Source organism: Bos taurus, chromosome 4, assembly GCF_002263795.3.
Source record: "Bos taurus isolate L1 Dominette 01449 registration number 42190680 breed Hereford chromosome 4, ARS-UCD2.0, whole genome shotgun sequence".
Lineage (NCBI taxonomy): Eukaryota > Metazoa > Chordata > Mammalia > Artiodactyla > Bovidae > Bos > Bos taurus.
Genome location: NC_037331.1, coordinates 34,791,027 through 34,935,205, shown reverse-complemented (window position 1 = coordinate 34,935,205; position 144,179 = coordinate 34,791,027). Strand labels below are relative to the sequence as shown.

At 35.8% G+C, this 144,179-nt stretch overlaps 1 long non-coding RNA gene across 1 annotated transcript; it reads left to right on the top strand.

Moving 5' to 3' along the window:
* The first annotated feature begins 40,854 nt into the window (after positions 1–40,854).
* Positions 40,855–76,627, top strand: LOC104969864 (uncharacterized). The gene is made up of 3 exons (XR_003034320.2): positions 40,855–40,943; positions 58,388–58,557; positions 76,167–76,627. It is a non-coding gene; the product is annotated as an uncharacterized lncRNA (long non-coding RNA).
* The last annotated feature ends 67,552 nt before the right edge of the window (positions 76,628–144,179 follow it).

The following is a 144,179-nucleotide window of genomic DNA, read 5'->3' as shown; positions in this document are numbered from 1 at the left end:
TCATAAATAGTCTCAATAGTATAAAACTTACTAAAGAGAACTCTTGAGGTTCTGACAAGTAATACAAGTTGGTGGAGTCAGTAAATTGCATAAAAGATTAAATGCCAGACAGCTTCCTTAACCAGATTATTATATAGGTCAGTAAGTATAGAACAGATGACCTCTAAATGTCTTTTTTATAAACCAGAATTCTTTTGACCACTCCTGTTGGAATCTATTATTTAGTAAATTTTTAATTGCAGCTCCGTGTGACACTGCATTTTCTCAGGGATCTGGTGGCTTTTGGGAGAAAAGTCATCTGTTTAGTGATGTAGCAGTGGCCTGTTTGAACTTTTCTGTGTCAGAATTCAGTAGTCTTGACAGTTACTATTGTTTTCAATGGCTGAATGTTGCAAAGTTGTGACACCTGCAAATTCCTGAAATATTGAGAACTGAAAAATCTAGACAGGCAAATTGATGTCCATTATAGATAATTATAGACTGAATTCATGGTTACTTTTCCACATTCAGAGAAAGCAGCTGTTGTTGCTCTAAGTCTTGAACTTTTTTCTTGGAGAATAAAGGAATAGTTGTCTATCACAAATAATTCTTGATTTCTGAAATAAATATGATTTTTCACAAATACTCTGACATTGGATAGATATATGAGGTTTTAAGAAGTGACTTATTTACTCCTTCCTTACAGATACTCCCCTGAAAATGTCCTTGTTTTTGTGTCCTGTTCTTATGCATAGACGGATTTAGAGACAAACTGTTTACTTTCTGAAGTACTGTATTTGGCCAAAGAATTCCGTAATGGTCTGAGAGTGTTATGAAAATATGACTATGCATTAAACATGACACATTGTCCACAAAGAAGTAGTAATTGCACTGAATTTTGTTCATTGCACTGATGCTTCATTGGTCTCTAAGTTATTCCAAGGCAGGTGGAATAGCTTCTGCATTGTCTATCAGGCTTTTCATGCTTTCAGTAGACTGTACCTAAGAACACAATTTAGAAGCTTCTAAATCCTTTAATACTTAGCTACTCTCTTATTTAATAAATGTTAATATTTCTAATTGTTTTGACTAATTGGATAAACAATAAAAATATGTCAAAAATGTTTTGATTCAGATCGAATAATCTTTTCTGACAAAAATAGAAGCATTTATCTACTTTGCCAATTTCATTCATTAAATTCTTCAAGGAATTTTTGGTTTCTTTTCATCTACTTACATGAGAACTATATGGTCTCATTTTGTTCTCTTTATTATTTATTAATTATCCTCATAACCTAAGTTACTTTTTAATAAAGCTGCACTTACCTTCTTAAAATAAACTGTGTGCCTTTCCACTCTAATAGTATTCTTGATTTTCTTTTAGAAAAAAGACGAAATTTGTTATATTTCTGTTCTTACCTTCCAATTTTCAAAACCAAAACAAAACAAAAAAACAATAAATCGAGATATTTCAGTCCATTGCTTAAATTCTTCTGAAGATTTCTGGACCATTATGTTGTCATTTGAATAAGTGAAGACTTTAATGAGGTGCCTGTGCCAGGTTGCATTAGATGAGTGATTAAAAGCTCCCACGAGGTCCACAGCTCTTGTATTTCCTTGAATCCAATTTGCCTTCTGACCCAGGAGTTCCACCATGGATTTCCCACTCATGCTTTGTTTTTCCTTTTCAACTCCTAACTCCAAAGTAGTTTATAAATATCTCATTATCAGAGGTCATCTTTCTGGATGTACAAACTTATTTCTCCTGTTCTTAATTTCTCTCTAGAAAAATCAGTGTTGGTAAAAGAGATGAAAATAGTTACAATTCCAAGTTCTTTATTGGTATATTGCGGTTGTTGGCCCACTTGATATTTTGGTGTGGGGTTTCAGAATTGTGGCAAAGACAAAGCTGTTCTGTTGCATAAGACAGACAGAATAATCTGTAAGATCCCCAAAGGAGAGTCAGGCCATGATTTTAAGGTGTCATTGAGAGATCCCCATTTCACCTCACCCAAAGAGCTGGCTTTTCAGAACCTGTTTTATCTGCTTCAGAAAGAGAAAGGGTTGGCTGACAAGACTTAAACTTCTGGCTCCAGGCAGTCTAGGCTCTCATGTGGATTCCTAGATCACTAAGCCAAGCCCTGCCACTCTCAGAAACTTAGTATTTATACATAGATGATGATTATGCCAATCAAGTTGACTTTGATCATGTGAGTCAAGTTGAATCAAAGTCAGTCTGTCATTTTTTCCTTCCAATATCAATTATGAGTAACTTCATTTAACTTACTTTCATGTATTTATAGATTCTTTTTTCTCAAAGAACATCAGAGCTGATGTTGACTAAATATTATAATCTTCTCTTATCTACAAAAATACAGTGAAAAACAAAAAACAGATTCCTCCTAATTGCAAGAAAATCTATGTTGTATGTTGATAATGATGTTTGTAAATCAAGAATTATAAAACTAGAACATGCATGTTGTGTTATTTTCATATTATCTTTGAGGAAAAATCCTTGCAAACCTTCTTTTCAAATCAAATTTTTTTCCTACATTTATTGTTATGCATATTTGGCTTTTTTAAGAGATAGACCATAAATTTCTGGGCATCTGAAGTGAGTAAATAAGGGAATATAATTAATATTTTAAATTACAATTCTCTCAGAGAACGGGCAAAATGTACATGGCTACTTTAATCTCTATATAAAATTATGACAGGAATAATGAGATAAATACTGCTAAATAACAACATAAATTTTCATGCTGATTTCTAGAACAAATGTTCATTAGCATGTATTTTCATTTAAAAAAATGTCACAATTGCTAGTGAAATATAGCAGTTAAATTTTATTTGTATTAAATACAGACAGAAGAAGAATGGCAGATAGTACTGAATATTTATTTCTTGATATTGGCCATAGCATGTACATATGTAATTTAGTAAATGAAGTAAAACAGTGGTAACCATTTGGCACTTCGGGAGATGGCAAATTGACCTTGTCTGTAGGCTCTGCATAACATGAATTTGAAAATTTTTACATTATGATTGAACAGCATTCAGCAGTAAAGTATTTGTTAAAAGAATCCCTTCAACTCTAAGTCATCCAGAAAAGTGAAACACTAGACACACCCCTTGCCCCCAATCCTAGAAAATTAAAAAAAGGTAAAAATTATACTTTGACCTGGCTCTCTTCTTTTTAAAGATTGTATATGCTGTCATTTTGATTCCTTACTCTTTTTCTCAGGTGTTTATACAATTCTCCTGTTTGAGGCCAATCGTGACAACAACTAAGTCATTATTCTTACTTGCACACTTCAAAATGTGGCCCAACTTTATATTTCATTTGGATAAAGATTAAGTCATCAGGGGTAAAGTTGGTTGTAGCTTATACACTCAAGTATAAGCCATCTTCTATACTTCATATTTCTCCCACATTTCTAGGCAAATTGAAGTATACTAGCTAGCAGTTCAAATATGTTTGACTTCCAAGTAACTGGAATAAAAGAAATTCATTTTAAGTGAGTTTGAGATAAGAAAAGCTGAAAAAGTTATTTCTGAATGAACTGTAATGCAAGCTATTAAGTAAAAACTTTCATAGTTCTCTTATGTACAAGATATCTGAATCACAGCAAAGATTATTATATATATATATATCTCAGAGAAGCTCTGAAGGCACAGATTGAATAATACAACTGTATCTGTTAATTCTAGCAATAAGGTAAGAGAGAAGAATTTTACTATGAAAAGAAAAAAGAAAAAAATTTACTATGAAAATATGCCAGATTTGTTCAGTCACTAGGATGTGTCTGACTCTTTGTGACCCCATGGACTGTAGCACACCAGACTTCCCTGTCCATCACTAACTCCTAGAGCTTGCTCAAAATCATGTCCATCAAGTCGGTGATGCCATCTAACCATCTCATCCTCTGTCATCCCCTTCTCCTCCCACCTTCAATCTTTCCCAGCATCAGAGTCTTTTCCAGTGAGTCAGCTTTTCACATCAGGTGATGAAAGTATTCGAGTTTCAGTTTCAGCATCAGTCCTTCCAATGAATATTAAGGACTGATTTCCTTTAGGATTGACTGGTTTGATCTACTTACAGTCCAAGGGACTCTCGACAGTCTTCTTCAGCACCACATTTGAAAGCATTAATTCTTTAGTGCTTAGCCTTGTTTATGGTCCAAATATCACATGCATATATGACTACTGTAAAAACCATAGGTTTGATTATACAGACCTTTGTCAGCAAAGTAATGTCTCTGCTTTTTTAATGCTGTCTAGGTTTGTCAATGGCACCCTACTCCAGTACTCTTGCCTGGAAAATCCCATGGACGGAGGAGCCTGGTAGGCTGCAGTCCACTGGGTCGATAAGAGTTGGACAGGGCTGAGAGACTTCACTTTCACTTTTCACTTTCATTGGAGAAGGAAACGGCAACCCACTCCAGTGTTCTTGCCTGGAGAATCCCAGAGACGGGGTTGCCTGGTGGGCTGCTGTCTATGGGGTCACACAGAGTCGGACACGACTGAAGCGACATGCAGCAGCAGCAGCAGCAGAAGGTTTGTCATCAGAGAAAGCAATGGCAAACCACTCTAGTACTCTTGCCTGGAAAATCCCATGGACGGGAGCCTGGAGGGTGCAGTCCATGGGGTCGCTGAGGGTCGGACACAACTGAGCGACTTCACTTTCACTTTTCACTTTCATGCATTGGAGAAGGAAATGGCAACCCACTCCAGTGTTTTTGCCTGGAGAATCCCAGAGACGGGGGAGCCTGGTGGGCTGCTGTCTCTGGGGTCGCACAGAGTCGGACACGACTGAAGCGACTTAGCAGCAGCAGCAGGTTTGTCATAGTTTTTCTTCCAATGAGCAAGCGTCTCTTAATTTCATGGCTGCAGTCATCATCTGCAGTGATTTTGGCATCTATTTGCCAAGCTCTTCCTTTTGTAAAGTAGACTGAATTACGAAATATATAAATTCTCACCCAGCATTTTGAAGCTCCCTATCAATCAATAGTCCTATCTTGCATTTTATTATGCATTTTTCACATTCATCTTTCTTCATGAATATTTCTACATAACTGAAAAATATCTTATTGCATTTTAGAAAGCTGAATTCACATTCAAATTATGTCTCACTTTACTATTTTAGTGAAATCTCTACATTAAGTTTAAAGCATTCATTTGACTTCATTCTTTTGCCATTTATTCTGTCATGGATCCTCTCACAAATCAGAAAGCAAGTGGTATAGTATCAAAAGTCTTAAATAATATATAGGAAGCATTTAAGCAGAAAACAAGCTTTATACTTTAATCAAGTGGAGAATTACTTTGGCTGTCGCATTACAAGATGCCATTATGTGAATGGCATATATTGGGTTGAGTCGTACACAACCTGTGCAGCCATATACAGGAGAAAAAGTAGTCAAACAAGTCGAAGTTGTAGAGATTCAATATGCATGTCTTACTTTCCAATCTTCCTTAACAGTAGTAAGAAAAACTTTGCTGACTCTTGTCATTTTGGTGTTCCTGTAACCATACTAAAAAATAGTACTGAATAGACACTTACAATGTACTTGGCATTATTATAAGCATCTGCCATTGATTCCCTTAATACTCACAACAGTCCTGTAAAGCAAATTTTATCCTCATTTTACAAAAAAGGAAATTGAGGTACAAGAGGGCCAAGTAGCCAAGGCCAAACATCTGGTGAGCAGTAAATCTCCTGAGCCTCTTTAGATTGCGTTTTACAAATGAAGATCCTAGGATTTATATCCGTCACTTTTCTTTTCTCAGTATTTCTTATTTATCTGGACATTATAAACCAGCCTACCTTTTATTATTACCTATATGTCAGTGGTATATTGAATGAATGAATGAACAAATGAATAATGAATGAATGATGTCTGTGTTGTTAATGATATTTCTCCTATTCTACAGATATATTCAACCACATGCATTCTACTTATGTATCTCACAAATGCTTTACATTGAATTGGTTCAGTTCTGTATTTATTATCTGCCCCATCAGCACTCGCACCTCTAAGCTATTCACTCTGCCTGTGGTCCCTATATAACTGTGCTATGTACCTATTTTTGTCTCAGAAACAATTACTCTTTTTTTAAATTTATTTTTAATTGGAGGATAATTGCTTTACAATATATGTTGGTTTCTGCCATATGTCAACATAAATCTCTCTTTAAAAAAAACAGAATCTGTGAAGAATTTGCAAATTGCATTTCTCCTATACTACTGGACTTCCTTTCAGTACCCATCAGTAGCAATGCAGAGAAATTGGCCAGGAGGAAGAAGGGAGAATATAATTTCTTTCATGTGTTTGCTGTTCCTCTCAGCATCATCTTCGCAGCAACTGGTTCCAGCATCCAGCTCCTTCTTGGATACACAGAACAAGCTTTATTGTTTCCCTGCAGTAGCCAGCCGCACTGGCTTTCAGGGGTCTGACCTCTAAATCCATAGAAACTTCCCTCTGAGCTTCTAGGTTCTCATGACTGCAACTTTTTCCCTTTGTTCCCTCAGTTCTAGGTAGTAGCTGCTTCCTGCAATTATGTATTTAGTCATAGCTTTAATTCTCCTTGCCTCTAACACCAGTGTAACCAATCACCTATGTTGAATTCCATCTGTTAAAAAATCTAATAGGCTTTCTATTTTCTGTCTGGTATACTCATGTGAACTTCCTTTGATGACTTTAATTTCTTTCCCTGACTGTTTCAGGCATTTTCTTTACCTACTCCAATTCATTTCTTTTCCACGTTCAGCTGATTTCTGAAAAATGTTAATTATAAACTACAGTATGTACAAAATCTATCTTGTCTACTTTATGTCAATCAAAATCCAGTGATTAAGATCAAGCAGTTTTATCCAGAAGGCCTGGATTCAAATACTAGACCTGTTTGTTAGCTTTAGAGACCTGGGTGAGCTGGTTTATCACCAGCCGTCCTGAAAGAGCTAATTTAGGGAAGAATATTGATGACTATAACCTGACAGAAACTGCTATTGAGAGAATTATAATCTTTGCACTTCATGGTTTCAGAATTATACTTTTGTCCTCTTCTATTTTGCAGAGTCAAAGAGAAGAAAAGAGTGCAAGAAAATGAGGGATAAAAAGTGTAGAATGTGGGACTTGGGGTGAACAAAGAATCCAGTTAGAGACAAAAAAAAATGATAATTGTTTCAAATGAAAAGGCAGAAACACATAAACACACGCACGTATATATGAAGCTGTATATATACAGTAATATATATGTGTACATATGCAAAAATATATATATTTTTGTATATATTAATATATAAGTAAACATATTTGGTATATGTTACATTTTATGTATCAATTTTATGTTAATTCATAATTTTAACATAATTACATATATAATCATTTCATTAGTACTTGCAGTCTAATACCATCTTTGCCCAAATGATTATTTTGGCCATTATTCCTTAAAAATTATGAAGAACTTAGTTTGTTAGGGATATAACAAATGCTAGATTTACTGAAAATAACCTGCTATTTAAAACATGTTTTATTCTGTCTTCTTTCAAACAGTTCTCTCTAATAAAATCAATTAAAACTATATTCAGTTAAATATTTTAGCCTTGTTTTTGATATATGACACTTTTATCAAAACTCCAAATATGGTTGGTGTACGTTTGGGTGAAAAGATACCAAAATACAAATATAAATATTGACTTAAGCTATGATATACTTACATTGCAAGATTATGGTATGTTTATCTGGCTAAATGTAGCCTTGTGATTAATAAAATTATTGTTGTCTTGTGCTTAGGTAACAACAAAAGAAATTCACTTATCACATCTAGTTTTTTAGAGCATTCTTAATATGTATCTGTATAATTCAGTTTGGTAGTTATCATTATGAATTGTAAAGAGCTATGGATGAGTCAATGGGTAGAAATTCTGGTGGGTAGAATGCCATTTTTGCTGCTTTCAACATTTGTTGAGCCCTGACCTGTCTTGCCTAGGCAATATTAAATTATTAAAAGGCTATATTAAAAGTTCTATAAGGAAAATCTTGATCTTCTCTATGTTCTTTAACTGTCTACTTCATTGTGTTTGGCATGATTCCCAGCTATATCCTTATTCATATAATAATTGTGTTGAGTTCTTAAAAAATTCATGTGAAAGAGGGCACTTCCCAAGTTAAAAAGAATAAAATCAGTTTTCTATTTAATTGTGCTGATACACTTTCCACATCTTAATTATTTTAAATAAAGGTGTTATATTTTTTGTTTTTGCACCACAAATGTTTCTTAAAATGGTTGACATATGTGGTTCATGGAATCAGATCAAGTGGCAAATTTTCTGAATGTTCAGTAAAGTTAGACACAGGTGTTTCAATAATTTCCTGGAGATATAAGCTACATTAAAATTGTTTTACATAATAAATACTTCCGGTGAAACAAATGCCAAGGTGATTTAAAAATAGCTGTAGGTATTAAAAAATAATACTTAAAACAGTCTTATTGCTAAAAAAGACTAAATAAAGGGCTTATGGCTCAGCTCATGAAAAGCAAGGGATTTGTGTCTATGAAAATGCCTCCAGGGTAGGGAGTCATACCTTGTATATCTCTTTTATTTTTCTGAAGCATCTGGTTTGGGAATACATATATAAAAATGCTTTTACTTAATGACTACTTAAGCTAATAATTGTTAATTTTTACTTATGGGTCTCTGCAGATGGTAGGAATAACTCATTCCATTCAATCAACACATACCTAATTGACTGCTTCTAGAACTCTGACATGAACTAAGGATACTATGTTGAAAAATCCAAGTGTTGTCTTAGATTCCATGAATTTAGAGTCTAATTGGGGAAATGAATAAAAATAAATAAATAATTGTAAATAATCCAAAAAATCTAAAAAATTAGCATATTTACTAATATAGCTAACCATAATTTTGTATCTTATATAGGCAACCAATAGCTAAAAAATACAAGTGAAAAGGCAATCTAGAAACTGTTTATAACGCGTGTTATGTCAAATAATCAGTATCTATAGTATATGAAATATTCTTTGGAATCAATTTTTTTTTTAAAGACAAACAGCATAAACTAAATAACAGAAGAAATATGAATGGGTATTTCTTAACAGGGGTATTAAATTTGGTTAGTTGAACTGTTCATGCACATTAGTAATTAGGAAAATAAAAATGAAGACTTCAATGAGATGTATTCTTGTGCAACTTACTTTGGCAAAAATAGGTATTTATACCAAGTGTTTGAAAGCATATCAAACAACCAGAAACTTACATAAATTGTTGATTGGACTGCAAATTAGAATAAGCTATTTCAACAATAATTTAGTATTATATATGAAGATTTATATTCCCTACAACATCTGTCTACTTTTAGCGATATGGTCTATAAAAACTCTTGCATAAGACTAGCTTCTGGAAAGGAGCTTGGCAAATTCTCAGGTGGTTTATCAAACCACCAAGCATGAAATGGGCCAAATATGAGCCTGGAACATCTTACAGAATGCTTTCATTAGCAAAAATGCTGGAAATAACCCAACATCCATTGGCAAGAGAATCCACAAATAAATAGTGGTATATTCACACAGAGTAATATTATGCAAAGTGAGAAAAATGACTTCTTATTATACTAACAACATAAATCTTATAAATAAAATTTTAAGTGAAAAAGTTAACCTATACACATACAGAAATTACATTAGTTTTATAAATTCCTCAAACAAAACATATATTGTTTATATATACATGTATATTTGTATGCCTAAATCTATAGAAAAACAAGAGAATGACTAATTTTAAAAGTTCAAGATAGCCATTGGGGAAGTAAGAATAGGGAGAAGCATACAAGTAGAGATTCAATGTTATTGGTAATGTTTAGTGATTTTATTGGAAGAAGGCAATGGCAACCCACTCCAGTGTTCTTGCCTGGAGAATCCCGGGGACGGGGGAGCCTGGTGGGCTGCCGTCTATGGGGTCGCACAGAGTCGGACACGACTGAAGTGACTTAGCAGTAGCAGCAGTGATTTTATTAAGTAGTAGATTGTTAGGCTTGTTTTATTAGCATATTTCAAAAGCTATATATACAATAGTGCATGTATAAGATTTGCATAATAAACATTTGTTTGAGTAGAGAAAATCAATTTGGGGGGAATCTCTCAATTTGGGAAGGACATATTAAGTCTTGGACTTCCCTGGTGATCTAGTGGTTAAGACTCTGTGCTTCCACTGCAGGGGATGTAGGTTTTATCCCTGGTTGAGGAACTAAGTTCACACATGCCACATGGTATGTAGCACATTATGGGCTTCTCTGGTGGCTCAGACAATAAAGAATCTGCCTGCAATGCAGGAGACCTGAGTTCAGTCCTTGGGTTGGGAAGATCCCCTGGAGAAGGGAATGGCTACCCACTCCAGTATTCTTGCCTAGAGAATTCCATGAACAGAGGAGCCTGATATGCTATAATTCATGGGGTCACCAAGAGTTGGACACACCTGAGTGACTAACATATTCACTTTCCATTAAATTTAAGTAGTCATAAAAATATTCAATAATTGCCCCACATAGACAGTTGGATATATGAATTGGAGCAAAGAAAGGAGACCTGGCAAGTAGGGAAAAATCTAGAATATAAGATCTTGGAATGCCATATAAACATACATATGTGTGTGCTCAATTGCGTCCCATTCTTTGCCACCCCCTGGACTACAGCCTGTCAGGCTCCTCTATCCATGGAATTTTCCAGGCAAGAATACTAGACTGGGTTGCCATTTCCTATTCTCCAGGGGATCTTCTAGACCCAGGGATCAAACCCACGTCTCTTGCATCTCCTGCATTGGCAGGCAGATTCTTTACCACTGTGCCTCCATGTATACATATATGAAAAAATAAAGTCCTAATGAAGTCATGCTTCACATAGTTAGGCAGAGGAAGACTGCTAATCAAGGAATCTGATAAGAACTGACATTTCTGATGGAAAGTAAACAAGCAATCAAAAAGCTAGAGCTGGTTTAAGGAGGGCACAATAACTGTATAGATTCTAGTCAAGAAGCAGAATAAATGGCTGAGTAATACTCCATTGTGTATATGTACCACAGCTTTCTTATCCATTCATCTGCTGATGGACATCTAGGTTGCTTCCATGTCCTGGCTATTATAAACAGTGTTGTGATGAACATTGGGGTACACGTGTCTCTTTCCCTTCTGGTTTCCTCAGTGTGTATGCCTAGCAGTGGGGTTGTTGGATCATAAGGCAGTTCTATTTCCAGTTTTTTAAGGAATCTCCACACTGTTCTCCATAGTGGCTGTACTAGTTTGCATTCCCACCAACAGTGTAAGAGGGTTCCCTTTTCTCCACACCCTCTCCAGCATTTATTACTTGTAGACTTTTGGATCACAGCCATTCTGACTGGTGTGAAATGGTACCTCATACACAATGGAGTATTACTCAGCCATTAAAAAGAATACATTTGAATCAGTCCTAATGAGGTGGATGAAACTGGAGCCTATTATACAGAGTGAAGTAAGCCAGAAGGAAAAACACCAATACAGTATACTAACGCATATATATGGAATTTAGAAAGATGGTAACAATAACCCTGTGTACGAGACAGCAAAAGAGACACTGATGTATAGAACAGTCTTATGGACTCTGTGGGAGAGGGAGAGGGTGGGAAGGTTTGGGAGAATGGCATTGAAACATGTAAAATATCATGTATGAAACGAGATGCCAGTCCAGGTTCGATGCATGATACTGGATGCTTGGGGCTAATGCACTGGGACGACCCAGAGGGATGGTATGGGGAGGGAGGAGGGAGGAGGGTTCAGGATGGGGAACACATGTATACCTGTGGTGGATTCATTTTGATATTTGGCAAAACTAATACAATTATGTAAAGTTTAAAAATAAAATAAAATTAAAAAACAAAAACAAAAAAAAGTAATTCAAAACAAACAAACAAAAAAAAGAAGTAGAATAAAATGGAGTCATAAAAAAGAATATATAATTGCATAATGACAAAAGCAGTGGATTCCTAGACGTAGAGTCCAAAACAGAGTGAATTGAAGAGTGGATGGAGAATATGCTGGAATATCCTGAATAAATTTCCATTATAAACACCCAAAAAGTTTAGATAAAAATAGGAAAATTTACTTCATGTGCTTTGTTGAACTGGAAAGAAAGTCAGGAAACATTAAGACTAGAGCAGAGCATGGATTCAGTGAGATGAGCTAACCCCTAAGGGAGAGTGACTCAGAGCCTCTAAGACCTGAGTGTTAGCTTAAGATCTGTTTAAGAGATAGGAATGAAAATCCACAATGCCAAAAAATTTTTCATAATGATAGTAGAAAATTACTAGTTTTCTACTATATTATATACAAAAGCAAAAATGGGGTGAAACTGCTGACATCTTTGAATGATCTAGGCAGTGATAACAAACCAAACTGATAATTGCATCTCTTTTAATCACTATGCATTTGTAAAAAAAAGTTAATAAATAAATTAAAAGGCCAGTTTATACTTCAAAGTGTCCTGAAAGAAGCAATTAAAATTATTAATTACAGTCATCCATCAGTATCTGTGAGGGACTGATTTCAGGATCCTCTACAGATGCCAAAATCTATAAATATTCAGGTCCCTTATACAAAATGATGTAGTATTTGCATGTAAGATATGCACATCCTTCTGTATACTTTAAATCATTTCTAGATTACTTGTAATACATTGTTGTTTAGTCGCTAAATTGTGTCCAACTCTTCTGCAATCTCATGGATTGTAGCCCTCCAGGCTCCTCTGTTCCTAATACAATATAAATGCTATATAAATAGTTGCAAACACAATGCAAATTGCTAGGAAAATAGTTGCTGGTGTGCTGCATATTCAAGTTTTGCTTTTTGGAATTTTCTGGAAAAATGTTTTTCTAATATTTTCAATCCCTGATTGGTTGACTCCATGGGTGTGGAACTATGGATATAGAGGGATGGATTGTATTTATAATCTCTACCCTTGGGTACACATTTTAAAATTATTTTCTGTAATCATGTGGGAAGCATGTATAAAGATTCGTGCTGTATATGCCACTGTGATAGCTGTTTCAAGGAAAATACCTATATGATGTTTTGAGTTGTTAGTTTAATCAGCCACTTATTCATGGAGCCGCTTTTGGAGGGTGGGGGGCAAGAATACTGGAGTGGGTTGCCATTCCCTTCTCCAGGAGATCTTCCTGACCCAGGGATTGAACCCGGGTCTCCTGCCTTGTAGGCAGCTGCTTTACGCTGTGAGCCACCAGGGAACATAATGTTTTTACTTGAAATAAATAACTGACAGATAAACCATGGTTATTCCTATTTTGGTACTTGGCAGAGATCTTTTTGAAAATAAACAAAGTTAGCCTGTCATATCAAGGAAAGCAGTTAACAGTATTTGTTGCCAATAATAAAATTGGAGTCTTGGAACAAAACTTACAATTTGGGTACATTGTCTCCACCACCATAAACTTGACAGCTTCCCAGTTCTAAATGTCTTGTCTGAGGAGATAATAACAAAAGTTCCTCTTTTATTTGTATCAGGAAATATGCTAACATTTGAAGATCTGTGTAACTCAATGAACCAGTATCTTCCAAACGATCAACTCATCATGTTATATAGTCATGCTTAGGTAAAGTATATATCTCAAGTGCAAAGATAAACTGATGAATTTTTTATATGTATATAATTTATTTATTTACTTTTGGCTGTGCTGAATCTTTCTGCATGGGCTTTTCTGTAGTTGAGAAGAGTAGGGGCTGCTCCCTAGCTACAGTGCTTAGGCTTCTCATGGCGGTGGCTTCTCTTGTTGTCATGGGCTCTAGGCCCACGGGCTTCAGTATTGCAGCATGTGGCCTCAGTTGTTGTGGCTCCCGGGCTCAAGAACACAGGCTCAGTAGTTGTGAAACACAGGCTCAGTATTTGTGAAACACAGGCTTCGTTGCTCTGTGTCATGTGGCATCTTCCCAGATCAGGGAGCAAACCTGTGTCTCCTGCATTGACAGACCAATTCTTTACCACTGAGCCACCAGAGAAGCCCAAACTGATGGAGTTTAATGTGAAAGAGTATGAAAAATGTACTGACATGATTTCATATTTTACATTGTCGCTATCTTTTAAGCTACTATCTACCACTTGTCAAATTTTAGTGCAATAGCAAAACAAAAATTCCTAGTTATCTAAAAAGATTATTCAAATCATCCATCCTTTTTCAGTTACATATTTTTGTGAGCTTTAGTTTTCTTCATACACTTCAACTAAAGCAACATATTGCAAATATTCAGCATTGTGCTACCAATTCTGGTCTATGGAATAAAATAAGAAAAATACATAAATTTATGCTAAATTTAAAGCAAAAATCAAACTGACCTTTTTTATTTTTACTGTTATGATTATCTAAAAAGAAAATAAATTGAAGAATAAGAACAGTATTAGTATTAATAAGAGAATCTGGTGAGTTTGATGAAAGAAATAAAATATTTTTGCTGTACATATAGGTTGTGAATATCCCCTGGAGGAGGGCATGGCAATCCACTCCAGGTTTCTTGCCTGGAGTATCCCATTTACAGAGGAGCCTGGCGGGCTACAGTCCATAGAATCTCAGAGTCAGACACAACTGAGCATGTGTGCTTGCATGCTTCTATACATACGTACATATTTATCCTTGCTGGCTCCCTGTCTATCTTGCTACCAAAACATTGTGATCCGTTAGACATTTTCACAGATCCCTGAGGGTCAGATCACTAGCTGCTATTCTGACCTAAATGCTCATTCAGCAAATATGCTCACTTGCTTCTTCTTTAAAAAAAAATATTATTAGAATGTAGTTGCTTTACAATGTGGTGTTAGTTTCTGCTGTACAGCAAAGTGAATCAGCTATATGTATATGTACATGCCCTCTTTTTGGATTTCCTTCTCATTTAGGTTACTACAGATGATTGTGTAGAGTTCCCCACACTGTAGAGTAGGTTTGGATCGATTATCTATTTTATTCATAGTATCAATAGTATATATATATATATATACACACACTATATATGACACACATATATATGTCAATCACAATTTCCCAATTCATCCCACCATCCCTTCCCCGCTTGTTGTCCACATACTATTCTCTACATCCGTGTCTCTATTTCTGCTTTGCAAATAAGTTCATTTCTGCCATTTTTCTAGATTCCATATATATATGTGTGTGTGTGTTAATATACGATATTTGTTTCTCTCTTGGATTTATTTTCCTTCCTATGACAGTTTCTAGGTCCATCCATGTCTCTGCGAGTGGCACAATTTCATTCCTTTTTATGAAAGGAATACATATGTACCTGAATACATATGAACCACATCTTCTTTATTCATCCCTCTGTTGCTAGACTTTTAGTTTGCTTCCATGTACTTGTTGTTGCTGTTCAGCTGCTAAGTCGTGTCCGACTTTCTGACCCCACGAACTGCAGCACGCCAGGCTACCCTGTCCTTCACTGTCTCCCTGAGTTTGCTCAAACTCATGTCCATTAAGTCAGTGATGCCATCCAACCATCTCATCCTCTGTCGCCCTCTTCTCTTGCCCTCAATCTTTCTCAGCATCAAGGTCTTTTCCAGTGTTTTGGCTCTTTGCATCAGGTGGCCAAAGTATTGGATTTTCAGCTTCAACATCAGTCCTTCCAATGAATACTCAGGGTTGATTTCCTTTAGGATTGAATGATTGGATCTCCTTGCTGTCCAAGGAACTCTCAAGCCTTCTCTAGCAACACAGTTGATTGGTAGTGTTGTTGAACTCTTCCATATCAGGAATCAGCAAATTTATTCTTAAAGGACAAGATAGTATATATCTCAATCTTGGGGGTCATATTGTCTCTCTGGCAACTGTTCAACTCTGAAATGTGTATGAAAGCAACCACAGTGATATATAAGTAAATAAATGTGACTGTGACTCAATGAAACCTTGTTTACAAAATCAAGTAGTTGGCCCATGGATCATAATTTCCTAAGTCCTGTTCTATATCCTTTTGGCATTTGGTCTACTTGGTGTATCAATTACTGTATGGAGCTTTAACATATCTATCTCTAATTATGAATCTGTTCATTTCTTATTTCATTTCCATTGGTGTTTATCTATTTTATGATTTGTAAAGCTCTGTTGTTAGCAGCACATACATTTTAAAGTTGTTATGTCTTCTCTATGAATTGACTCTATTATGTAATTTTTTTTTTATTTGTAAAAGTTTTTTTTTTTTTTTTTAAGTTTACTTTGTCCCTAGTAATATAACTAGCTCATCTTTCTTTTGGTCAATGTCCACATACCTTTCCATTCTTTTACTTTATATATATATGTCTCTATATTTTTTCTTTAACAAATTATTTTAAAGTCTTTACTGAGTTTGTCACAAACTGTTTCTGTTTTATGTTTTCGTTTCTTGGCTGAGAATCATATGGGATCTTAGCTCCCGAACCAGGACTGAACCCATACCCCCTACTTTGAAAGGTGAAGTCTTAACCACTAGAATGCCAGGGAAGTCCCTGTCTCTATATTGTAAATGAATTCCTTGTAGACATGATAGTTTTTGCTTTTTAAAACCTCTATTCTGAAAATCTAACACTTGATTGAGATATTTAGACAACTCAATGTATTTATTGGTACTGAGTGATTAAATCTATAATCTTGAAAGTTTTTTTTCTATTTGTTTTAGCTTTTTACTTCCACTGAAAGTTCATGGAGATGACCTTATGAGTGTGGAGTTTGGCAGTTTTCCAAGAAATCTATGTATGATTTTTCAGGTCCAACCATAGGCATATATAAAGTCAAGAGTTATGAATTTAAAAAATGCCCTCCCCACAGAGAAATTTGTTGCATACCAAAAGGAATTACAGTAAAGGACTCAGAAACCCCTAGCTGACCAAGCTCATGCATAGCTTCATTCCTGGCCCAAGTGCCTTCATTTGGAGGTTTCTTTATTAGGAAACTATGAAGACACTTTTCTCCACTCTGACTCAGAACTGAGTGCTTTTCCACTTTTCCCAGTTCTCCTCCCTCTTCCCACTGACCCCACCCACCAATAAAACTACAGGAGCCTTTTAGCTTTTGTTCAGAGCTCCTTGAAAAGTGAGAGGATTCCCAGATCTGTGTCTATCTGTCTGTACCTCTACAGGGTGGGGGAGGCATTAGTAGGGGGTCGTCTGTACTTTTTATGGTTTTATACTCCTGCTTGTACCATCAGAGTAAGTGGCTAAAGTAAATATTACTTTCATTTTGTTTTGTGACTTTAGTTGACTGCTCCAACATCTGACAGCTCAGCTCCCTCTACAACTGAGCTGAGCTCTGGACATTGAGTGAATTAAAGCTATCCATGTATCTGGGGCTCCTTGGTATTATGCATGGCCTTGCTAAATCACATTTCACCTTTAGTAATTAAGTGAAATTTTAGCTATTTCTCCCTACCTAGGTTTCCTGGGATGTGGGTAGTAAGGGAATCTGTGATTTCTAGACCATTTCATTATCCTGTGACTACAGCTAACTGATTGCTTCAAGAAAATATCTTATTACAGTGGAAGTGATGTTCTTTCCAAGCTTCTAAATTTTAAGTGGAAGCAGAAATATCTGGCCACCACTTTTTCCCAGCTTCTAAGGGCTAACCCATCAGACTATTAAAATATTGTCCAAGAGACCTTGCCAGGTTGTTAAATCCAATGTTATGACAGAATGCTCCATATTAGTAACACTGCTTATCAATTTCCATATTCCACTCCCCTCTATCTGGCATATGCATTATCCTCTCTGCTTTATTCTCTCTAGATTCCCACCTATAGAGATCCCATAGTTCTCTTAGCATAAAATTCCACTCAGTCCTTAGCAGCCACAGCTCTTTGTCAATTGGAGATACTGATGTTTGGGACTGTTAATATACATGCGTGCTAAGTCACTTCAGTTGTGTTCAACTCTCGGAGGCGCTAGGGACTGTAGCCCTCCAGACTCCTCTGTCCATTGGATTCTCCAGGCAAGATTCCTAGAGTGAGTTGTCATGCCCTCCTCCAGGGGATCTTCCTGACCCAGGACCAGGAATTGAACCTGTGTCTCTTAGGTCTCCTGCAATGGCAGGCAGATTCTTTGCCACTCATGCCACCTGGGAAGCTGGTTTGGGTTTACATATGGGCCTAAGGTTCAGGAATGCCATGAGAACAGATCCAGGAGAAAAAAACAACAACATTGTTTTATAAAGCTCTTGCCATGTGGAGGTGTTTGAACAGTCTTAAAATGAAGAGAAGCTTGTAGCTTCAAACAATGGGAAGTAGACTCCTTTGGTTGCTTTAGATGACTCAGGAAAACCTGGGCATTCAAGGTCCTCAGATAACCCCCATTCAGTGTCTCAGGGTCCTCTCTCTGTTAGTTCCAGGCCCAGATGTTTCCCTCTGTCTGCCCTTAGAATGCTGAAGTTAAAAATCTCTCAATGGTTCCAAGGAAGCCATCTCATTTTCACAGTTCATATTAGATTAGTGATAAGTAGATCCATGCCCATTGTGTTCTCTCTTCAATGCATCGACAGCCCATAGAAATAACCTCTTAAGTCCACAGTCCCTTTTGGTTAACGATTTCTTCCATACTTCTCAAACACCTAAGATTTTGCATATGTTAACACGGCTTTCCTCCTGCATCTTATCTGAGGTTACCATGTATGAAAACCCTAGCTATTGCTATGCTAGTGCACACCAAGAACTATCAATTTCCTGGCATCCATGAGGAGAACTTCAAGTTCAATCAGTAATTGGCTGCCCGTACAGTATAACTTCCAGAGCAAGGGCAAATAGTGGCACATGGATTACAGGTCAATGTAATTCTTGTTAAGTCAAGGGGAATTTTCCAGAAAAGGGAGGAGTTGTGAGTTTTAAGCAGTACATGTCTATGGCAGCCATAGGAAGAATGCACTGGCTAACACAAGGAAATCTGAGGACGATTCCATCAGCGCTTTGCATAGGACAGCTTAGTCTCTCTCCAAAGATTTGTTGGCTTGTTCCACTTTTCTGTATCTTTTTATTCACTTCTTGTTCACTGTCGTGTCCTTTTGTGTATGAAACAAAATTCCCTTATTTGGTAACAGCTGCATTTCACATTGAATATTCAAAAAATAAAATTGACTTTGCCTAACATATTTGTCTAACATATTTGCCTAAACATATTTGTACAAAAACGATCTTCACAACCCAGGTAATCACGATGGTGTGATCACTGACCTAGAGCCAGACATCCTGGAATGTGAAGTCAAGTGGGCTTTAGAAAGCATCACTACGAACAAAGCTAGTGGAGATGATGGAATTCCAGTTGAGCTATTTCAAATCCTGAAAGATAATGCTGTGAAAGTGCTGTACTCAATATGCCAGCAAATTTGGAAAACTCAGCAGTGGCCACAGGACTGGAAAAGGTCAGTTTTCATTCCAACCCCAAAGAAAGGCAATGCCAAGAATGCTCAAACTACTGCACAATTGCACTCATCTCACACGCTAGTAAAGTAATGCTCAAAATTCTCCAAGCCAGGCTTCAGCAATATGTGAACTGTGAACTTGCAGTTGTTCAAGCTGGTTTTATAAAAGGCAGAGGAACCAGAGACCAAATTGCCAACATCCTCTGGATCATGGAAAAAGCAAGAGAGTTCCAGAAAAGCATCTATTTCTGCTTTATTGACTATGCCAAAGCCTTTGACTGTGTGGATCACAATAAACTGTGGAAAATTCTGAAAGAGATGGGAATACCAGACCACCTGACCTGCCTCCTGAGGAATCTGTATGCAGGTCAAGAAGCAACAGTTAGAACTGGACGTGGAACTACAGACTGGTTCCAAATCGGGAAAGGAGTACATCAAGGCTATATATTGTCACCCTGGTTATTTAACTTATATGCAGAGTACATCATGAGAAACGCTGGACTGGAAGAAGCACAAGCTGGAATCAAGATTGCCTGGAGAAATATCAATCACCTCAGATATGCAGATGAGACCACCCTTATGGCAGAAAGTGAAGAGGAACTCAAAAGCCTCTTGATGAAGGTGAAAGAGGAGAGTGAAAAAGTTGGCTTAAAACTCAACATTCAGAAAACAAAAATCATGGCATCTGGTCCCATCACTTCATGGGAAATAGATGGGGAAAAGTGGAAACAGTGTCAGACTTTATTTTTCTGGGCTCCAAAATCACTGCAGATGGTGACTGCAGCCATGAAATTAAAAGAAGCTTACTCCTTGGAAGGAAAGTTATGACCAACCTAGATAGCATATTCAAAAGCAGAGACATTACTTTGCCAACAAAGGTCCGTCTAGTCAAGACTATGGTTTTTCCTGTGGTCATGTATGGATGTGAGAGTTGGACTATAAAGAAGGCTGAGCACCGAAGAATTGATGCTTTTGAACTGTGGTGTTGGAGAAGACTCTTGAGAGTCCCTTGGACTGCAAGGAGATCCAACCAGTCCATTCTAAAAGAGATTAGCCCTGGGATTTCTTTGGAAAGAATGATGCTAAAGCTGAAACTCCAGTGCTTTGGCCACCTCATGCAAAGAGTTGACTCATTGGAAAAGACTCTGATGCTGGGAGGGATTGGGGGCAGGAGGAGAAGGGGACAACAGAGGATGAGATGGCTGGATGGCATCACCGACTCGATGGACATGAGTCTGAGTAAACTCCGGGAGTTGGCGATGGACAGGGAGGCCTGGCGTGCTGCGATTGATGGGGTCGCAAAGAGTCGGACACGACAGAGCGACTGAACTGAACTGAACATATTTGTCTACCGCAGTACCTTGAATACCGTTCTCCTGAAACGAGTTTTGACCTATGATTGATATCCTCCCTTGCAACTAGAATCCTCTTTTTAAGTCCTCTTCCCCCCACCGCCCAAGCCCCTTTTTACAGTTTGAGCTCCATCAAGTTTTGATAGGAAAGAATTCTTACAAAAGACTTGTTTTTAAACACAAATCTTAGAAACAAATTTCTCTTTTCATATGTTTGAGAGTAATTCTGCCAGTAATACTCATTTAGGTCTTTTTGCAAGGAACCACATGTTATTGTTATCCATTTTTGCATATACTTTATCTATACAACTAAACTTAAGTTTGCTGAAATAAGAGGAACATACTTTATGACTCTGTTCTTATTAGAATTCAGTTGTGTTCTATTTTATGAGTGAACTATGTAAAGATTTCAAAGTGAAGGATCAAGTCTATTTAATGTGTGTCTTAGGATATAATAGGGTTTCCCCGGTGGCTTAGTAGTAAAGAATCTGCCTGCAATGCAGGACACCCAGGTTGGATCCCTAGGTAGAGAAGATCCCCTGGAGGAGGGCACGGTAACCCACTCCAGTTTTCTTGCCTGGAGAATTCCATGGACAGAGGAGCCTGGAGGGCTACATATAGTCCAGGGGGTTGCAAAGAGCCTCATACAACTGAAGCAACTTAGCATGCACGCACAGCATATAATAGTCTCTGGCACAGAGATGTACTCAGCAAGTATTTACTGACTGAATAAATTAATTAAGATTAAATCAGTTTATGATAAGTATATATTCCAGTATATCTGCCTATGTGTGTATTTACGGGTTACATTTGATAACTTGATTTTTGAAATTTGGAAATGTTTTCTGAAATGGCAAGTTTTGTGTCTTTTTTTTTCCTCTGAATTTACTTAGTCTGCTTTAAATTACTATGAGGAAATTAGTTCTTTTATTCCACGTATAAGCCACATAGTGATGAGCATTCTTGAATTTATTTCTTTATTTCTTAAAACCACAGACCTACAGATGAGTTTGAATCTGATCCAAAATCTAGTGGTACTCGAAAGCACATGGTGGCAGGCTGCAGTCTGTGGGGAATGCTATAACCACAGGCACATGACAGCTCGGAATTAATAAAACAATTTGGCTGAAAGGAATTGAACCACATCTTTGTTTGAGCTGAGTTTACTGACTCTTGTTTATGAAATGTCCCTTGAGGTGAAATTCTTAAGAAAATACTGGTAAATGTCAACGAGCTTCATTTAGTTTTTGTGTGTATATCTGTACAAGCCCTTATGTATGTTATAGTCAGAAAAATAAGTGGGTTCTTTAAGGCTGTTCAAGAGGAGAGGAGACTCAGCTAGTGCTGCCAACATAGTTGAAAGAGGAAGTACCTCAAGTCTAATGAGAACATTCTTCCCATTCTAAGAAGCTTTACAGAGTAGTTCCGCAAGCCCAGGAGATTTGTACACCATAAAGAACAAACATTTGAGTACTTGTTCAGATTGGACCCTGAATATACAAGTGTTTACAGATTTTATTTATTGAAAGATAATGAGGCAAATATTATCTGGTGGGCTAGACTGTTTCTCTTTTTGACAAATAAAATACCACAGGGGGAACCTGTCAACTTTATCATGTGACTCTTTCCCACTTTTATTTGACTTTTAGTTCTTGCAAGGCCAATTTTATTTCCTTTCCAGTACTATGACATTGTATTTCTTCTCATCATTTTCCTCATTTAGCTAATTTCTGATCACCTGCTTAGAAACCTTTTAAATCACCCTTTCATTTTTATCCTCTTCTTTCTCATGTGCCTCATCCATATAGAAAGATATGCCATTGCAGTGAAATTATACTAACATTGCTCAGTTTGAATATGCTTTCATATTTTGTACATGCTGCTGTGTTTGAATAAAATGTGTTTATTATGGGATGAGCTGCCTTGGATTATATATATATCTATCACTGATCCTATCAACAGTGACATAAAGCATGACCAGCCACTCTGCAGGGGCGGTTTTCAGTCAGTACCCCTGGTTTGAGAGTGTGGGCATGAGTGGATAAGCACTGACTCATATCTCCATTACTTTCTATTTCTTGAAGCAATTCACACATGACATCATTCCTACACCTTTCCAAAAGTGGTCATCCACCTCAACTTGTCCAAATAGAACATTTATTCATTTAGAATTTATTAAGTACCAAATATATGTTAGGTTAATTTTATGTTTATTCATATAAGGATAAATTAGGGATATAAACTTATTTTTTATAAGACTAAAAAATTTTTTTCCTTGCTTTCAAGCTGGTTACAAGAGGTAGGAAAACTGTCAATTACCTATTGATAAATTAACAACTTCATAATTAGGGAGAATTGAGAAAAAGGGGAGAGATGAGGGAAGAGAGGTAAACGGATGAAAGATCGTATACATCTTGAGAATGTGGAGAATGCCTTTGTAAAAACAAGACTAGAACACAGTGGAGAGAACCAAACTGAAGTTAAAGATTTGAGAGTCATACATTCTTGGTGGATTTTAAAGCCACAGAGGACCTTTACATAGAGAAAGCTGTTATTTTGTTATTTTTTAAGCATGAGGTGGAGGAAAACTCAGATCAACCTTGTTTTGCTAGAGCTTATGCGGGTGTGCTAAGTCGCTTCAGTCGTGTCTGACTCTTTGTGACCTGTGGACTGTGACTCGCCAGGCTCCTCTGTCCATGGGATTCTCCAGGCAAGAATACTGGAGTAGGTTGCCATTTCCTCCTCCAGGGGATCTTCCTGACCTAGGGATTGAACCCAGGTCTCTTGCATCTCCTGCATTGCAGGCAGATTCTTTACACTGAGCCACCGGGAAAAGGATGGTTATATTTGAGAGTGCATCAAAATAGCCTGGAAAGCTTGTGAAGACATAAAATTGCTGGCCCATCATCTTCGTTTCTGAATCAGAAACTATGATAATTTGCTTATTTTGTAAGCCCACAGTTATAATAAAGAGTCTGAGTGTATTTTTATATGTTTCACTGCGGACATAAGTTTTTCAGCCTTACTCCTTTCTCTTCCTCTTCTGGCCACTTCTAGATACACCAATTAAACAGCCCAGCCTTCTTCTCCTTTGGTCCTCATGCTGCTGCTACTGCTGCTGCTGCTAAGTCGCTTCAGTTGTGTCTGACTCTGTGCGACCCCATAGACGGCAGCCCACTAGGCTCCCCCGTCCCTGGGATTCTCCAGGCAAGAACACTGGAGTGGGTTGCCATTTCCTTCTCCAATGCATGAAAGTGAAAAGTGAAAGTGAATTCACTCAGTCATGTCCGACTCTTAGCGGCCCCATGGGCTGCAGCCTACCAGGCTCCTCCGTCCCTGGGACTTTCCAGGCAAGAGTACTGGAGTGGGATGCCATTGCCTTCTCCTTGGTCCTCATAACAAGCTCAAATCCTTAAACATTTCTGCCCGTGGCACCTCCCCCTAACCACAGTAAAAATCCTAGGCCAGTCTCCTTTGCCTGCTCTCATGAGACATTTTTGGACCTGCTTAAGAACCATTTTGATGTCTCTACAAAGTGTGCTTATATGAGTAATAAGTCTTTTCATGCCTTAGTGTGTGTGTGGCATCAGTATCATGATTGTCTTGACCCATGAACCAGAGTTTGGTCAGTGTCCATCATGCTGCTTCAGTGTGGCTGTGGAGATACAATACTCATGCTGCTTATCTGGGGAACACTGAGAAACACTTACTTAAGAAATAGCATGTTTTAATAAAGACAGAAAGATTATTCAATTTTAAATGCTGATGAGAAATCAAGTAAGTTGAAAACAAAAGTTGGCCATTGATCTTAGGATAATTTGTGATCTTAATAAGAGCTACTTTTGTGAAGTAGGTTGAAGATATGACAAATGTATCAGAGTGGACAGAAAGTCTAAAGAATTTCTTTAACAAATAGTTGGGGTTTTTTTTAACGTTAAGACATTCTGATAAAATAATTTACTATAAAAGGAGAAAACTGATCATGTGATAGGGAAAGAGGATATTTATTAAAGTACTTGAAAAGTGAGAGATGTACTCCATAGCACAACTGGCTTACCCTTAGATCAGAAAAAGGCAGAATTGTTATATCATATTAGGAGTTTTTAATGTACATGGAAGAGAAGAACAGTGTTGGTCTCATCTGATTGCATCTGTTTTCCTTATTAAACTAAGATTAACAACTCAGAAGAGAGGAACTAGTAACAGATAAATAGTTATTGGAAGAGTGGTAAACTTATTTTCAAGAAATCTAATGGGATTTTTTGTTTATTTATTTTGAGAGTGATGAATACTTACCTGAGATGCCTGTTCATAAATATAAAAGAAGGCCAGGTAGTATTGAGCATTCTGAGTAATAATTGCAGCTCTTAAGTCAGACATTCTGGACTCAAATCCTGATTCAACCACTTATTAGTTGTGTGAAATTAAGCAAAATAATTAACCACTGTTCTTAAAATATTAGTTTAGCATGGAACATGTCAGCATTCAAAGGTCTGAATACTACTGTGTGAAACAACTTCTTGCTCTACTGAGAGTAGATAATTTACTCTTTTATCTTTCTTTAATTCCAGGGCCATGGCAGAATAACCTAATTCTGTTACACGAGTGGGTGGCCCAGTGACTAATTATGAAATGAGCATTGGATTTGTTCCTGGAAAATTAGGGTTCAATCCAGGAAGAACACAGTAAGAAGAAGGTCATGTTCTTGATTTTGTCAAACATTCTCATCCCTGTTCCCTTGATTGCTTTGGTTTTGTTCCATCGGAAAGAACAAGATTGGATAATGAAAACAAAAAATAGTTGGCCATCTTTGATAGTTTAATCAGTTCTTTGTTAGAAAGTCTTTTCTCTAGTGAGAGCTCTCTAGTGAGCACTAAATCTGATAAAGTCTTTCCCCAAACTTCAGTATTATCTGATCTTTCGATTTTGCTGCTTTCAAATCAATGAGCCATCCAGTCATCTGTTCCTTCTTACTTCAGAGGCAGGTGATCCATCCACTTGCACAGACCTCATCTAAGAAAGCCCCATGCTTTGTTTAATGCTTTGCTTTTACTGTCTTGAAATTCTTTGGCCTTGGGTTAAGTGAAGGCTGATGGAACAGGAGAGCTTGCACATGAGCAGAGGAGACATACTGAGGGGCAACACCCTCACATGGTCGTGGTCTAGCAGTAGTCAGCACCTGCTGGTTCAAGCATGCTGGAAAATAAGAATGTGGAGTACTTGGCAGGGCCTGTAAGCACATGCTTTGGGGCATTTTAGGGCACCACGGGGACTGCCAAGCCAGGGTCTGAGACCAGACTGGAGCAGCATTGGCTATAGCAGCAGAAAATGTGCCAGCAGCAATGACGATGGGAGAGGAAATGTTCTGCCTGGGTTTTTGGACCTGATTTGTGAGGCTGGCTTGCCCTTCTGTCTCCAGGGCCTGTCTTGAGACATCTGTAGAAATATTAAGTCTCCAGGCTGAGTGCTGGGGCAGAAACTGCTGCTGTCAAGCTGCAAACTATTTCAGTAAATTATTGCAAAATATAAGTTTACACATGGATATTGCAGTAAAGAATACTGGGAGTAATTAGAACACTTCAAAGAGTTTAGAATCTCCTTTTTGATAACTGACACAATACTGCAAAGCAACTTTTTGCAGGCTTGGAAATAGAAATAAAAGTTAAATATCATTGCATTATTAGAAAAGAACATTATTCTCATATAAAGTTTTGGATGACTATTTCTAACAAGGAAGACAATTTTAAATTAAATTATTTTCTTGAAATTGAAGATAAAGCAATAGAATGCTTAGACAGACATTTTGAATTATGTAAAAATTCTGAATTTGCTTTGTTTTTTATACAACCTCCACAAGTTACAGGAAATGTCAGAATAAACATTAAAATGCTATTTTGTAAATTTACATTTAAATTAAATTCAGACTTCCAGGAAACTAATTTGTATGAAGAGTTAAATCTTTTATAAAAAAAAATTTTCTTGAGAATCATCAGATCCAGATGTACTAAATTTCATATTTGAAATAATTTATTAGAAATCTATTCCAATAGTATCACAGCCTATAAAACATTCTTACCAGATCCAGAAATGGTTACATCAGCAGAAAGATCCTTCTCAAAATTAAAAATTATCAAAATTACTTGTGACCTTGCATTTACAGAGAGTGACAGAAGCTTTCAGTTATATTAATTATAAAAAATGTTGCTATAAATATAAATTTTGATGATCTAGTAAATGAATTTGCAGACTAGTGAGAACCAAAATTCTATAATCAATCATGATACTACATTTAAAAGTATTGTCTGTGTTATTATATAAAATTATAATACAAATTTTTGTAATTTGAAAATTAATATTTTTATGTAACACTTGTGTCCACATTATATAGTTATGCTTAGTGATAAAAATCTTTTAAAGAAAGGTATTTTATATTTTTGTACCTTTAATAACAAAGTATTAAGCAAAGGGCCCCACATTTTCATTTTGCACTGCTGCTGCTACTGCTAAGTCACTTTAGTCGTGTCCAACTCTGTGCAACCTCATAGACGGCAGCCCACCAGGCTCCCCCGTCCCTGGGATTCTCCAGGCAAGAACACTGGAGTGGGTTGCCATTTCCTTCTCCAAACCATGAAAGTGAAAAGTGAAAGTGAAGCCGCTCAGTCGTATCCGACTCTTAGCGACCCCATGGACTGCAGCCTACCAGGCTCCTCCATCCATGGGATTTTCCAGGCAAGAGTACTGGAGTGGGGTGCCATTACACTAGGTAATACAAATTATATGGCTGGCCTTATATACTACTCAGACATTATTTTAAATCCTACCTTTGGTGATTCTCTCCCTCAAGCAAAGTAAACTTAGATGTTTTAATTTTGAAAAAAATATTTATTTTAAGACTACCCCTGATAATGGAGGTAGGTGATCAAACATATGTATGAAATGTTTGCTGTCCATCAGTTCCATAAGCAAACCCTTCTAGGTAGATTTAGATACCATATAGTATACCATTGGTATCATATCCTGCCATAAGTAGTTTATGCCATATGTTTATAAACTATCGAGTTAGCCAGTCCACTAGATAGCTGGTGAGCTATGCTGTAGCACGTAAACAGAACCTGATCTATTCAGATTTGACTCTGTTTTGTTGACATTACTTGCAAGTTGTGTGATCTCAATGTTTCATCTCAAAGTCTATCCGTAAGATAATGAAGTTCTCTTGATGTCTTTTGAGTTCCTTTCCAACTCTAAGATTTTATATAATGAAAATGATTGAAAATATTTCATCACAATGAAATATGAAAATATGATGACTATTTACCCAAACATAAATGTCATAACCCAAACATTTGAGAATTATAATTTTAAATAAAATTAATAATTATGGAATTAAAAAAGGGTGTCATGATTTATATGTTCCAGGTCTGCCCCATGGAATCGTTACAGATCAGCTTCCTGTAATTAAGTAGTCTAGCTTACAGAGAGCATATTGTGGCTGAAGAAAAGCAGTAGCAAAGACCTGGATATATCACTGACAAACTTGGTTACAGTATTCTGCAGTTTGGACTTGTTGGATAGCCCATAATCCCATTTCCCTTCCCACATCTTCAATTCTCCCACTTCTGGATGTTTAACATAAAATGTCTCAGAGATTATACTACCAAACGTCATACATTTTTTTCACTTCAAGTTTACAAAACCATTCTACTACAATAAGAGAGTCATGCATTGAAAACATTCTTCATTTATCTTCATAATTTTGTAGAAAATGCATTTGTTGCATTAAAGATGGGCCAATCAATAATAACAAAGAAGTAAATTTCTTCCTGTTTGCAAGGTGTCTGAAGTTGTTTATTGAGGGAGTGATTGACAAATGTGGTATAGTGTTATCTTAAGCAAACGAGCTCACAGTGCTGTGGTGAAGACTACCAAACACTGCATTGCGTTTGCTGAAGGAGTGTGGTAGAAATCAACAGCACTCAATCATTGAGTGCAGTGACCACAATGCCTGTTTCTACTATTCTTTGCAAGTTCTGTTTATTCTGGGCATACTCTTTCTTTGTTTCCAGACTCTCTGCTGATTTCAGAACTAAGGTCAAGCTGTTCTTTCTAACCCACCCTTATAAACAAGTGATGAGGAGATATCCAATACCCCAGCATAGACCTGAAACGTCCAAAGTTCTGTGTGGAATGCCTGGCACACTGCACAGCACGGCCCTTAGCAAATAGATGGATTTCAGATCAGTCTTTTACTTTTTAATTTAACTTTATATAATGGAGGAAACCATGTGGATAAAATTAGGAAATTTAGAATATTAGAACAAGACACTATTCTGAAATGGAAAGCATGCCTGTGCTGTAGAGTTTTCTTTTGGATATGATGTTGGCCAGAAACCTTATTGAAATTCAAGGGGAAAGTCTGAGCTGTAGTCATTTGCTGCCCTTCCCTTTTTATTTTTATTTTTAAATCATACTGTATTAAAACAAGAGAGGAAAAAAAAAAAAACTTTCCAAATTCTCTCCAAAAAACTCTCCAAAATATCCAAGGGATAAATTACTAAATTGGCTAATAGAAATTATGCTTCATAAATAAATGTGACATCATTAAAAATGAATCATCAAAATAGCATTTTTTTGTCCTGAAATAAAAAGTCTTTAGTTCAGAAATATATTATTCAAAATTTTTACACTTACTCAATTTAAAAATTGAAAAATATCATTAACAATTTATCACTGAAGCTATCTTTTCTAAATATAATTCAATTTAGCTATTATTGATAAAAACATAAAGTATGTTTACTTATCTTCCAATATAGTCATGAGGAACAACTACTGACGTTTCAAATGTTTTAGGAGAATTCTCATGTGAATAAAATATAGGTGGCTCAGTGGTAAAGAATCTGCCTGTGGATGTGGTAGGAGCCATGGGTTCAAACCCTGGGTCAGAAAGATCCCCTGGAGGAGGAAATGGCAACTCCATTTTCTTGTCTTCTTGCTTGGGAAATCCCATGGACAAACGAGCCTGGCAGGCTATAATCCATAGAATTGCAGAGTCCAACATGACTGAGCAACTGAACACACATCAGTATTGCTGCTTAGCTTATCAATTACAAACAACTCATAAAAATTAACAAAGCAGAATTATCTTCAACATCCACTTGCCCTAGTTTGAATGTGAGTCATTAAAACATGTTAATTTTGCACATTCAGTTGATATCTATACTTAACCAGTTTCTTAGATCTAAGAATATTATATATAAAAAATTCAAATGTTTTCACAGCTCCTACTGATTGAATTGTGTCCCCAAATCCATATGTTGAAGTCCTGACTCGCAGTACCTCAAAATATCATCTTATTTGGAAATAGGGTGTCTTAGGCAACTTGGGCTGCTATAAAAAAACACCATAGACTGGGTAGCTTAAATAAGGAATATTTATTTCCCATAGTTCTGGAGGCAAAAGAGTCTCAAGATGGTAGCAGATCCAGAGTCTAGTAATTTCTTGGCTTGTAGATAGCCACCTTCCCTCTGTATCCCCACATGGCAGAGAGAGAAGATGCAAGCTCTCTCATGTTTCCTCTTATAAGCCCATACATCTCATCAGGAGGGCTGTATCTTCATGATTTAATTACCTGTCAAAGACTCAATCTTAATAAAACATCGCATTGGGAATTAGAGTTTCCCAATATGAATTTTGGATGAACACAGACATGCAGCTGAGAGTTTAGGGTCTTTATAGAGGTTTTCAAGTTAAAATAAGGTCATTTGGATAGGCCCTAATACAGTATGACTATTGTACTTATAAATAAGGGAAATTTGAAGACAAACGTGTATGAGGAGAAAGTCAAATTAAGACAAAGGCACACATTAGGGTGATGCTACTATAGGCCAAGGAATGCCAAAGATGTCTAGCAAAACACCAAAGGCTAGGTGAGAGGCAAAGAACATACTCTTCCTCACAGCTTTCATAGGGAGCCAACCTTGAACACACCTTCATTTAGGATTTTAACTTCCAGAACTGTGAGACAACACATTTCTGTTATTAAACTGTTCAGTTGGTACTAAAGGTAGCCTTAGAAAATTAATGTAATAGTACCATGTAATGTATATAAACCTATATATTCAAGTTGGTAATTTCTTATGTATTTCTGTCTTACATGTACTACATATGTGCGTATGAATGTATGTAAAAGCAAAGGCTTGGAGACATACAAAGAAACTTCATATCAGTGGTAATGAGGGCATTAGAGAGGGATTTTTAAAGGATTGGTTTTATCTTCAACATTTTAATTTATTAAAGGGAAACAAATTAATAGCCCCCTATGTGACTAAAAGTTAATTATAGAGAAAAAAAATAAGTTATAACTTCAAGCTTCTGTCGAAATTGTCATTGTATCTCATCTGGACAACTGCAATAGATTCTTACTATAATATGTTTCCTTTGTTTAAAATTTCTATATTTATCATTTATCTACTTATAGAAATCCTACTAACTCTCCAAAAACCAGTCTTTTTTTTTTTTTCTAATTTTATTTTATTTTTAAACTTTACATAATTGTATTAGTTTTGCCAAATATCAAAATGAATCCACCACAGGTATACATGTGTTCCCCATCCCGAACCCTCCTCCCTCCTCCCTCCCCATGCCATCCCTCTGGGCCAGTCTTTTACCAGAAATTTCCAGGTTAAATTAGTTCTTTCCTCCTGTGTCAACATATAACACCATGCTTAGATTTCCATTATAGCTCCTTAAGAATTTGATCTTTTACAGAGAAAGTTTGATATATTTTAGTTAGTAGAGTGCCAGCTTCCTGATATGAGACTTTACTGCATATACAACATTTATCATTCTGTTTTGTATAGAGTGGGAACATATTTGAGGAATTGTTCCATATACCGGCTAAATGGGCATAATCACATTCAAGAGCATAAATTTTGAAGTCAAACATATATTTTTTTAAATTTCAGCTCTGATACTTATTTTTTACATTACCTTGAAGCAAATAACCTAACACCTACCATTTAATTAATAACACTTATACCAAAGTGATATTGTGTATACTTAAGGAGCACATGTGAAGGTTTTTAATACCCTAGCGGGAATTTAGTAGTCAATAATTGGTTTACTGTTTTATTATATTGTTTTTGCTTTTATATAAACATATTTGGGCTCCTCATTGCATTTTTTAAATCTATCAATTTTGACTGGTTATTACAAACAAAAACTCCATAGCAAGATGTTAAGATCCATGATAAAACTATCAGTCTGGACATGTTAGAAGTAGTTTATAATGCAAGGGGTAGCAGTTACCTGGGATTCCAGATGCTCCTGTTTCACAGTGGTTACCCATATAATCATAACCTGTGTGTTTCTCAGTCTCTCAGTTTACTGCACTGATACTGAGCTCAATCTACTTCCAGTGTGCTTGACATTTCTATTTTCCACTACTTTATACCAGATCCTGATTCTGCTTTCCTGATCTCCACAGGTAATTTGAATTTTCCTCCTTCACTTTTTATTGAAGATTTGGCTGTGTACTTGTCCCTGGAAGATCTTTTATTTTATAAAACCCAGCCAGAGAAAGATCTGCGGAAAGAGATCTGAGAAAGATGACAAGGATGGTAAGTTGCCTGGAAGCACTTTTAAATGAAAAACAGTTGTTAAAGAAGCTAGAGAAGAAATAAAATACTAAGAGGTGATGATAATGGTTTTCAAATATTTGAAGAATTGGCATATAGAAGTCAGAGTAAATTTTTTTCTATCTTCTAAGAGATCAAGACTAAAAAGCAACAATTGCAAAATGAACAATTAGAATTCAATATAAGATTCTTTACACATCTTTAAATACCTTTCTTTACATTTTCAAGATTGTATTTTATTAAATGCCTATGATTCCCTTATCCCATAAAAGAGGTTAAAACTCTGTGGACTAAGATGCCAGAAGCAGTTGGAATATGTCATCTCTATAGACTCTTCTACAGATGCCACCTCTTGTTCCATGGGCTTTCCTGATGGCTCAGTGGTAAAGCATCTGTCTGCCAATGCAGGAGACACAGGAGACATGGGTTTGATCCCTGGGTTTGGAAAATCCCCTTGAGGAGGAAATGGCAACTCACTCCAGTATTCTTGCCTGGAAAATCCCTTGGACAGAGGAGCCTGGCAGGCTCTAGTCCATGGGGTTGCAAAGAACTGGACACGACTGAGCAACTGAGCACACACACACTCCCCTTGTTCCAGGCATGATGTATTTGGGCTCAAAAAGCAAAACAGTGTCAGCAATTATGATGTGGAAACACAAAGCACTATTTGGGTCATTTTTCAACAAGGGGAGCCATGTATGCTTCTCTGAGTCCTTCCTTCCTCACTCTTTGCAGGATCTTACCTCCATCCTCAGGCATTCCCTTTCGTGTATCTCTTCTGCTGTCATATCCTCAACTAACAGAGCATTTGGTTTTAAAACACTGTTTCTATTCAAAAGACTCTGCAAATTCCTGAATTTTTAATGATATTCTTTGTTTAATCTCAGTGGCTCACTGAATGATCCATCCTCTAAGCATCTTCTGTAAATCCTCATGTGGGTATAGCATCTGAATTCCTGGTCTTCATGAGAATGCCCCATAGGTTAGCCAATGGATGGTATGATTTTTAGAATCTCAAGAAATTAATCACCCTAATTAAGACACTTTAGCAGAAGGTGGTTGCTCAGCTATTAGTTCAGTTCAGTTCAGTCTCTCAGTCATGTCTGACTCTTTGCAACCCCATGGACTGCATGGACTAGGAATATTGCAATTCCTACATTAGCAGGATGTGGAAATATGTTACTTATAGTTCTATAGAATGTCTCTTGTGTCCACTTAAAATTCTCTTTGCCTCAACTTTTACTAAAGACATTGCTCTATTGACAATCCAATAGGATTTATCCAGCTTCATGTAGGTATACATGGAAGTGCCTCACCTTGAAAATCTTGCCCATAGCCTTCTCTGATATTGCTACATGGGATAGCCAGAACTTCACCTGTCATTTCTGCCAGAATGTATTACTGAGTGTGGCCATTATCATTTTTTTGGAAACTCCTGATGCTTAGTCTTCAATATGTTATAGTTTGCCCACCCCCACAAAACAATTCAAGTTGATGACCTCTTAGGCTTTCTATCCTGGAGAAACAATAGGTCATTCTTACCAGAACTGACACCAATGCTGCATATGGGTTTCTTTTCCTATGTTCAGTATATCTACAAGCATCACCATCTACATGCTTGTTTTATCAGAATAGTATATTGCACAATATTGTTTCTTGTCAAGTGACCTATTTTGTCAACAGAGGTACAATAATTTGCATGTAACTATTGCATCTGCTGGTCTAAGGTATAGACCCTGTCACCCAGGAGCAACGGATCTAATGAAAGGATGAAACAGCCTGCTGGAGTGTGTTTCTTTTTGTCCTCTGAGATATGGAATATATCTCTATAATGGAAGCATGTAATAGCAGCTCCTACCCTGTACATTTCTGCCCAGGGCTTTTCTGTTTTCATGTCTCTTTCCTATGAAGATGTATCTCTTGGAACGGTCTTTGAACATGGGGGTAGGAACTGATAAATTGAATACTTTTCTGCCTAGTAAGTGTTCATGAAGTGTCTCATATGGCCCCAAGACATCAAGCACCTTGTTTCCATAGTAATGGCCTGTTTGATAGCATAATGGCTCTATTTTCATTCCTGGTTCTCTTGCCCCACAACTCATTTCTGGTTCCTGGGTTCATAGTCTCAAATGAACTATTCATGTGTCATCCTCTGTCTCAGGCACTATTTCAGAGAAACACAGGATAAGACAATATCTAATGTCCCTACAAACTCTGGCAATGTATCAATTTTCCTAAAGGTAATTGCAGTGTAAATCTGACTTACTTTTCCATAATAGCAGAAAAATCTTAGATTCCTGTTTCTGAAATGAGCTGTCACTATCTGCCTTTGTTTGAAAAGCTGGGAGCAAACATTAAGTAACTGTTTCTTAGTTTATGACTTAATGGGTACAGTTTTATGATCTCAATCATTTGTAAGGCAAAATAGAGCTGAATCAAAATGGCACAATTAACAGAGGCCAGTTTAGACATTAGCATTTGGCAGTAAGGATATGCAATCAAAGTACTTGGCAAAGGCTATTTCTGTTGATTCATATAGATAAAAACAAACAAGTTTTTCTTTGTGGTCATGAAAACCACAATTTTATTATTATAACATAAATAACTCTAGGCAGAGGGTCTTGGCAGTTATAACTGACTTACTATTGAGAATCTATCGATGTTTTTAATCCTTATTTATTTTTTCTTTGTTTCATTTAGATATAAATGCATGAGAAATTCTACTACTTAATCCCTTGATGTGATTAGGCTTTGTCTGTTTTGTGAGTGCTACCATTATCAAGGTGGACTGGTATACCTAATTGATTTGTAATCAACATAAATTCATCATGGAGTATCCCCTGTGTTCACTCACAATGAATAGCTCATAATGGTATTTGAAATTATGAATGATGCAACAAATTTGTCTCAGTCTTTTGTACTCCAGCCATTCCTACTCTATTTCTTTATAGGACTATATTATATATACTTTTTCATCATCTGTGCTCTTTTATATATGAATTTGTATAGTACAGAAATCTATAAATTTTAATAAATTGAATGGCATAGATGTGTTATAGAGAAGTGATTTTTTAAATGAAATCAAATTATTTTCAGACTTCAAGAAAGAATAGTTATAAAATAGTGAAAATGAAATCATTCGTTGTAGAGAATATAGTAAATTAAACATGTAAAATAGTAAAATAAACATGTAAAACATGTTTTTCAGTTTTTATATAAGAAAGGCACTTTAATAAATAATCAAAAATAGAAATGTGGTGGTGGTTCCAGCTTAGATGCTAAGAAGTGTTTCTGCTGCTCAGTGATTCAATCAATATGAAGACTTCTATGAATGTTTGCAAAAATGTGTTTAGCTTGCTACTTTTTTTAATAGCACAGCACTTATCTTAGTGCCGTATTGCCACTGGTGACATTTTTGCACTGAAGTTATTGAGAAGAAATCTTCCATTGGACTGAAAAACTTCTTTGGGATGGAGTTGAAAGTTTTAGTGGTTGCTGTTGGATCACAGAGGTGATCTATAGTACAGTGATTTGAATGACTAATGCATTAATGTCTGGAAGACAGACAGTGGGGATTTTAGCAGAACTAGCTTCCAGGTGATGATGGGCTCCTCTTATCTCCCCCATGAATGCCACCGCACAATTTTTATGAAAGCATTTATACCTATTATTAGAAGTTCATGTGGTAATTATTTGCCAGGAAATTCCTTCACTTAATGGGACAGAAGACAACAAAGAAAAAATAGATGGCAAGAAAGTGCAAATGCCACGTATTCTTTTATCTCTTGTGCTTTGGGGACATTCACAGAATAATGCAAGCAAACACAAGCTTTCACTTGTGTGCCAAAATTTCTCCGAGAGAATATTTCATTCAACACATGGCTTTGGCATTGCCTGTCAACTAGCTTTCTTACCCCACCATCTTTCTTCCTTTAAAAAAAAAAAAACTAATTATTACATAATTCATAAGGGAATCAAGTCAGGTTTTTAGAGTTAATTCTTTATGCTACTAATCTATTCACAATATTAATTGCTACTTGCTGATTTTTTCCCTCCTTTCTACTTAAGCCTTTGAAAACTGCTTCTACTCCTGCCCTAACTTCATCAGTATTCCTTTCTTCAAGTCCGTCATCAGTGTGTTTCTAGGGACCAATCACTGTCCATTCCAAAGTGCTATCTTTTTCTTCAACTTTTGTCTCAAATTTTAGTTTATGCAGCATTATTCATTTAGGGTCTTTTTCTGCTTTTCTGTCTCTGTTTTTCTCCTCTCCTTTTTTTCTCTCTTTTCCACAAAAGCGTGTCTGTTTTCCACAATCCCTCAACAATAGTGTTTCCAAAAAGCACGCATTCTACTTTGTCGCTGTTGTCTTCATTATATGCTTCCATGATTTCTTCCATTGTAGTTTTGAAATTACTCTAAAATTAGATAGTTATTGTTAATCTCCTTTTCTAGGCCAAATATGCATTTTAAAATATAATTACACATAATGAACCATAAGCATCTCAAGTTCAGCATGTCCTAAACCAATCTTAACGTTCTCACTTTTTGTGGTAAGCATATTTCTAAGATAGGACTAACATCCCCACTTGCCTGGTCTACATACTCTTCATATTCTCTGAGGCTGGGTATATTATGGATTTTACTCATATGATCAAGTTATATTTTATGGCATACTTGGTTTTAAGAAAAGGCAGTTATTCATATGGGCCTAACCTAATAACATGAAACTTGTAAATCTGGGTCGAGATATCTAGAGACAGAGAATGTCTCTAGACGCATGAGAGGAATTAGAAACAAGGGAGGTTCTTTGTAGCTGGGTGGGAGGGGCCACTTGACTGGGAATGGAGGCCACCCTTAGGAGCTGAGATTGACCCCTACTGACAGCCAGCAAAGTAATGGGAACAGCCTTGCAACCACAAGAAACTGATTTCTCCCAACCATCTGAATGAGCTTGAAAGTAGAATTTCCCCTAAATCCTCCAGGTGAGAATTCATCCTAGTGGGCACCTTAATTTTAGCTCAGTTATACCATGAGGATAAAAAGCAGCCATGTCTAAACTTTGGACCCTTATAACAAACAAGGAGGAGGTGAGGAAAAGGGAGTAAGAGATTTGTGAGCAAATATCAAGTCCTTCAGCAGAATGTTTTCAAGTAAAACTTTGAGTTAGCATGGTGAAGTGATGTATTTTAAGCAGTGAAGTAAAGAGATTAAGATTCTGTATTCAGCCTTGAGTTGAATCCCACACATTCATCTCATCGCTTTATTTGGAGGCAAGTTACTTTTCTCTCTGGGAACAGCCCTTTACTTAAAATGAAGATGTTAATACTACCAAGCTCATACAATTATTTGAAAATCAAATGAACTAATAAATTAAGTACTTAGAAAGGTGTCTGATTCATACAAAGCATTAAAAAATGTGTTAGCTGTATTTTCTCAGTTTTTAAATTTACTGTAGCAAGTGTATCTATGCATGCCAAAAATCACTTAGCCTAGCATCTTGCTTAGAGTATATACTCAATTCCTGATGTTGAATAAATGATGGTATAGACACTTCTCCCACCAGACATAGCCACTCATCTATAATCATCCTGTAGTTTTAAATTCTGCTGCTGCTGCTGCTAAGTCACTTCAGTCGTGTCTGACTCTGTGCGACCCCATAGACAGCAGCCCACCAGGCTCCCCCGTCCCTGGGATTCTCCAGGCAAGAACACTGGAGTAGGTTGCCATTTCCTTCTCCAATGCAAGAAAGTAAAATGTGAAACTGAAGTCACTCAGTCATGTCCAACTCTTAGCGACCCCATGAACTGCATCCTACCAGGCTCTTCCATCCATGGGATTTTCCAGGCAAGATTACTGGAGTGGGGTGCCATTGCCTTCTCCATGTAAGCTCTGGGAGATGCTTTAATATTTGACATTATTTAAAGCATGGCAAATATGTAAACACATGGTTTCATAGTCTCAATAAAGCAATGAATTTTCTCAAATTGCATCAGGTCATACTCACACACAACCCTGATACTGCTCTGATTCTAAGCCCCTCCTCTCACATCCCTCCCCCACCATAAATGGCTCTTACTGGTTAATTCAATTCGGACTCATAACAGGCCAGCATAACTCTTCCTCTAAATGTGCAAACAGACACTAACACATTTGGAATATGACTTCTGCTATAGAGATTTGCTTATCTTTCTACCAACCCATATTTTAGCACATTGAGTTTAACCTTATAATACCTTTAACTTAGCAGAAGAAAAATAGCATCCTCAAATGTCACAGCATAATAAGGATTTCAAAGTAGAAACAGAATATGTCTCCCATACATGATTCAGCTTGCTAATCACCTCTCAGAGCTTAAAAATCATATGGAAAGTAAGATAATTATACTATGCTACACATCTTGAAATAACTTTTATCTTCTTTAGTGACAGATTTTCACTTTCCATTAAATTTTGGATGCTATTCAATGTGGATGATTATCTGAATTTTTCCTGTGCCATTAATCGAGGTTTCTACTTTTAGACACCTACTTGAAATGTAATAAATGTAAATACCTTGGAATTCTAACAGCACTAAAATTTTATGCAAAGGTAAATTGTAGATTGAGTATACCTTTTATTGCCAACAACATATTTATGGGTGATGTTTTCAATATTTGAAATTATGAAGCCTAAGTCATATGATTTCATACGTAAAAAAGAAAGATATTTTAAAAAGAAAACAGAAGACCACTGAAGCCATGTTTTGTAATCAGTAGTCTTTTTTTTATTATTATTATTTTACATTGAGAAGCCTGGTCTAATCCCATATTACCTGCATTCATTATATTTTAAAATAAAATTTCAGCTAAAATAAGCATAATAATTTACTTCCCTTTCATTCTAAAAATCTGTTTCATGTTACCATATTTACATAAATAACACAGCCAGAGAATTATGTGTGTCAAATGGACACTCATTCATGTAATGTATATCTGACACACTTTGCTCACCAACTTGCTAACTGCTGTTGGAGTTCAATTCCAGGTCAAAAAATGAATTATCTGGATTTTTTCTGAATTACATGGAAGGAGTTATTTGTCATCTAGGTTTTACTTCTTGGATAAAAAGGTACTATATTTTAAATATCAAGAAAAGAGAAAGAGAATAAGAAATTACAAGGAAAAGTAGTTTTGTGATTTTAAGTTAAAAGTTGTAAGGAAAATAAGGCAAATGTGAATGACAACTCATAAAAAAAACCCAAACTGTTCATTTAGTCTTTTTAAGTATCTCAAGTGATATTTTAGCTTATATCACAGTTGATCAGATCATCTGGACTGTTTGTGTCAAATAATAAGTAATATATTACATTTCATGTTCATTTTTTACTGTACATAACCCACTTTATTATCATTCTGGAAATATATTCACAGTGATAAAAATCAGTTAATTAGAGCCAAACTAATTGGTACACTTTACAAGTACAAATTCTAGTATTTTATTTTCTAGATAATGAAGGCCAAAATAACTAAGAATATGTTTAAGTAGAAGATACTGGGGAAAAAAAAGAAAAAGAAGGTGAACCCCCAGAAACTAATATCTGACATTAGTGTGAAAATATCCTTGTCTTTCTCTAAACAAGTTCAGTTGTTCTTTCTTGTGTGCATCTATGGTACAATTTAATAGATTAAAATAATTTAGAATTATTAGAGTGCTAACTTTTTATGAAAAGACAAATTGTAACTTGGACACATCTCTCATTACTAACAACATATTAATGGGTCATGTTTTCAGTGTTTTAAGTTACAAAACCTAAGTCATACGATTTTACACATAAAAAAGGAAGATAGGACAGATTGCTTTTATTTGCTTACATTACTTTTTCTCTCAATAACCTAAGCTCGTTGAAAGGGCTCATATTTAAATCTTCATTTATCACTGAAATATTAATCCAGGTTCTAAATTACTGTTTCTTTTCAGTAACTGTTACATTAATGACTTAAACTATGAGGAATAGTTTTATTATATAGTAATTACAGTAACATACTTAATGATACCTGTATCACATAAAACAACACAATATTTGCAAAATTATAAAAATAAAAATACGAAGAAACAAGATGAATTGGAGCCATAGTATTGAATAATACAAATTAATAAATCTAGAATATTGATATAATAAATAACAAAACACTAAAAATCAAGAATAAAATGTTAGTAGAGGCTATACTGAGAAGAATGAGAAGAAAATCTCATTCTCTAATTTTAAATATAACTGAAGATAGAAGTCTTTCATATATGATCATTCTTTTTCCAAAAAAAAAAAAGTACGAACAGGAGAGATTGTGTCACATAAACAATGATATACTGATGAGCTTTTCTCCTAAGCTGACAACACATGAGAATTATTAACCCATTTTTCTTATTATTATATGCCTCTGCCAAGATAATCTGCATGCAGAAACCTGATGATTTTAAGGGAGTTTCCCACTTGATCAGTGTTGTAGTGAATGAGATGCATGATAAATATGCTTCCAGAACAAGGGAAGAAGTATGATTTCAGAAATGTGAGTAGCTTGGGAATTTTGATGTTTATTGATAAAAGGTCTAGTTTGGTTATTGACTCCTTTCTGAGTGTGGTTCTTCCAATAAACTTCAGTTTATCCATTTGTGTGTAAAAAGTAGTCAAATATGTCTGCCTCATCCTAGTTAATATTGGCATTTTTCCATGGATATTCTCAATGTTAATAATATTATTATTTATATGATTAAGTATATTGTAACAGTCACATCAGGGTGAAGCCAAAGGAGCTAGTCTACATCCACTCTCTGGAATTTTCTGTTCATGTTAAATTTAGCTGTATTTTGAAAGAGAAATAAAATGTATTAACCGATTTTAAAGACCACTGTTTCATTTTTAAATGGAGTTAGATGCTATTGTGATGAAATAAAGGAAAAAATTTATGAGAGTGACAAACACAGTGGCAGCACATACAATTTTCCCGTAATTGGTTTTTAATATTGACTTAAGATCACTTGTTAGTAAAGTAGAAATGTTTAAGTAAACAATTGTGACATTTACTCACTAATTACATATAAATACAAATGAAATAAATGTTTTTAACAGTTTATTAAAACTGGCTTTTTGGCTTCATATAAACAAAAACTAATAAAACAGTCTGTGTCATTTTTGTCGTTTGACCACAGATTTCATTGTCTGTATGAAATCGCAACTTGATTCTAATAAAACAAACTGGAAGTCCCTATTATCTGAGAAAACCTAAGTACTTTTTGTTAAAATAGTAAGACTTATACCAAATTGAATTGTTATAATGTACTTAGATATTAACTTAGGAATCATCTTTTGTTTGATGACAAAACAAAGCTAAGTTTAAAGACTTATTATAGTTTGGACTATGATTTTTGGTAGAATGACCACCTGTGGTATATACATGGAAAGTGACACAAGGTTTTACATGGCTGAAGCCTGTCATAGAACTAAACTTACATTTTTATTTCTTATACTTTACATCTTTTCCCCTAATTGTGTTGGAAACCTCTATAGCAAATCAATGCAAATCATTCAATTGCTTGTTATATGTTGATGTTAAAATACTTAAATCATGAAAGACATCGGTTCTGCTAATGTTAGTGTCCAAATTAATTAATATTAGTTAAATTATTACTGCCATGATGATGCTATCATTTCAGTTAATCTATTCCGCAGCAGCATGAGTTATTTCTTCTCAGTCAATACATTAATTCTTTTTACCAGTGTCACAATGCTGAACCTCAAGAACTGACAATCACTAAATTAACTTTTGGTTGAATATATTGAAATAATGTTCAAAATAACTACCTTAAATGTTTAAAATGTCATTTATTGAATATGTTAGGTACCAAAATTAAAATGTACAAAATGATGTATTATCAAAATTAAGTAGTTCTTCCATCTCTGGTCACTGATACACAGTTTTTCTCCTCAGAGGCAATTATTATTCCCAGATTATTGTGTTGATTCCAAAAATGTTCATTTGATTTCTCTCTGTAGTGTGTGTGTATGTATATGTTTTATTTATTATGGATATTATTTCTTACTTTGCAAATTAAAAAACTACTTTCCATTATTTTCCATTGACCTAGCTGTCTATATGTTCACCTATACCATGCTGTTTAGTTATCATAGTTTAATGTTTTAATATTGGGCTTCCCTGCTGACCTGATATGTGGTTAGAATAGTCTGATGAGAATAATGGCTACACTCAACTTTTAAAACTTTTTACAGTTTCTCTTGACTTTTTGGTTATTTATTTATTTATTTTCTACAAAGTGTGTCTAGTACTTTACTTGTTTTGGGCCACATCATGTGGCATTCAGGACCTTAGTTCCAGAAATCAAACCCTAGTCCCTTGTAGTTGAAACGGGGAGTCCTAACCACTGGATCACCATGGAATTCTGTCTAGTACTTAAAAAAAAAAAAAAAAAGGTACTTTTATAGAAACAATTTTAAATTGATAAATTCAGTGAGAATCACTACTTTCATATTGTGGAAAATGTTGAAAGTGTTAGTTCCTCAGTCGTGTCCAACTGTTTGCAACCCTATATACTGTATAGCCTGCTAGGCTCCTCCGTCCATGGAATTCTCCAGGCAAGAATACTGGAGTGGTTGCAATTCTCTTCTCCAGGGGATCCTCCAGACCCAGGGATGGAACCTGGGTCTCCTGCATTGCAAGCTGATTCTTCACCATTTGTGCCACCAGGGAAACCCTTCTAAACATTGTGGAGTCTTTGTAAATAAGCACGTGCATCCAATGTTTCTTCATCTTCCAAAATGTTCTTTTGTATATCTTTCTAAATTTTTTTATATAGAACTTGACCACTTATTGGGCTTCCCTGAGGGCTCAGACGGGTAAAGAATCTGCCTGAAATGCAGGAGACCAAAGTTCAATCCCTGGGTAGGGAAGATCTGCTGGAGAATGGAATGTCTCTCTACTCCAGTGTTCTTGCCTGGAAAATTCTGTGGATAGAGGAGCCTGGGAGCTACAGTCAAGGGGCTGCAAAGATTCAGACACAACTGAGCAACTAACACTTTCACTTTCACTTTCTTGACCACTTATTAAACATATTACCAAGCATATTTAAGTCATTCTTGTTCTTATCATGTAACAGCTTTCCTTCCATTTTCTATGCTGACTGATCCTTGCTTCAATTCTATGAACTTATAATCTTGAAATTTTTCAGGTCAAGAATTGTCAGCTTCATATAACAATATTTCCCATTTCTCCATCAAATTCTACAGCTTTATTTTTTGTTCTGGTTTTGTTCGTATTGCCTAGTGCTGTTAAATATTATTGACTTTCTTTCATTATTTCAGTAGCAAATTTTCCACATTGTTGTCTTTTGGGATAAAATACATGTATTTTATCATGTGAAAGAACTATCCATTCATTCCTACTTCTTGAGAGTTTTAACCAAAACTTTTTCTTAAATGTTATTTTATGTTATTAAATATCTTTTCAGATTTGTTTAGATATTTTCATTTTTGATCTATAAATGTGGTATATTATATAATTGATTTCCTGATAATCAAGGATCTTTGTATTTTTAGAGTAAACATGATATCTCATGGAATTTTGTTATCCTTTTAATCAGTTGATGAATTATGCTTGTTAAAGATATATTTTTAATTTCTTCATTGATATTTATCAGTGTGATTGATCTGGAGATTGCATTTTTTAATTTATAATTTACATTCTTTGTTAGATTTTGATATGCAACTTTCTTCATCAAAATACCTAAATGATTTGCTTGTTCTCCTAAGAAAGGATAGTGCTAAATGGTATATGACGAATTTGTTTCTTATAGTTTCTTTGTGGTGCATCTGTGGAAAAATGCAGGCCCAGTTCTTTTTCAAGGAGAAAATCTCTGGGGATTTTATTTATTTTGTCATTTTTTTATTCAGTTTAGCTTTGTATATCTTCTGGGACAGTTATGATAGTATGTATGTCCATGAAAATTATCTTTTCCCTAGGATCACAAATTTATGTCATAAAGTTCCCAAGGAACTCTCTTAAATTTTTTTTTTTTAATTTCTTATACAACTATGGCAACTTTTTTCTTACTTAACATAACTATATATTTTCTTCCTTTCTATCTTGATGTATATAGTTAATATTTATATATTTTACTGTTTTATCCCTTTAAAAAGTTCTTTACAAAGACGTTAGTTTATTGACAAGTAGATAAATTATTCATACATCTGTTATTGTTAGCTTCAAATAATTTTTTACATGTGCAAAAATGGAGACATGACATTATCTACAAATTTCTTTTCTCCTTTCCCTGACATCACTTTTTATTCATGAATTTTCCAAGTTTTAAGGTTTATCATGTGTATATCGTATATTGTGAACTTAAGCTCCATATTCAACTTAGACATAGTCACACATTCCTTTTGCCAGAGTTTCATCATCATCTCAAGGTTGCCTGAAGTTCATTCTCAAGTACTGAAAAAAAAGCTTATGAGCAATATATGAGCAGTATATCCCTTGAGTTATTGCAAATTTAAAATGTCTGCCTAAATATAATTGAGTTGCATGTTATGTCCTTGGTCACATTTGGGGAACACACTGTTCTGTCATTCACTGTTGAAGGGCTCAAGGTCATTTCCAACGTAATGAGAATTATCTTTATGACACGGTTTGTGAGTAAAAGAGTTATTTTACTGTTCTCTCAGGCAAATGAATATGTTGCTTCTACTTCAGTCACTGTCCTCCACCCTGCCTCACTGGCAAAATGTTTTATGAAAATATTGCTCATATGTAGAATTAGAAATCAAACCAAATCCAAAAAAGCTCCCACTGCCCTTCCAAGGACCTCCTGCCCGCTTTTGTAAGCACAGATGTGTTGGTCTGCACCTTTGCTTTTGCCTCTTATTTTAAATAAGTGTTAGTTGCTGTTCAGTGTACCCTGAAGTGAGTATCCTGTGTCTTTCTAAATCCCTGTTTGACCATCACTGCATTTGAGATCTTTTCCTATTCAGTTGAGACACAGGTTTGAAGTTTCTGTAAGGTTTATCAAAGATGAAATTTACATTTTTATTCCTCATTCCCTTCAGAATTATTGAGTAAATCCCAAGTAGAGAGAATAAAAATATAGACTTAACTGCATCATGTAAATATAAAAAAATGTAAAATATATTTTTATTATTCCAAAAGTCATGACACATGTGATGATAATAAGTTTTATTATTTTAGAGTCCGACCTAGCAGAATACTTTATTATTTAAGAGACAAATATTCCATTCTGTTTGACCTTAAAAGAAAGAATGAGTAGAAGCCAGAGAACAAGGGGAAAAATTATTTCAAACATGTTTGTTATGTTTATATATGTCCCTTTATCAAATTTTAAAACAAAAGTAATTTTAAAAGTTTGTGCATTGATTAATTTGTAAAGAATTAATTGCAGTAGATAGACTGCTCTCTTTTTTAAAAAAGTAGTGGTAAAATTATAGGATGTGGTGCTCTATTGTATACATCTAATCCTGTAAAGAATTCAAATATAAAAGCAACATTCTTCCTTTATCCTTTTCATATTCTTCCAATAACTGAATATTTATTAGTTTTATGAATATGAAAATTTATATTCCAAATAAAATGTCAGTTCATCAGTGCCCAATATCTCCAATTGTTATGATAGTCCAGCAAATTTCTTTTCCAAAATATGTTAACTATTTTGAAATAATGTATTTCAGGATCTATGGGTATAATTTTTTAAAATGCAAACTATTGGATGTATGCAGCTAATGGAAGACTTACATTTTATCTCTATGAGATCTTGTCATAAAGCAGGTGTTTGACAATAATGTTTTCTGGCTGCTTGAAGCAATCACATATGTATTTCATGTATGTGACCACATCACTTATCCACTACTTTGAAGCACAGTAAATCTTGCAGGAAATGCTGGAGGGCTGTACATTTATGGAACACATTGAAAGAAGTCACAAGATTTTTGCATGTAGCAACTTGTTTATTGAACAACATTAACCTACCACAAAACTTTAATACTGTGAGAAGGACCACATAAAAGTTGCAACCACATTTTCAAGTTATTTATGCTCTACAACCATAGCACAGCAGATATCACATGAGAAGATAAAAGGTAAGAACATTTTAAAAGATTTTAAACCATCTTTTTCTATTAATCCTAGTGATGAATTGTCATAGAATATTTTTAAGCATCCTACCTCTGGGGCTATTTCATCAGTCAATAACAACATCTTACACTAAAATATGAGTTGAAATATGAGATTATAGTATTTTTATTAGAGCTTTACTATTATCTTGGACATGTGCTAATGCAGAAAAGAGAAGAAAATCATGGCCTATGAAATTCAGTTTGCAAATGTAGTTTAATGGATTTTTGTACTAAATAATAAAGAGTTGTAACATGTAAAATTAAAATCCATTATTTAGTAAAATATTTAGCCATCACTTACTTCATTCTTTGTTTACATTCAAAAATATTTATTGAGCATCTACAGTATATGAGGCACCATGCTCCCTGTGAGATTTAAAAGGCAAAAGCATGATATCTGATATTTTTAAAAGTTAAAAAGGAAAATATTTTGTTTATAATTCCTATTTAAAAATTATTCAGATATAATATACATGAAGTAGAGTGTATTAATCTTATATGTTCATCTTAATTCGCCTTTACTTCTGCTTACCTAAGGGTAACCATTCTTCACATCAGGATGTAGACTATTTTTACCATCACAGGAATCTATCTCTTAAACTGTCAATGCTATTGACATTCAATTATGATTCTGTTCTCTGTCACCAAAGAATAATTTTCCCTTTTGAAAACTTGCTTCCACTCTTGACAACACACTTAATGAACATAATGAAGAAGGTATAGGAAGGTTATTTGATTGCCATTGTTACACGAGTCCCCTGTTGCTAAACCCTTGCCTTACCCCACTCAGTAATTCAAGCCTGTTGCTGTTGCTGCTGCTGTTAAGTCGCTTCAGTCACGTCCAACTCTGTGCAAGCCTGTGCCCAACCACTAATGCTGAAGAAGCTGAAGTTGAATGGTTCTATCAAGACCTTCTAGAACTAACACCAGAAAAAAGATGTCCTTTTCATCATAGGGGACTAGAATACAAAAGTAGGAAGTCAAGAGATACTTGGAGTAACAGTCAAGTTTGGCCTTGGAGTACAAACTGAAACAGGGCAAAGGTTAATGGTGTTTTACCAAGAAAACACACTAGTCATAGCAAACACCCTCTTCCAAAAGCACAAGAGACAACTTTATATATGGACATCACTAGATGGCCAATACCAAAATCAGACTGATTATATTTTTTGCACTGAAGATGGAGGAGTTCTATACAGTCAGTAAAAAAAAAAAAAAAAAAAAAGACCAGGAGCTGACCGTGGCTCATATCATAAACTCCTTATTGCAAAATTCAGACTTAAACAAAATAAAGTACGGAAAACCACTAGACCTATGACCTAAATCAAATTCTTTATGATTATACAATGGAAGTGACAAAGAGATTCAAGGGATTAGATCAATAGCTACCTATTCATAGTGCCTGAAGAACTGTGAAGGAGGTTTGACATTGTATAGGAGGCCATGATCAAAACCATCCCCAAGATAAAGAAAACAAAAAGGCAAATGGTTGTCTGAGGAGCCCTTACATATACCAGAAAAAGAGAACTGAAAGGCAAAGGAGAAAAGGAAAGATATACCCAGAGATGTAAGGAGAGTTCTAGAGAATAGTAAAGAGATATAAGAAAGCCTTCTTAAGTGAGCAATGCAAAGAAATAGAGGAAAACAATATAATGGGAACTACTAGAGATCTCTTCAAGAAAATTATTAAAACCAAGGGAACATTTCATGCAAAGATGGGTACAATAAAGGACAGAAATGGTATAGACCTAACAGAAGCAGAAGAGATCCAGAAGAGGTAACAAGAATACACAGAAGAACCATACAAAAAAATATTTTCATGACCCAGACAACCATGATGGTGTGATCATTCACTTAGAGCTAGACATCTTGGAATGTGAAGTCAAGCGGGTCTTAGGAAACATTACTATGAAAAAAGCTAGTGGAGGTGATGGAATACCAGTTGAGCTATTTCAAATCTTAAAAGATGATGCTGTTAAAGTGCTGCACTCAATATGCCAGCAAATTTGGAAAACTCAGCAGTGGCCAAGGACTGGAAAAGGTCAGTTTTCATTCCAATCTCAAAGAAAGGAAATGCCAAAGAATGTTCAAACTACCACACAATTGCGCTCATCTCACATTCTAGCAGTGTAATGCTCAAAATTATCCAAGCTAGGCTTCAGCAGTACATGAACCTAAGAACTTCCAGATGTTCAACCTGGATTTAGAAAAGGCAGAGGAACCAGAGATCAAATTGCCAACATCCACTGAATCATAGAAAAAGCAAGAGAATTCCAGAAAAACATCTACTTCTGCTTCATTGACGATGTTAAAACCTTTGACTGAGTGAATCACAATAAATTGTGGAAAGTTCTTCAAGAGATTGAAATACCAGACCACCAGACCTGCCTCCTGAGAAATCTGTGTGCAGGTCAAAGAGCAACAGTTAGAACCGGACATGGAACAATGAAGTGGTTCCAAATTGGGAAAGGAGTACATCAAGGCTGTATATTGTCACCCTGCTTAAATAACTTACATGCAGAGTACATCATGTGAAATGCCAGAGTGGATTAAGCACAAGCTGGAATCAAGATTGCAGGAAGAAATATAAATAACCACAGATATACAGATGACAGGAGAAGGCAATGGCACCCCACTCCAGTACTCTTGCCTGGAAAATCCCATGGACGGAGGAGCCTGGTAGGCTGCAGTCCATGGGATCGCGAGGAATCGGACACGACTGAGCGACTTCACTTTTACTTTTCACTTTCATGCATTGGAGGAGGAAGTGGCAACCCACTCCAGTGTTCTTGCCTGGAGAATCCCAGGAGCGGCGGGGCCTGGTGGGCTGCCGTCTATGGGGTCGCACAGAGTTGGACATGACTGAAGCGACTTAGCAGCAGCAGCACCATACAGATGACACCACCCTTGTGGCAGAAAGCAAAGAGGAACTAAAGAGCCTCTTGATGAAAGTGAAAGAGGAGAGTTAGAAAGCTGGCTTAAAATTCACATTCAAAATATGAAGATCACTGCATCCAGTCCCATCACTTCATGGCAAATAGATGGGGAAACAATGGAAACCATGAAAGATTTTATTTTTGTGGGCTTCAAAATCACTGCAGATGGTGATTGTGGTCATGAAATTAAAAGACGCTTGCTTCTTGGAAGAAAAGCTATGACCAACCTAGACAGCATAATAAAAAGCAGAGACATTATTTGCCAACAAAAGTCTGTATATTCCAAGCAATGATTTCTCCAGTAATCATGCATGGATGTGGGAAATGGATCATAAAGAAGGCTGAGCACCAAAGAATTGATGCTTTTTAACTGTGGTGCTTGAGAAGACTCTTGAGAGTCCCTTGGACAGCAAGGAGATCAAACCACCCTATCCTAAGGGAAATTGGTCCTGAATGCGAAGAACTGACTTATTGGAAAAGACCCTGATGCTGGGAAAGATTGAAGGCAGATAGAGAAGGCAACGACAATGGATGAGATGGTTGGATGGCATCACCGACTGGATGGACATAAATTTGCACAGGCCCCGGGAGTTGGTGATAGACAGGGAAGCCTGGCATGCTACAGTGCATGGTGTCTCAGAGTTGGACACCGCTGAGCGCCTGAACTGAACTGATCGTTACCTTATCTCCTAAGGCTGTGCTGAACTCTGGGGGAACTTTCACATCTTCTCCTCACCTGGTCTCTGACTAATCCTTCAGCTACAGAAATTTGTTCTTCTATCATACCCTCTCCTGTTTCTCTTCCATTTCTCTCATTCACATATTAAGTTTATATACCAGTTTAGAATATTTGTTTACTGTCATCACATTCATGTCCTGGGAGGAAGTTTTAGCAAATATCTAAGATGTCTGCAATGTTTATTGGAAAATTTACACTATGTTTTAATCAAGATTATTGAGATATAATTTACATACAGTGAAATTCAACCTTTTTAGGACAAAATTCTATATGTTTTGACATACATGTATAGCTGTGTAACTTCTACCACGATCAAGATATAGAAAATTTCCACAAAGAAAAAATCATCTCTGTACCACTTTATATTTAAACACACCCTAATCCTCTAATCTTGGCAAGCACTCAGCAATTCCCTTTTATGATCATTTCACTTTTTCCAGAATGTCATACAAATAAATGTACATGATAATCTGGTTTGCATAGTCCTTGGTGGCAAGTTTTCACTAATCCTTTTCTCTGTTCCTCTGTGTATCTTTTGTTCTCTGACTTCATGATTTTCTCTTTATCTTTGACTTTTCATAAATTAGAGTATAAAGCACTTAGATTTTATTTTGTATTATTATTTGTCCTACTTGGATATTTTGCTTGGATATTATTTGTTCTGCTCTTCATATCTTGGATATATAGTTGATATTGACATCTTTTATTATTTCTGAAAAATTCTTGGATATTTGTTCTTCAAATATTTCTTCTTCTTTACTGCTCTCTTTCTTCTCTCTGGAATTGTAACTGAATATTCTTTTTTCAGGGTCATCCCAGTTGTACATACAAGACGATTTCTTAGTTTCTTTTCCTATAGAAGCAAATCCTAATGATGAGTAACCCCAAATTCGTAGTGAAAGCTTTCTTCTTCACATATCACATTACAGAGGATGGAAAGCCAAATACTTTTCCAACCTTACATCACAACTAGTGGTGACTACAAAGCTTTATTTCAGTCTGTGACTTTAAGTGGAAATCTGATACAAAAGCTTCTAGAAATTTTTTTTAATATATTTAGATGAAGTAGAAAAATGTAACTAGAGATACTTTCCTATTTTATGCCTTGAAGACATAATTTATGTCACTACAACAACCATCATGGATTCAAAGACCCATAAACCAATATGCTAAGGACTGTAGAGCTGAAATGCAGATGAAACCTGAATCACTGATATTTTTGAAACACTGATCCAACCCTGAAATTTCTATATATAGTTAATTTTTTTCTTCATAGCGCTGAAAAAAAATAGTCAAATCTAAATTGTAAATTCAGTAAAAATGTGCTTCTAAAAAGAGTATGAAAAAAGACATTTTGAGACAAGTGAAAGCTCAGAGACCATCTCACTGGCAGAGCAAACTACAAGGAAACCTTTAGGATGTTCTTCAGAATGAAGGGATGTAATACTGAATAGATTAAAGACTGAAAGAAAGAATGGAGAGCACTATAAATGGCAAATAATTCCATACATATAAAAACTATGTTTAATTCTTAGCAAATTTCTTTCAAAGAGAAATTATATTTTAAGCAAAACATAAGAATGCAAATTTTACATCCAAAATACATATATTTATGTACACTGGAAATGAATAATTGGAAAATAGTAAAAATAAAAAAGATTATAATGGCAGTAAGGTAAGACTGAAGAATGATTTTTTAAAGTGGATTATAAAACCTGTACTTTGAAAACAATAAAATCTAAGAGGAATTTAGAAACCCTAAGTAAATTGTAGGATATACTGGTTCATAAACTGGAAAAATTAATATTGTTATGGTATCAAATTTTCCCAAATTAGATCTGTAAATTCATTATACTCCCATTAAAAACCCAAGCAAGACTGTTTTGCTCTTTATGTGAAAGAGCAAAGAATACAGAAGGGCAAAACAGTATTGAGAAAGAAAAAGAAACTGTATGATTTACACCACTTTGATCACTGAGACCTACTATAGGGCTACAGTGACATTAAGAGTATAGTAGTTCATAAGGACAGACATACAGGTAAATGAAATAGAATAGAGGCTATAAATAGATTCATAAAGGTATGGCCAACTCATTTCCAATAAATATGTCAAGATTATTCATTTGAGAAAGGATAGCATTCTTTTCAATGAATGCTTCTGGAACAATCGGATATCTGTGGGTGCAATGTGAACTTTGATGCCTATATATTATTCTTACTAAAAATGCAAAGTAAATATTACCCATAGACTTAAGAACTACAAATATAAATCTTCCAGAAGAGAATATAGAGAAAAATTTGACATATTTGGGGTAGGAAAAGGCTTCTTGGAGAGGACAGAAAAAATATTAATCACACATGAATTAATTGTTAAGTTCGATTTCATAACGAATTTGTGTTTGCTTTTGAAAAACTCATATTGGAGGAAAAGTGTGTTTAAAAATATATGGCAAGGGGCTTATATCTAGAACACAAATAGACCTATTACAAATTAATACTAAAAGATTAAGCAAAAGTTTTTTTAAATTAATATAATTTTAAAAGATTACTTTCCATGCAATTATTACAAAATATTGGCTATATGCCCCATGTTTTACAATACATCCTTGAGCCTGTGTTACACCCAATAGTTTGTACCTCTTCCTCCTCCACCCTTATAATGCCCTTCCCCTGCTCCTCACTGGTAGCCACGAGTTGTTCTCTGTATCTGTGAGTCTGTTTCTTTTTTTTAAAATTAACTAGCATGCTGTATTTTTCAGATTCCACATATAAGTGATATTATACAGTGTTTGTCTTTCTCTGTCTTGCTTATTTCCCTTAGCATAACGCCCTCCCATGTAGCTGCAAATGGGCAACATTCATTATTTTCATGGCTGAGTAGTATTCCATTTATATAACTTCTTTATCCATTTATCTATCTTCTTTATCCATTTATCTATTAATGGACTCTTAGGTTGCTTCCATATATTGGCAATTGTAAATTGGCAGAAGTCTCAAATATATACCACACAAAATAAAATATACAGATGACCAATAAGATCATTAAAGATGTTCTATGTAAGTCAAGAGCTTAAAAGCACAGTGAGATTCCATTTCACACTCACTAGAATGATAAAAACCTAAAGTTATTGCAATACTAAGTATTCATTGAGATATGAGCTATTTGAACTCTCATAAATGATGAGGGTATGACTTTGAAAAATATTTTGATGTTTCCTGTAATGTTTAACCTCTTTTGATATTTTCCATGGAGAAATGAAAACCTATGTCCATCAATTATGTAAACAAGTGTTCATTGCTGATTTATGTATTTTACTCACTGAATGAAACAACCCAAATATACAAAAACATGTGCTTGGGAAACAAACTGATAAATGTTTATGCTAGAATATTGTGCTGTGCTCATTCACTTCAGTTATGTCTGATTCTTTGCAACCACATCAATAGCCCACTAGACTCTTTTGTCCATGGAATTCTCCAGGTAAGAAGACTAGAGTGGGTTGCCAGGCCTCCTCCAGGAGATCTTCCTTACCCAGGGATCAAACATACGTTTCTCGAGTGTCCTACATTGCAGATGGATTCTTTACCACTGAGCCACCAGCCAATGTATGGGCTTCCCACAAGCCCAAACTCACACATTAACAAGAACAACTTCCAATACAGCCACAACACACATAACTCTCAAAACACTAGTCTTAGTAATGGAAGCCAGATGTATAATAATCCTTTTTATATGAGATCCTAGGAGAGGTTAAAAATCAAGTTATTTTGATAGAAATCAGCTTAATTGTTGCCCTGGGTCAGGTTTTGAGAGAGAATTGGATGAATAGGGACCTGAATATATGTTCTTGAGTGACAGAACTTTTTGATGTCTTAATTGTGTTGATAATTTAAAGGTACATACAGTTGTCACAGCAGCATATTGCACATGTGAAATGCGGTCATTATTATAATATGTAAATGATAATTCACTAAAGTTGACTCCAAATGTTACAATCAGAGCTATGCTTCAGAAAGATAATTTGCTATGATATGCATATGGAATGAGAAGTAGGAGGGTTAGAAGATTGAAGGTAGTTAGACCAGATGGCTTAGTAGGTGAGGAATCTGGCTGCAATGAAGGAGACACAGAGGATGCGAGTTGGACCTCTCGGCTGGGAAGATCCCTTGGATCCCCTGGAGTAGGAAATGACAACCCACTCCTGTATTTTTACCTGGGAAATTTCATGGACAGAAGAGCTTGGCAGGCTATAATCCATGGGGTGTCAAAGAGTCAGACACAACTGAGCATGTGGCACAAAGACAGATCAGATAAGACAGTGTTGTCATATCTTAGCTAAGAGGTAAGGCAGACCTGTGATGGAAAAGATAAATGAAATTTAAGAAAAGAAATACAAAAAGATAATTCAAGACTTTAGTTTTCTGCTTTGCTAAAGTTCTGATGTTGCAAAGCCAAATTCTTGAAAAACATAGCCACTATATTTTTTGTTTGAAGCTATTCTAATAATGGTATACTTCACAAAAGAGTGACTGACAAAGGTACATTAGAAATAACTTCAACTTCAAATTGCACACATAATATACTATAGTGAATTTCTTATTTTAAATGGGTAGGAATATGCTAAAAAACAATGAAAACAATATTTGTGAAGTATTCACTCAATATATCCAGGTACTTTATCAAAAACTATCACACTTTGGTTGAACGTGCTGTGGATCTTTGGCTCAATTACTTTTACAAGTTTTGGGATGCAAATTTGAAAACTATAGGAAATGTGGGGAAAATGTATATAACTTATTTGTTAAAGTTTTCATCTGTCATCTTTGTAGCAGTAATGAAATAGCAAGTTCCTGGCCTACTGAAGGCATTTAAATATGTTAAATAATGCATTGTAATTACGCTAAGAAAAACTGGTCTAGTTAACTTTTACACATAGAATTCAAAGAGTATTTTTTCACAATACAAAATTTTTATAAGGAAAAATCCCTCTTACTTTGTCTAAGTTGTGTGGTCTTTCAGTAAAAACAAAACTCTAACAAAAAAGAAGCAGCTGGAATTTCTCTAAAAGGTGAAATAGAAGTATTTTGACAAGATTGCAATGGATTAAGGTTAAGTATGCAGGGAAGGCCAGAAGTAGCTAACACAAAGAGATTAATATTTTGATAAAAAGAGAAAATGTCTTAAAGAAAGGAAAGGTTAAAGGTTAAATGGCCTAGTATTTGACTGTTGGCCAAACAATACTCTGTGGTTTACATCTTGGTTCAAGATTTGAGAGGTAAACCTTTGCTTTTGTACAAAAACATAGTAACAAATAGGTTGTGCTAATATATATTTAAAGTGAGGAATCTGGAGGGGGATAGATTTGAATTTTTCAAAGGCAGAGAAACACTGGGACTTGGAATAGCTTTGGCTCTGATTTTAGCAAAGGTGACATCTTTAGGGAAATGTATATGAAAGTGTCTCTCTCAGAAAGCATTACTTTCTGAGTTTAATACTTGCCAAGCCATTAACATTTGAATTATTAGTCAGTATATCTTAAGAGATCATATTTATAAAATAAAATTATGGTAAGAATAAGAAGTTTGTAAGCAGTTTTTAAATTTTAGGAGAATAAATGTCTTATCAAAAACTTGAGTATAGTCCTAATTTAATTTGATCTTTCTTACATCTGATGTGAAAATGCACATTTGCAAAGCTGTGCCATTCAAATAATTTGATTGGAATATATCTGTAGGTATACTTTTTGTGATTTTTTTTTCCCCAGAAAGCTGCGTGAGTTACATACAATTTTTGTATTTGCATTATGCCAAGTCAGAGGACCATCTCAGTATCCCTAGATTAGTTTTGATGCCCTACAAACAGTGCTTCCTTAGTGACAGTATTTTAAACATCTTAATACCTTTGAATAAACTCAGCAATAATTAAGTAATAAAATGATAGTTTTTAATATGAAATTATGAATTAAATTGTGTTTGAATGTGTAGTGGTTCCTTTATTCCCATTTTTTTGAGGGGGTATGGTATCTGGTCTGACATCAGTAGTTCTCTGTAAGTCTTTCAAGGAAAGAGAACACTGTTGTTATACTAGCCACATCATTGAGGCTTATGGGCTTTCAATCAAACCCAGAAAATTGTTTTATGTAAAAGAAAGGATAGAATGAGATGTTTTTCCTGATAATGTTCTGGGCATAGGCATCATATCATGACCAAATAAGAAGGCAGAAAAAAGAGCCATGGTGAATTTTATATTTTCTCTCACTTCCATTGCTTTAAAAACATTCATGGACTTCAATTAAGCTTCAAAAGAGACATTTGCTGTTCACTGTTTAGTTGCTAAGTCATGACCTACTACTCTTTGCGACCTCATAGTCTGTAACACGCCAGTCTCCTGTGTCCATGGGATCTCCCTGGCAAGAATACTGAAGTGGGTTCCATTTCCTTCTCCAGAAAGAGACATTGCAGATATAAAATAATACTCTAGTATTGGACTACTTTTCCCTCAATTTATGCAAAGTAATTGAGAATCTTGAAATTTCCTCCTGTTTTTAAGAGAAATTTAATCTTTGACTAACTTGGGAATGCATTTTGTAAATGTGTTTTATCTTCTGATGACATGAAAAGTCTTTTTCCTGAAACAGATCTTCAGTGTTAACCTGCCCATAGTTTCACATCTGAAGAGACTCAGACATAGGAATGCTAAGGCTACCTGACCTGGAGCAGTGGTTACAAACCTGGCTGTGGAACCAGACTGCTGGCTTGGCATTCTGATCTGCACCAAGGAACCATGTGGCACAAAGCCACACAGTGGAACTCCAGTTCTTGTTTTCCTTTTTTATAAAATGAGGTTATTAGGGAAGCCTAATCACAGCAGCTTTATATTAAATAAGTGAATGTGGGTCACTTAGAGCAATGCCTGACACAAAGTGAGCACTCATTAAGAACAAAATATCTATTCTGGAAATTCCGAGTCCCACTGAAGACAGTGTTCACATCCATTTTCTTAATTCACTGTGGCATACACTTTGTTTCAATGTTTAATGAAAACAGTGATGATATTTTCAAAATAGTCACTTTGTGAGGAACCGAATTATCTTTTATTACATGTTGCAGTAAACATTATATGGTGAAATGTATTTGAGAAAAGTGGGGCAGACAATATGACGAAAATACATAGATTAAAATTAATTTATATGATTGATCTAAATTATAAATTGTAAATAATACATTTTTAGTATCTTTGGTTTTTCATATTTAACTAGCTTTTATTAGTCATTAGTATAAGAAAGAGTATTGAATCAAATACTGGTTTCCTTAGGGTAACAATTCTGATGAAAATAAAATGCTTAATTAGTTAATGAGATTAGGAAATAGTTGTTATTTCTTTCGAACTAATTTTTTTTCCAGTAATGCATAACTCAAATTAGGCACCCCTTTTTACTTATTATTAATGACATTTTGGAAGGTTTTGTCACAACCTGTTTAATATTTAAGAAATACTGTGCTTCTCTCATTATCTAAGAATGAGAAGAAAAGTGGACTTGCATATGATTAGATCCAGTGCTCTTGTTATCTGGCTAAAAGTCCTCTCATTACCTCAGATTACATTAATCTGTTTTATCTTGGGGAGGAGGTTAATGATATTTTAATAAGTAACTAGGATGAATTCAATTTTGTTAATCCATAAATCTATCATATATAAAAGGTGAAGTATGTGGTCAAAAATAACATAAATTGGAGTTATATCAGACCAAGGCACAATCATTTTTTAACCTAAAACCATGGCTATATAGGATTTTGATAAATAATGGGGCTTAGAGTTCATGTAATTTAATTATTTTGATAAATAATATTGAAGCTTAATATAATGTGATTGGTTCAGGAGCATGCAGTCAGTTAATAGACAAATGGTCTAGAAATAAGAATCTTGGCACCCAATCTAAGCACCTTTGCTCAATAGAACGCTCAAGTCAAGCATTTCAGCTTAACTCATACAACCAAATAACCAGATAAACACAGACAAAACTAAACAAAATAAGCAGGATAAATGTCAATATGTAATTGAGGATTACATATAAACCTAATTTCTAACTGGCAAGAATTTATGTGTCCACTTCTATTGCTTCCTTTTTTCTATGACAGGTCTCTGAATACTTTGGAAGAGCAGAGTTACATTAAAAGTCCCTCCAGATTGTGTTACCTTCACCAATATTCTGGAATACTGTGGGGCACTAGAAAACCTTGGAGCAAAGCAGAAAATAAAATCCTGTTTGGGACCTCAAAGATGGCAGATAAAGACATAAATTGAAAAGGTAAGCTTTGTAATATATTTGTTAACCTTGAACACTAATGTATTTGAGGTAAGGCTTAAGAACAAATTATTAAGGAGAAATTTATCAAAAATATAAAAAATTAAGGTATTGAGAAGAAATTAAAAAAAAATAAAGTATGAAGAAGAAAATATTAAGAAGAAATGTGATGTAAGTCTTAAAAAGAAAGCCGAAGGAGAGGAATGCTGAAAGGATGAGAACCTGCCCAGGGAGGGTAAACAGCACATTGCTTACTTGCAACGGTGAAGTCACTGAAATAGACCTGGCCTGAGTAGCACTCTCCATTCACAAGCCTAGACACCAGTGCACTCATCTGACTTTCATGTGCTGCCTGGTATGGCTAATCCAAAGTAAAATGCCCCACAAAGTGTTCACTAAAGTGGCTTATGATGTTTGTTAGTCTTATCTTTACCCTGTGTCCTATGCTCCACCCATCCTTCCCTGCTTGCACCCAGGGACATCACACACCCCGCCCCCCCGCCACACACACACACACACACACACACACACACACACACAGAGGCTCCAGGCCATGCGACAGGCCATACTTGGGGTGGCCATGTGTATCTCCCCCAAGGGCTTTTGAGATTGTCATTCTGCAAGATCAGTAAGTCTTTCTGATTGACACACTCCTCAGTGTGTAGAAGGTGAGAGTGCAGACATCATTGAAACAGATCACTTTCTAGGGATCCAGTGATTATTGCCTAGTGATTACAGGAAAAGACATGGATGGAAGATGTGATGTTTGACATGTCAATAATTTTTAAAGATAAATTTAACCAGAAAATGAGTTATTTTTAGATGCTTATTTTTATTATAGCTCTCACATTTACTATCATTGTTAACAAAATACAGTGATATTAACAACCGTTCAAAGAGTCCTTGGACACGAACATTCATGGGGAACACTACAGAAAATGCAGGACCATGAGTGGTGATACAATCGATGTGAAATAAATGATATTCAGAAACTATAGAGGCAAGACTTCCTATATCGTTTCATGAGTAATAATAGCGTTGCTACTGTATTTTAGACTTTTAAAAATTAATAAATATTTTAAATGAGGTATAATTGACATTCAATCTTATGTTAGTCTTAAATGACAACATAATGACTTGATATTTGTATATATTGCAAAATAATCACTGCAGTAAGTCTAGTTAACATCTTCCACCATACATAGTTATAGAATATTTTTCTTGCATTGAGAACTTTTAAGATCTACTCTCCTAGCAACCTTCAAATACATGATACAGCATTATTACATCCCTACACAAGCTGGAATCAAGATTGCCGGGAGAAATATCAATAACCTCAGATATGCAGATGACACCACCCTTATGGCAGAAAGTAAAGAGGAACTCAAAAGCCTCTTGATGAAAGTGAAAGTGGAGAGTGAAAAAGTTGGCTTAAAGCTCAACGTTCAGAAAATGAAGATCATGGCATCCGGTCCCACCACTTCATGGGAAATAGATGGGGAAAAGTGGAAACAGTGTCAGACTTTATTTTTCTGGGCTCCAAAATCACTATAGATGGTGACTGCAGCCATGAAATTAAAAGACACTTACTCCTTGGAAGGAAAGTTATGACCAACCTAGATAGCATATTCAAAAGCAGAGACATTACTTTGCCAACAAAGGTCTGTCTAGTCAAGGCTATGGTTTTTCCTGTGGTCATGTATGGATGTGAGAGTTGGACTGTGAAGAAGGCTGAGTGCCGAAGAATTGATGCTTTTGAACTGTGGTGTTGGGGAAGACTCTTGAGAGTCCCTTGGACTGCAAGGAGATCCAACCAGTCCATTCTGAAGGAGATCAGCCCTGGGATTTCTTTGGAAGGAATGATGCTAAAGCTGAAACTCCAGTACTTTGGCCACCTTATGCGAAGAGTTGACTCATTGGAAAAGACTCTGATTCTGGGAGGGGTTGGGGGCAGGAGGTGAAGGGGACGACAGAGGATGAGATGGCTGGATGGCATCACCGACTCGATGGACGTGAGTCTGAGTGAACTCTGGGAGTTGGTGATGGACAGGGAGGCCTGGCGTGCTGTGATTCATGGGGTCGCAAAGAGTTGGACACGACTGAGCAACTGATCTGATCTGACCTGATGGCTTATTAGTTTTAAAACTAGACATTTTGTACCTTTTGCCCACCTTTACCCATTTTGCCCACTTTCTACCCTCTATCCTTAGTCTTGGCGACCATCAATCTGCTCTCTATATCTATGACATTGGCTTGTTTGTTTTTTAGGTTCCACATATAAGTGAGGTCGTATTATATCCTCTTCTCTTGCTGGAAGATGTGTAATTAGCCAGGGTGGTGCTTTTAACAATAACCATAAAGAGATAGTTCTAGAACATTAACAGGAAGAAATAAAACCTGGATACTGAAAAAAGTGTGAAAGTGAAAGTCACTCAGTCATGTCCGACTCTTTGCTACCCCACGGACTATACAGTCCATGGAATTCTCAGGCCAGAATACAGGAGTGGGTAGCCTTTCCCTTCTCCAGGGGATCTTCCCAACCCAGGGATTGAACCCAGGTCTCCCGCAGTGAAGGCAAATTCTTTACCAGCTAAGCCACCAGGAAAGCCCAAAGAAACCAACAAAAAAAACCTCATTGCACACTGATTGGACAATAAACTGAAATACAGAAAGTTCCCATATAGAAATATCTCTCCACCCATTATCCTGAATGTTCATTGGTACTTCTCTGTACTCAACATGGATTGTTTATTTTGTAACAAACTGTTCCTATAGACAAGTGTTGTGTCACTTACTCATATCTGACTCTTTGTGACCCCATGGACTATAGCCTACCAGACTCCTTGGTCCATGGGATTCTCCAGGCAAGAATACTGGAGTGGGTTGCCATTTCCTTCTCCAGGTGATCTTCCCAACCCAGGGGTTGAACCCAGGTCTCCCACATGGAAGGCAGATTCTTTATCTTCTGAGCCACCAGGGAAGCCCATATGCACATATTTTGTCCTATAGACAAAAGCCCTATCAAATATATTTCCCTGGAATCCAGCACAAACAGTAATATTAAGTTAAAGAGTACAATCCCAGAATGAGTTCTCAGAAAGACAAGCTTCATCACTCCAGTGCCTTGATACCATTGCCACATCTCACATCTCAGTGCAATAAAGGCTGATTGGACTCAGCTGCTGGCTATTCCCAATCACCTCTCTTACCCAGGGTTCTGTGCATAGGGCAGGAGGCCGGAAGGTTAAGATGCTGAAACGATTTGGCAGTGAAACAAAAGCTTTAAAACAGTTTGGTAGTGGAATAACAGATTTCAAAACCTAATTCTACTTGAGACATAGCTATATGACAATGAGATCAACAGACTACAATCATACCACTCAAACTATGCACCAGTGTATTCTCTCAGGAGCTACAGCAAACACAGAGAGGAGCTGCATAACTTAAATCTTCAAGAAAAACATGGCAATACTCAGCAGCCTCAGACATAAAGTGAAAAATATTAACAATGTCAACATTGCATAGGGCTACATTCCTTTTGATGACATCATGACTTGCTGAATGGTGTTTCCTGCAGTTGCATGATAAAAAAGTAAGTACCATATGAAAATCACTGTGAAACAGGAAATGAGTGTGTGAGTGTTTGATTTGATTTAAAAAGCTTACACAGCTAAACAGGTGCACACACCCAATTTGTAAGTAATTGTGGTTATTTAAGAATGAACTAAATTTTATTTTGTTCTCTTGATTTATGTGTATTTTTTCTAAAAGCCTACTAAGTTGTTAGAACATAAATACTTGTTAGGCTGTTTGGAATTAGCTACTAAGTAATGGGAACTGTTAGGTATTTCTTTTGTCCTAGGATATGCAAAGAAAAAAATTACTAAGATACTGAGAGTATTATGAATTCAAATGTTTGTGAACCTCCCAAGCTTTGGTGGAATAGGAACTGTTTTGGATAATATTTTAATGTAATGACATATTTTCTTGAGCCATTACTTCCTGGAAGATCTGAATGTACAAGTGAAAATTTTAAGGTTAGTCTGTCCCATCTAAATCATATTGACATTTAAAATTTTAAATGTGTACTTAGACATCTATATAGTGATTACCATATGGCTAAGCTTTTATTACTTTAACCAAAATAGTAATTTGAGCAATCTGAAATAAATTTATATATAAATTTGGTTCATTTTACATTGATATGTGTCCTAGATTTGAAATTGATATTATGAAATTTGTATCTTGGTAGTCCCTAAGAACTAAATGTCAATATGAAAAAAAAAAAAAGAAAGAAATGTGATGCAATTAAACTGCCTTTCTTAAGAAGGATAGTTTTAACCAAGTATGTGACAACCCTTAAAATATTACAACCTGTTTCTGCCAAATTCCCCATTCCCAAGTGGATCATCTGACTTTGACAAACCTGACTGGTAGTTTTCGTTTTGGCAACTTGCGGGTTTTGTTTTCATGTACTATATGTCACTCTGCTTATTAACTGGGGTGAATAAATCATTCTTTCAAAGAGGCATATGAACAGTACAACCAAAATGAACTATCAATGGATAAAAATAGGGAAGAAGCCCAGGAGGAAAGTTTCTCTCTTGGCTGTATTTGTCCCCTCAAGGATTGTGAGATAATTAAACTGGCCACTCATATTTCTGAATATGCTGAAGAACAATTTGGTTAATTAAACCATATTTCCTTGACTCTGATTACAAAATAACGTTTCACATATTGGTAACTAAACTTCACTTCTTTATTCTTTAAAGTTTTTGGTAACTATCCGTAAAAGTGACATAAAAAGAATATAAAACCAATCTGCATTTCTTTTAAAATTGTTTTATTTTCCATTGGAGCATAGTTGATTTACAATGTGTTGGTTACAGGTATACTGGAAAAATGATTTATTTACACACACACACACACACACACATATATATAGTTTTATATATATGTTACAATATATATAATATATACATACTATATATATATATATTACATATATATTATTTTTCAGACTCTTTTCCTTTATATAGGTTATTACAGAGTACTGAGAAGAATTCTCTGTGCCATACAGTAGATCTATTTTTTTATATAGTAATGTATATATGTTAATCCCAGCTTACTTGCTGTACCAATTTACATTTCTACCAATAGTGTAGGAGGGTTCTCTTTTCTCCACACCCTCTCTAGCATTTATTGTTTATAGACATTTTAATAACAGCCATTGTAGCTGGTATGAACTTATACATCATTGCTTTCATTTGTATTTCTCTAAAAATTAGTGATGTTGAACATCTTCTAGTGCTTTTTGGACATCTGTATGTCTTCTGTGGAGAAATGTCTGTTTAGATCTTCTGTCCATTTTTCAGTTGAGTTGCTTTTTGTGTATTGAGGTTCATGAGCTGTTTGTATATTTTGGAGATTAACCCCTTGTCCATCCCATTGTTTGCAAATGCTTTCTCATTCTGTGGGTCGTCTTTCCTTTTAATTGATGGTTTCCTTTGCTATGCAAAATCTTTTACATTTAATTTGGTCTCATTTGTTTAGTTTTGTTTTTATTCTTATTACTCTAGATGGTGAATGCAAAAGAAACATATTGTTGCAATTTATGTCAAAGTATGTTCTGCCTGTGTCTTCCTATAAAAGTTTTATAGTATCTGGTCTTATATTTAGGTCTTTAATCTATTGTCTGATTCGCAATGGAAGGTTCTATCATTACTGTAACATATTGATGAAAGACTAGAGAGAAGGATTAGATAGAAACATGACAAATAGTCACAAAGTTTCAATGAGGTCATGACTACAGTGTTGTTAACATTGTTAATATACATGATGCTTGGTGTAAAGTACATCTAAAAATATTTTAATCCTTCCTGACAGTGCAGTGGACCCTCTATGGTTTGAAAACTCTGATCAAAAATATTTGAAAAAAAGAAAAACTCCAGAAATTTTCCAAAAGGCAAAATTTGAATCTGCCAGTTCCACCAACTATTTACATGTACAGAGTATTAATATTTACATTGATTAGGTATTTTAAGTAACATAAAGATGATTTCAAGTACATTGAGAGATGAATGTTACATACAAATACTATGCCATCTTATCTATGGGATTTGACCATACACAGATTTTCATATCTTTGGAGGTCCTGGTACTAATCTTCTGTGGATACTGAGAGATGATTGTAGCTTTTTCTTCTTCTCCTCCTAACCCTCTTACTCCTTCTTCTGATAAATATACCTAATGAAAGAGATGGTGGTCTTTGGAGTCAGACCTGAGTGTAAATCAGAATCCCATGGTATGTGGTCTTGGGGAAGATATTTAACCTGATGATGATTTAAACATAACAATATGTGTATAAAATCATTCTCTGAGGATTTGCATGTAGATTAATTCAGTTACTATATGTAGATTTCTAGTATGATGAGTCTCTTTTACCTCCCATGCATTTATTTCCTAGCTCTATAATTCTGCCCAAGGTCTTGGTATTCTAATTTTGTCCAAGCCTCAGTGTCTTCAACTATTATACTGAGGCTAAAAACAATGCCTACTTATAAGGTTGTTTTAACAGTTAAATATAGCCCAGCTAAAATGCAAAGTGCAGTGCCTCTTCAGGGAAAGTAATATGTATTGATTACTGTTATTATTATACTACTTGCTATTTTTAGTAGTAGTGGAACTCCACTTCTTCTACGTGACTCATACTCAGTGTAGAGTATACATGATCCTTCTTTTTGTGCTTGGCAAAATTAATTCATTATAAAATCAATTGCTTAGTGAATAGAAGAAAGGATCACCCATGGGACCATTAACATGTCTAAAAATTGCAAAAGAATGTTCATGAGATAAATTTCATTTTACTGCAAAGCCTGTGGTTGGAGTGTGTTTTCTCCAATGAATTGAATGTGTCACTGCAGCTGGTCTCCTACGTGAAAGTGGACGATCCCAGTGAGAACAAAGTAAGGGCAGGGCACTCTGTATGTCTACAAAGGCGGCCAGAGTAATTTAGGAATGGTTCTCTACCCACTGGGAGATTTCATACACTCATCACTTTCTTTTAGTCTGATATACAGGCAGTTCCTTCTACTACTCTTATTCTTGGCTCCTTTGAATGATTGCTTTGCCAGAAATAAGGCCATGACTCAGGCTTGCCAGATGGGCCATGCTTTGCAGGCACTCAGAAGAGGCCTGAAGCGTGTTTATGATACACGTCATGTCTGAGGTGAGTTAGAGATTTCCCTGGAATTTCACAGAAGAAACAAAGTCCTTAGTGGTATTTTGCAGTAGTTTGAAGTGAAAAATAAAGCTATGGCTTGCTTTTCATAATGTCAGAGATAGGACACAGTGCAATGCATGAAAATGTAGGACATTGAATGAAAGAATAAAAATGAATAATTTACTATGAAAACCATTATCTAATTCAAGAAAGCATATATTCAAAACTCTGAAGTTTAGCATTTAGAAAGGAGTTAGCTCTAAACTTTCGACCCTTCTGCTTTATTTATTTTATAATTAAAAACTTAATAACACAGTGAATCTTACAGTGATCAATGAATAATAGCTGATGCTTTGTCTGGGTTTTGTCTAGGCTTCTCTGGAACAGTAAGAATTAGAAAATGCAGTATAAAACTTCTGATGGTATTTTGACAGTTCTGTGTCAGACACATCATTGGTATAGCTTTCTGCATTTCAAAATCAATTCATTCAACAGAAGTTATGAGGTTTCCTATTAACATTTTCCCTGAAATTTTAAGACTGAAGAATACTTCCATAACCTACTTCTCTAAACCAGAATTTGAAATAAAGCAATTGTGATGCCTCTGGGCACTGGGAAAGTATTCCTGAGCTCAGCCTCTCAAACTTAATCAGTTGAAGCGATAAGATGAAGAGTTAGAAGGTAAATACATAAAACAGAATTTTTATATCTGAAATCTAAAAAAGAATTTCAAAATACATTGTTGACACACTTGCTTCAGAAATATAGAAATGTAGCTGAGATCATGAAAGGTTTGTTTTGAAATTACTTCTCAGTGATGTATTTCATATGAGGATGGAAATTATTGCAGTTGTTTTGTTTGCGGGGTCTAGAGATTTCAACTTGATAATATGTGATAGTAAACTAGTATATTAAATGTGAGTTCCTTGAAGATAGAAACCATCTATTCCTCATATATGTACACATAGCACATAGCAAAATTGATAACAGACTCAAGATAAGTTTATTGAATTTGAGTCACACCACTTCAACACAAAGTAAAAAGAATAGTAGGTTAGAAATCTAGGGCAATGACTCTTAAACTAGTGTCTGCTATGATTGTTAAACTAGTGTCTAAGAGAATCTTAAGAACTTGTCAAAATATAGTTCCCTCTCTCAATCTCTTTCTCTCCAAACTAAACACATATATACAGTTCTCATTAGAACCACAATAATAATGCAAAAGCAAAATTCAGAGAATTTTTCAGCAATAAAGATAAAAGAAGGGGGGAAAAAGTAATGGTAAATAAAACTGTAGGCACTGAGAAGAAAGTAGGTCATGTATTAAGGACAATAAAGTATTTTCATATCCAATTTATTTAGACTTGAATATAAGAAGTTGCTACTTTTTGTGCTGGATGTTTCACCCTCATTCAAAATATTGTTATAAAATAATTCCATTTTTCTGTTGCTGGAGAAATCAGTTCACATTTCAATTCCTTCTTAGAAGTCTTCTTTCTCAGTCATCAGATAGAGACAACCTTAGTGAATATTTTGAGCATGCAAAAGGTGAGGAGTTAACAGTGAAAGCTAGAGAGGCTCACAATACAACACCTACCTTCCTGGTACCTTCCAGGACCCACACATGGCACATGCATTTTTAAAATAAATTTCTATTCTGTATAGTTGATTTACAATGTGTTTTGTTAGTTTCAGGTGTTCAGCAAAGTGAATCAGTTATTCACGTACATATATCCACTGCTTTTTAGATTCTTTCCCCATATAGTTCATATAGAATATTGAGTAGAGTTCCTTGTGCTATACAGTAGGTCCTTATTAGTTACTATATATTTTATATAGAGTAGTATGTATAGGTCAATTCCAGTCTCTTAATATATCCCTCCTCCCTATCCCCTTTGGTAACCATAAATTTGTTTTCTATATCTGTGACTCTATTTCTACTTTATAAATAAGTTTACTTTTATCATTTTTTTAGATTCCATATATGTTATATCATATGATATTTATTTTTCTCATATGCATTTTTACACCTAAGAATATGACTTGGTCATGAGCTAATATTATTTTGCAGAAACTAAACTTTCCATGCTTTGTTTGGTTTGCCATTTATGTGATTGGCTACTTAGAACACATAATGTTTATTTTCCAGATTTTGTAACACTGTGTACCCTGTAGGGATTTGCACTTCATTCTGATGACTGTGTGTTTTTAGAAATCCTTGTAAATCCTGTGCTTACCAAATAAAACATCCCAGACCAGTCTGCTGTCGGCTGCTCCAAACTAGTCCTGAGGTGTAGTTACTGTTTAAAGAAACTCCTAATAGAACGTGAGTAAAAGTTGACTTTTGGTTATATGTTTCCTGTGAATTAACTATTAGTTCCAAACTCATCAAGTTAATAACTCATCTATATGCATGCATATATTTATAATTGGCTGCATGATGGCACCCCACTCCAATACTCTTGCTTGGAAAATCCCATGGATAAAGGAGCCTGGTAGGCTGCAGTCCATGGGGTCGCTGAGAGTCAGACACGACTGAGCAACTTCACTTTCACTTTTCACTTTCATGCATTGAAGGAAATGGCAACCCACTCCACTGTTCTTGCCCGGAGAATCCCAGGGATGGGGGAGCCTGGTGGGCTTCCGTCTATGGGGTCGCACAGAGTTGGACATGACTGAAGCGACTTAGCAGTAGCAACAGCAGCGTTTAATTAGCTACAATGTTTAATGGCACATTTCATTATCAAGAAATTCATTTTTTATTAAAAATTCTGTTAAACAAACAGGCATTCTCTACATCAGTATATACCAGTTATCTGTACCATAGTAGTTCATTTCAGCTGCTGTCCCTTCTTTCATAGCTGATGCTACTTCAGTATCAACCTCACCTGATAAAACCAATATGATTACACAGAGGATAGATATTAGACTAACAGGGAAGTGAAGTTAATGGAAAAAAATGCCATTGCAAAGAGAGGCATTTTGGGATGAACTTCTTCCTCAGTTAAGTTCAGTTCAGTCACTCAGTTGAGTTTGACTGTGACCCCATGGATGGTAGCGCGCCAGGCATCCCTGTCCATCATGAACTCCCAGAGCTTGCTCAAACTCATGTCCATCGAGTCGGTGATGCCTTCCAACCATCTCATCCTCTGTCATCCCCTTCTCTTCCTGCCTTCAATCTTTGCCAGCATCAGGGTCTTTTCCAATGAGTCAGTTATTCACATCAGGTGAGCAAAGTATTGGAGTTTCAGTTCTTCCAATGAACATTCAGGACTGATTTGTTTAGGATTGAATGGTTTCATCTCCCTGCGGTCCAAGGGACTCTCAAGAGTCTTCTCCAACACCACAGTTCAGAAGCATCAATTCTTCATTGCTCAGCTTTCTTTATAATCCAACTCTCATATCCATACATGACTACTGGAAAAAACATAGCTTTGATTAGATGGACCTTTGTCAGTGAATAATGTCTCTGCTTTTTACTATGCTGTCTAGGTTGGTCATAGCTTTTCTTCCAAGGAGTAAGCGTCTTTTAATTTCATGGCTGCAGTCACTGTCTGCAGTGATTTTGAGCCCAGAAATATAAACTCTCACTGTTTTCATTGTTTCCCTATCTCTTTGCCATGGAGTGATGGGACCGGATGCCATGATCTATCTTAGTTTTTTGAATGTTGAGTTTTAAGCCAGCTTTCTCACTCTCCTCTTTCACTTTCAAAAAGAGGCTTAGTTCTTCTTTGCTTTCTGCGATAAGGGTGGTGTCATCTGCATATCTGAGGTTATTGATATTTCTCCCAGCAGTCTTGATTCCAGCCGTGCTTCATCCAGCCTGGCCCGTCATATGATGTACTCTGCGTATAAGTTAAATAAGCAGGGTGACAATATACAGCCTTGAGTAGTCCTTTCCCAGTTTGGAACCACTTCATTGTTCCATGTCTAACTGTTACTTCCTGACCTGCATACAGATTTCTCAGGAGGCTGGTAAGGTGGTCTAGTATTCCCATCTCTTGAATAATTTTCCACAGTTTATTGTGATCCACACAGTCAAAAGCTTTGGTGTAGTCAATAAAGCAGAAGTAGATGTTTTTCTGGAACTCTTTTGACTTTTTGATGATCAAACAGATATTGGCCATTTGATCCTCTGCCTTTTCTAAATCCAACTTGAACATCTGGAAGTTTACAGTTCAAATACTGTTGATACCTAGCTTGGAGAATTTTGAACATTACTTTGCCAGCATGTGAGATAAGTGCAGTTGTGTGGTAGTTTGAGCATTCTTTGGCATTGTCTTTCTTTGGGATTGGAATGAAAACTGACCTTTTCCAGGCCTGTGGCCACTGCTGAGTTTCTAATTTTGCTGTCATATTGAGTGTAGCACTTTAATAGCATCATCTTTTAGGATCTGAAATAGCTGAACTGGAATTCTATTACCTTCACTAGCTTTGTTTGTAGTGATGCTTCCTAAGGTCCATTTGACTTTGCATTTCAGAATGTCTGGCTCTAAGGTGAGTGATCACACCATCGTGGTTATCTGGGTCATGAAGGTCTTTTTTTGTATAGTTTTCTGTGTATTCTTACAACCTCTTCTTAATATCTTCTGCTTCTGTTGCTGCTGCTGCTACTAAGTCGCTTCAATCATGTCCGACTCTGTGCGACCCCATAGACGGCAGCCCGCCAGGCTCAGCCGTCCCTGGAATTCTCCAGGCAAGAACACTGGAGTGGATTGCCATTTCCTTCTCCAATGCATGAAAGTGAAAAGTGAAAGTGAAGTCGCTCAGTCGTGTCCGACTCTTAGCGACCCCATGGACTACAGCCCACCAGGCTCCTCCGTCCATGGGATTTTCCAGGCAAGAGTACTGGAGTGGGTTGCCATTGCCTTCTCCGTATTAGGTCCATACAATTTCTGTCCTTCATTGTGCCCATCTTTGCATGAAATATTCCCTTGATATCTCTGATTTTCTTGAAGATATCTCTAGTTTTTCCCATTCTATTGTTTCCATTCAATTCTCTTCCTCAGTAGAGAAAAAATAATGACTTTAAATTAATTTGATATTTAACTAATCTCTGAGTGGAAGTTGTATTTAAAATCTAAACATAAACCATTAAAAATTTGAGCATCTATTTATATTCAATTTTAATAAAAGAAGTAGTATGTGGAAAGGATCATTCCAAAGTAGTTCAGAAATGCTGTGAGCTATTTGAGACGTGAGAGAAGAGGAGTCAGAGAGGATAAGGCAGATTATAGCTGCTTACTGCTGTGTAAAGAGTTCCCTAGTTCTGGATGAGGAAAAGATGAGTGAAATTTAACCACATAAACATAGCATATAGTATTTATTATGGTATACACCATTACTTTAATAACTTTAACTGTATAATATCCTACATAATTTTCTTGGTTTTTAATTTTATTTTTTATACCAAATTCTGGTAACTATGTACAGCAATTCAGATATTTTTGTAGCTTGATGTCTGGACCAATTGGACCACAACTCAATGTGGAAATTCAAGATTTTACTGTGGAAATTAGGAAGATGAGACAAGCAGCATCCTTCGCGGTGGGTTTGGCTCAGCTGATGTGTGCTCTGTGTTGAATAAGCGTTGAGAAAGTACTAGTCTGGGAGTCAGGCCGTCTGTCTTCACTTCTTAGTGCTGCTTGCAAGCATATCTGGATGATGTACACTGGGGTACAGAGACTAGGTGGATACATTTTCTTCTATTATTAAAGTCACTGACATTTTCCTCTGCTTTAACAGGTGGATTTAGGCAAATTATATACTTCAGGTTACCAGTTTCCTCGTTTATAAAGTAAGTATAATAGTGGTACCTAATAGTGAGGAAAGATTAATTGAATTAGTACATGTAAAGAGTTGTGAATGGTTCTTGGCACATAATATGCACATAAGAACCAGAGTAGGACAGAAAAACAGGGTCAGCAAGAGTATAAGTCTACTGGAATTTAACTGTGTGGGTTCAAATTCAGGATCTCCCACCTGCTAGTGGTGTGACCTGGCTTCTCAGAGCTTCAGTTTTATTACTTGAAAAAGGAGACAGAAATAATATTCTCTTCAAGACATTTTGGGAGATTTATTGAGAATGTATACATAAAACAGTAGGACAGTTTTCAAAAATGTAGCTATTTTGTTTAATTATCATGAAATAATTATATTTCATGTTAACTAAGGAGGAAAATCATTAAAAAGGAGAATTGGGGTTCTTTACTTATTCAGAAGAGGGAAACTAAAGTCTTCAGAAAGTTTAAAGTATAAACAAAAGCAACTGCATAGCGTATTATTATGACTATGTCATGGTATTATGATGTTACACATTGTCTAAGAGTAAAACCTCCTTTAGGCTTCCCTGGTGGTTCAGATGGCAAAGCATCTGCCTGCAATGCAGGAGACCTGGGTTGGATCCCTGAGTTGGGAAGATCCCCTGGAGAAGGGAATGAATGGCAACCCACTCCAGTATTCTTGCCTGGAGAATTCCATGGAAAGAGGAGCCTGGTGGGCTACAGTGCATGGGGTCGCAAAGAGTTGGACACAATTGAGCGACTAACACACAAAACCTCCTTCTAGAAACAACATACAATGATATGCTTTAGGAAACATATCCTGATTTATGAAGGAAAGAGAATTCTGCTTTCCATGTAAGCATACAAAATATGTAAAAATTAAGGTGATTGCTCATTCTGAGAAATTTTCTTTCATATTGTTTACAACTCTGACATTACATATATTGTGAAATTGAAATACATAACTTCTCTAAAGGAAGGTGGTTACAAGCATGATTTCTGTGCTTCTAGACACTGAACAAAAACTGACTAACCATTTGTTACTCATTATCCAGAGTGAAACATGAGGCTTCCAGGTGATGCTAATGGAAAGAACCACCTGCCAATTCAGGAGACAAGAGATGTGGGTTTGATCCCTGAGCTGGGAGGATCCCCTGGAGAAGGGCATGGCAACCCACTCCAGCATTCTTGCTGGAGAATCCCATGGACAGAGGAGCCTAACAAGCTACAGTCCATAGGGTTGCACAGAGTGGTACACAACTGAAGGGATTTAGCATGCATACATTGAGTGAAATATATTTTAAGAGTGTCCACATGATACAAAGTTGTAGAAAGAATCATGTAAATTCTGTCATGTTTCCCCACTTTTTCAACCTCCTTCTATGATCTTAAGCCTGTGAATTAATTTTGGGCTTCTGGGCATTCTCCCCTAACTTCTCAGTATATTTTCCTCTTTCCCGTTCCTGCTGTCCCCAGTCCATTCTCAGCAACAGCCACTTACCATAAGAGTCCTTAATCCCATTTAGTTCCTAATGGCTATTTGGTAGCTTTATGCATATTTTATATATTTAGTTGGGCCTTTCCAGTGCACTTTATATCTTAAAGAGGAAATATGTTCCATTGCTAAACTATAATAATGGTGTCAAATAACATTTTCCAATGGAGGAAGGGTGTATTCATGGAAACTTTTTTTGAAGGTTTTTATTTTCTGAAATTTGAAAATGTAAATCTCCTAACAATATATGCATGATAAATATCTAGCATGACTGTAAATAATAACAAATAATACTGTGTCCTATTCCCTGTAGTTTTCCTCACAATGCCCTATGTCTCTTGCCCATCTGTTCTCCATTTTATGACGCTGATCCAGATGGTTCTCAAATACATGGGAGTGCAGAAATTTATAGATGGAGGAGAGTGTAAGGTAGCCCTGTTACATTAATCAGATTTTATGTTGGTTTCAAAATGAGAAGAGTATTTTGAAAAGCCAAGAAGAATCTCTCCCTATAAAAAGACCAAATGGCTATTGAAAACCTCTTAACCAGCTTTAAGCCCATTTTTCTGTGAGTGATTTCAGTTTGGGGAAAGTTTTTCCTAATGCAGTGTGTCTGTGATAAAGCAGTGGGCTTATGACAGAAGAAAATTGGGATGCAGGGTCTTGACAACTGATCCTCACTATGATATATAGTATTCAGCCTATAGTTAATTGAACATTTGAAATTAATGATAGCACACAAAAGTATATTCATTTGGCCCTATGTTTTGGCTTGTAGTTTTAAACACACATGACTGACTCGATGGACATGAATTTGAGCAAGCTCTAGGAGTTGGTGATGGACAGGGAGGCCTGACATGCTGCGGTTCATGGGGTCGCAAAGAGTCTGACACAACTGAGCGACTAAATTGAACTGAACTGAATATGTTAATGATGATGCCTTGTTGCAAATTACATACTAATGTCTTATTAGGAAATGCATGTAGAGTACATCATTTAACAAATGCACTCACTTTGCTTTGGGAGAAGATATTTTTGCATGAGAAAGTTGCCCCAACACCTGAATTTTAATCCTATTTGCAAAATTATATTACTTTGTGCAAACCATAAATTTTTATTGAGCCACTATTTTCTTCTGTGGTCAATACTCTGAATTTAATATATTTAAAATACCAGACCACCTGATCTGCCTCTTGAGAAATTTGTATGCAGGTCAGGAAGCAACAGTTAGAACTGGACATGGAACAACAGACTGGTTCCAAATAGGAAAAGGAGTACGTCAAGGCTGTATATTGTCACCCTGCTTATTTAACTTATATGCAGAGTACATCATGAAAAACGCTGGACTGGAAGAAACACAAGCTGGAATCAAGATTGCCGGGAGAAATATCAACAACCTCAGATATGCAGATGACACCACCCTTATGGCAGAAAGTGAAGAGGAAGTAAACAACCTCTTGATGAAAGTGAAAGTGGAGAGTGAAAAAGTTGGCTTAAAGCTCAACATTCAGAAAATGAAGATCATGGCATCCGGTCCCATCACTTCATGGGAAATAGATGAGGAAACAGTGGAAACAGTGTCAGACTTCATTTTTGGGGGGCTCCAAAATCACTGCAGATGATGACTGCAGCCATGAAATTAAAAGACACTTACTCCTTGGAAGGAAAGTTATGACCAACCTAGATAGCATATTCAAAAGCAGAGACATTACTTTGCCAACAAAGGTCTGTCTAGTCAAGGCTATGGTTTTTCCTGTGGTCATGTATGGATGTGAGAGTTGGACTGTGAAGAAGGCTGAGTGCTGAAGAATTGATGCTTTTGAAGTGTGGTGTTGGAGAAGACTCTTGAGAGTCCCTTGGACTGCAAGGAGATCCAACCAGTCCATTCTGAAGGAGATCAGCCCTGGGATTTCTTTGGAAGGAATGATGCTAAAGCTGAAACTCCAGTACTTTGGCCACCTCATGCGAAGAGTTGACTCATTTTAAAAGACTCTGATGCTGGGAGGGATTGGGGGCAGGAGGAGGAGGGGACGACAGACGATGAGATGGCTGGATGGAATCACTGACTCGATGGACGTGAGTCTGGGTGAACTCCGGGAGTTGGTGATGGACAGGGAGGCCTGGTGTGCTGTGATTCATGGGGTCGCAAAGAGTTAGACACAACTGTGTGACTGAACTGAACTGAATATTAAATTATGTATCTTGAATGATTTATACCTAATCAAAATGATCTCAGGAACTATTGTTTGATAATAAATTTTAATAATTTATTTCCCCTATTTAGTAACACTTGGATATCACTGAAGTCATTTCTATTTTATATGTAGGAAAAAGTAACCCTAGCATGGAAAATTCTTTAATCATTCTTAAAGAGTCATAAATATTTTGTACATATAACCCAATGTGATTTTTTTTTAATAAAAAATTCATGGCCCTAAATTTTGGAGACCGAAGCACCTATTATAAGCATGAGACTTGTGTAAAAGTTATTAACATGTACATCCCTAAAAGAATGTCATTCAACCTCAGAATATATCTATGTTTTTCCATACAAAAAAATAAATAGCATTTAGATTTCTTGTCAATTATCTGATATATTTGTCCCCAAAACTTCAAGTGAAATTGAAAGAAATGTGTACTTTAGTTATTTTATAAGAAAACATGTACTTTTTCTCGTGTTTATAATCAGTACTATCTTTTGCAGCAGTTAGTGCTGAATTAGTGCAGAGTTTCAAAATATATTTACTTCTTACTTGCAAAATTTAGCCAGCATAAGATCAGAGTTTAAACTCTTCATCTCTTAACTTTCATGAGCTCCTTTCAGAACCCTGGCAGAAACCATAGCAATGTATTCTGTTGGCCTTACATTTTAACTGAAATTTACCAGAATAAGTAATTTCAATTAAAGTCACTTGATATTATCATCTCTGCACTCGAACTTCTGTGTCACGTGTCTTCGAAGTATCCCTGGGCATTTTTATGGAGTCTGTCTAAGGGGAAGCTTGGGACATATTTTGTCTGGATTTTAGTAGGTTATCTGGTTGGCAATCACTTTGTGATTTGGCAATGACTTCTGTGCATAGTTAATATATTGCTCACTATCCCCTTGTAGGAGAGATTTCCAGAAGTTCTCTGCCAATTTGTAACATTGTAACATAAAGGTATGAAGACAAAGGCTGTGTTGCAGTATGAACATTCTGTCCCATGGCACCCTGATCTTGACGGATATGGGAAATGAGGTATGATGTGACAAATATATCAAGCCAGTTAATGATTTCTATAATTTTTTTTTTTATTTGACTGACACTCAGCTTAAAACAATGTCCTTTCCTTTGGGCATATATTTAACTGTGCCTTCAAATCTTAGAGCTAAATAAAAATAACCAATGTTTTTCTATCAGCCATGCTAAAAGACAATTTCAACTCTTTCTCTACAGAAAACGATTACAAAAACATTATTATATCAAAAGTTAGAATTTTAAGCCAAAACTATCTGGCAAAACATATCATAAAGCCGTGTCAATTAAGATAGCTAAGTTAAAAAGAAATTTACACTATTTTTCTGGATTTTCTGATGTGAGTGGTATAAGCTAGCCTTTGATAATTTAATTGTTGTTAACAATTAAATTATCAAAGGCTGGCATATATATATATATATATATTTTTTTTAATCCTCTAAGTTGTATAAGCCACAGATCTCGTAAGGCTATAAACTTAGTAATTAATTGATATCTCTCTTGGTTACTTTATGATTGAAAACATATATCAATATACATATTTTGTATATAAAAAGTAAAAGTTATATCTGTGATGTCACTAATAATTTATACCTGAAGAAAGTGTAGTTAATGAAACCTCACAACAATCACACAAGACAAAATCTAATTCTAGTAACAAGGACTATTTATCAGGTTCTTTTTCACAAGATTCTATAATGATATCATTTCTATTAAATTAATTAGAAAACTGACAACACAGAAAGGATCCCCATTCTTCACCATTGTACATACTACCTCTCACAGTACCTTCTTTCATCAAGTAGCAGATCCTCAGATTTTAGACATACTGAGAAGTATTTAACTGGCTTAGTATGTATTTTTTTGTTTTTCTCCAAGGTTTAATAAGGGGATCACATAAAGTAATTCATAAACATCTAAGGGGCTTGGGCTGAGGTCTCCTTGCCATATGGGACTGGATGCAGGATTTTTACCCATATTTATATTTTGAAAATTTGCCCAAATGCTCCTGCTAGACCTTTAAGTGACAGTGGCTCAGACAGTAATGGATCCACCTGCAATGCAGGAAACACAGATTTGTTCCCTAGGTGAGGAAGATCCCCTGGAGAAGGAAATGGCAACACACTCCAGTACTCTTGCCTGGAGAATCCCATGGACAGAAGAGCCTGGCCGACTACAGTCCATGAAGCCACAAAGAGTCAGACGCAACTGAGTGACTAAGCACACGCACACACAGAGTAATAATATGATCACAAGAATTGACTATGAAAATGGAAAAGAATTAAAGATTCTTCTTACACTGAATCGGCCTTTTCTTTTCTGCCAATCCCTCACTTTGGTGCCCTACAAACTGACCTGTTCATAATAATTAGAAAGAGATGAACTTATACCTATCATTCTAGAGAAGATATTAACACCACTTTAAACATTCTTGATTAGATAGCAAGTACATAATTCAAATAGTACCTGCTCAGCCTTTGAAACATAGATCAGGTTTTAAGATTTATAACTTTAAAACAAGCAACACCATGGTGCATAGTACTTAGGTATATGTGTTTATTTTGAAAGAATTAAGAACTTGGAAGTAATCATGGAGTCCAGAGTGATAGTTATTTCTGTGACGGCTAGTGGGGAAGGATAGAAGAAAGAAAGAGAGAGAAGTAGGGAGATATGAACCACCAATAACACATATGCCAGTTTGCTTTAGTTTTAGGTTAAATGATATGTTCCTGATTGTTCATTATTTCAGTACAAGCAAGTGAAATTGAAAGTTAAAGCAAAACCAAAGACAATCTTTTCTTTCTTTTTTTATTGAGATATAGTTGATTCACAGTGTTGAGCTAGTTTCAGGTATATAGCATTGAAGACGATATTAGATAGGCATATACATATGTGATATAAAGTTATTCTAAAGAGAACTATGCATAGATCCATGATGACAGTGACTTATGGACCTTGGGCTATTTTGGATACTTGATACACCTCTGATTTAGGCCAATCTGTGCCCCAGTATCTCGGAGAAGGCAATGGCACCCCACTCCATTACTCTTGCCTGGAAAATCCCATGAATGGAGGAGCCTGGCAGGCTGCAGTCCATGGGGTCGCTAAGAGTCGGACATGACTGAGCGACTTCACTTTCACTTTTCACTTTCATGCATTGGAGAAGGAAATGGCAACCCACTCCAGTGTTCTTGCCTGGAGAATCCCAGGGACAGGGGAGCCTGGTGGGCTGCCGTTATGGGGTCACACAGAGTCGGACACGACTGAAGCGACTTAGCAGCAGCAGCAGCTGCCCCAGTATGGGTGAATATTCTCACTTAGTATTTATATCTATGGCTTCCCTGGTAGCTCAGAAGGTAAAGAATCTGCCTGCAATGCAGGAGACTAGGGTCTGATTCCTGAGTTGGGGGATTTATTTCCATGTTGTTTTTAATAGCCTTATTGAGATATCATTGACATATATAAACTGTACATATTTAAGTTATATAACTTGATGCTACTTTTAAATTGAAGCATAGTTGATTTACAATGTTGTGCCAGTTCCAGATGTACAGTATAGAGATTCAGTTATATAAATAGATGTAAATATGTATTTATGTACTCACTTTCAAATTCTTTTCCCTTATAAGTTATTATAACATATTGAGTATAGTTCTCTGGGCTACATGGTAGGTCCTTGTTGGTTATCTATTTTATATATAGTAGTGTGTATATGTTAATCCCAAACTTAATTTATCCCCCACCCCATGCCTTTCCCTTTTGGTAACTATATTTTCTCTGTCTGTGGTTTTATTTCTGTTTTATAAATAAGTTCATTTGTATCTCTTTTTTTTTAAGATTCTACATATAAGCAATATAATATGATCCCCCTATGTTCTTAGTGCTAATCCAGCCCTTAGATTCTTTACTTGATTAACCCGCAGTTTAGGAGAGCTCCTTGAAAGAAAACATTTGTTTCTGTCTGCATCATTATGCCTCAGACAGTACATGGAAGAAAATAAGCAGGCAGTCCCTGTTTAATCAATGAGTGAATGCTGGCTATTGTGTTTGTTAGTAATATCATTTATTATTTAGTAACTCAAGTCTCTCTCAGGGTATATAATCACTGTAACGTATTTACCATGGAGTAACATGTAGAGCTAGTAATAAATGTGGTCTGCTCTTTCAGTCTAAATTTTTTTTTTTTAATTTCCACTGTGCTATTAAAATTATGTAGAACTTAATAAACTCTTTAGTTATTTTTAGATCAAAGAGACAAAGTTTAGTACAGAAATGACTACTGCAGAAATTAATAGCCACATGGTTAGGTAGGCCAATATGAAGAAAATCAGTTCATTGAATTTCCAAATCCTATTACTCTTCTCTCTTTTCCATTTTCCAGTTCTTTTGCTTTGAATAATACCTTTCTATTGTTAGTACATTTTGGTAATACAATCCTGGGTCTGTGTCAAAAACTTTGTGAGGACAGGGTAAAATTCTGTAACCCCATGAAAACAGTGTTTAGACTATTGGTTTTGGATACTCTCATAAAATTCTATTTTAGGGTTATCAGATGAATGAGTATGTTGATATTAAGAATTTATGATTATAAGGTTTTCTTTGTACTGAAAGTTTTTGACTTCTGATCAACTTGGATATGCTTCAGTAATTTTCTCTTGTATGATTTAGTATCAACTTTCTCTTGCACATTTAATTAAAACTTTGGCATTCTTCTTTAACATTCAACTTCCCTTCTGTAATCAGAAAAATGGTAATTATTGGAAAGTCTATCAAGGCTACCCTTAGGCACATATGGAGGCCACAATTTTCTTTAATCATCATTTATTAATACCCTGAATCTAAATATTATCAAGTAAGCATATGTGTGCATATAAATCAACATCTCAGTCAAAACCTTTGAAATTTTGCAAGACTCCATATTACATAGAGGGTATGCCATAGGCAAAATGTGTTTTCCATTTCTTCCCAATCCTTGACTTTCTTCTGCATATTCAGAGTCTTTCAGAACTCTTTCCACTTGTTCCTTGATCCAGTGCCTCAGGGGCCCACTGTTGTTGGCTAATCATACTTTTCCTTTTGTGTTAATATTTTATAGGTGGTTAACTCTCAAAATTTTGCACCCTTCCAGCTAACGAATTTCAAAAGTTATTTTTTTTCTCCTGTAAGTCAAAGAAAAAATTAATGTACTTTCAAGCATTCTTAGAAAATAATTCTCTGGTCAAAAGTTCCTTGGCATTTAAGAAAATTAATTCTGTATGGTTATATGATGAGGAAGGAGAAAGAGGATAATGGGGCTATTCTGAGAGTGAATTTCTCTTCGTCAAAATATATGTTTCAGTGTGATGTATGAAAGGTTATGGTAATAGATCCTAGCTCTCATTGTCCTTAACTCAGGTCTGTATGGTAGGCAAAGTACAGGAAGTGCTAAAATACAGACCAGTCTATATTCCCCACTGAATTAAGCTGGTTTTAGAGATACAGAAACAAAAAAGGAAAAGTCAGAGGTTAAATATACAAATGCTGAGACTTTCAGACTGTAAAAGTGAAAGCAATTGTGGCAAGACCACCATTTGAATCATTTAACAGAAGGAAGCATTTGGCAGTATTCTTAAGGGAGTTATACTTCATGTGCAGAAGCACTGGGGGGAGGAGGGGAATGGGCCAGTGGGCACTTTGCAGTTTTAGGTTCTGTAATACCACGGTTCATTTCTAGCTTTTTTTAGAAATAAAAATGGTTTATTTCAGGGCCCACAGAGCTTTATCCTAGAGTTGAGTTTCGTGCTTCTCAATGTTTTCAGACAGTGACTGTCTGGTACATAATACTCTTAAGTGAAATAACAGAATGACTATAGTTTTGTGACCTCATTAAGTCAGGAGGTCAATCAAAAATTCTTTTCCCTTAGGTTATTTGATACCTGTATAACCAAGCTCGCCATTGTCTATTATTTGAATTTCTAGATCTGCTTTTATGGATTAATTCCTTAAATGTATTTTAAAAAGATGTTATCATTAGAGATGTACTGGAATGGGGTAGAAACAAAGTAGTATTATTCTTTCTCATCACATCATATGTCAGAAGACAGTTTAACAAAATAATACTCTTTAAAGAAGGTCTACCATCCACTCAGCTCATATATAGACTTTATTTATTATTTAAAACCTCACATTTAGCACTTTGCAGTACAATTCACTCATATTTCATGAAGCCTTGACATGAGGGTCCTAATTTACTAGATGAGATCTTTGTATCACATGTAAAGCCTGCACATCTGATAAAGAGACGCTTTAGGCATTTGAAGTTAAAGTATTAATAGAAAGGCAGAAAAAGAATATAAGTAAAAGATGGGGTTGCGATATGTATATACACAGAAAGGACACAGAACTATTTCTGTCCACCAGAGAATTGGAAACATGGTATAATCATGGTGTGAATATAAATCTGAGAATAGGAATATATTACACAGTATTATGTGTAATGTCCATACCTGGAAATCTGTTTCTTTCTTTAGTTTCAGTAATATTTTAGTCTCATAATTTCATCAAATATACTTTTGAACACTTTTGTCTTTCTTCTCCCTCTGGGATCCATATCATATAAATATTAATATGCCTTATATTGTCTCATTAAACTATCCTCATTAAAAAAATATATATTTCTTTTTGCTGTTCAATTGGGTGATTTCCATTACTCTGTCTTCCAGATCACGTATGTGTTTTGTATTATTTAGTCTGCTGTTAAGCCCTTCTCAGAGAAGGTGATGGCACCCACTCCAGTGTTCTTGCCTGGAGAATCCCAGGGATGGGGGCGCCTGGTGGGCTGCCATCTATGGGGTCACACAGAGTCGGACATGACTGAAGTGACTTAGCAGCAGCAGCAGCAGTAAGCCCTTCTAGTTTGTTTTTCATTTCAGTTATTGCATTCTGCTCTGAATGGTTCTTTTTTTTTTTAATATTTTCTGATCCTTTGTTGGGTTTCCCAGGTGGCTCAGTGGTGAAGAATCCGCCTGCAAGGCAGTAGACACAGGTTCAACCCTTGGGTCAAGAAGATGCCTTGGAGTAGGAAATGGCACCCCACTCCAGTATTCTTGTCGGGAAATTCCATGGGCAGAGGAGCCTGGCGGGCTATAGTCCATAGGGCTGCAAAGAGTCAGACATGACTCACTGAACACAATTCCTTGTTAAAATTCAGTTTATCTAAGTTTTCTCCAGTTCTATTAGCATTCTTATTCTTAAAGAGTTCAATCTTTTAACTGGTAAACTATTTATCTCTGTTTCATTAGGGATTTTTCATGGTGTTTCTCCTCTTTGATTTGAAACACATTCCTCTGTCTTCTCATTCTGTTTATCTTCCTCTGTCTGTCTGACAGTAGGTGAAAAGTTCTGTGTCCCAGTCTTGAAGGGGTGTCTTGTGCAGGAGTGTCTCTATGCATTCTGCATGTGTCCAGTGGGTTCGGTGGGAGAGTTGTATCTGCTGAGAGCATGGGTCTTCCTGGAGGTGTCCCTTAGGTCCTGGCAAATGGTTCAGAGCCCAAGGCTGTTTTCAGTCTGCCACCTCTGCAGAACGCTAATAATAGTCTTCACCCTGGTCAGAGGCAGAGTCAGGTCTGAGCTGTTCTCTCTGTGTCTGCACTCTCCTTGGCAAAGCTCCTCCCCCTAGTGGAGAGATGCATCAGAACAAGAATGGCTGGAGCAGAGGACGATGCAGTCTGGGGTGGTGGTGGAAAATGGCCAGAGCCCCAGGCAGGCTCAATCTGCTGCCTTCACCATGTTCCCAGTTATTAGCAAGTGCGCTGTTCATGAGTGGAGCTTAAATTTCTTACAGCCCACCTTTAGTCCCGCTGGTTTTCAAACCTGCACAGGGGACTCATCTCATGTCAAACTTGCGAGCTGGGGTGCCCATTGTATGACTCAGACTCCTCATTCCACAAGGAGGATCCCTGAGCTCATGATAACACCTTCCTATGTCCCTTGCTAGGGACCTGAGTCCTGACCGAATTGCTCCTCCTCCCTTTCTACCAAACTCAACATCGATCTTTCTTTATAGCCTTGTCTGTAAAGGACCTTCTTGCAAATCTCCAGTCTATTTTCAGCAAGAGTTGCTCAACATGTAGAATTAGTTTTCATGTGTTCCTGCAGGAAGGTAAGCTCAGCATCCTTCTATTTAACCATCTTGATTTCCAGTTTACATTAATTTTTCCATTTGTTTATTATTATAAATAAAATATTATATTTATTTATTCTATTCTCAATTTTTCTTGAGCTATAGTTGACATGTAAATATATTAGTTTCAATTGTGAAACGTAATGGTTTGATGATGTACATATTGGGAAATGATCAGCACGCTATCTGGTTAACATGCATTGATATACATAGAGCTATTTTTTTTTCTTGTGATGAGAACTTTTAAGATCTACTCTCTTAGCGACTTTTGAATATACGATACAGTATAATGAACTATAGTTACTCTGATGTACATGATATCCATAGGACCTATTCATCTTATAACTGGAGGTTATCACCTTTTGACTACCATCTGTTTCACCCATCCTACCCTGAAATCCCTACCTTGGTCTCTGCTAATCTGTTCTCTCTGAGATCAATTTTTTTTTTTTTTTTTAGATTTTAAATGTAAGTAAGATTGTATGGTATATGTTTTGTCTGACTTGTATCACCTATCATCATGCCTTGTAGATCAATCTGTGTTGTCACAAATAGCAGAATTTTATTTTTTTCATGGCTGAATAATATGGAATATGATTTTTAATAAATATTGTATTACTATTATTATAAATATTGGACTATATCATATCTAATATATAATATTACATGTAATATAATATAGCATATATTAATTTGTTCATGTTGTTCAGTCGCTAAGTCGTGTTGGACTATTTGTGACCCAGTGAACAGAAGCATGCCAGGCTTCCATGTCCTTCACCATCTCCAAGAGCTTGTTCAAACACAAGAAATTCAGTCATTGATGCCATCCAACCATCTCATCCTCTGTCGTCTCCTTCTCTTCCTGCCTACAGTCTTTCCCAGCATCAGGGTCTTTTCCAATAAGTCAGCTCGTCACATCAGGTAGTTAAGTTGGAGCTTCAGCTCAGTCCTTCCAATGAATGTTTGGGACTGATTTCCTTTAGGATTGACTGGTTTGATCTCCTTACAGTTCAAGGAACTCTCAAGAGTCTTCTCCAGAACTGCAGATCAAAAGCATCATTCTTTGGCACTCAGCCCTCCTTATGGTCCAACTCTCACATCTACACATGACTACTGGAAAAACCATAGCTTTGACCATACAGACCTTTGTCAGCAGAGTGATATCTCTGCTTTTTAATATGCTATCTAGGTTGGTCATAGCTTTTCTTCTAAGGAGCAAGTGTCTTAATTTCATGGTTGCATTTGCAGTCTGTAGTGATTTTGGAGCCAAACGAAATGAAGTCTGTCACTGTTTCCATTTTTTCCTCATCTATTTCTCATAAAGTGATGGGACTGGAGGCCATGATCTTCATTTTTTGAATGTTGAGTTTTAAGCCAGCTTTTTCACTCTCCTCTTTCACACTCATCAAGAAGTTCTTTAGTTCATTTTCACTTTCTGCCATTAGGGAAGTATCATCTAAGGTTGTTGATATTTCTACTGGCAATCTTGATTCTACCTTGTGATTCATCCAGCCCATTATGTGTCATAATGTACTCTGGATATAAGCTAAGTAAGCAGGGTGATAGTATATTGCCTTGATGTACTCCTTTCCCAATTAGGAGCCAGTCTATTGTTCCATGTCTGGTTCTAACTGTTGCTTCTCGACTTTCACACAGGTTTCCCAGGATGCAGGTAAGGGGGTCAGGTATCCCCATCTCTTTAAGAATTTTCCAGTTTGTTGTGATCCACCTAGTCAAAGGCTCTAGCATAGTCAATGAAGCAGAAGTAGATGTTTTTCTGGAATTCTCTTGCTTTTTCTGTGATCCAATGGATGTTGGCAATTTGATCTCTGGTTCCTCTGCCCTTTCTAAATCCAGGTTGAACACCTGCAAGTTTTTGGTTCACATACTGTTGAAGCATAGCTTGAAGGATTTTGAGCATTACCTTGCTAGAATGTGAAATGAGTGCAATTGAACGGTATTTTAAACATTGTTTGGCATTGCCCTTCTTTGGGGATGGAAATGAAAACTGACCTTTTCTAGTCCTGTGGCCACTGCTGAGGGTTCTAAAGTTACTGGCATATTGTGTGTAGCACTTTAACAGCATCATCTTTTAGGATCTGAAATAGATCAGCTGGAATTGTATCACCTCCACTAACTTTGTTCATAATGATGCTTCCCAAGACCCACTTGACTTCACACTCCAGGATGCCTGGCTCTAGGTGAGTGATCACAGCACTGTGGTTATCTGGGTCATCAAGAACTTTTTTTGTACTATTCTTCTGGGTATTCTTGCCACATCTTCTTAATCTCTTCACTTCTGTTAGGTCCTTACTGTTCCTATCCTTTATTGTGCCCATCTTTGCATGAGACATTCCTTTGATCTTGACGAGATCTCTCATCTTTCCCATTCTATTGTTTTCCTCTATTTCTTTGCATTGTTCATGTAAGAAGTTTTTCTTATCTCCACCTGCTGTTCTTTGGAAATATGCATTCAGTTAAATATATGTTTCCCTTTCTCTTCTCTTCTTTTTCAGCTACTTGTAAGTCCTCCTCAGACAACTGTTTTGTGTTCTTGCATTTCTGTTTCTTGGGGATGATACTGGTTACAGTGTTAGCAACCTCCATCCATTGTTCTTGAGTCACTTTGTCTATGAGATCTAATCTCTTGAATCTATTTGTCACTTCCACTATACAATCATAAGGGATTTAGGTCATACCTGAATGGCCTAGTGGTTTTCCCTACTTTCTTCTATTTAAGCCAGTTTAACAACATAATATAAGCAATATACTAAGCACACACATAATATAATTATATATAAAATAATAGCAGAATTGGTAGCCATTCCCTTCTTCAGGGGATCTTCTTGACCCAGTGCTTGAACCAAGGTTTCCTGCATGGCAGGCAATTCTTTACCATCTGAGCCACCTGGGAAGTACCAATATTATTAGTATAATATAATTATATGTAATATATAATTATATAATACTTATTATAATATATAATAGTGTATATATGAAATGTTATATATATTACATGTATTAATGGGCTTTTCTTGTGGCTCAGATGGTAAAGAATCTGCCTGTAATGTGGGAGACCTGGGTTTGATTACTGGATTTGGAAGATCCCCTGGGGAAGCAAATGGCTATCCACTCCAGTATTCTGGCCTGGAGAATTCCATTGTCAGAGGAACCTGGCAGGCTATAGATGGCATCACAAAGAGTTAGATACAACTGAATGACTAACAATTTCACTTTTTCATACTAATAATATTATATTATTATATTAAATATAATTATATTAAAACATATTATTAATAATATTATACTGTTTATATTATATTATTAATATGACTTAAATTGAAGAAAGTTGGGAAAACCACTAGACCATTCAAGTATGACCTAAATCAAATCCGTTATGATTATACAGTGGAAGTGACAAATAGATTGAAGGGTTCTTGAATAACAATGGATGGAGGTTGCTAATACTGTGAGCAATACCATCCCCAAGAGAAAGAAATGCAAAGACGCAAATGGTTGTCTATATTATATACTTTGTTGTCTATAATATATATACATATATATGTTACATTTTCATTATCCATTCATTTGATGATAGACAATTAGGCTGTTTCCATGTCTTGTCCATTTTAAACAATGCAGCAGCAAACATGAAAATGAAGATATATTTTTAAATTACTAGTGTCCTTTTTCATTTTGTTTGTTTTTGGATGACTACTAGAAGTGGAACTGCTGGATCAGATTTTAGTTCTATTTTTAAAATTTTTGATGTAACTCATACTGTTTCCCGTAGTAACTGTCCCAATTTGCTTTCTACCAGCAGTGCACAAAGGTTCCGTTTTGTCCACTTCCTCACAAGCATTTGCCATATCTTATCTTTTTGATGATAGCCATTCTAGCAGGTGTGAAGTTTATATCACTATGATTTTGATTTCCATTTTCCTGATAATTCCTGGAGCAGGAAATGGCAACATACACCAGTATGTTTTGATGGAGAATACCATGGACAGAGGAGCTTGGAGGGCTACAGTCCTTAGGGTCACAAAGAGTCAGACACGAGTGAAGCTACTTAGTACACACACATACTACGATTAGTGATACTGAACACATTTTTATGTCCCTGTTAATCATTTGTATGTTTCCTTTGGAAAACTGTCTATCCATATCCTCTGCACATCTTAAAATCAGACTATTTGACTTTTGCTATTGAGTTGTTTAAATTCTTTTGAATATATTTTGCAGATTAATGCCTTAATAGATATATGATTTTGCAAGTATTTTCTCCCATTTGATAGGTGACATTTTTATTTTGTTGATGGTTTCTTTTGCTGTTCAGCAGTTTTAGTTTGATTTACTCCCACTTGGTTTTTTATTTTGTTGCCTTTGCTTTTGCTCTTAAATCTAAAAAATAATTTGCCAATACTGATGTCAAGGAAATTACTGCCTATTTTCTTCTAGGAAATTTATGGTTTCAGGTCTTTATGTTCAAGTCTTCAATTTATTTTGACTTATTTTTTTGTGCATGTTGTAAGATAGTACTCCAGGTTTATTCTTTTACCTGTGGCTATCCTGTTTTCTGAGCTCCATTTATTGTCCTTTCCCCTCTGTATATTCTTGGCTCTTTTGTCATAATATGTTATTTATTTTGTATTTATTTTTGTGTTTTTGTTCATTTGTCCTCATTTATATCTTATATCATTTATTTTCTAGTCTTTTATCTTAAAACATTTAAAAATGTTTAATTTTGAGGTCCCCAAAGTGGAGAGATAGCATAGTAAAAACAAAAAAAGTAAAAATGAGAGCAGATACTTTAAAAATGCCTACTACTTATTATAACCTATTTTAAGCATAGTTAACAGAGAGTTAATGTGCAATCAGTCGTTGAAGTAGGTATTATTATTTTCTTTCATATGAAAACATTGTTATTGAGAGGTTCAATAACTTGTGCAAGTCACATAGGTTTTCTGTGGCTGAAGCTTAATGCAAGCCCAGAATCCTTCTACACCTACTCTTTTGGTATTTTCTAATAATATATTCTGTGGTTCTCTGCTGCTGCTGCTGCTGCTGCTAAGTCGCTTCAGTCGTGTCCAACTCTGTGCGACCCCACAGACGGCAGCCCACCAGGCTCCCCCGTCCCTGGGATTCTCCAGGCAAGAACACTGGAGTGGGTTGCCATTTCCTTCTCCAATAGACAGTTCTAAAAAACTACCATAAGAATTTCTGGAGACCCACATGTTGATTCTTATCAGAATAATAAATACTCACTGTACATTTATTGTGCTTGAGTTATTGGACTAGAACTAAATCTTTGGATCTCATATCATCTTGCCCTTATAGGAGGGAACTTATGTCTTAAGTTTCTGGCATATATAGTTTGTAAGGTTTTGGGTAAAAAACAAAAACAGAAATAAATAGGAGATACTAGACAGGAGACCAGTTTAAGGGAAGGTCTTCTAGGCAATGCCATTTCCCTAACTTTGGTTAGAAATGAGGAATTGTGAACATTTTAAGAATCAAGCAAAGAATTCAGTAGAAAGATTATGGTCCCTGCCTCTGACATCACAAATATGCAAGCCTACTATTAAAAGAATTAATTATCATTTCTCTCCTCTACTAAAATTCTTATCAGTCTTATATGAATATTCTGATCTTTATGTGAAATCCCTCAACATTTTCCTCTTTGTGTGTAATCAGAAGCTATTCTGAGACGTTATCCCTAAAAGGCTGCTTGTTCATCTTTTTTTTTCTTTAAATGAGAAATCAGCAGTGAACTTTATTTATGTTGCAACCCATTTTAGTTCAATCTGGGGCTCTATTAAATGTGAGTCCACAGAATTTGATAGGCACAACTATTCATTGTTAATACTTGTGATTCTCCTCTGAAAACATGGTGATTGAACTTTTTTAATATGCCAGATGTTTGCAAGTGAATTTCTTTAGGCATAAAATATAAGTGACTTTTAGATGTATTATATTATGTAATACAATATTCCTAAGATTCAGATAATACTATTATCCTCATTGAGAGATTTAAAAACAATCCTGAAGTTTAAAAAAAAAAAAAAAAAACTGCCCTAAAATCATAGAGCCAGGAACATTTCATGTAAAGATGGGAAAAATAAAGGACAGAAATGGTATGGACCTAACAGAAGCAGATGTTAAGAGGGGGCAAGAATACACAGAAGTATACAAAAAAGATCTTAATGATCCAGATAACCACAATGGTGTGATCAATCACTTAGAGCCACACATCCTGGAGTGCGAAGTGAAGTGCAAAGTCAAGTCAAGTGGGCCTTAGGCGGCATCACTAAGAACAAAGATAGTGGAGGTGATGGAATTCCAGCTGAGCTATTTCAGATCCTAAAAGATGATGCTGTTAAAGTGCTGCACTCAATATGCCAGCAAATTTGGAAAACTCAACAGTGGCCATAGGACTGGAAAAGGTCAGTTTTCATTCCAATCCCAAAGAAAGGCAATGCCAATAAATGTTCAAACTACTACACAATTGCTCTCATCTCATACACTAGCAAAGTAATGCTCAAAATTCTCCAAGCGAGGCTTCAACAGTATGTGAACCAAGAACATTCAGATATTCAAGCTGGATTTAGAAAAGGCAGAGGAACCAGAGATCAAATTGCCAACAAACACTGGATCATAGGAAAAGCAAGAGAATTCCAGAAAAACATCTGCTTCATTGACTATGCTAAAGCCTTTACCTGTGCAAATCATAACAAACTGTGGAAAATTTTTCAAGAGATGGGAACACTAGGCCACTTTACCTGCCTCCTGAGAAATCTGTATGCAGGTCAAGAAGAAAAAGTTAGAACCGGACATGGAACAAATGTGTGGTTCCAAATTGGGAAAGGAGTACGTCAAGGCTGTATATTGTCACCCTGCTTATTTAACTTATATGCAGAGTACATCATGAGAAACGCTGGGCTGGAAGAAGCACAAGCTGGAATCAAAAATTCTGGGGTAAATATCAATAACCTCAGATATGCAGATGACACAACCTTATAGCAGGAAGCAAAGAGGCATTAAAGATACTCTTGATGAGAATGGAAGAGTAGAATGAAAAATCTGGCTTAAAATTCAACACTCAAAAAAAGAAGATCATGGCATCTGGTCCCATAACTTGATGGCAAATAGATGGGGAAACAATGGAAACAGTGATGAACTTTTCGTGGGCTCAAAAATCACTGCAGATGGTGACTGCAGCCAGGAAATTAAAAGATGCTTGCTCCTTGGAAAAAAGCTATGACCAACCTAGAGAGCATATTAAAAAGCACAGACATTACTTTGCCAACAAAGGTAGGTATAGTCAAAGCTATGGTTTTTCCAGTAGTCATGTATGGATGTGAGAGTTGGACTACAAAGAAAGTTGAGTGCTAAAGAATTGATGCTTTTGAACTGTGGTGTTGGAGAAGACTCTTGAGAGTCCCTTGGACTATAAGGAGATCAAACGAATCAATCCTAAAGAAAAATCAGTCCTGAATAATCATTGGAAGGACTGATGCTGTGCTGAAGTCCAATACTTTGGCCACTTGATGAGAAAAACTGATTCATTGGAAAAGACCCTGAGGCTGAGAAAGATTGAAGGCAGGAGGAGAAGGGGATGACAGAGGATGAGATGGTTTGTTGGCATCACTGACTTGATGGACATGAGTTTGAGCAGCTCTGAGAGGAGTTGGTGATGGACACGGAAGCCTGGCATGCTGCAGTCCATGGGGTTGCAGTCAGTCAGTCATGACTGAGCAACTGAACTGAAAGAAGTAAAAGCCCATTCAAATCTGTATCTGTTTGAATTTGGACATCAAGATGTTAAGCATACTTACACATGTGATTAATTTACTATCTCCAGATACATATTTGAGTCAGTTGTGGAACCTAAATAAAGAATTCTCTATGACAAGAACTGCTTTCTTACTTTTGAGTCATAGAGATGATAATCTGCCTTAGTTGGTTTTGCTTGATTTTTGAATCCAGATTATGTCTCAGTATACTTTATCCAATTTGGATAACCTCAACCCAAAGACTAGCTGTAATTTATATTAAGCTATTAGAGAGAAAATGAATACCTATGCCAGAGGAGTTTGTTTTATGTAAAAGAAGTTATGACGTGAATTGAGGCCAATTTTTACTTTTTAAAAAGTAACTCAATTAATTTTTTATTCTTAGTTTCAACATTTTTTTTAATAATTTCCTTATTGACTTAATGAATCATGTCCATCATAGTGAATAAACACAAATACTTTTTTGAGCATGGTGTAGTAAAAGTATATGTATAGTTACTTGTTATTTCAGTGCTTGTATCAGGTCCATTATTAAATAGACATTAAATACATATGTGAGTCTGTATTTTACTCTTTTAAATAAAGTAGAATTCAAATGTATTACTTTCTATCTATAAATGATTATAAATGTGATGCTCTTGAAAGTTAAATTTTAAATAGCAATCAACTTTTTAATGTACTTATTTAAATAATTTTAAAAAGAACGTATAAAATAACTCATGTTTAAAATGACTTTTTAAATAATTCCCTTTGAAGTACAAGGAACCAAGGATATAAAGAACTCATTAATGTTTCCCAAAATGTAGAATTCAAAAACACACAACTATAAAAGTTAAAATAGAATATGATAGGCAAGGGAAAAAATTAGCTGAAATCCAATCCAAGAATTATTGTCATTGTAGAGTAGGGAACAAGAAATGGGAGCTGGAACAATAGTCAATGCAGTATTTATAGAAACTTTTCTGAGTTGAAATGCATGTTAGTATACCGTATGGAGCATTCATTTAATTTGATTCAAAGAAAAAATTGCACCTGTGAGCATCTTGGGAAATGATTTAATTACAAATTTTTAAATAAAAATGTTCAAATATACATGAAACTTGCAAGAATAGTAAAATGAAACCTGTAGACATATTATCTAGATTCCAGAATTATAATTAATTTACCATAATTGGTTTTTATATGTATGAGAGTGTTTGTGTGTTAATGTGTGTGTGTGTGTGTGCACTTATCTGCACAAGAATTCAGCTGGAAAATATTTTATTATAAAGGAACAAAACACTAGTTGACTTTGGAATTTTCCTTTGTAAATCAAATTGCCATAAGAAAAAAGAACAGTCTACAGTGTTTAAGAGCAAAAGGACATGATGCAATTATTTTATGCCCAACTGAGTTCTTTTTAAAGTGAAAAGTGAAAAAGAGAAAGACATTTTTATGTATATCAGAAAATATAGCATTTGTGTGCCTATTAAAAAAGCAATGTTTCTTCAAAAATATGTTAACATACATTTTAAGAGTTCAATAGTATTAAAAATCTAAAAGTAAAACTTAAAAGAAAAAATGGACTGAGATAAGCATGGGAATCACACATATGTAAAGTTAATGCTCATGTAAATCTGTCAAAACTATTCTTTAAAGAGAATGTAGGTTCCAAAAATATTGTATTTTGGAGGTAAGGATTTATAATATATGAAAACTTATTAGCAAAGAGATTAAATAAAAAGTATGAGAGAGGTCAAGCAGGCTACAGTATTGTATTAAAAAGAATAACAAGCTACAACTTAATTTTCATATAATTAAAAATAGAAGTTGATGAATTCATAGAGAGTAACTAAAAACATAAACAACAAAGACCATTCAAAAGTAACAGAAAACACAAAATAGTCAAATGTGAATCTCTAGAATATTGAGTCAGCATTAAGAAGAAAAGATAGAAGTGCCTGAATGGGAGGAGCTACGGAGAAAGACTGGCTAAAGAGGCCTTCTGATCGCCAGCCACAAGAGGCTTGAAAAAAGACTGATAGGCCCATAACTCCTATGGCAGAGGCAGTCTGTGTCCCTGCACATTTGGTGCCCCTTGGGTCCCTGCAACCCAAGCAGCTGTGCCACCTTCACGCTCAACTCACTGGGGCAGAGCTGCCACAGGCCCAAAAAGTCCTGTGTCTATGTGTGTAGGGATGCTTCAGTCGTATCTGACTCTTTACAACCCTGTAGACTGTGGTCTGCCAGGCTTCTTTGTCAGGGAAGGGGTTCTACAGGCAAGAATACTGGAGCATATTGGCCAATAGTGGTTGCCATAGTCTTCTAGAGCACAGTAATTCCTTCTGCCCTAGCCGCCAGCTCCCCTGAGTACCTGGTTCTGCCAGAAGCCCTGTGACTCAAGCAGCTGCACCACTTCCACAGCTGGCCCTCACAGGGGCAAACCCAAGCCCTCCAGGCCAGCCTACCAGTTTGTTCCACTGGGAACAAACCCCAGTGGACGATCCACAAATAGAGGTAGAAATAAAACACAATTGAAACCCATGGGCAGTGTGGCTAAGCAAGAAAACCCAGAACCTTCCCACCAGCTCTACAAGCTGCAGATTAAATCCACATGATCAACTAGGCAGACTCGGTCTATGGAATATATAAAAGGTCACTGAGAACTGCCACAAAAGAAAGCACACTAGTTCTGATAGCTGTGGACATTGGAGGCAAGAACACACAGGAGAAGGACCAGATTTAGAATCTGAGCTGCCCCCACAGCAGGTCCAGAGATCAGCACAGTGTTGGAGGGCATCCTAGGGAGGTAAGGTGGACTGTGACTCCCAGTGAGGGACCCTGACACAGTGACTCAAGAAAAACGTTTATTGTTCTTATTTTTTAATTTGTTCTGTAGATTCTTTTGGATTTTTTTTTCTTTTTCCTTCCCCCCACCCCTCTGTTGCAGTTGTTGATTTTATTGGCACTACGAAATCCAATTAAGTTTTTGAGCTTTTTTTTTCTCTCAGTCATATTTTTTATTGTTGTTATAAACCTCTGCCTCTACATTGGGCTTTTGCAGTTCTGTGGAGTTTTCCTTTTTTTCCTCTCTCTCTCTTTTTTTTTTTTTAATTTGAATTTTTAATTTTTAAAACCTATTATTATTTTTTCTTAATTTATTCCTTTCCTTGCTTTTCCTACTGTTCTTTCCCCTTGCAGTTAGTCTTTAATATATATAAATCTTCTTTATCTACCTCTATTTAACTTTGCATATCTATTCTTTCTTTCTTTTTTTTTAAATTTTATTTTATTTTTAAACTTTACAATATTGTATTAGTTTTGCCAAACATCAAAATGAATCTGCCACAGGTATACCCGTGCTCCCCATCCTGAACCCTCCTCCCTCCTCCCTCCCCATACCATCCCTCTGGGTCGTCCCAGTGCACCAGCCCCAAGCACCCAGTATCATGCATCGAACCTGGACTGATGGCTCATTTCATACATGATATTATACATGTTTCAATGCCATTCTCCCAAATCTCCCCACCCTCTCCCTCTCCCACAGAGTCCATAAGACTGATCTATACATCAGTGTCTCTTTTGCTGTCTCGTACACAGGGTTATTGTTACCATCTTTCTAAATTCCATATATATGTGTTAGTATACTGTATTGGTGTTTTTCTTTCTGGCTTACTTCACTCTGTATAATAGGTTCCAGTTTCATCCACCTCATTAGAACTGATTCAAATGTATTCTTTTTAATGGCTGAGTAATACTCCATTGTGTATATGTACCACAGCTTTCTTATCCATTCATCTGCTGATGGACATCTAGGTTGCTTCCATGTCCTGGCTATTATAAACAGTGCTGCGATGAACATTGGGGTACACGTGTCTCTTTCCCTTCTGGTTTCCTCAGTGTGTATGCCCAGCAGTGGGATTGCTGGATCATAAGGCAGTTCTATTTCCAGTTTTTTAAGGAATCTCCACACTGTTCTCCATAGTGGCTGTACTAGTTTGCATTCCCACCAACAGTGTAAGAGAGTTCCCTTTTCTCCACACCCTCTCCAGCATTTATTGCTTGTAGACTTTTGGATCGCAGCCATTCTGACTGGCGTGAAATGGCACCTCATAGTGGTTTTGATTTGCATTTCTCTGAGAATGAGTGATGTTGAGCATCTTTTCATGTGTTTGTTAGCCATCTGTATGTCTTCTTTGGAGAAATGTCTATTTAGTTCTTTGGCCCATTTTATGATTGGGTCATTTATTTTTCTGGAGTTGAGCTGTAGGAGTTGCTTGTATATTTTTGAGATTAGTTGTTTGTCAGTTGCTTCATTTCTATTATTTTCTCCCCTTCTGAAGGCTGCCTTTTCACCTTGCTAATAGTTTCCTTTGTTGTGCAGAAGCTTTTAAGTTTAATTAGGTCCCATTTGTTTATTTTTGCTTTTATTTCCAGTATTCTGGGAGGTGGGTCATAGAGGATCCTGCTGTGATGTATGTCGGAGAGTGTTTTGCCTATGTTCTCCTCTAGGAGTAAATAGAAGAAATATTCTTTCTTTCTTTCTTTCCTTTCTCTCCTTTCCTCTCAAGACATTCATTAGTTTTATTTTCATTGCTTTATTCCCGAGTTGGCACCTTGCTTTACTTTTGTGTTCCAGTTTGTGCTTTAGTTAGTATTGTTCTGGTAGATATAATTTTTTGTTTCTTTTGTTTACCGGGTCAACCTATTGGACTTTATTTTTGTTGGACTGTTTTGATTTTGCTTATGGGTGTATATGTGTATGTGTATATTCTGTCATACTTTTTATTGTTATAAAACTCTGCTTCTACATGGGCTTTTGCAGTTCTTTAGAGTTTTCCTTTTTTATTTTCCTTTTTTTGTTTTCTTCCTTTTTTTCTCTTTTTATAATTTTAATTTTTAAAACTTGTTATAGTTTTTCTACATTTATTCCTTTGTTTGCTTTTCCTACTGTTCTTTTCCCCTTGTAGTTAATCTTTAATATATATAACTCCTCATCTGCCTCTATTTAACTTTGCATATCTATTCTTTCTTTCTTTCTTTCCTTTCCTCTCAAAATATTTGTTAATTTTGTTTTCATTGCTTCATTCCCCACTTGGCACCTTGCTTTAGTTTTGTTTTCTAGTTTGTGCTTTAATTAGTTTTGTTCTTAACTGATAAATATAATTGTTGATTTCCTTTGTTCACAGGGTTAATCTACTGTACTTTATTTTGTTGGACTGTTTTGACTTTGTTCATGGGTGTATATGCATATGTGTCTATTCCATTATTTAATCATTATTTGCCTGATTTTGTGGTTACCCCATTTGTCTGGGGTTCATGATTGGTTTCTCATTTTTGGATATTTGTTTTAATCTTACTTAATGCCATAACAAACCACTTGTGAAATCTTCATTCCTGACCAGAGATCAAACCCTGAGCCTTTGGAGTGTGAGAACTGACTCCAAAACCCTAGACTACCAGAGAACTAACCCAAGAGAGTATCAGATAGTGAGAACTCACACAAAGGAAATCACTTGAATACAAGACCTGGCATCACTCAACCACCACAGCACCATGTGAAGGACACCTCATCTAACCAACAAACAAAACAAAAATACAAACCCAGTCATCAGCAGACAGGATTACCACCTCACTCAGGCTTTCCATCAGAGGGAAAACAAACAAACACTCAACACAAATCTCACCCTATATGCAGCTTACACAAACCACTGGACCAACCTTGGGGGGGGCAGAAACCAAAAGGAAGAAAGAATTCAACCTTCTTCAAGGAAAGAATTCAACTTCCCTTGAAGCCTGGGAAAAGGAGACCTCAAACACAATAAGTTTAAAAAAAAAAAAAAAAAAGAAACAGCCGAGAAATACTGCACAATGAAGGAACAAATGAGAAACACAGAAGTCCAAATAAATGAAGAGGAAATGGGCAAACTACCTGAATGAGTATTCAGAATAATGATAGTAAAGATGGCAAAAGGCTTGAAAACAAAATGGAGAAAATGCAAGAATCAATTAACAAAGACCTAGAAGAATTAAAGAATAAACACAGAGAGACAAACAACACAATTATTGAAATTAAAATACCCTAGAAAGAATCAATAGCAGAATATCTGAAGCAGAAGAACGAATAAGGGAGCCGGAAGATAAAATGGTGGAAACAACTTCTGAAAAGCAGAATAAAGTAAAAAAGAATGAAAAGAACTGAAGATAGTCTCAGAGACCTCTGGAATAATAGCAAACCCACCAACATTCAAATTATAGGGGTCCCAGAAGAAGGAGAAAAAAAGAAAGGGTATGAGAAAAATTTTGAAGAGATTATAGTTAAAAATTTCCACAACATGGAAAAGGAAGTAGTCAATCAAGTGCAAGAGGCACAAAGAATCCCATACAGAATAAACCCAAGGAGAAACATGTCAAGACATATACTAATCAAAATAAAAAAGACTAAACACAAAGAATATTAAAAGCAGCAAGGGAGAAGCAACAAGTAACATACAAGGGAAACCCCATATGTTTAACAGCTGATCTTTCAGCATAAACTCTGCAGGCCAGAAAGAAATGGCAGGATATATTTAAAGTACTGAAAGGGAAAAATCTACAACCAAGATTACTGTACCTGGTAAGGATCTCACTCAAAATTGATGGAGAAATCAAAAGCTTTTCAGACAAGAAAAAGTTCAGAGAATTTAGTACTACCAAGCCAGCTTTACAATGTTACAGCTTTAAAAATGTTAAAGGGACTTATATAGTTAAGAAATACAAGAGAAGAAAAAAGATCTACAAAATCAACCCCAAACAATTAAGAAAATGGCAATAGGAACATATATATCAATAATAACTTTAATGTAAATGGATTAAATGCTCCAATTCAAAGACACAGATTGGCTGAAAGGACACAAAACAAGACCCATAAATATGCTGTCTACAGGAAACTCACTTCAGACCTAAAGACACATATAGATGAAAGGAGACGATGGAAAAATATATTCTAGGCAAATGGAAAGCAAAAGAAAGCTGAAGTAGCAATCTTTATATCAGACAAAATAGACCTTAAAATAAAGAAGATTATAAGAGATAAGGAAGGACACTACCTGATGATCAAGGGATCAATCCAAGAGGAAGACATAACAATTATAAATAACTATGTACCCAACATAGGAGCACCTCAATATATAAGACAAACACTAATAGACATACAAAGAGAAATTGACAGTAACACAATAATAGGAGGAGACTTTATCACCCCACTCACACCAATGGGCACCATCATCAACTCAGAAAATTAATAAGGAAACATAAGTCTTAAATGGTGCATTAGATGTGATGGATTTATTGATACCTTTAGGACATTCCAGGCTTCCCTGGTGGCTCAGAGGGTAAAGTGTCTGCCTGCAATGTGGGAGACCCAAGTTTGATCCTTGGGTTGGGAAGATCTCTTGGAGAAGGAAATGGCAACCCACTCTGGTATTCTTGCCTGCAAAGTCCCATGGATGGAGCAGCCTGGTAAGCTACAGTCCATGGGGTTACAAAGAGTCAGACACGACTGAGCAACTTCACTCACTTTCAGGACATTCCATACAAATGCAGAAGGATATACCTTCTTCTTAATTGCATAAGTAATATTCTTCAGGATAGAACACATCTTGGGTCACAAATGAAACCTCAGTAAATTTAAGAAAATTGAAATCATATCAAGCATCTTGTCTAACCACAACACTATGAGATTAAATATCACATACAAGAAAAAAACTGTAAGAAACACAAACACATGGAGATTAAACAACACACTTCTAAATAACCAACAGGTTACTGAAGAAATCAAAAGGGAAATAAAAAAAATTCTAGAAACAAACTACAATGACAACTCAAAACCTATGGGATGCAGCAAAAGCAGTTCTATGAGGGAAATTGATAGCAATACAATCCTCAAGAAACAATAAAAACATCAAATAGATAATCTAACTTTATACCTAAAACAACTGGAGAAAGAAGAACAAAAAAATTCTAAAATTAGTAAAAGGAAAAAAAAAAAAATCATAGAGATCCGAGCAGAAATAAAATGAAAAAGAAATGAAAGAAACAACAGTAAAGATTAATAAAACTAAAAGCTGGTTCTTTGAAAAGATAAATAAAATTGACAAATCTTTAGCCAGATTTATAAAGAACAAAAGAGAGAAGAATCAAATCAACAAAATTAGAAATGAAAAAGGAGAGGTTACAACAGACAATGCAGAAATAAAAGGATTATAGGAAACTATTATGAACAATGATATGGCAATAAAATAGATAACCTCGAAGAAATGGACAGATTCTTAGAAAAGTTCAATCTTCCAAAACTGAACCAGGAACAAATAGAAATTATGAACAACCCAATTACAAGCACTGAAATTGACGCTGTGATCAAATATCTCAGAGAAAAAAAAGCCTAGGACCAGATGTCTTCACAGGAGAATTCTATCAAACATTTAGAGAAGAGCTAATGCCCATCCTTCAAAAACTCTTTAAATAAATCGCAGAAGAAGGAACACTTCCGAACTCATTCTATGAGGTCACCATCACCTTGATACCAAAACCAGACACAGACAACACCAAAAAAGGAAACAACAGGACAATATCACTGATGAACATAGATGCAAAAATCCTCAACAAAATATTAGCAAACAGAATTTGGCAACAGATTAAAAAGCTCATACACTATGATCAAGTTGGGTTTATTCCAAGATGCAAGGATTCTTCAATATATGCAAATCAATTTATGTGTTGTACCATATTAACAAATGGAAAGATAAAACCCACATGATAATCTCAATAGATGCAGAAAAAGCCTTTGACAAAATTCAGCACCCAATTATGATTAAAACTCTTCAAAAAATGGGCATAAAAGGAACCTACCTCAACATAGTAAAGGCCATATATGATAAACCTACAACAGAGATTATTCTTAATGGCAAAAAACTGATAGCATTCTCCCTAATGTCAGGAACAAGACAAGGATGCCCACTTTTGCTACTATTATTCAACATAGTTCTGGAAGTTCTACCTACAGCAATCAGTGAAGAAAAAGAAATAAAAGGAATCCAGATCAGAAAAGAGAAATTGTCTCACTGTCTGCAGATGACATGATACTGTACATAACCCTAAAGATAGTAGCAGAAAATTACTAGAGCTAATCAGTGAATTTAGCAAAGTTGCAGGATACAGAATCAATACACAGAAATCACTTGCATTTCTACATACTAACAATGAAGATTCAGAAAGAGAAATTAAGGAATCAATCCCATTCACAATTGCAACAAAAAGATTAAATATCTAGGAATAAACTTACCTGAGACAAAAGAACTATACACAGAAAATTATAGACACTAATGAAAGAAATCAAAGATGGCATGAACATGGAGAGATATTCCATGACCCTGTGTAGGAAGAATCAATATTGTGAAAATTATTATACTACCAAATGCAATCTACAGATTCAATGCAATCCCTATCAAATTACGAATGCATTTTTCACAAAACTAGAAAAAAAATTCACAATTCATATGGAAACACAAAAGATTTGAATAGCTAAAACACTCTTGAGAAAGAAGAATGGAGCTGGAGGAATCAACCTTCCTGACTTCAGATTATTCTACAAAGCTCTAGTCATCAAGACAGTATGACTGGCACAAAAACAGAAATATAGACCAATGTATTCAGTACTCTTGCCTGGAGAATCCTATGGGTGGAGGAGCCTGGAAGGCTGCAGTCCATGGGGTCGCGAAGAGTCGGACACGACTGAAGCGACTTCACTTTCACTTTTCACTTTCATGCATTGGAGAAGGAAATGGCAACCCACTCCAGTGTTCTTGCCTGGAGAATCCCGGGGACAGGGGAGCCTGATTGGCTGCCGTCTATGGGGGTCGCAAAGAGTCGGACACAACTGAAGCGACTTATAATAATAATAGGAATTAATAATAATAATATAGGAAGCCCAGAAATAAACCCATGTATCTACCTTATTTTTGACAAAGGAGGCAAGAATATACAATGGGACAAAGACAGCCTCTTCAATAAATGGTGCTGGGAAAACTAGACAGCTACATGTAAAAGAATGAAATTAAAACCCCTCCTAACACCATACACAAAGATAAACTCAAAATGGATTAAAGACCTAAATGTAATACCAGAAACTATAAAACTTAGAGGAAAACATAGGCAGAACACTCGATGACATATATCAAAGCAAGATCCTCTATGACCCACCTCCTAGAGTAACAGAAATAAAAATAAAACTGAACAAGTGGGACCTGATTAAACTTAAAAGCTTTTGAACAGCAAAGGAAACTATAAAAAAGGTGAAAAGACAGCCTCAGAATGGAAGAAAATAATAGCAAATGAAACAACTGACAAAGGATTAATTTCAAAAATATACAAGCAGCTCATATAACTCAATACCAGAAAAACAAACAACTCAATCAAAAAGTGGGAAAAAGACCTAAACAGACATTTCTCCAAAGACATACAGATGGCTAACAAACACATGAAGAGATGCTCAACATCGCTCATTATTAGAGAAATGTGTATCAAAACTACAATGAGATATTACCTCACACCACTCAGAATGGCCCTCATCAAGAAATCTATAAACAATTAGTGCTGGAAATGATGTGGAGGAAAGGGAACACTCTTGCACTGCTGGTGGGATTGTAAATTTATACAGCCACTGTGGAAGATAGTGTGGAGATTCCTTAAAAAACTAGGAATAAAACCACCATATGATCCAGCAATCCCACTCCTAGGCATATACCCCGAGGAAACCAAAATTGAAAGAGATACATGTATCCCATTGTTCATTGCAACACTATTTACAATAGCTAGAACATGGAAGCAATCTAGATGTCCATCGACAGATGAATGGATAAAGAAATTGTGGTACATATACACAATGAAATATTCATTTCAGTTCAGTTCAGTTGCTCAGTCGTGTCCAACTCTTTGTGACCCCATGAATCACAGCATACCAGGCCTCCCTGCTCATCACCATCTCCTGGAGTTCACTCAAACTCATGTCCATCGAGTCGGTGATGCCATCCAGTCATCTCATCCTCTGTCATCCCCTTTTCCTCCTGCCCCCCAATCCCTCCCAGCATCAGAGTCTTTTCTAATGAGTCAACTCTTCTCATGAGGTGGCCAAAGTATTGGAGTTTCAGCTTTAGCATCATTCCTTCCAAAGAACACCCAGGGCTGATCTCCTTCAGAATGGACTGGTTGGATCTCCTTGCAGTCCAAGGGACTCCCAAGAGTCTTTTTCAGCACCACAGTTCAAAAACATCAATTCTTCGGCACTCAGCTTTCTTCACAGTCCAACTCTCACATCCATACATGACCACAGGAAAAACCATAGCCTTGGTTAAACAGACCTTTGTTGGCAAAGTAATGTCTCTGCTTTTGAATATGCTATCTAGGTTGGTCATAACTTTCCTTCCAAGGAGTAAGTGTCTTTTAATTTCATGGCTGCAATCACCACCTGCAGTGATTTTGGAGCCCAAAAAGATAAAGTCTGACACTGTTTCCACTGTTTCCCCATTTATTTCCCATGAAGTGATGGGACCAGATGCCATGATCTTCATTTTCTGAATGTTGAGCTTTAAGCCAACTTTTTCACTCTCCACTTTCACTTTCATCAAGAGGCTTTTTAGTTCCTCTTCACTTTCTGCCATGAAATATTACCCAGCCATAAAAAGGAATGCATTTGAGTCAGTTCTAATGAGGTGGATGACCCTAGAACCTATTATACAGAATGAAGTAAGTCAGAAAGAGAACAATAAATATCTTATTCTAACACATATATACATAATCTAGAAAAATGGTACTGAAGAATTTATTTACAGGGCAACAGTGGAGAAACAGACATAGAGAATAGGCTTATGGACATGAGGAGAGGGGAGGAGAGGGTGAGATATATGGAAAGAGTAACGTGGAAAGTTACATTACCATATATAAAATAGATAGCCAACAGGAATTTGCTGTATGGCTCAGGAAACGCAAACAGGTGCTCTGTATCAACCTAGAGGGGTGGGATGGGGAGGGAGATGAGAGGGAGGTTCAAGGGGAGGGGATATATGTATACCTATGGCTGATTCATGTTGAGGTTTGACAGAAAACAGCAAAATTCTGTAAAGCAATTATCTTTCAGTGAAAAATAAATACATTAAAAAAAGAAGAAAAGTTTGTGAAATAATTATATCAAAATTGATAACTGCTATCTTATATGCTCATAATTGTTAAAAAATATGATTAAAAAATAAGTTCTACTCATAGTAGACATTAACACAGAGAATTATTAAGGAAAGACTCCAGGATATAATACAAAGGTCTAACAAGAGCATAAATCTTCTAGAAATGTAATTAGTTATAGGAAGAAGTAGACTTGTGAAAGAGTTTATAATTAGATAAAAAAAAGAGATTGAAGTCATACTCTATAGTGCGATGAATCATATAAAAGGGAAAGCACAGGGCACTAAATGAGCATATATCCTTGCACAATGAGAAGGAGACAATTGATAGTTGGTGAAAGTTAACTAAGTAGAGACGATCTAACAGTTAAAAGCACAGAGGCAAGACAAGGGAAAGCAATTTGACATACTGACAAACTACAATGTGGCTGGCCATTGTCCTCATACTTTGTCATCAGGAATTAATTTATGAAATGTGGCGTATGGCCCGCCACCCTTAAGTAAATATTTTCCACTGTCAAAAACTAAATACTAAAAGTATTTTAATATAATTTTCTTGTTTTGTACTCTATGAGTAATGCTTATTAAAAATACTATCTTTTATCTATTGAATATTCTTCTTCCTTTGTCGAAGATTAATTGACCATGGATGTGTGGGGTTTTTTTGTTTTGTTTTTTTCTGGGCTCTCTATCTTTTCCATTGATCAACATGTCTTTTTCTATGCCAGTACCACCCTGTATTGATTACTGTAGTTTTATAAAATTGTCTGAAGTCTGGGCAGGTTATGCCTCCTGCTTTGTTCTTTTTACTTGGGATTGCTTTGGAAATTCTGGGTCTTTTTTGGTTCCACATAAATTTAAATATTATTTGTTCTAGTTCTGTGAAAATGTCATGGGTGACTTCATAGGGATCACATCAAATCTGTAGATTGCTTTGGGTAGTTCAGTTCAGTTCAGTTCAGTGGCTCAGTCGTGTCCAACTCTTTGCAACTCCATGAATTGCAGCACATCAGGCCTCCTTGTCCATCACCAACTACCGGAGTTCACTCAAACTCACATCTATCAAGTCCATGATACCATCCAGATATCTCATCCTCTGTCGTCCCCTTCTCTTCCTGCCCCTAATCCCTCCCAGCATCAAAATCTTTTCCAATGAGTCAACTCTTCACATCAGTGGCCAAAGTATTGGAGTTTCAGCTTTAGCATCATTCCTTCCAAAGAACACCCAGGGTTGATCTCCTTTAGAATGGACTGGTTGGATCTCCTTGCAGTCCAAGGGACTCTCAAGAGTCTGCTCCAACACTGCAGTTCAAAAGCATCAATTCTTCGACTCTCAGCTTTCTTCACAGTCCAACTCTCACATCCCTACATGACAACTGGAAAAACCATAGCCTTGACTAGATAGACCTTTGTTGGCAAAGTAATGTCTCTGCTTTTGAATATGCTATCTAGGTTGGTCATAACCTTCCTTCCAAAGAGTAAGTGTCTTTTAATTTCATGGCTGCAATCACCATCTGCAGTGATTTTGGAGCCCCCCAAATTAAAGTCTGACACTGTTTCCACTGTTTCCCCATCTATTTCCCATGAAGTGATGGGACCAGATGCCTGAATATTCCCTGGAAGGACTGATGCTGAAGCTGAAACTCCAATACTTTGGCCACCTGATGTGAAGAAATGACTTATTTGAAAAGACCCTGATGCTAGGAAAGATTGAAGGCAGGAGAAGAAGGGGACAACAGAGAATGAGATGGTTGGATGGGGTCACTGACTCAATGGACACGAGTTTGAGGAAACTCCGGGAGTTGGTAATGGATAGGGAGGCCTGGCATGCTGCAGTCAGTGGGGTTGCAAAGAGTTGGACATGACTGAGTGAACTAAAAGAATTACTATTGAATGTTCATATCAGCTTTGCCCCTGATAACCAAAACCTAAAAGCAATGCAAATGTCCCTCAATTAGGGAGAGGATAAAAAAATTGTTATATATCCCCTACAATGGAATAGTACTCAGGAATTGAAAGAATAAATTGGTATTAGCATAAATAAATTTCAATATAATTGCATTAAAGTGAAAAAAGCCAGACAAAAATGGCTATATTCTATATTCCATTTGTAAGAAATTCTACAAAAGGCAAAACTATAGTGTTATTTTAAGAAGCAGATGGATATTTGCCTGAGAATAGGAAAACGGTGGTGACTGAAAAGAGCCATGAGGAGACTTTGTTGGGATGAAAGAAATTTCCATGTCATGATCGTGTTTAGTATTTTTTTTAATACCTTTTTCAAAATTCATAGATTCATCACTTAAAATGGTGATTTAAAAAAACCATTTTATTGAACCAAAGTTGATTTGCAATATTGTGTTAATTAATGCTGTATAGCAAAGTAATTTAGTTATGCATATATATTCATCCTTTTTTTGTTTTATTTTACTTATGGTTATCACAGGATATTAAATATAGCACCCTGTACTCCACAGTAGAACCTTGTTTATCCATCATATGTATAATGGTTTGCATCTGCTAATCCCAACCTCCTCACCATCCACTCCCATCTCACTCCCTTAGGCAACCAGTCTGTTCTCTATATTCTGTGAGACTGTATCTGTTTTGTAGATAAGTGAATTGGAATTGTATTTTAGATTTCACATATAAGTGATATCATATGGTATTAGCCTTTCTTTTTCTGACTTCATTTAGTATGATCCATCTGTGTTGCTGCACATGGTATTATCTCATTGTTTTTGATGTCTGAGTAATATTCCATTGTGTATGTGTATCACATCTTTATCCATTCGTCTGTCGATGGACATTTAGATTGTTTCCATGTCTTGGCTATTGTGATAGTGCTGCTATGAACATAAGGGTGCATATCTTTTTGAATTATAGTTTTGTCTGCATTTGTGTAAAATGATTATTTTTATATGTGAATTATACCTTAATGAAGCTGATAAATATAAACAAAATTCATATTAAATGTTTAATATTCAATGGCAAACATCTAACTGCTTTCTCCCATGGCTTTTCATTTGATTCCTTTAATAACATGTTTATATCTCACTTTCATCTTATTAAACTTTAGGGCATCTACAATTTTATTTATCATTTTTCTAATAAGGAAAAGAAGTTATCTAAATACATAGCCTTATAACTTGGTTACTGCCACCAGATTGATACCCATTTTAATAAGTATTTCAAGTAACAAGTCAGTTCAATTTCACTATTTATTTCAATTATATTACCCTATTATTCAAGAAAAACGGCCTGTATAATATATATAAACCACAATTTAAAAATATTTTATTTGAAATATAATTTCATTTTATTGATCACCTCATCATAATATTGGCTAATTCATTTACAAATTATGAAAGCATGTTCAAAAGATATGCTCTTTAAACCAGAATTTAGAGACACAATGAATCTTTGAATCTGTTCCTTCTTTTCAGCTGTTTTCTATTGCTCTTTTACTCAATGTACTTTTTGCCTTAGTCAATAGAGCTACCTTAAAAAATTAATGGACTTTTCCAAAAAGCCATCTTGAAACCATAAGAAACCATGTTCTTTGGATCAGTTTTTATTATTTCACATTTTATACATATATTTTCAAAACCACAGATTATAGGCATATTTCCCTTTCTGAAACATAACAGTTTGTGCAAATCCAGTGTTACTGGTAGGTAGCACCACTAGTAGATGAGTCGTTAGAATATGAGCATAGCTCAAGTTTGCTTTAGAAACCACTGATCTGGCTTGGATTGGAAATAACAGAATCAGCCTGCTGTGTTCTGTTAAGCTGGTCCAATTTCTTCATTTTCTGCAGAATTCAGAATTCCATAGTGTTATTCATCATGATCTAGAATTATCTGTAAACTTTAGTCAATTTATTGGACATATTTTCACAGGATAACTACTTCACATGTTAATATTCATTTTATTTGTCAGGAAATTATAACTGAGAGAGGCTGAATGGTTTGCCAGAGGTCATTAGGAGAGAGAGAGAGAGAAAGAAAAGAGATATTAAAATCATGTATTTTAGAATCAGTGAAAGTGACCTTTATTATTACCATTATAAATAAATATTTCTCAATACGAATAGGGATTCCCAGGTGGCTCAGCGGTAAAGAATCCACCCACAATGCAGGAGATAAGAGTTTGATCCCTGGGTTGGGAAGATCCCCTGGAGAAGGAAATGGCAACCCACTCCAGTATTCTTGCCTGGGAAATCCCATGGACAGAGGAGCCTGGTGGACTATAGTTCTTGGGGTTGCAAGAGTCAGAGACAACTTAGCAACAAAACCACCATCACAATATGGATAATCATGTAGCATTTCCTTCATTTCCTATAGCTACTTTTGTGATGAATATCCTTTTTTGTCTTGAGTGATATACATTAATAAAAATTCACTCCTTAGTTCCAAGTGTTTACTTATACATCTGGTTGCACATAAGAAGAACAATTTAATTATACATGTGTTTAGTTGATAAATCCTGTCCGACTCTTTGTGATACCATGGACTGCAGTCTGCCAGTCTCCTCTGAGAATAGGATTTCCCAGGCAAAAATTCTGAAGTGGGTTGCCATTTCCTTCTCCAGGGGGGACCTTCCCAATCCAAGTATTGAACTCATGTCTTCTGCATTGGGATGCAGATTCTTTACCACTGAGCTGCCTGGGAAGCCCATGTTATATCTAGTTTAGTGCAAATGCCCTTGAGAAAGAAAAAATAAAGCTCTGGAAGTATAACTGACAATTTTATGAAGTACTTTTATAATTTTCAGATTTGTTAACTGACTTCCACCAGAGTTTTAGGGGTAAATGGGTGTTTTTGTCATCTTTTGGTAGATGAGGAAATTGCAAGCAACTTCTTAAGGTCACACAGAAAAACAACCCATGCCAGGTATATGCAGTCCAAGATTTTGACCATTTGAGAAGGCTGCTTTATATTAGCTTTGCAAAAACTTATTTTTGAAAGGTAATTAGTTACAGAAAACTAGGTGGAGACAACTTCAAGAATCTTACCGGTAACATGGACATTTTTATTCTTTTTGCTTTTAAGGCCTTCAGGAAATTAAGAATGTTAGTTCTGGATAAGTTTTCCGGACTTTGAGTTTCTTGGCTTTTACTCATTTGTAAAATGTCATACTGATTATTTAAACTCAGTGGGTATATTTTTGACAGCTGTGCTATGTCAACCCTCTTGGGAAAAATCTTTAGTAATATTAACAAGTTCTGGACAACCAGGATGACGTTATTGCTACTGCTGCTAAGTCGCTTCAGTCGTGTCCAACTCTGTGCGACCCCATAGACAGCAGCCCACCAGGCTCCCTCGTCCCTGGGATTCTCCAGGCAAGAACACTGGAGTAGCTTGTCATTTCCTTCTCCAATGCATGAAAGGGAAAAATGAAAGTGAAGTCACTTAGTCATGTCCAACTCTTCATGACCCCATGGACTGCAGCCTACCAGGCTTCTCCGCCCATGGGATTTTCCAGGCAAGAGTACTGGAGTGGGTTGCCATTGCCTTCTCCAGGATGACGTTAAAACCTTGTAATTAGTGAAATTACCACCAGAAGGCATCTATTCAACTGGCATATAGCTTAATAAAGTACGTTGTATGTGTGGACTTGGGAAATGTTAGGTTTGGTAGAAGCTAATTCACCTTTTTATTAACAAGGTTTTATTTTCTCTCATTTGTTTTTCCTTTCTGTCAATCATCTCAAATATTGCAATGGAGAATCTTTCATAAGACTTTATAGAAAATCTTGTGTTGTTTTTTTTTTAATTCCTCTCTATGCTCTGATTAATCCTCTTCCCTCTCTTTATAAATTTTCAGGAAATAAAGATATTTTCTTTTCTAGCTCATTTTCAGATATATGTGGAAACAGTTCTGCAGCAAAAGGATTCTATTGCTGAGATTGGACAATAGTCAAACAGGACATGGTTATCATTCTTTCAGAGTTTCTTTGGAAATATCAAATCTTCTTAAAGCATTTGTGTGCTTCCTCTTGGTGCAATACTATTGAAAACTCTGCTATTTAGGTTTAAGAACAAATAATACTTTCTAATCGTTTGTCTAGTTCCTCAATTTCCAACCCTTGATATAGCTATCATTCAATTAAAGAAACAAAGAAAAACATGCATATTGAGAACTTACTATGTTCACAATGTCATGAGAAGTCTTTTTTTCTAGGCTTTGGGTAGCCTCTGAGTTTTGACCTCTTTGCTAAAAATTGAAAACTCAATATGTCATACTTTTATTTTGCTTCCAAATCTTTTCTATGTAACTTCTCAGTTAATGGTGTGTTTATCTGTACAGATGCTAGAAATTAGGAGCTAAACCCTAACCCTCCCTTCACTAATCCTCCTATTTATAATCAATTACCTAACCCCTTCAAATTGCCTTGTTAATCATCATTAGATTAAAACTTTTTTACTTCTGTGTCTCTGCTTTTGTTCAGTGTCTTATTTTTTCCCCAGACTAATGTAAAAGATTTTTTAACTTATCTGTCAAACTACTTTTATAATATTCTCCATTCTGCCACCGGATTAACCTTTTTAAGAAACACAAACCAGGCCATGGTTTTGATTCCCTTTAAAAATCAGTGCCTAATTTTTGACCATAAGATTTTTAAATTTCTTTTTAATGATGTAGAGAATCTTGCTTATGTCTCCTATCCTATCAATTTATGACTATCTCATTTTAGAGTATTATAGAATGTTTCAGAACTGCATGTCTTCATATACGTATATACTCTCTTCTATGACTATGCTACTTGATGCTACAGTCTATGACTCACCTGTCAAAAATCTTAGACAATTTTTTATTCTCAGTTCCAAGCTGTAATATTTCACTAAGTTGACCTAATTATTTTTCTCTGATATAGCCAAGATAGGAAATGTTAGCTGCCACAGCAGACACATGAAAGCCTCAGTGGCTCGACAAGACAGAGTTTATTTCTCAATCCTGCCAAGACCTCTTCTTCAAGTAGACTCAGAGTTCCAGGCTGCCTATGTCCTGTGGCTTTGCAGTCTCCACAAGGCCTTCCTGGCCATTACCAGTGAGAAAGAGAGAGGGAAGGAGAAACTGTCTTTTAAGTAGCATACAGTCTTAAGCAGGCATGGTCTGTTTGAAGGCACATGGACTGTTTTCTGCTGTCCCTGCTGACTTGCCTCAATAAGACTTACAACCCTGTGTTTCTTCACCTTGCCTGTGCTTGTAGAGTTGTGTGTGTTGTTGTATTGTAGCAGTGTCCTTACATTTCTCTCTCTCCCTTCCACTTGAATATGAGCTTCCTAACAGCAGAGGGAGTTCCTATGTACTGTTGTCTCTACAGAATAACTTAATGGTGATAACAGGTGATTATGTTTTCAGAATGAACTAATACGTGCTGATTTGATGTTTGGGTATAAACAAGACCAAATGCACTGATGTATTGAATGTGTGGGAAACAATTTATCGAATATAAGGATAATGACTTGGATGCAAGTATTACAGAGGCTTTTTATTTCTCATATATGAAATATAACTTGAAATTTTTGGTCTATTCCAGTGGGAAAATCCCATGGACAGAGGAGTCTGGTGGGCTGCAGTTCATGGGGTCGCTAAGAGTCAGACATGACTGAGCCACTTCACTTTCACTTTTCACTTTCATGCATTGGAGAAGGAAATAGCAACCCACTCCAGTGTTCTTGCCTGGAGAATCCCAGGGACAGGGGAGCTGAATGGGCTGCTGTCTATGGGTTTACACAGAGTTGGACGTGACGGAAGTGACTTAGCAGCAACAGCAGCAGCAATGTGCCTTACTGCAAGCTTACCGGTGAAAATATAGTCAACGTATGAATGCAACAGTAACAGATGTAGTAAGTCTGTATCCAAGGGAGAATAATATCTCTTCTTCATTGTATTTTTTGCATTCATGCTGTTTGTGTGCATCTCTACTATGGTATTAAGCTTAGTCATTTGCCATGTGTGATACTATCTTACATGTCAAGAGAGGCCTCCTTTTTTTTTAATAAAAGCACAGATCATCAAATAATCCCTACTAGAGCTACTGACCTTTCTCAGGGCATGTGGAACTAGTGAATGGTTGGCTTCATGACCTTCTCTTTAGGAGGCTATGGGGCAGTAGCTCTATATCTCCAGACTGTACCACATATGGAACTTCCCAGGCGGCACTAGTGGTAAAGAACCTGCCTGCCAATGCAGGAAATATAAGAGATGTGAATTTGATTCCTGGGATGGGAAGATCCCCTGGAAAAGGGCATGGCAATCCACTCAAGTATTCTTGCCTGGAGAATGCCACGGAGAGAGGAGCTGGTGGGCTACAGTCTATAGGGTCTCAAAGAGTCAGACACGACTGAAGAGCCAGCACAGCCCATGCAACGTGTGACAGTAGGTTTTTCTCTTTGAGGGATGAAGGACTTCATGCTTCTGGTTCTCCTAATGTCATCATAGAGACAAAGCAGTGATCACTGCTGCCAGTATACTGGAAGTGAAATGGACTCTGTATCATTAAACCTTTAGGGTAAATTGCTGTTGACCTATATATTATTAAGTTGCAAGTACTTCTTCATAAACACTTTAATCCTGCATTCTAGAATGCTATTGTTCATATACCAGGATGACAGAAACCACTGAAATCTTTTAACCAGGGCATGACGAATCTGTTAGAATTATTCAATGCTGAGAAGACACTGTAGGTAGGAGACCAATATAAGACCTCAGCTGTGGTTTGAAAGAAGTCACATGGACTATAATTAGGCTGTCAGCAATATAAGCATTTCACTGAAGCATTTGATTCCTTCATAGACAAGAATTCTAAGGAGAGAATTTGGGAGAAAATAATTTTCCTGATTCTCCAAATAAAGAAACCAATCATGAAACCAATAGGAAGTAATCCACAACTTAGGGTCTAAATACTGTCATGAGAAACCTGGCTCCAGTAACAACTAGCTAGGTTAATAGAAAGCTAATCTCTCTATTAAACACACATACATAATTTCTCTATCTTCACCAAAAAGCCCAATATATGGGAGCCCTTGTACATCAACACCTTAGTGGTAGAAATGGATCTCATATCGTTCAATTGACCTTAGCCATTGTACTTGGAGCATATGTGCCACGTTAGAGTGTCTGTTGGACTCGAGGTACAGGCAGTTAGTCTCGACATCATTGCTTAATAATGGCCCTTCTCATTCTGAATTCTATATCTAGAATTTTTATCCCATCACAGTGAGTTCCATTTGTTTAGGAGTATGCTTCTTGATATTCTTTCCTTTTCCTACCAATAGATACTGGTTGGGGATATATAAATCCATGAAGTAGGTTAGCCATCGATCCTCTTCTTAGAATGCTTTTGACCTTTCAGCTCATTTACCTCCAACTTAAAAGTACTTGTATGTCCCTAATGATGGATTTGGGAGCTGGGTTGGCCATCTAAAATGTTCTGTTACTTTTTTTCATAGGACAAGGAGTATAGTTTAATTTACAGGTGTATAACTAAGAGTGATAATTCTAATGATTTTTCCTTAATGAATGTCTGCTAAAAGTAGCTTGCTTTTTCAGTATAGAAGAGAGATCTCTAAAAGGTGCAGTGTCAGGACAGAAAATAGATATCTTTCTATTTATTTCAAACAACAACAAAATGATTGTAGAGAATTAAACCTTCCCTTACCACATCATGGAATGACTGGAGGGCTAGAGTCAGGAGACTGCCATCACAATAGTCAGTTCATAATCCCCATCCAGGGTTTATCAAGCTCCTGGTGCTAACATGTAGGCAACGACAGCAATCCCTGACCTGGAAAGCTGGGTCAAGCCATGTAACCACTACTAAGCACTTACATCCCCAAGGACACGACTAGAAACAGAAATACCTCACCTCTTCCTTCCAAAACGAATCTGAGTTTATTAGATACATCCAGAATTTTGATGCTAAAGATCTATGAGAAAGTTGATTTGAGCTTCCCAGCTTCCTTACTTGTAAGAAAGTATAGGAAGGTAAATTTAAAAAATTTTTCAACTGATAAAGTTAAAAAAAAAGAGAGAAGAAAAGCACCATGCCGAGTTCTGAGTACAGAAATGAAAAGAATCAAGTACAAGAATGGTGAGAAATGTATTAAAGTATATTGTACCTAAAGAAGGATTGATTTTAAAAAAATATGTAAAAGCACCCATTTTAAAGTATATATTAAATATTTAAAAAATAAATAACTAGATCTGGCTCAGGGGTTTTTGTTTCTTTGCCTACAACTTAGGTGTATTTATAATGGATAAACAGAGAAATACTTATTACTGACAATCATTTTCATGATTGAGATGTTTATTGCCGATGTGGATCTAAATGGAAATATATACCTTTTCCCTCATTTTGCTTTATTTAACAGTGTATATTATTTTCTATAAAATTATTGTGATGCTTTCAGGATTTGCCTTGTCATGAAATTTAAACAAACATTAATTAAACCTTTCCTCTACCTGATTTTTTCTCAATTACAAATGTATATCACATTACATAATTAGTTTTATTCATGTAAAAAGTAATATCTGAAAATTGAGGACACATAAAATGGCAGCACAAGTTCAACAAGTTTTAATATAGACTAGTGTGAGATGTTGGACCTAACAAGTGTGTGACAAGATGATCTTTCTACTTCCCTGGTGTTGTTTGAATAGGCTTTGGAGATTGTCAGGTTCTGGCATGGTGGCTGTGTCATGGAGTTTCAGCAAAAACGTGACTCGTATCATGAATGTAATTAGAACCAGTAACCAAACAGCACACGCTTTGAAAGGATATTCCATTGCAGAATTTCTGAACCATTTCAGTCCTCCACGGATTTTATTAATGGGATTTATTTGTTTCTGACTGTACTTTTTTAATAATAACAAATGTAATATCAATCAATTTCTTTCAAACAGATAAAGTCCTTCAGGCTTGTTGAAACACCTGAAATTTTTAGTTTTGTACTGGATCTTGGATCTTGAGCCAAACACAGACTTTTTGGCGGTCATCTCTGTACTCATCTCACCTACAAAGATTTGAAACAGGTATTAGATATCGGATTTTTTATCAGGAAATGTATGCTGACTTTGCCTTTTCAGATGTATGACATTGAATCTACCCTTCCTTTCGCTTAGTGCAATAAAAGATTAGGAAAGACTTAAGCAAAGAAATGTAATGTAACTTAAGATCCATGATTGTAGGATCATTAAATATTTGAAAAGAACTCAAAAAATATGCATGTCAATTAATCTGTCCATTCATGTATATATTCTTCATTATATCCTATTGGGGGCAAAATCTGAGTCCCTCTATGGGCAAGGTCTTTTATAGGACTAAACAACTGTACAGTTTAAAATCCAAATTGGCATGTTTTTTGAGAGTGGAATGAAATTCAATTTGTACTTATGCCAGGATAACAGACCTGACCTGGATCTGTTCCTAGCAAACTTAGAGGTAAGCCTTTCCACGTATCATCCATGTTAGGATAATGAAAAGATTCATGCTTCCTTCCAAGCTGACCTTAAAACAATCTTATTTTTATCCAGTATTATAGAGGTTGTGTCCTTTACTTGAATAGATTTTTCAACTGCCAAGAGAGGAAAATATCACTGGGGAAGTTAAAGTGCTTTTTGTTTCTTATGCTGAAATGTAAGTGAAATCATTAGCTCCTATCCTGAGAGCATCTCTTGAGAGGATATCTAAAGGTTGAGTAAGCAAGAGAGGTAAACATAGAGAAAGTAGGGGCTAGTGAACTAAAAATAAGTTTTATTTCTTCAATATATCTGAGTTTACTGTATCGGAGAACTCTGACAACTAAAATGCAGATGAAAACCACAGGTCATATAAAGGACTGGAAAACACACTATGAATGGATTGAGTCAACTCTATTACCACTACCACGAAAACAAATGAATGCCCATGTATGTTTAATGGTGTATCAAAAAATCAACTTTACATACCTAAGATGGCATCATGATGCTATTGATTTTATATCTATGTTAGGTCCCATTACTGGCAAATTGGCCAGTATCATTGTGAGTCATAACAATTCTAATATAACAACAAAATAGAATAGCTCAAATTAAGTTAAAAGCTTAGAGATATTACAGCACTTAACACTAATATAAAATTGTATGTTTTTTGTGAGAAACAAGGTCATGTTTTCAAACTGCACAAAAAGCCAAACGGTAATGTGGTCCATCTGGATTTCTTGAAACTCTGCAAGTGTAAACTCCTAGGCATTTTACTGATAGAAAATGGACTGCAGGGTGTTAGTTAAAATGTAGTTAAATGTTCATAAAGCCTTTTTAATCCTATATTTATAGTACCCAAACATAAAGTGACATGAACAGTATTTCAGCTGTTCACAGGACCTTCTGTTAATGGATTTCTAAATGATTAGTGACAAAAGCAGATCCCATAATTGATTTATAATTACTCTCACAAATATACTGTGCTTCAGAAATATTCACCTCAACCTCTTATCAAAGCAATTATTACACTAGTGTTCATAACTCTGTTTAACACAGTCAATGTAATTGAATACCTGAGAACCATAGTAAGATACAATTTTCCTGTCTGAAACATGATAAATGACATTATAAACAAACCTAAGAAAACTTCAGTTATAAGTCCTTATTTCTTGAAAAAAGTTAGTAATTTTTCAAGTCTAACAGGAGTTTGTAGAATTATGTTATGATGGAGAACTATGACCTATACTACCCACTACCATTGAAATGTTAAAATATTTCCACCTTTATTGAGTCTCTGGCTAATTAGATGCTATTCACATCTAGAATAAAGCAAATTCCTTATCACTACTTTTAACAAAAGTATTTTAGTATTATAAAGAAAAAACTTATTTCCAATCTACTTATTGCATCTATATTCTGTCTCTGGCTTCCCTGTTGGCTCAGAGGTTAAAGCATCTGCCTCCAATGTGAGAGGCCCGGGTTCAATCCCTGGGTCGGGAAGATCCCCTGGAGAAGGAAATGGTAACCCTCTCCAGTATTCTTGCCTGGAGAATCCCATGGACGGAGAAGCCTGGTATGCTACAGTCCATGGGGTTGCAAAGAGTTGGACACGACTGAGCAACTTCACTCACTCACTCACTCTATCTCTGTATCTAAACTTTTGTTATAAAGAGAAATATTTGTCTACATATATTTTTTTTCAAGATTATCCTTAAAATAAGCAATATTGACTTATAGATAGTATACATTTTTGTTTCACACTAAAAATTTGGATAACATAATGAAGTATTTTCTGAACCACTAAGTATTCTTCATGTTGACCAAGTAGAGTTCATTTCCTCCTTCCTTTGGCCCCCTATCTGCTTTCTGTACATATCCATGTGAAAGAGTGTCCTACTCTTTTGTAGTCAGAACTACTAACCTAATTAGATGTGAACCTGCAGAAGGCAGCAGCTGTCTTGACTTTTCTTTCCTGGCTACTCCTCCCACAATATATGCCTGCTCATGCTTGCTCAGTCACTTCAGTCATGTGTGACTCTATGATGCTATGAACTGTAGCCTGCTAGGCTCCTCTGTTCATGGGATTCTCTAGGCAAGAATATTGGAGTGGGTTGCCATGCCCTCCTCCAGGGGATCTTTTCCACCCAGGGATTGGACCCATGTCTCCTGCATTGCTGGCAGATTCTTTACCACTGAACCACTGGAGAAGCACCATAGCACATGCTAGGTACTCAATAGAGCATTTTTTTTTTAATTAAAAAAAAAAAACCCTCAAAATAGGCATAAAAATTGAAAAGATGATCCAAGGAGTTTCTGTACATATTCTGTTACAGGAAGGGGGACCCCTTCCAGGGCCCAAAAATGGACTTTGGTCTAACACTCAGAAATGAATTGTCTGAGAAGACACATGTACTGACAAAAGAAGAGATTTTATTGGGAAAGGGTGCCCAGGCAGAAAGCAGGAGAGCAATAGGGTAAGGGAACCCAGAAGAACTGCTCTGCCATGTGGCTCCCAGGATTTATGGTGATGGGATTAGTTTCCAAGTTGTCTTTAGCCAATCATTCTGACTCAGAGTCCTGCCTGGTGGTGCACACCTTGTTCATCCAAGATGGATGCCAGTGGGAAGGATTCTGGGAGGTGGTCAGACATGTGGTGTCTCCTTTTGACCTTTCCTGAGCTCTTCCTGTTGGTAGCAGTTTATTAGTTTTGTGTTCCTTACCAGTACCTCCTGTCCTAAAGCAACTCATGCAAATGATTACCGTAGTGCCTGGCCAGGGGGGACGGTTTCAGTCAATGTGCTTCCCCGAACACTTCCTCCTGATTTTCCCTAATGCTAATAGATGCCATGGAGCTTTGGTCAATACTAAACCACTAGCCTTGGTAATATATTAATTAAACTAAAGACTTTATTTGGAATTTATGTTTTCCCTATAATGTCTTTTTTGGTTGTTATTGTTGTTCCAAGATCTAATTCAGGATACCACATGACATTTAGTCATGTCTCCTAAATATCCTCTGATCTATGTCAGTTTCTCAGTCTTTTCTTGTTTTTCATGACCTTGATGAAAAATAAAGAATTTTGCTTAACTAGGTGAATGAATTACTTTGTTGAAAACCAATCAGTCTACTTTATTATGTGTTTGTATTAGAGAGAATTGTGTGGATGTAAAATATGTGCTTATTCTGTGGTTGCATTTTAATTGTTTACTCAAAACTTCTGAAGTATATCATGTAATGCAGCTTAAGTATTGATATAAAGGCAAAGTTTAAATAGAGTTAATTTTCTTCTGATTTTAAATTTCAAATGTGAAAATTATTTTCAAAGATGAATGATCATAAGCCTCTTCAAGTAATAAGAATTAAGAACTAATAAACATATAATGCCAGTGAGACAGAAAAAGCAGGATGGATTAGGGTTAAGAATATCTACTTTGGATTCAGAAATGCTTGTATCTTGTTAATGACTTGGCCATTTGCTCACTATGTGGTCTTTGGTGAGTTATCTTGACTTTGTCTTTCGTTAAAGAAAGATAATATTATTCATGGGCTATTGTGAAGATAAAAATGATTAAGTTAATGTACTTTATTAAATTAAAATTAGCTCTTAAGAAATATAATTAATGAACCAAAAGAAAAAAAAAGCAGGAAAGGAGATTAAAAGAAATAATCATTCAACAATATAAAAAGTCATACTAAAATTGAACAAGCTAAAAGAAATCTAATTAATAGATAACTAATGCAAAGTTATGTGTACTTGCCCAAGAGGAAACCCAAGACCATTAATTCACTTGTTATCTATTGACATTTGATGTCTCAGACTGTAAAGAATCTGACTGCAATGTGGGAGACCCTACTTTTATCCCTGGGTCCATAAGATCCCCTGGAGAAGTGAATGGTTACCCACTACAGTGTTCTTGTCTGAAGAATTCCATAGATAGAGGAGCCTGGTGGGCTACAGTACAGTCAACGGGGTCTCAAAGAGTCAGACACAACGGAAAGACTATTATGTTCACTAAAACTGAACAAACTAGAAGAAATCTAATTAATAGAAAAGTTATGTGTACTCTCCTAAGAAGAAACTCAGACAATTAATTCACTTGTTATCTGCTGACATTTTTATTTAATATTTATCAGAAAGTTGGAGAAGAAAAGGGCACCCCACTCCAGTGTTCTTGCCTGGAGCATCCCAGGGACAGGGGAGCCTGGTGGGCTTCCGTCTATGGGGTCGCACAGAGTCGGACACGACTGAAGTGACTTAGCGGCAGTATATAGTTGAAATCTTCTATAAATTTTAGAGTTTCTTTATAAATTAATGTATCTTAGTAAGAACTGTATTGTTAATGCATCACACACTAATGGACACTCCCACATATTTTAACAGTCTTCTCTGACACTGAGGAGCTCAGTAAGAAATAAGACTTCCCACAACTGCAACCATTGGCTCATGTATTCTAGACACATGCTTCAGCAAATTTACTGATTGTATAAAAGTCATGTTTTACAGTCCATAAATTAAAAAGTATAATATATTAGAGAGATTTTATGGAAAACTGTCTTTTTCAGAAAGTAAAAGAGTATTTTTTAAATAGAAAAGTAATCTTTTTTTACATATGTCCCTTTTTATATATTTTTAATTTTTTATTGGAGCATAGTTGACTTATAGTGTCATGTTAGTTTCAGGAGTACAGCAAAGGGATTCACTTATACACATGCATTTATCCATTTCCTTTCAAATTGCTTTCCCATGTAACTTATTACAGAATATTAACCAGAATTCCCTGTGCTATACAGTAGATCATTATTAGTTCCCATCACTTCATGGGAAATAGATGGGGAAACAGTGGAAACAGTGTCAGATTTTATTTTGGGGGGCTCCAAAATCACTGCAGATGGTGATTGCAGCCATGAAATTAAAAGACGCTTACTCCTTGGAAGGAAAGTTATGACCAATCTAGATAGCATATTCAAAAGCAGACACATTACTTTACCAACAAAGGACCATCTAGTCAAGGCTATGGTTTTTCCAGTGGTCATGTATTTATGTGAGAGTTGGACTGTGAAGAAAGCTGAGCACTGAAGTATTGATGCTTTTGAACTGTGGTGTTGGAGCAGACTCTTGAGAGTCCCATGGACTGCAAGAAGATCCAACCAGTCCATCCTAAGGAGATCAGTCCTGGGTGTTCATTGGGAGGACTGATGCTGAAGCTGAAACTCCAATACTTTGGCCACCTGATGTGAAGAGTTGACTCATTGGAAAAAACCCTGATGTTGGGAGGGATTAGGGGCAGGAGGAGAAGGGAATGACAGAGAATGAGATGGCTGGATGGCATCACTGACTCGATGGACATGGGTTTGTGTAGACTCTGGGAGTTGGTGATGGACAGGGTGGCCTGACGTGCTGCGATTCATGGGGTCGCAAAGAGTCGGACACGACTGAGTGACTGAACTGAACTGACTCTAAATGTAACAGTGTGTGTATGTTAACCCCAATCTCTAGTTTTTCACTTCCCCCCAAGTTTCCCCTCTAGTAATCATAAGTTTGATTTTCAGATCTGTCAGTCAGTTTCTGTTCTGTAAATCAGCTCATTTGTATCATTTTACACACTTTATATATCTGGGAGTTGAGCAAGTTGTGGAATCACTCCAAGCCTTGATTTATTTTCTGCTTAAAAATGTAGAATTGTGCTGGATCAGTGGTTCTCATGCTTTTGTGTTTTTCATTAAGAAGTAAATTAAAAATGGAAATCAGCAATTCTCACTTTGGCAGCACATATAACTAAAAATGGATATCAACATAGGGCCACTCTTCATTCTGTCACATAAAGCAAATTTTTAAAACTCAAAAATATTTTAAAACATGTTTTAAAGTTATTTAAATTTTACAAACCATGCTGGTTATTTAGACGGAGTCTCATATTCATTGCTTCTGCCTATAGGTATTTTCAGCAAAAGTTGTCTCAATCTCATGTACAATTTTTCTGTTGAAGGAGTTTTTTTCTACCGAATTTTAAAATAATCTCAACAAGTCTGATTGATAGCAAAAACAGTTGAAGTGAAGATAGAAAAAGCAAGCTGAAAGTAGTTATATTCTAGCACTTTAATATGCTTATGTTTAATTTTTTAAATTTCTCATTCTATTTTCAGCTAAACTGTGAAATAAATCAGGAGGGTAAGACTGAAATAAAGATGTAATAGGAAAGCTGAGCACAAACCTATTAATTTATTTGTTTGTTATCCAAAGACTTCCTGAAAAAGTTGGTACTAAGCTCTGGTTCTCCTGAGTCATGATCTTCTCATCTCTTAGACCACATAAAAATGTCTTTTAGCTAAAATGAATCATCTGAAAAGGTAAAATTTCACTCTATTTGGGCACACACAGAGGTCTCACCAAAAACCTTTTTCATAGGCAAAACTAATTCTCAGAAACAATGAAGTATATATAAAATTGAAAATGAAAGGTCCTTCAAATTACTAGCATTACCAACAGTATAACAAATTCAGTCATATTTAAATTTAAGAACATATGCAAAAAGACAAAGCTGGAGTTTTAACTGTAGATTTTTAAAATTGCACAGATATAATCCCATTCAAAAATGAATTAAGTAAGCAATCAAGTACTTCTTAAAACTACAGTGATAATAACAGAAAACTAATAAATACCTAGACTGCTACTAAATGCCATAAAGCATACAAAAAAAGCATGGCCATGATCTTTTTTTTCTAGAGCATAGTAAGCTACTTGAAGATACAAGACTAATACATATTCAAAACTATTGTTGAATAGAAAAAAAAAGTATATTCATATGGCTGTTCGTGAGTCCACACACAGCAATCAGGGAAGGGTTCTTGTTGGAAATCTGAAGTAAGCTGGGTCTTGGAAAGTAATCAAGATTTGAAAAGACAAGGAAAGGGAGGGTATTCTATAGCTAATGAACAAACACAAGTATAAAAATATGGTGAAATTGGGAGGTATCAATGTTTAGGAATAAGTTAAAAGGATCTTAGAATCTTAGAGCTTGAAGAGGCTTCAAATATCACATAGCTCAATCTCCTGCTTTCTCAATTTGGATTCCTAAGAATGAAAAAAACAGAGGAGACTGGCCACAGACACACAGCTTATTAATGATTCAGTTGGTACATGAATCTAGGTCTCTTGATTTTCACAGTCCAATGCTGTTTTAAATAAACAAGTTATCTTTTACTGGTTCACATTTAATTCAATATGAATGGAGCAATTAAAATTACAGACTGGAAACAGGAGATTGCCAAAGAGAGGGCTTGAAAAATATGCTGTTGTAATTATTGTTAACCTGTGAGAGTTTCATCATGTTCGCTTATCTTCCTGTTTCTGGCAAGAGGTAGTATGTCCTTCTGAAATCTGATGTGGCCTCTTGCAGGTTTTTGGCATGAAATTACCTAAATAGAGCCAGAAATATCATGAGTGAGACTGTACAGTGAAGTTTCTACCCCATTTTCAGTGTTAAGACTCAAACACAGTTTGGTTGAAGCTTCTGATGTAAGTACCAGACTTGGGAGATGTAACGACACATATTAGATGGTGCTTGTGGCAGAAGGGCAGGCACAGGTTACAATCTGATGAAGCAGATCTGATTCTTCATTTTGGTGACTTAAATGTATAATTGAGGTATAAACTTAAATTCAGAAAATAGTTTATACACCAATGTAATTCAAAGAATTATATCATAGAAGCTAATAGAAAGGCGAATAATAATTTTCATGATTAGATACTTTAAGATCTAATTCAAGTTAAATAATTCTAATTAAATAAACTAATTAAAGGAATTAAGTAAAATTTTATGAGTTCAATAATTATTTATTTAGTGAGAATTTCTAGGCTTTTAAAAAAATTTTGGTGATTATGATACATCAGTGAATAAACAACAAAAGCCTTGCCTCATGAAATTTATTGGCCGATGGAAATTTACATTCCAGTTTGTCTTCTAAGTGCTAGAAAGAGTATCTAGTACAGACTGTGAAAAGATGAAACAAAGTGACTGGTCTATTTACAAGTCCATTATTTTAAAAGAAAAAACAGACATGAATAATAATTAGGAGATAGTAAGATATCATCTCCAATTGAAAAATGTATTGCGTCAAATACAGCACAAAGAAATAAGTGAATAACTCCATAAATAGCAGACAGGAATGGTTTTGCTAAGAAATAGGCTCTAAATGGGTTGTATTAAGAATGCAGAAGTGAAGCTGGCTAAAATAAAATATAATACTTTATAGATATGGATATGTATAGATATGTATAAAATATGGTAATTTTGAAGTTGAGATGAAAGGTGACTGAAGTAACAAGCCAAATTTCTTATTAATAGATACACACTTCTTGCTTCTTGTAAAATGGAATCTGAATATTTTTTCCTCCTATGTACATCTAACAGTTAACTGAAATGGAAACATTTACAAGAACTATTGATTAACCAGATTTAATAAATATAAATTAAGGATATTTTTGCTTTTATGTGGTGAAATATAGTTTATTAAATACTATGTTTATATAATAGTTCAGTCTGAAATATTATATATTAAAATTTTGAGTCTTTGTTGATTACTGTTCTACTGCTCTACTGCTCTACTTTAAACTTAAGGCATCTGGTCCCATCACTTCATGGCAAATAGATGGAGAAACAGTGGAAACAGTGTCAGACTTTATTTTGGGGGGCTCCCAAATCACTGCAGTTGGTGATTGCAGCCATGAAATTGAAAGACGCTTACTCCTTGGAAGGAAAGTTATGACCACACTAGATAGCGTATTTAAAAGCAGAGACATTATTTTGCCAACAAAGGTCTGTCTAGTCAAGGCTATGGTTTTTCCAGTGGTCATGTATGGAAGTGAGAGTTGGACAGTGAAGAAAGCTGAGCATGGAAGAATTGACGCTTTTGAACTGTGGTGTTGGAGAAGACTCTTGAGAGTCCCTTGGACTGCAAGGAGATCCAACCAGTCCATTCTAAAGGAGACCAGTCTTGGGTGTTCATTGGAAGGACTGATGCTAAAGCTGAAACTCCAGTACTTTGGCCACCTCATGCGAAGAGTTGACTCATTGGAAAAGATCCTGATGCTGGGAGGAATTGGGGGCAGGAGGAGAAGGGGACGATGGAGGATAAGATGGCTGGATGGCATCACTGACTTGATGGACATGGGTTCGGGTAAACTCCGGAGTTGGTGATGGACAGGGTAGCCTGGTGTGCCGTAATTCACTGGATCACAAGGAGTCGGACACGACTGAGCAAATGAACTGAACTGAAACTTAAGTTATTGAATAAACTTACTAAAGTAATACTAAGTTGATTTAGAATCAGTTCTCAATTAACTTATTAATTCTCTCTAATCATTTAATATGCTGACTGGCAATTTTATCCAGCCAGAGTTGCAAAATAGCCAAAGTAACACAATGTTCAAAAATTGCTAAAATGAACATGAGAATCATATCATCTATTTTAAAAAGTTGAATCAAATAATTGGAAATTTTCTTGCACTAAAAATGCTAGCTGATAAATTATATCAATTTTGGCAGCTAAATATGACTTTAAAATAATTTTGGAACTTTACAAGCCCACCCAGTATTTTGATTTATTTTCAGTGGAAAACTTTCTTTTTTTTCCCCCTAATGAAAGATCCAAGATATTTAAATAAAAGTAAAAGATATCCAGTGACCTTAGGAAAACCCCTTAAATAAAAATAAATGTATCAAATGACCTTAGACATTCCCCTTAAAGATGGGGAAGAATGCCTAATGAAAGGGAAAATAAAGAGAATAAACTTCTAATATCAACTATTGGGGAAGTCTGTTTAAAATTGTGCTAGTCTGTAAAATCAACATTGTATCTCCAGTTCTCAGTAAAAGGACAGTTGAGTTCAGAGAGTAAGTGTAACTTTAACAGAATGCTTGAAAGGCAAAAACTCATATCAAGGACAGTAATTATAAAAAGACTGAAATAATTTACCAAATCTGTGCATGCTTGAAAGTGAGAGGGAAATGTAGAAACCTGTTAGATGGACATGTGGAAACAGGTCAGTCCACAGATTAGCTGAGCATTCCAAACCACAGGCATTCAAAATTATGAGCTAGACCAAAAGGAATGTAGATAGAGGGATCTTCAGTCCATCACATCTTCATGAGCATGCTTACCAGGTATCATTTTTACTCCAGGGGATGCTGTGTTTCTCTTTTAATATGAAGAAACTTTGAGGAAGAGTAAAAGGGAGATTTCTGGGGAGAATGATTTTGTTTTGTTTTCCTCTTTGATTAGATTGCATGGTACATCTCAGTTTAAATTTTCCATTTTCATACAGTTATTTTATTATTATATACTTTATTTGAAATAAATTTCTAAGAATTTTTTATCCTTCCTTTGAAAAATGGATGGACTAATGTGCAAATCCTTCTGGCTTTCTATCATTTCTCACAGTTGGGCTTTAACAGACATTTGAGCTTGAAGATCAAAGCTGTACCTTAACAGTTATGCAACTCGGGTCAAATTATTATCCCTCTCTAAGCAGTCCTTTCACTTGCAAACTAGATTTTTGTGAGGCTTAAATGAAATAATCATCTTTAAGCACAGTTAAATTTTTACTAATAATCCTACTAAAATAAATGGCACATTTTAGATGTTCATATGATATTGTTGGGGGCTTCCCAAGTGGCTCAGTGAATCTGAGATTCTCAAAGAATCTGCCTGCCAATGCAGGAGACACAGGGGACGTGTGTTTGATTCTTGCATCAGGAAGATCCCCTGGAGGAGGAAGTGGCAACTCACTGCAGTATTTTGGATGGAAAATCCCATGGACAGACGAGCCTGGCAGGCTATAATCCATAGGGTCACAGCTGCTGCTGCTGCTGCTAAGTTGCTTCAGCCGTGTCTGACTCTGTGCGACCCCATAGACTGCAGCCCACCAGGCTCCTCTGTCCATGGGATTCTCCAGGCAAGAACACTGGAGCGGGTTGCCATTTCCTTCTCCATAGGGTCACAGCACCGGACACAACTTAGCTACTGAGCATGCATGCATGATATTGTAGAGGTTTGTTTTGTTTTGAGACAGATGTCACATAAATTATCAAAAAATAAACAAAAAATAATAAATATCCAGTTTCTACTTATGCAATGCTAGATTCTGTATGAATAGCAGTCATGTAGCATGTAAAACTCTACCCTAAAAAAATCCCATAATCTACTAAGATATTATAATGAATTTTAGAGACAATAAGCTAAGCTAGACTCTTTGCTATATACTGCAGATTTTAGTTACTAAGATGCATTTTTGTACACATGAAATTTATTCTAATGGTATTGTCTGGATTTCTGTATGGGCTACGTTTTGATAAATGTGTTTGCCTATGAATCCCTTTAACTTCCAACAATAAACCCCCTTGGGTAGAATCCTGAAAAAAGCCAAACTTATCCACCTTGTACCAGATCACAGTGTAGTGAAGTTACATGATGCCTTATACCCAGCACCTCCTGATGTATAGGAGGTAGTCTGTAGGGAGAGGAAGGTTTTAGGAAATTAGGCGACCTCCTTTGCATATTGTTTTGAACATTCAAGGGATTGTTTACTAAGCAGCACCCTAGTGATTGCTAACATTCCTTTCGGTTCTAAAAATTCCATGATTCTATAATTCTGTAATTTAGCCTATAAAAATACTCCAACAAATCACATGAGCCATTCAAGAAATAGTACCGCAAGGCTTGTCATGTTTGTGCTTCTGCCTTTTGGACGGACCACTATTTATTTTATAGTTTTCCTCTTGATGGACCTAAATAAGAAAGGGAGATATAAAAATATTATTCTTGTTATTATCAGTTCTCATTTTTGCAAGCTTGGAATTCATTTGGTGGAAAATCACTAGATTTATCCTACTCTAGTTAGTTTGTGTTGGACCAAGGTTGATAAGTAAAATAATATACTGGAAACAAAGCTCCTAAAAAATTTCCAAACATTATAAACCTTTATTTTCTCTTTTCTCTTTTGAGACATTTTCACAAACTGTGACTTGAGTTGGAGTATTTTTTCTCTATAGATTTGAAAATGCAGTAAAGGGAAATTCATTTAAGTGTATCTTATATCATGTTTTTAAAGCTAGAATTCACAACCAGATAATGGAAGGTTAAACATATTGAAGTAGGTGACATCAGCTCCAATCTATAACTTATTACATCTGCAAGGCCTAAAAGTATAACTATCAAAGATCTTTGAACTTTTGGATCAATGCTAAAATTTGTTAAAAAGTTCTACTCGGGTTTTGAATTATTCTTGATAATTTATAATTATTAATTGAGTAAAATGAAAATAATTCTAATGGGTGGGAAAACTGTATACATTATATTTCTATATTAAATATAGTATTTATTATATATACTATATGAATATTGTATATAGATATTTTGTTGTTTAGTCACAAAGTCGTGTATGACTCTTTTGTGATCCATAGAATGTAGCCTGCCAGGCTCCTCTGTCCATGGAACTTTCCAGGCAAGAATACTGGAGTGGGTTGCCATTTCCTTCTCCACAGGATCTTTCTGACCTAGGGATCAAACCCTCATTTCCTGCATTTCAGGTGGATCCTTTACTGGTGAGCCACCAGGGAAGCCCATATATATATATATATATATATATATATATATATATATAAATACTTTTTTAAATGTTTTGAAATTATTTTTTATCAAGGTATAGTCTACTTACAATATTTTGTTAGTTTTAGAATATTGTGTTAGTTTTGGGTATACAGCAAAGTAATTGTTATATATGCAGTTTTTATTTCAGATTATTTTCCATGATAGGCTATTACAAAATATTGACTATTGTTCCCTGTGTTATAAAGTAAATCCTTATTGCTTATCTATTTTATGTATAGTAGTTTGTTAACTCCATGCTCCTAACCAGAAATTTGTTTTCTATATCTGTGAGTCTTGTTTCCATTTTTATACAGATTCATTTGTAGTATATTTTTCAGTTCAGTTCAGTCGCTCAGTCGTGTCCGACTCTTTGTGACCCCATGAATCACAGCACGCCAGGCCTCCCTGTCCATCACCAACTCCCAGAATTCACTCAGACTCACGTCCATCAAGTCAGTGATGCCATCCAGCCATCTCATCATCTGTCGTCCCCTTCTCCTCCTGCCCCCAATCCCTCCCAGCATCAGAGTCTTTTCCAGTGAGTCAACTCTTCACATGAGGTGGCCAAAGTACTGGAGTTTCAGCTTTAGCATCATTCCTTCCAAAGAAATCCCAGGGCTGATCTCCTTCAGAATGGACTGGTTGGATATCCTTGCAGTCCAAGGGACTCTCAAGAGTCTTCTCCAACACCACAGTTCAAAAGCGTCAATTCTTCGGCTCTCAGCCTTCTTCACAGTCCAACTCTCACATCCATACATGACCACAGGAAAAACCATAGCCTTGACTAGATGGACCTTTGTTGGCAAAGTAATGTCTCTGCTTTTGAATATGCTATCTAGGTTGGTCATAACTTTCTAGTATCACTTAAATAAGAATTCACTGACCACAGGCATTAGTTTCAGCAAAACTCTCCCAGTCAGTAATGGGTTAATCTTGAAATAGTTTCAATTATTTTAGGATTGAGAATTTTGTCAAGCAAATTTAAGGTATGATAAACATAAATCACTCTCAGATTTCATATTATCTCAGGCATAAAATTATAACAATGCTATCAATAGTTCATAGAAGTCACAAAGATATTTATATATTTTTGAGTAATATTTGAATGCATTATTGATAAATATATAAATAAGAAAGCATAATACCATAAAAAGATAAACTATTTTACATTTTACTATGGTGGAGCAGTTTGAAATTTTATGACTATATCTTTGAAATTTTCACAAGTATTGCCTTGAAAATAACATGATCTGTATACATTTTACCAAATATATGGTATTTATCTAAATTCTTTTGTGAATGAAAATTGTGATAATTTTAAGAGAAATTCTTAACTATATGTCATGAAAGGTAGTTGAAAAGCATAGTACTAATCAGGCTTATTTTTTGCTGATCCCTTTGTTTTTTCTATATCCAGCTAGAATGTCAAGTTGGATCACATGGAATTAGGAGCCTAAAATTTGGAGCCTAAAACATTTTGCTGCATTTTATGACACAAAGGCCTTAATCTTGGCATCCTTAATCTTTTCCTTAGGGTGTAGGATGTAATGAAAAGCACATAACAGCTATACCCAGTCATCCTTTCCTTTGTTATTTAAAAACGTGGATCATTTTTGGTACATTTCTCCCCATTGATGTGGCTCCTTATGCAAAATATGCCCTTTGGACAGAAAAGTTTTATTCATTGTGCTTGCAATTCCAAGAAAAAGGATGGGATGCCTTTCTTCATCTTCTCAGATGTCAGTGGTAAATTTGAAAAGTTATATTGGGCTTTCTATTGAATTATGGATCAAAGTGGTTTTCCTGTTCAGTCCAACAGGAATCTGCAGAGGACAATAGAATCCCAGAAATCAACAGAACATTTTGTGTCAAAAGTAGTTCTGTCATGTGAGAATACATTTTGTCTGAAGGAGATGACTGGCACAGATAAAGAGGCACTGGAGAGAGACATCCTCAGATACCTCTTGCATAGACTTGTCTTTTCTAGTATTGATGTTGACTGGCTATATCTATCCTCATGCCCTTGGTTCAGAGCTTGCTAAATTGAAAATATATGGAATTTAATGAGTAACTTTCCCCACTCCATTAGGGATGACCAAGGTCAGTTTTAGAATGTGAAATTATAATACATATGTTTCTGATTTATTTACAGCTAATTCAGAAAAAAAAATATTACTGGCTCTGAGCAGTTTTGTGTCCAAGAATGCTACAAAAAAAAAAAAATCAAAGGTGTCATCCTTCTCTCTCCTCCCCTTTTGGAGTAGAATTCCTGTCTTGTCTCCACCCTCTTTCATTTCCCCTGATAAGTTTTAGTAGACACAGGGTATCTTTTACTTCCCTGGGGAGAGGATTCTATAATCTAATCATTCTGTGGTTTCCCTAGAATTTAACATAAATTTTCTGTGGTTTCCTCTCCATACAACCCAATATACATTTTACTATTATTTCTCTATGACTGTAAGTCACTCTTCCTCTTTTATGAGATACCTAATATTGTGCTGATAGCATATAAATCAGGAGCCATTTTGACATTTTCTTTGCAATGTTTAAAATAATTCTTTTAGTCATCAAGGAGTACTATTAGGCTGAAATGTGTATTAGGTTTTCAAGTGTCTGATATGGTTTAAAACTGAAACTTTTAAAGGGTGGGAGTGACTAAGTACAGTCTGCCACTGCAGATATGCTCTATGTAATATTTATACAGATTTCTTTAACTTGGTTTTTAGTGAGTTATTTCTTTTATCTATTCTGATCCATTTCATTAAGTCTACTGAATCAATTGGTGTTAATAGCATATAATCTTTCATTATGTATTCGTGAAAATGAAACTGTACTTTGCTTACAGCATTTGCTGTAATCTGTCATTCTGTTATCAGCATTTTGTATGTATTTTTATAGCCTTTATACATGTATTATACCTAAAGTTTTAGTTTACAGTCTCTGTATAGACAAGACTGTGCCATAGGCATATGGATTCTTTTTTGGTGTTTACAAAGAGCATTGATATATAGACAGACAGACAGATAGATATATTATCTTCTGTCTCTTTTCACAACAATCTTATCCAATAGGGATACAACAGATATTTTTCTTTATGAATTAATAAATGTGAGAACTGAGATTAAAGAGAGGTTAAATGACATAGAATAAAACATAACTGGTAAGTAGCAGAACTAAAATTAATATCTAAGACTTCTGATTCATTATCCAATCATAACTATCAACATTAATTAAATAGTAGTCATATGAGAAATATTGAGTGATGTAAAACTTCACTTTTTACATGAAAAAGTAAACACTATCCTTACTATCTATTATAGTGTTTTCTTCTTGCTCCAGTATCTAGTTATATTGATGCCATTAATAAGACAGAAATCCAATAAATATTAAGTTTGAATTTCTCCTTCTTGAGTGAGTGAAGTGAGTCAAGTTGCTCAGTCGAGTACCTTTATAGCTTTCCTAAGAAGAAAATAACTTAGTTACAAGGTTCTGAGGAACAATGAATGCACAGTGTTTGTAATTACCATCATCTGAGTGTATAAACGGTAAGTGTATGTGATAACTCACTTCAGTCCTGTCCGACTCTTTGCAACCCTATGGAGTGTAGCCTGCCAGGTTCCTCTGTCCATGAAATTCTCCAGGCATGCATACTGGAGGGGGTTGCCATGCCCTCCTCCAAATGGTGTATAGATGTGTAAAATAAGATGGGCAATGTATTAGTGAGTATCAACTACGTATTAGCTCTCACACTAAATTTTAGCCACCAACGACAATTTGCCTATCTCGTAATTTCCTTTTCTGGCTTTCTCTACCTCAATTTCAGCCTATTTAAACCTCAGTTTTCTTGGTGGCTCTCTAGAAAACAATCTTTTCCTATAATCCCTATAATCCCAAATGATTCCAGGCCTAAAGCACACTCTAATTACTTACTTGCACTTTTTGCTAATTTAACTTGGCCCCAAATTCCAAGCACAGAACATCTTTTTACCTAAAACTACTTTCAACTTCTTCCCCACTGCCTGCCCCACCCCTATTCATCTCAGTCACTTCCTGAGAGTCTTATTTCTTCAGCCTTTATTTAGAATACTCTTGCTCCTTTTAATATTGAGCAATTTTCATTTTTATTTTTTTTTTCAGAATATCAAGTGTGAAGATTTAATTCAGATAAATTGTACAGAATATCTTGTTCAGTATCTCAATCATGGTAAACACGGTAGCCATGATTATAATCTATGTTAATATCACTTTTGCCTTTCTCTTGTTAATGGTAGAGAAGAGTAAAACATAAAAAGTAAAAGTTACCTTTCTTATTATTTCTCATCCTCACTCCCAAACCTCAATAGGAAACGTGTTTTTTTATTGTTTCAGTTTCCAAATTTCTGAAACTACCAAAATAAATGTTACCATTTCTTCATTTATCATTTTTAAACAGTGTTTGTTAATGTTGTCTATAAAAGAGGGAAATTTGCATGGTCCACTTCCTCCTCCTCTCATATTGGTAGTTCTTGTATTAGCTATATTTATGAAGTAGAAATAATGTATTCTTCATCTTTGGTGTTTTTGTTTTTTGTTTTTTTAGATATATATATTTTTTTAAATTTTATTTTATTTTTAATTTGTTAATTGATTCTTCTGCTGCTGCTGCTGCTAAGTCACTTCAGTAGTGTCTGACTCTGTGTGACCCCATAGACGGCCTCCTACCAGGCTCCTCTGTTCCTGGGATTCTCCAGCAAGAACACTGGAGTGGGTTGCCATTTCCTTCTCCAATGCATGAAAGTGAAAAGTGAAAGTGAAGTCGCTCAGTCGTGTCCAACTCTTAGCGATCCCATGGACTGCAGCCTACCAGGCTCCTCCATCCATGGGATTTTCCAGGCAAGAGTCCTAGAGTGGGGTGCCATTGCCTTCTCCGATTGATTCTCCTGGACCCTATCAGTTCACTTCTTATAGAATCATAGATTTGATAGATAGGAAATATTATATATGTTATGAATAAAGACAACAAGGACCAAAGGGATTACAGTTTACGTATCTTGGAATGTCTTTCCCTTCCTGGTTTTATATTTCTGCCTTACCCCCATCTGCTTTTACCTGAAGTTGCTTTTTTTTTTTTTTTTGCTAGCCACAAGATGTCTCTTCTTCGAATTGCAAGTTATGGCCTATTATAAAATCATCACCCACAAAATTATGTTTAAGTAATATGTGTACAATTATATTTAATATGAATTAAAGGGGTACATGTATTCAAAGAATACTTTTGACTAATGTGCTTTTAAAAAAAATTTCCCATATTTGATATTAGAAAGTACTTTTCTGCTTTATCCACTTTTAAGATTTAGTCTTTTTAAGTAACTGGAATTTGAGTTTTCATTTTGATGTTAAAATATGAGATATAAAATCATAAATCCTAATTTAATATTATATGAAATATCATAAATATGGGATTCTTTTATTGTCTATGTCAGTTATAGATTTTTGTTTAAGACAACTGCTTTCACTAGCCCATTAATCATGTTTCAGTGCAATTGTTTTTAACCATATAAAGACATTTTTATGTTTCTGCTTATAGTATTTTGATTAATTTTTATATTCTATGACAATGAATAACAAAGTAAAAATTATTTCATATAATAGTACTCATAGGTATTCACTTTGACCAAAATAATTCTGTCTTTCCTTCATCATCTGCAAATTTTAATAAAAATAAGATCCTTGCTCATAACAAGTATTACCTCAGCATCAGATTATACATTTTTTAAGTAATAAAATGTTAATTGCCTTTGTTAGGTGCAGTGCTTTACAGGTTCCTATTACCCACATTTCTGTTTCATATCTTCATCAAAACCCTGTCTTTCAGAGATCATACTCTACCTTCTAGATATGATGTGAGGGTTGTTTATTCACATCCTGTGATTTTGAAGATGAAGAATCCGAGGTGTAGAAATACAAGTTCACAGACATGCTTTAAGTCACACAATTTTTAGATACCAGAATTGAAGCTATCCTTCCATGCTGCTTCTGAAATTCCCAAGAAGTGATAAGGACTTTTGTGTTTTTCTTTATGTTCGTGCCAGGGATGTTTACTGACTTCCAGTGCTTAGAGTTTGAAGATAAACAATTTGAGGCTTTGCCCACATTTGACCTTTTTTATCTCTTACAACTTTTGATTTTCCATTGTTTTTAGAGTGGTTGTCGTAGGCAGAATACTGATCCCTGCTGCTTAGTTGCCTCTGACTCTGTGAGACTCTGCGGACTACAGCCCACCACACTCCTCTATCCATGAAATTCTCTAAGAAAGAGTACTGGAGTGGGTTGCCATGCCCTCCTCAAATGAATCTTCCCAACCCAGGAATCAAATGCTGGTCTCCAGCATTGTAGGCAAATTCTTTACCACTGAGCCATGAGGAAAGCCCATTCTCATCCCTAGGTGGTGTCTATACCCCAGTCCCTGAAGCTTATTGTGTTATATGACAAAGGAGAATTAAAGTTTCAGGTGAAAGTAAGATTGCAAATTATCTGATCTTCAATTAAGGAGAGTAGTTCTGATTATTAAGTGGGCCCAGTGTAATCACCAGAGTACTTAGGTGTGGAGGGGGCAAGGGGTAGAGCTGAAGAGTCAGTGTCAGAGTCAGAGTCAGGGTGTTTGAGATGCTGCTGGCAAGTGCCAATCCAAGAAATGTTGGGAGACTCCAGGAAGGAGCTTGGCGCCAGTGACACCTTGTGATACATATTTTGGACTGCTAGCCTTCAGAGCTGTGAGATACAATATTTTTACTGTTTTAAGCCGCTTGGTTTGTAGTAGTTTGTTATGGCAACAATAGGACACTAATTAATACAAGTGGAAATCTTTCTTCCTAGCTGTTAAATTTTGAAAACCTGACTTATGAAAAATGATCCACTGGTGCAGTATTCCACAGGGCTCTTTTCACCTGTGCTTTTAGTTGTTTTCACAAAGTCTATTCCCTGGTGGTTCAGCAGTAAAGAACCCACATGCCAATGCAGGAGGTGCTGGTTCAATCCATGGGTTGGAAAGATCCCCCGAGAAGGAAATGGCAATCTGCTCCAGCATTCTTGCCTGGAAAATCCCATGGACAGAGGATCATGGTTGGTTACCATCCATGAGGTCGGAAAGAGTTGGACACGATTGAGCACACCCACGCACACACCCTTTGCTTGCTGGATGCACAGTGATCATGTTTTAATTGTGTTTGTGTTGTAAAAGAGAAATGGCTCAGGGTGTGTTCTGGTTTAGGCAGTGTAATTTCAGACAGCTGGGTTTGGATTTTTTTCACAGACCTCAGATAATTGGAGTATGGGAACTAGGGCATTTTGGAGTTTTTGTGAAAAGACAAGCTGGGCCCTGGTAACTTCCCTATTGTGTACTGTTGACATGGTCTGCCTGACTTGAGTTCCTTCATCTGTGAATTGAATATAGTAATACCTCACTGGTGTTGTACAATTAAACTATGTAGTACATGTGCAATACCTTGCACAGAAACTAATATACAGTAAAGACTTTAAAGCCAACATTTCTTGTACACACGGTCCTGGAACAGAGAATCCAGTTTATTCTTATTTGGGTGCATATGCTTTCTAAGAAGGGAAACAAAATATGAAGTGGCTCTTCTCTCAAGTTATTAATACCAACATGATGGGTAAAAAAGTTATGATTTGCCTTCCTTTACCATCCTAAAGCTTTTCATTTTTCTTTCTTTGTTGTATTAACAAAAACAACATGAAGATGTCTAAGTTTTTTTTTGCATAGCAGAGTTTTATTAAAGTATAAAAAGAGATGTCTAAGTATTATCTTCATTTTTATTCTGTAGTTGAAGCAAAAAAGAATTTGTAAAAAAAAGATAGTTTTTTTTTTCTTTAGAAAGAGAAACCAAATCAATTTTGATTTATAGGATGATCAGGGAATACAATTAAGTATTTCAAGATGGTATTGCTTCAAGCTCTAATTTTTGGAAGCCATCTTGATGTCAGAAACAAGAATGATTTAATCAGGAGGAGTTTTCCTATTGCTATTTACTTGAATAAAAGGTCTTGCTGGAATGATTCCGAGCCAGTGTCAATAGATTATCCACCTCTACAATAAGCTGTGTGTAATAAATGACTTCAGTTTGACTCATCAGAGCACACACGTCTGAGCATAATTTCCATTAAAGAAAAAAAGGGAATTGGTTTGCAGATGTCAGATCCCTCCTTAGATTTCTCTTTCTCTTTTGCTCCTATGTTCTCCCATGAAACATCAGCATCTGGAATCCTCAACTCTTGAGTCATATACACCCTACAACACAAACTGTGCTCATCTTCAATCCAAGCTATTGGCATTGCTTCTGAAAATGGGGAAGTGTTCACTCACTTCTCTGCTCAATCAAAATCCATATCTTCCAAAACACTTGCATGCAGATCATTTGGCACACTGGGGAATATCAGTGTAGCTTATTCAGTTGTTATTAATACATCTTAATTGCCTTAAAATTTGCTGTTGTATTTTTTTAATTACCAATTTTCTTCTGAGCTTTTCTATAAGTCTAATTAGGTATCTTGTTTATAATTTGATAAAATTTTGCTTCTTGTTTTTGAACTGATGATATTTATTATTTTCATCTACCTGGAGTGTTGAAGAGATTGGAGGGAACACTAGATGAGAAAAGGAATGTGAAACTATAAAACTATAATTAGTAGTAACACTGCTGTATCTGTGACATGCTTGAATAAGTACAGAGATTGTGTACATATGGAAAACAGAGCCTCACAAAAGGACAGGAAGTAAAAGTCAAAATCAAGGGCAAGATATCAACCTATTTTTAATGATAATGACTGCATTATAATCATTAAATGTTACATATTATTTTGGTTGTAATTTTTATTAGGATCTTGATAAAACTGCATATTTTTAAGCAGCTGTGTTTTTTTTTTTCTTTTTCTTTCTCTCTCTTTCTATCCATATTGTGTATATACACACCTAGGTATATGAAAGAGTAAGAACATAAAAGGGAGAAATAATGTGTGAGGAGCTTAGTTAGCTCTTGTCTACCCCCTACCCCTCAAAAAAAAAAAAAAAAAAATGTTTAGCCCTTGCTCCTTGCTGTCCCTGTCCCAGTCCCATTTGCCAAAGCATTTTGGGGAAAAAGTGTATCTGTGAGAAATAAAAATTCTGAAGTTTAGGTAAATATTAATCCAGATTAAGCATTAATCCAGATTAAGCACACTCTAAATTCCAAAGCCTTTGACTCAGTTCAATAAATATCTATTAGCCTGGCTGAAAACAGAGGGATAAATGAAACCACATTCAGGATAAAAAGGACATTTCCCTTGAGAAAAGGAACAGTTGGTTCTTGCACAGTAAGGTTATTGCAGCTCAGACTATATGTCCAGCTCATTGTAGGAAGAGTGTAGTCGTACCAACTGACTCTTATTTTATTCACCAGAAAATGAAAGGTGTTTTGTTTTTTTTTCAGAAATATTTCACAAATTTCCAGTTTTGCCCCACTTGATAAGAAATTTGTTGTATGCTGACATCTAACAGCAAAAGAGAGGAATAACGGCAATACTTAGATGAGCTCATTACTCTCCAGGTCAAAGATCTATGTTTTGTTAATAAGGATGAGGATATGGGTATTGTTAAGTCACAAACAGTTTCTGCTAAGTGTCCCAATAAATGACATGGTTACTGCTAATGCCCAAGAAGAAATTTAAGCATTTTCAGAAAGTCTCAGAAAAAGAGATAAAAAAGTTAATTTATTCTCCCTGGAACTAAAATCAGATATGATTTGGTAGATACTACATGTTAGTGGATATTGTGATAGAGAAGGAAGTTTGCATAAAATTGCCTCAGTATTTCCTTTTAACTTGTTTCACGTGAGCTATCACAGAAAATTAAGTAAAACTTGCTTTCTTCATAATGAAATTCAGGGTCTAAGAATATATTCATCTCAAGTCTTTGCTTTGTAGTTACTGCTCTGGGCAGGGAGATGGGGTGGGGAATGGGAAATGTTCTTCAGTAATTTTCTTTCCATTCCTAAATTCTCTTTTCTGGAGTTAGACATAAGCAGCAGTGCACATATGTGCCCAGCCTGGAGGTCAGTCGCAAAAATAGTTTTGGCATTTAGCTGATTCTGTTGACTCGTCTGAAGGTGGTCTGAATCAATTTTTATATTTTTAAATAACTTTTAAATAATCAGATTCTAATATCTTATTGAATTAATTTGGCTCTTTCTGTCCAGAAACTCAATGTTTAAATTTAGAATAGATTTGAAATCTTATAGATGTTTACCACACTTAATAATGTAGCTTAGTGGTTTTCAAATAGGGATGAGTATCAGATCTGTGTATCTCCAAAAAGTAAAGTGCCCACATCTACTCTAGATCCTATTGGATTAGGATCAAAAGAGTGGACTCAGAGCCTGTAGCTTCTACACTTGATCTTAGCCAAAAGGCTGAGAAGCGATTGTAACTTCTAATTCCACAGCTTATTCTGTCACATATTCCTCATGAGAGCTAGACATTTCTGGGTTATTTTATGTCCAAACATGATTTCAAAAGTCAAGTCAATAACATCAGATAAAGATTTATCCTCATAGCTCCCTACCATTTCCCTTTCCTAGGAGTTAAAGTAGTCTGTTCTAAGAACCACTTTTGACTCCAAAATCATCTTTATTATTTAGCTGAATCCTGTACGTTTCAGATATTTCTGAAAGTACACACACTTCTATGTAAAGTTTGTCAGTGATTATATATTGTATATCTGTAAGTGTACAATCTTTCCAAGTTTTATGACACAATTACTATATAAAATATATCAGATTTTTTTTGTATTTTTGCTAAGCATGTTTCTAAAGGTATATTAAAAATATCACAAAAGACTAAAAATTCTCTGATGTAGATACCAATAACTTTCAAGGAAAGAACTTTAATCACAAATATCAAAGAACATCTTTAGAGCAAATGGGTTAGGGTATATATATATGAAAGTGAAATAGAAAATGTTAGTTGCTCCGTTGTGTCCAACTCTTCAGGGATTCAACCCAGGTCTCCTGCATTTTAGGCAGATTCTTTACCCTATTTGGGCTACCAGGGAAGCCTCTGGAAAGAGAGTGAGCAATTACCCATGCCAAGCAGTCAATGGTAACTCCATTTTATAGTTTAGGAAACATAGAGACAGATATTACAATTCATCCAAAAGCAACAGTAATAGACCTCAGTATGGACTGCAAGCAACTGCTTGCTCTTTGGGGGGGAAAAAAAAAACTATGACAAACCTAGGAAATGTGTTAGAAAACAGAGACATCAATTTGCCTCAAGGGTCTGTATAGTCAAAGCTATGATTTTTCCAGTAGTCATGTACGGATGTGAGAGTTGAACCATAAAGAAGGCTGAGTGCTAAAGATTTAATGCTTTCAAATTGTCCTGGAGCAGACTCTCGAGAGTCCCTTGGACTGCAAGGAGATCAAACCAGTCAATCCTAAATGAAATCAACCCTGAATATTCACTGGAAGGACTGACACCAAAGCCAAAGCTCCAATCCTTTGGCCACCTGATGCAACAAGCCAAGTCATTGGAAAGGAACCTGATGCTGGGAAAGATTGAGGGCAAAAGGAGAAGGGGGTGACAGAGGATGAGATGGTTGGATGGCACCACCCATTCAATGGACATGAGTTTGAGCAAACTCCAGGAGATAGCGAAGGACAAGGAAGCCTGACATGCTGCAGTTCATAGGATTGCAAAGAGTCAGACATGATTTAGTGACTGGATAACAAAAACAAAGGTAATAGGTGAAACTGAGTGCTAAGCATAAAATTAAATGTATTCAATTTTTAAATCAAAGCAATCTTAAGTTTAATCTTGTTCCCTACTCACTTTATTTCCTAAATGAAAATACACCGTTTTTCTCTCAGACACATCATAATGTCTAAGTGATATATACCTGCTTCTCCCAGGCTTGGACATGTTATTTTCTATCCAGGTACTCAAGAAATATTACATAACTCACAATGGCTTAATATATTTTTGTTGTAAATAAAACTTCTGAATACATAAATTAATAAGAAAGAATTACTATAGATTCTAAATTCAAGCCAGAGAAAGCCATTGGCAAATTATTCATAGATAAATTAGTAGGAAAAATGGCATTGAAATCTTTGTATTTTCTTATTCAAGAAAGAGTCATTCAAAGAATAAGAGTCTAGAGAAAATATTTTATTTAAAAATAAATTAATATATTGGTAAAGTATGATTTAAAGTCAATATAAGGATCCAGAAGTGAATTTCTTAAATGAAAAAAAGTGAATCACTGCTTTCTCATTTTGAAGTTAAAATAATGCTGTTATTCCATGAATAAAGCAAAGCAAGAATGATTTATCATTCACTGTTGTCTCTAAGTCTTGTCTGACTCTACAGATTTATTTGAAGTCCAATTAAAAATAATAGAAGCTATATTGTAAGAGAAAACTAAATCTAACAGAGTCCTCAAATACAGTTACCATAATCAAGTCTAGCCTAGAAATAGTAATCAACCTAATTGTTGCTTCTCATAGATTACCAGTAACAGGAATTGAGTATGCCCCAAAATCGATGGAATGCTGAAGGTGTGTGACTGTATGAATGACCTTAAATTAATACAGAACTGATGGTAGAACAACTAATAGTCATCCCTCAATATTTAAAGGGGATATGTTCTCAGACCCCCATGGATACCTAAATCTGAGGATATGTAAGTCCCTTGTATAAAATGGCATAGTATTTGCATATTACCTACACACATCTTCCCATATACTTTAAATTATCTATAGATTACTTATGATTCATAAATACAATGTAAATGTTATATAAGCAGCATTGAAGTCTTAAAAATATCATTAAATGCCCAAGCTCTCAAATTAGGAGAGTGGAATGAAAAAAGTAATCTAAAATATCTACCAGAGATAACTATTTAAAATCAATAGTGATATTATATTAATAGGTCATGTAACATATTGCCCTATACCATCCCATTGTGTTACTTGTTAGTGCAGTTTATATTCATCAGATCAGAGCAGATCAGTCGCTCAGTCGTGTCCGACTCTTTGCGACCCCATGAATTGCAGCATGCCAGGCCTCCCTGTCCATCACCAACTCCCGGAGTTCACCCAGACTCACATCCATCGAGTCAGTGATGCCATCCAGCCATCTCATCTTCTGTCATCCCCTTCTCCTCCTGCCCCCAATCCCTCCCAGCATCAGAGTCTTTTCCAATGAGTCAACTCTTCACATGAAGTGGCCAAAGTACTGGAGTTTCAGCTTTAGCATCAGTCCTTCCAAAGGTATCCCAGGGCTGATCTCCTTCAGAATGGACTGGTTGGATCTCCTTGCAGTCCAAGGGACTCTCAAGAGTCTTCTCCAACACCACAGTTCAAAAGCATCAATTCTTCGGCGCACAGCCGTCTTCACAGTCCAACTCTCACATCCATACATGACCACAGGAAAAACCATAGCCTTGACTAGATGAACCTTTGTTGGCAAAGTAATGTCTCTGCTTTTGAATATGCTATCTAGGTTGGTCATAGCTTTCCTTCCAAGGAGTAAGCGTCTTTTAATTTCATGGCTGCAGTCACCATCTATAGTGATTTTGGAGCCCAGAAAAATAAAGTCTGACACTGTTTCCACTGTTTCCCCATCTATTTCCCATGAAGCGGTGGGACCGGATGCCATGATCTTCGTCTTCTGAATGTTGAGCTTTAAGCCAACTTTTTCACTCTCCACTTTCACTTTCATCAAGAGGCTCTTTAGTTCCTCTTCACTTTCTGCCATAAGAGTGGTGCCATCTGCATATCTGAGGTTATTGATATTTCTCCCAGCAATCTTGATTCCAGTTTGTGTTTCTTCCAGTCCAGCGTTTCTCATGATGTACTCTGCATATAAGTTAAATAAACAGGGTGACTATATACAGCCTTAATGTACTCCTTTTCCTATTTGGAACCAGTCTGTTGTTCCATGTCCAGTTCTAACTGTTGCTTCCTGACCTGCATACAAATTTCTCAAGAGGCAGATCAGGTGGTCTGGTATTCCCATCTCTTTCAGAATTTTCCACAGATTATTGTGATCCACACAGTCAAACACTTTGGCATAGTCAATAAAGCAGAAATAATCAGTATATCTCAAATTTAAGAGAAGCAACTTACAAATAAGTTTGTTTTCTTTGCCAAAACTTTGAGCAAAAAAATTATATTTTAACAGTCTGGTTTAGTTATAGTAACATTTAGTTACAGTAATGAAAGAAAGAAGCAAAACTTCACCATTTAGAAAAAAAGAATTAATTGCATATAGATAATTTTATTATTACAGTTTTTACTCAACTTTTTAGTGTAAAATTGAATTCAACTAAGAATATTTCAGATGAAAGAACTAAAAGCAATTTTATAAAGCCCAACTGTTGGGATAATATTTTTGAAAGTTAAAAAAATAAAATTGCTCTGTAAACAGGAGATGAATAAAATGATCAAACCCATGGCTTAAAGATGCTGACAATGTCCTTCTGAGGACTAATCTTGTAAACATTTATTCTGTGAAGCCAGTTCCCACAAACCAATAAGACGCAAGTCAAACTCCAGGTTTATCTAATAATGGTGAGGCAGAAAAGAGGTAACCATTTCAGTAAGTTTTGTTTTTGCTAACTGATGGCTGTATCATTATGAAAAGGTTCTACATGTTAACTAAGTTTCAGTTGATATAAATGTGTTTATATAATATCATTAATCCTCTAAGAAAGATATAAAAATATGAAGTCAAAAGTATATCAATGATATGAAACAAACCTATTTTTTTACATGATTTTCTATGTTTAAACTAAAGTACCAGCAATACAAATGTGTGAAGTTTATTAGAGAACTGTACATAAAATTTAGTGGGAAGCTCCTTTGGGGCATCTAGTGTTTGTCTTAATCTCAAGTTGTATTTGGAAATTCTGGAGTTGATACAGATATTCTGGAATCCAGCGATCTCAGTTCAAATTTCTTTTTGGGTTAATAGGGGAAATTGAGAGAAATTCTTTGGCCATATGAAAGACACATAAGCCACAGAGACAGAATATTGCCAGGAAACTATAAAAGCAAATGAATTGTGTAGATATAATTAGAATTTCATGAAAGCAAGGATTTGTTTCTAGGGTCAGTCCAGTTAGACTGAATGGTCTTAGTATTTACATCTGAAATAACAACTGAAATCAAATGTTCTATAAATATAATGTACTTTCATCTGAAGGGTTATGTTCTCTAATCTGAAAAATAATGCAAAATGATATATCTAGCCAAATAATGAATTCCTTTTGAAATTAAAAGAAATAAATTGACATTATTTCTTTTGAAACAATCATTTCCCTTTATAATAAGTGTAATATTTGATATTACAGTAACGATCCCATTTATTCATTGTTTGAAATACAAATGTGGGTCTCTATTATTTCATATACTGGTCTTAGATGAGAAAAAAGAGGCACAAGTTGATCAGGGCCACCAAGATGTTAGTGGTGTGCCAGAATTGAAAGTCTCTTCAAGGAAATAAATATTTAGTCAAAAGTTTAAGAAAAGGGGTCTTAAAATGGGGTGAGAGGAGGAATCAAAGGCAGAACATAACACTCTTACAGGATTGTTGTTTTTTTTTTTTTTCCTTTTTTTATATTAGGTTTCTTGGAGTGAGGAGGAGAAAATGGCTGTTTTTATATTAATCAGTATTTTTTAAAAACACTAGTAGATTGAGCTTAACACACAGAAATATATTAATTAAATCAAGATTGAATTAATGAAGTGAGAAAGAAGCTATCTCTGGCTTATACTTTGAAAATACTCAAATGAGTGCCTGAACTTAGGACACTAAAATGTTATGACTCCACATTATTGTTTACCAAAATTGTGTAGGTCCTAAGGAAATCATAAAGGAATACACAAGAATCTTAAAGACTGGAAAGAGCACCTCTAAAAAAAAAAACCACCAAAATTTAGTAAGATACATTTTATTTGTTTCATTGATGAAATGTAGGTGTCATACATCATTGTATAAACTTAAGGTATCACAACTTAGTAATTGGACTTACATATGTTATGAAATAATTGAACATCCATCATCTCATCTACATACAAAATTAATGAAATTAATTTTTTATTGTGATAAGGACTCTAAGGGTTTATGTTCTTAACAGTTTTTATATATAACATACAACAGTGTTAGTAATGTTTATCATTTTATGCATTATATCCCTTGTACTTACAAATGGAAGTGTGTACCTTTGGACTGCCTTTATCCATTTCACCCTCCCCTCACCCTCCACATCTGAAAATAAAAAAAATTTTTCCTATGTTTGTTAGTTTTTGAAGTATAATTGACCTACTACACTATGCTAGTTCCTGTTGTGCAACTTAGTGATTCTCTATTTCTATACATTTCCCCTTATTCCCAAATTCAGAACTAAATTGAAGAAAGTGGGGAAAACCACTAGACCATTCAGGTATGACCTAAATCAATCCTTTATGATTATACAGTGGAAGTGAGAAATAGATATATGGGACTAGATTTGATAGAGAGCCTGATGAACTGTGGAAGGAGGTTCATGACATTGTACATGAGACAGGGATCAAGACCATCCCCAAG